At 36.2% G+C, this 116,273-nt stretch overlaps 2 protein-coding genes across 2 annotated transcripts; both read right to left on the bottom strand.

The window, feature by feature from the left end:
• Window positions 1–16,006: 16,006 nt before the first annotated feature.
• On the bottom strand, window positions 16,007–56,593 carry GLIPR1L2 (GLIPR1 like 2; the record flags this gene model as incomplete). The annotated part of the gene is made up of 6 exons (XM_036867272.1): window positions 56,360–56,593; window positions 48,655–48,900; window positions 46,736–46,839; window positions 28,464–28,549; window positions 16,322–16,348; window positions 16,007–16,239 (listed from the first exon to the last, which is right to left on the bottom strand). Coding segments are annotated over exons 1-6 (930 nt in total), but the record flags the coding sequence as incomplete, so codon positions are not given.
• A 12,538-nt stretch (window positions 56,594–69,131) lies between these two features.
• GLIPR1L1 (GLIPR1 like 1) lies at window positions 69,132–101,349 on the bottom strand. Its single transcript, XM_036867427.1, has 6 exons — window positions 101,173–101,349; window positions 84,347–84,592; window positions 81,377–81,477; window positions 74,835–74,923; window positions 69,312–69,338; window positions 69,132–69,223 (listed from the first exon to the last, which is right to left on the bottom strand). The coding sequence occupies exons 1-6, from the start codon at window positions 101,347–101,349 to the stop codon at window positions 69,132–69,134; spliced, it is 732 nt and encodes a 243-aa protein (XP_036723322.1).
• Window positions 101,350–116,273: the final 14,924 nt, after the last annotated feature.

Raw genomic sequence — 116,273 nt, 5'->3', positions numbered from 1 at the left:
GTGGTAGTTTGTTACCGTAGCCCCAGGAAGCTGACATGGCATTCAACCCAGATTTGAGGGATGTTAATTCTTTTTATTTTTTTTTATTTTTAAAATATTTATTTATTTATTTTTGGCTGCATTGGGTCTTCGTTGCTGCGCTCAGGCTTTTCTCTAGTTGCGGCGAGCGGGGGTTACTCTTCATTGTGGTGCGCGGGCTCCTCATTGCGGTGGCTTCTCTTGTTGCAGAGCATGGGCTCTAGGGGTGTGGGCTTCAGTAGTTGTGGCTCACAGGCTCTAGAGAGCAGGCTCAGTAGTTGTGGCGCATGGGCTTAGCTGATCCGTGGCATGTGGGATCTTCCCGGACCAGGGCTCAAACCTGTGTCCCCTGCATTGGCAGGCGGATTCTTAACCACTGTGCCACCAGGGGAGACCGGATGTTAACTCTTGAGCTCCAGAACTTGAGAGGACAATAATAAGATAGAACCTGCTTAGAGGAAAGTTTTCTTGGGTGTCATCCTGGAAGGGTAGCAACATAAACATTATTATACCTCTCTAAGGGAATCAGAAGTAGAAATAGTAAAGAAATAAATAAACACAGAGTACTGAGATTTTAGAATAGGACAAAGTTTTTAAGTTATTATATTTACAAAAATACTATTTTTGTCCTGCTTTTAAGTTATATAAATAGTTCAATAGAACACCTCATTCTAAAGCTGCAATTATAATCTATTTTATAAGGAGAGGTAAATATTTAATACAAGTTTAATAAAATTAATGGTCATAATTTTTTATTAGAATATAAATAATAAATTTAGCATTAAAATAGGTACAGAATAATGTTTATGCAAAAGTCCCTTTGACATTAAATGAACTATTAATTGAGACCATTAACTTTTATTTAAGTCCTAATAATTTTGCATAAATTATAAAACTATTAAGCTGGACTCAAATATATACATACACTTCTATTACCTGGTTATAATACAGTAATGTATCATGACAGCAGGAGTTGAGGAAAAAGCAAGGAATGTGGGGAAGAAGGCCTCAGGGAAGAAATAGAAAAAAGAGTGGAAGAAAAGGAGCCAAGAGACAGAGCAAAAATAGTGTCCCCTAGAGAAAAGCAACTAAGAAATGAGTGACAGTACAAAAATACATTGGATAAATATGGAACTAATATCTTGAATTGGAAAACTACACTGAGAAGTGTCAGTTTCACTAATGTATAATATAAATTGAATACAATCACAATTATAATAATCCCAATTAAAGATACTAATGATTTCTTTGTAACTTGACAAAATAATCCCAATTCAGAAGATTGGGAATAGCAAAAAAATTTTGAAAAAGGAAAGGATAAGGAGACATTCTTCTGAGAAAGATGAGAAAATGTACTAGATTACTATAAGAATAAGAATCTTACCAGTGTAAGAATGAACAAATTGGCTTCAAACTTCTCATATTCATTCTAGTCCTTTTACTCCACCCCAAGCAGGACTATTAAACTTCATTAATCATTTGCAAATATTTTCTCCCATTCTGAGGGTTGTCTTTTCATCTTGTTTATGGTTTCCTTTACTGTGCAAACGCTTTCAAGTTTAATTAGCTCTCATTTGTTTATTTTTGTTCTTATTCTCATTACTCTAGGAGGTGGGTCAAAAAAGATCTTGCTGCTATTTATGTCAAAGAGTGTTCTGCCTAAGTTTTCCTCTAAGAGTTTTATAGTGTCTGGCCTTACATTTAGGTCTTTAATCCATTTTGAGTTTATTTTTGTGTATGGTTTTAGGGAGTGTTCTAATTTCATTCTTTTACATGTAGTTGTCCAGTTTTCCCAGCACCACTTATTGAAGAGGCTGTCTTTGCTCTATCATATATTCTGGCCTCCTTTGTCATAGATTAGGTGACCATAGGTGTGTGGGTTTATCTCTAGGCTTTTTATCCTGTACCATTGGTTATATTTCTGTTTTTGTGCCGGTACCATACTGTCCTGACTACTGTAGCTTTGTAGTATAGTCTGAAGTCAGGGAGCCTGATTCCTCCAGCTCCGTTTTTTTTTTTCTTTCTCAAGATTGCTTTTGTTATTCGAGGTCTTTTGTGTTTCCATACAAATTGTAAAAAATTTTTTTCTAGTTCTGTGAGAAATACCATTGGTAATTTGATAGGGATTGCATTGAATCTGTAGATTGCTTTGGGTAGTATAGTCATTTTCACAATATTGATTCTTCCAATCCAAGAACATGGTATATCTCTCTATCTGTTTGCAAATGAAGCAACTGACAAAGGACTAATTTCCAAAATATATAAACAGCTCATGCAGCTCAATATCAAAAAAACAAACAACCCAATCCAAAAATGAGCAGAAGACCTAAATAGACATTTCTCCAAAGAAGACATACAGATGGCCAACGAACACATGAAAGAATGCTCAACATCACTAATCGTTAGAGAAATGCAAATCAAAACTACAATGAGGTATCACCTCACACCGGTCAAAATGGCCATCATCAAAAAATCTACAAACAAATGCTGGAGAGGGTGAGGAGAAAAGGGAACCCCCTTGTACTGTTGGTGGGAATGTAAACTGATACAGCCACTATGGAGAACAGTATGGAGGTTCCTTAAAAAACTAAAAATAGAAACACCATACGACCCAGCAATCCCACTACTGGGCATATACCCTGAGAAAACCATAATTCAAAAAAACTCATGTACCACAATGTTCATTGCAGCTCTATCTACAATAGCCAGGACATGGAAGCAACCTAAGTGTCCATCGACAGATGAATGGATAAAGAAGATGTGGCACATATATACAATGGAATATTACTCAGCCATTAAAAGAAAAGAAATTGAGTTATTTGTAGTGAGGTGGATGGACCTAGAGTCTGTCATACAGAGTGAAGTAAGTCAGAAAGAGAAAAACAAATACCATATGCTAACACACATATATGGAATCTAAAAAAAAAAAAAATTATGAAGAACCTAGGGCCAGGACAGGAATAAAGACATAGACATAGAGAATGGACTTGAGGACACGGGGAGGGGGAAGGGTAAGCTGGGACGAAGTGAGAGAATGGCATGGACTTACATACACTACCAAATGTAAAATAGATAGCTAGTGGGAAGCAGCCGCATGGCACAGGGAGATCAGCTCAGTGCCTTGTGACCACCTAGAGGGGTGGGATTGGGAGGGTGGGAGGGAGACACAAGAGGGAGGAGATATGGGGATATATGTATATGTATATCTGATTCACTTTGTTATAAAGCAGAAACTAACATATCATTGTAAAGCAATTATACTCCAATAAAGGTGTTAAAAAAAATTACAAAAACAAACAACCCCATCAAAAAATGGGCAGAAGACCTAAACAGACATTTCTCCAAAGAAGACATACAGATGGCCAACAAACAACATGAAAAAGATGCTCAACATCACTAATTATCAGAGAAATGTAAATCAAAACTACAATGAAGTATCACCTCACACTGGTCAGAATGGCCATCATCAAAAAATCTACAAATGGGGCTTCCCTGGTGGCGCAATGGTTGAGAGTCTGCCTGCCAATGCAGGGGACATGGGTTCGAGCCCTGGTCTGGGAGGATCCCACGTGCCGCGGAGCAACTAGGCCCGTAAGCCACAACTACTGAGCCTGCGTGTCTGAAGCCTGTGCTCCGCAACAAGAGAGGCCACAATAGTGAGAGGCCCGTGCACAGCGATGAAGAGTGGCCCCCGCTCGCCGCAACTAGAGAAAGCCCTTGCACAGAAATGAAGACCCAACACAGCCAAAAATTTTAAAAAAATAAATAATTTAAAAAAAAAAAAGAAAAAAAATCTACAAACAATAAATGTTGGAGAGGATGTGGAGAAAAGGGAACCCTCTTACACTGTTGGTGGGAATGTAAATTGATACAGCCACTATGGAGAACAGTATGGAGGTTACTTAAAAAACTAAAAATAGAACTAGCATGTGACCCAGCAATCCCACTACTGGGCATATACTCAGAGAAAACCATAATTCAAAAAGACACATGCACCCCAATGTTCATTGCAGCATTATTTACAATAGCCAGGACATGGAAACAACCTAAATGTCCATCAACAGAAGAATGGATAAAGAAGATGTGGTACATATATACAATGGAATATTACTCGGCCATAAAAAAGAACGAAAGTGGGTCATTTGTAGAGACATGGATGGACCTAGAGATTGTCATACTGAGTAATAGTGTCATACTGAAGTAAGTAGGAAAGAGAAAAACAAATATTGTATATTAACGCATATATGTGGAATCTGAAAAAATTGGTATAGATGATCTTATTTACAAAGCAGAAATAGAGACACAGACATAGAGAACAAAGATATGAATACCAAGGGGGAAAGGGGGGTGGGATAAATTGGGAGATTGGGATTCACATATATACACTACTGATACCATGTATAAAATAGATAACCAATGAGAACCTACTATATAGCACAGGGAACTCTACTCAATGCTCTGTGGTGATCTAAATGGGAAGGAAATCCAAAAAAGAGGGGATATATGTATATATATAGCTGATTCACTTTGCTGTACAGTAGAAATTAATACAACATTGTAAAGCAACTATACTCCAATAAAAATTAGAAAAAAATAAACTTCATTAGTCATATGTCATTGCACTGGCTGGGCCATGTTATTTGGAATGGAGCATTCAAAGGAAAAAAAGTCATAATAAACATGGGTGTGATCTCTTCACTATTTTTCTTCCATGCTTGGGGACATCTCCTTCTGGAGTCTGTAGTACTTCCGTCTTTACTCACTTAAGATACGCCTGGGATATACATGTGCTAAATTCATTTGCTCTGTTTCCTCTGGTATGGCTTTCAGTTCTACTCAATGCTAAATCCTGAGATCCAGGGATAGGTATTGGGGAGAGAGAGTGCACAGGCCATAGTTGGACATAGCTTAATCAAGCTCACTATGGTTCTTTAGTGGGAGCTTGGGGACAAAGTCTTTGCTAACAGTAAAGAGTTACATTGCCTTCCATAATTCTCACTCAGCTAGGGAGTGTGTGTTGAGGAATGGAGGGAAGTGAGATAGCCATGATACTACTAGGTCTCTTGGTTAACAGCATCTCAGTTGTATTATGCTTCTCCAGAGAAACACAACCAACAGGACATATATAGATATGTAGAAAGGGATCCACTATGAGGGATAGGCTCACATGATTACAGAGGTTGAGAAGTCTCATGATTTGCCATCTGCAAGCTGGAGACTCAGGAAAGCTGGCAGTACAGTCTTAGTTCAAACCTGAAGGCCTGAGAACTAGGAGAGCCAATGGTTTTAAGTCCGAATCTGAGTCTGAAGGCCTAAGCACCTGGAGTGTTGATGTCTGAGGGCGGGAAAGGATGGAAGACCCCGCTCAAGCAGAAAGCTAATTTACCTTTCCTCTAACTTTTTGTTCTATTGGAGCCCTCAGCAAATTGGATAATGCTTACCCACATTGGTGACGGGATCTTTTTTACTCAGTCTACTGATTCAAATGCTCATGTCTTCTGGACATACTCTCAAAGACATACCCAGAAATAATGTTTCACCTGCTATCTGGGCATCCCGGCCCAGTAAAGCTGACACATACAATTAACCATCACCTCAGTATAATCCATTTCTTACCATTAACCTAGCTAGACAAATCAGTGGAATAAAATTAAAAGTTCAAAACTAAATGCAAGTGTTTACAAGAATTTAATATATGGTAGCATTTTATCAAACTATATTCTTTTTTTTTTTTTTTTTTTTTTCAGGAGAAGGAAGGCTTTATTACTTGCAGCAAGTAAGGAGAACAACAGGGATCTTTCCCAAAGCAGTGTCTCCTCAAACAGCAAAATTGGGGAAGTTTTAAGCTAAGGGTACATGTATAATCGTGAAGGGGCTTGGGCGGTCAACAGAGTCCAAGTCAAACTATATTCTCTTGAAAACAGAGCAGATATGTGAGAAAGTACTTAATGGTAAGAAGGGTGAAAAGCTCTTCATATTCTAAACACACTTTATTTATTTTTTATTTTTATTTTTTTATGATGTGTTATTTTTAAAAAAATTTTATTGGAGTATAGTTGCTTTACAATGTTGTGTTATTTTCTACTCCTACACACACTTTAGAAATTCCTAATTCACATTTTGACTAAGTCTGAGAATTCTTGTAGTATCTAGTAAAGAAGTCTGTTTAAATTTTTAAATTCAGCATTTTCAACTGCAGAAATTTCGAATTCAAAATTGTATTTTGCCAGAATTGCAGTGCAAATTTGTTTTGGTCTTGGTATGTGCCTAACATATCTGGGGATTAACTGATTATTCAAGAAGTGATTTCAAGGCAACAATCAATTTGGGAAAAACTGCAGTGGCACATTGCTGCAATTAATTGTAGTAACTATGGTGTTTGTGGTTTCTGTATACAGAACCCTCCCATCTACTACCTCTGTGTAGCCAGGGTTTGACTGTCTATCATGATGCCCTGCTCCTCCATCTCCATGTACTGGAATATGCACAGAGCCTAGATTGGGCCAATCAGAGTCTTGCTTGGTCTCTCTCTGCATTCTCTGGGTATGGTGATTAGTTCAGGAATGAGAACATGATCCAAGCTAAGCCAATCAGTACTTCTTGAGTTTGGGGCTGGAGCTGGTAAGGCAGATTGCCCCTCTTTCTTTGTGAGATATAAGAATATAGGCCTGGGGTTATTGACAGTGAGATTTAAAACAGCACCACAGACAAATATAAAGGCAAGTAACAAACTGTGGACAGATATTGCTACCCACGTGATATAGCATGGTTATCATTCTTAAATATAGTCTTATTTATCAATAAGAAAACGATAAAAACTCCAGCTGAGGAATGGGTAAGAAATCCAGACAAACAATAGAAAAACTGAAATGGTCAATAAGCCTAAGGGAAAAAAAGTACTACCTCAGTAGTATTTAAAAAATAAATTAAAATATGAAGATAGAATTTGTAATCAATCAGATTTATAGACAGTAAAAACAATGATAGCATTCTACATTGGACGAGAGGTGAAAAACAGGTAATCTCAGCCACTAATTATAGGAGTATAAATTGTTAACATTTTGTGAACAGTTACTGTGGTAAAACAAATCAAATATTTTCAGCATTTGTATTTCTCGATATCCCAGTTAATTTATCCCAAGGAAATAATTGGACAAGTGCTCAGATATGAGTGTTTGTGGCAGGGCTTGATCTCAGAATATTTATCTAATTGTTTCTCCCTATTTTCTCTCACATGTATCTCAAGGGATAATTTTATGTCCCAAACTCACACCAAAGACTCAAAGAAATTACCAACCTTGGTGCTAGATCTAAGCAGTGCTGGTCCCTAGGCTCTTTTACCTTCATAGGCCCTCCGTCATAAAAAATATTGAAAATTATATTTTATAACTGTGTTGGTGTAAAGGTGAATATAATCTAGGTTGGATGTGTCATTATATGTTTATTATTATTATCATATCAATTTTCTTCTGATTTTAAAATAAATTAAAATTAAAACATTTTCATGGGTCCCTGAAAGTGTAATTGGCCCTAGGCCCTTGCCTACTGTGCCTACTGGTTAAGTCAGCCCTAGATATAAGCCCTGGGTTAGAGAGGGGAACAACCAGGGTGCCAAATCAAAACAAAACAGAGTTGGGGGAAGGTCTGGAGGAGACCAGTGAGCAAAGCAGAAGGGACTTAGGACACGTTGTCCCTGCTCTCTTTTCCTATCAACTGGTCACTTGTAGAAAACTTACAATTGAACAGTCCTGGACTTTGTTATCCCCTCTTTACAGAACTTATGTGGAGATGGGGCATAAAGGAAGAAATTTCTCCCATGTCCCCATCAAGTTAGAACTGAACTCAAGTAGTAGGGAATCTCCTTTGGAGCAGGAAAATCAATAGCCTCTGTTGTTCGTGTAATGTGTTAGAAAGAACACAAACACCCAATAAAAGGAGGCAGGTGATGTAGAGAGCATTCACATAGTAGACATTTTTGCAGCCATTAAATAGTATTTAGATATATCTTATTAATATGAGACAAGAACACATGGTACATTGAGACTTGTCTCCCAATAGGGGCATTATCAGGCAGTAAGCCTAGTCTCACCAGTGGGAAAATAGGATGGGCCTGAGAGCCATTCTCTTGAGGTATATCTCACTTCACAAGGTCCACTAATGGCCTGCTATGTCACTGTTGACCCAAAGTGAGTCAGGATTTGTTCTCCCTTAAATTGTGATCCCAGAATCCCCAGCCATTGTCCCCAACTATGGACATTTGATCTCCTGGCATTATCAATAGTTCTTCCGACTATCTAAAAGGATTAGCTGTCCATAACCTTACTGTCTGAAAACTTTCTAAGTTTAGATTGTCCATGTTCACAAAGCTTCTGCAGCTCTAACTCTTGACCAAGATCCGGAAACAGAAATTCTTCATGGGTTCCCATTTTACTGTTTTTTTTCTTTATTATATCTCTGATTCATAAAAAATCAGTTTTCTTTTTTATTCAGATTCATGGCCTCTAAACCAATTATCATTGCACCATGTTATGCCAAGACTATATTTTTTATATAGGATTTAGAAACCATCTACAAAAGCAATGTTATTTTGCTTTATGCACAAAATGTAGTCATTTATATAATGTAAGCAACTTTCTAATCCTCTCCATTGTATTTAGGAACTTGGCATACATTTCAATACCTTGATGTATTCTAAAACATGGTATCTGCTTTGCATGTCTGTTCATGGTCTGGCTGGCTATTTTGTCAGGGAATTTTCCCCCTGGGTTCTTAGGGGAAAAATCTCAACACTGATTAAATAACCTATTATTCCCACTTCTATTTCCAAATTACACTATTGCACTAGGAATTGACACATTCACAATGTTCACTCATTATTGCCCATACAGGGATTGCCTTTTGTCCAAGTCCATAGCAATAGACTCAGAGTTATTGAATCAGCGCTGGAGTCTTCTCTCAAGATCCTTCCTTAAGGGGTGCGGACATACAGAGTAAGAATGCTTAGGGCACATTCTCTTGTTCTCTACCTCTTTAAAATGCCAATTTAGTGTTGCCTGATTCTCCATCTGCATCTTTCCTTTGCCCTATTGGAGGAGATATACTTGAGAAATACTCCAAATGTTGAACAGCAAATACGGTATGACCAAATTCTCTCCTCTCTTCATTCCAACCTACGTTCCAAACTCCATGGAGTTTCCCTTCCCGTGGGTAGGGAGACTCTGTGAGAATGATATCTGCCTTAGTTATGAGAGACAGGGCTGATCCAGCCTATCACTCTTATTAATGAAATCCTAGTAGTCATATTTGCATAACAAGTCACAGATTACTGGAATTCTAATGTTTCTATCTTGGAGACATATAACTGAATCTCTGCTCTTTTTTTTTTTTTTTTTTTTTAAACAGTTGACAGACACAGTATCAATTTGCCTTCTTTTTTTTTTTAGCTACTTTATTTATTTATTTATTATTTATTTTTGGCTGTGTTGGGTCTTCGGTTCGTGCGAGGGCTTTCTCTAGTTGCGGCAAGCGGGGGCCACTCTTCATCGCGGTGTGGGGGCCACTCTTCATCGCGGTGCGCGGGCCGTTCACTATCGCGGCCCCTCCTGTTGCGGAGCACAGGCTCCAGACGCGCAGGCTCAGTAGTTGTGGCTCACGGGCCTAGCCGCTCCGCGGCACGTGGGATCCTCCCAGACCAGGGCTCGAACCCGTGTCCCCTGCATTAGCAGGCAGTTTCTCAACCACTGCACCACCAGGGAAGCCCTCTGCTCTTAATATAATGACTGGAATAACAATTGTCTAAAAACTTACCTGGGTAATTATGATATGAGTTACATCTTTCATCTCTATCCCCTCATTGTCAACTCCATCTCTTAGAAACAATTCAACTGGTGATCTACCTTTATCATCCTTCAACGTGAATTGAAACACATTCTTTTAATCTGGAACATTACTTAATGCTCTATCACTCCTCCTATTTTGGCTAGTAATTGCTTGAAGTGCCCATTTAAATTTTTACTTATTCCTCCACTTTGTGTTTGATATGAATTGTTGAGAGGATTACTTCACCATTGTATTTCCTTGTCCTTCCTTCCTCTTTTTTTTTTTTTTTTTTTTTTTTTTTTTGGCCGTGCCATGAAGCATGTGGGATAGTTTCTTGACCAGGGATCAAACCTGGGCCTCTGCAGTGAAAGTGCCAAATCCTAGCCCCTAGGCCACCAGGAAACTCCCTGTCCTTCCTTTCTTATACTGTTTGTGCTATAAAATGCTACTTCCTGATCTGATGATATCTAAGTTTGGGTCTGTATTTGTGGATAGTCTTGTCTTTTAGCCTTTTTTGTCTTTGTCAAGGCCTCAGTCACAAAGTCAAAACCAAAAAAATTGTCAATACCAGAGAAAACCTATGTATAACTTGTTGCTCCCATGGGTGATAAACCATGTAACCTTGGGACCTGTTTACTGACTGAAATATAAACATGTCTTTGACTGTTTAGAAGTTGGACAATCCCAAGGAAGAAGAGCAATTTCTGGAGATGTGTCCATTGAAACATAGCTTACAGCCCTGAGCACACCCATCTCAGGAAACTAACACTGCCAAAGCTTACACGAACATGTATATCTTATCTCAATCACGAGCAGATTTCTCCTCTAAATGTGACTGATGGGCATCAACATGACTAATCTGTATTTTTAGATAAAGCTCATGACTTTTTCTTGTTAAGTCCAGCATCCAAATGAGGTTATTTTAAAGTCTGGTTCCCTGTATCCCACTTGCCAAAACAAGTGGTTAGACCACTGGTCATTGACTGAGTCATTATATGTATACGTAAATATATCTGTCTATCATCTATCTATCTATCTATCTATCTATCATCACCTATCTATCTATCTCATCTGGTTATCTCAGAGGGGGTTTATGCTAGCCACACTGTATATCTCTCTGTCCATCTTGCTGATGTACCCCATCTTTTTTCCTTTTACTAGAAATTTTCAGTTAGCTGGTATTCTTTCAGACACAAATCCTCTCCATTAACCAAGCATTGCCATCCATAAACTAAGTTTCCTCACTTTTTTTTTTTTCTGAATACAGAAACTCACACGGTGTAGTACAAGCCTTCAATGTCAGAAGTAAATCCTCTCACAAGGACAGTCTTGGCCCCTGGAAAGTGACTTCCTCTTATTTGTAGACAGGTTTCTGAATATATCATTTCCATTTAATCAATTCTCTTTGATGAACTGCTTGTTTCTTTTTGTTTGTTTGTTTAAATGCTTTTCTGACAATGGCCAGGTTCTTCTTGGAATCTTTGATCTTAAAATTATTGGAGTCCCTCATTAGTAGCTTACATGACAACGTGGGGGTTAATCCATGTATAATTTATAGTCAGCCATGTGTATCCATGGCTCTGCATCAGCAGATTCAACCAAACATGGACCATGTAGTACTGTATTATTTATTACTGAAAAATATCCACAGATACGTGGACCAGGGCAGTTCAGACCTGTGTTATACACGGGTCAACTGTAGTCTTGCGTGTGCTCTGTAGAATGTCTATGATTATACTTCAAAGGGAAAACGGTGAGTAGCTGGATCAAGGATGGTTTGGTCTCAAAGCCCATTGTTCTTTCCTGTAGCACTCTCTCTGCTTTCAGCCAGAAGTACAATTTCCTATTGTGCCCCAAGGAAGTCTGTATTGTTAAAACTTTCCTGTGTCTTTCAGCTTTGACTACTCCAAGGTTTCCATTCAATGAACCCTTCCTTACTCTCTCCTAATGCAGCAGCAGAGTTACCTACTCACATGAACTCACATGAATTATTGCACAGGTTTGTCACCACACTGCACTGTCCCAACTTGAGTGAGTCAGAAGGTTAGTGATTATAGTTTTCTCTAATGATAAGGTCTATAAAGTCTGTTTAATGAGGGGAATATCATTAGTACTCCTCAGATTTTAAATATTTTTATTTTATTATTATTATTATTATTTTGGCTGTGTTGTGCAGCATGTGGGAACTTAGTTCCCTGACCAGGGATTGAACCCATGCCCCCTGCATTGGGAGTGTAGCATCTTAACCACTGGACCGCCAGGGAAGTCCTAGATTTTACATATTTTTAGGTGCCCATAATCATATTTCCTTCACTCAGGTGGTACTTTGAATTTAAGTGGGCATGTGCTTTTGGCAATTTCCTCTTTCAGGACAAAAATGTTGAATTTCTGCTAAGGAAGGCAAAGAAAGGTATTGTCCAGTGCCCCCTCACTCCATCCCAGCCCCCTGCAGCTGACTAACCTGGTTTCCCAGCAACATTATGTTGAATGATCTAGAAGAGGGTTCATGATTATAATAAATAATTGCAGGTCCTACCACGTCTAGAGTCATCAAGCCCTGTGACTGTAGTTCCTCCCCCCATTGCTGTGTGTTGTTCCTTGTAAACGTCCTGCTCTTCCTCAGACTCCCTTTGTGTAGTGTCTATTACCACACAGCACTGTAGTCCATTGCTAAGGGAAACTGAGGAACCTATAGCAAACCCAACTATCTTCACTTTTATCTGGTTTTAAGGAATAACAAACTGATCTTTGACAATTTAAATGGAGGACTCAAGATAGCATTGGATCACTAACATTTTGTCAATATTTATTGACAAAGAATACTGATTCTTTCACACTTTTTTTCCAGCCCTTAGCTAAATCAAAGGTAAATAGAAAACCAACATGGTATCACATGGTATCATCTCTGTCCCCTTTATTATCCGAAAGTTTTCCCTACAGAGATTTATCCATATTGGATATGGAGTCTTTGTGTCATTTCCATTCTGCACAACTGCTACAATAACAATGTAAATGGATTGATGGATAAACAAGGCATAAACACTTGAGAACATCAAACAGTTTTTACTCATGTAAAGGACACAAAAGAAAAAAAAAAAAAAAAAAAAAAAGGACACAAAAGGATGTCAGGATATATGGCAGAGAGTAGCAACATTCTCCAGCACCAAAGAGTGCAAACTTCCTAGTACTACACCTCATCAGCAGATGTATGGTTGCAGAGGTTAAAATGTAAATGACTGAAGGGCTAGAAGCATATCTGTCTTCTTCTGGCCTAGTCATATACCAGGGCGAACCTGCACATAATGTAGTATAGACACTTTCTGGAGATCACCTTACCAGGGCCAGGAGCATTTCTATATTCTCAGTTATACAATGCAGAATAGAATACACAGTACTTTAAGGAATTAAGCAAATGCTCATCTATCACCCCAGCCTATCTATGCTAGAATATCCTGGTTAAAGTACATTCCTGAACTCAGTGCCATGGAAAAATTTTCCCAGACACCTCTGGGATTCATACAAATAATCCCTTGATCTAGCTGAAGGAGTCCACCTGTGACTTGTGTAATAAAGATAAAAACAAGTATTCTAAGCACATAGGGTGTGTGGTTCTACGAGAGCTAGAGATGATACCAAAAACAAAGATTTGGGAAATAAAACTTAAGAAGAAACTGTTCCTTTGACCACATGATGATATGAAGAACATCTATAAATTGAGTTTTTGTTCATGCTGTTTCAGAATAATGAAAATTTTAGTTAAAATAAATTTGTAGTACGAATGTCCTTCAGTTGAATCAGAGGAATTAAATTCAAAATAACCTAAGAAAAGAGGAAAACTTACTGGATGGAATTAGGATATATTCTGAAAAATCAAAACAAAACAGTTCATGTGAAATGTTGGGATGAAACTAGGTATCAGAGACAACAAACAGTCTTTCACTGCTTCTCTCTGTGTTTGGACTTCATTCTTTCTTTCTATGCGGTATGCTACATAGCCTCAGAGCTTCACATATTAAAATTTTAGCCACCAAGGAGGACCTGCCTCGAATGTCTGTCTGGATCCCCAAGCCAAACACCATGACTGGGCCCAGCTGTGGTCAGTGGACCATCACCCAAACTAGGGAGACAGAATCACAAAAACAAAATGACACTATTGGCATTTTGGACCAGATCATTCTTTGTTGTGAGGGCTGTCCTGTGCACTTCAGGATGTTTAGCAGCATTTCTGACCTCTACCCACTAGACAACAGCAGCACCTTCCTGGTTGTGGCAATCAAAAATGTTCCCAAACACTGCCAAATGTCACTGGTGGAGAGGTGGCAAAATTGCCCCCAGTTAAGAACCACTGGCCTGTAGCAATCATATTCCATGAAATCACCAGAGAACATGGAGAAGAGTAGATGTAGAGGAGTAGGAGTCAGATTATAGATACAGAGCAAGGTTTGTCGCAGTGGGAATAGAACATGGTATGGTGAGGAATTTATGCTTATAAATGCATCAGAATGTTCAGAAAGTAATTTGTTCTCAGTCCTAGATTGAACCACTTTGCAAATGCAAAATCAGTTTTCTCAGTTTAAAAGTGGAAGCAATACCAACTCCATAGAGTGGCTTTGAGTATTAAATAATTATGTGAAAGCACTTTGGAAGCTATGAAATGACACACAAATATAAGATAATAATAATAAATAAAATCACTGTAGAGAACCAGCCCTTTTCTCTGCCTCAGGCTTTATCTCAGGAGGCTGGGTAGAAAAGAGGCTGACTTCATGGAAATTTTATATATCTATATCTATATCTATATCTATATCTATATCTATATCTATATCTATATCTATATCTATCTCAGAGCTCTTGAAAAACAAAACAAAGCAAGTGAAAACAAACAAACAAAAAACCAGAAACTATCAAATACAAGAGGATAGTGTCATTGTTTTTTTATATAATTCTCATTGCTGTCCCATTTAAGAGCAGGCTTTTGATATAATACAGGTAATAAACATCAAGTTTTATACCATTGATGTATTTTGCTTATGTTATGCATTTTTACTCAGTTCACTTATTAGTACTACAAGTGGTAAGTAGTTAATTTATATTACTAATTTATGAACTTTTACTATAGATATTGAATAACTATAAGTAAATAACTATTTAAAATATTTTATTTTATTTTATAACATAAATTTGGAAGCAGCCAGATTGCTCAATCACAAATAATTAAACTTTTGACATTTATTAGCCCTTGGTGTCAACAAATTGTATAGCCTAGTAAAGAATTACAGCAAGGCTTTAATAAAATATTGAACATGAAGTAGAAATAATAAATTTGTCTCCTAACAGCATGTACAAATACCACTTAAGCCATTCCAAAACACATATACTACAAAGATAAATAATGGTATTAGAAGCCTTGATAACACATGGAAAATATCACCACCATCATCACCACCAATAACAACTGTGATAGGAATGATAAAAACAACAAAATCAAAAGTTATCAAATGGTTGTCCTGAACTTGGAATGGTCCTAAGCACCTTACATGTATAATCTTATTTAATACTCAAGAATTTTTTTAACCCATTTAAAAATACTTAAAACACAGAGATAGAAACATATTTAGAAAGTGGAAATTTCATTCTTTATCAGAATAACATAGTGAAATCTTAAGATTAATTAGACTGGTCAAATCTGTTTTTAGCATTTCTGTCATTGCATCTTTATTTGTTCTTAGTGTCCAAGAACTTGTCTTACAGTACTTACTACAAAATACATGTGTTTTTTTTTTGTTTGTTTCTTTGTTTTTCAAATTTAAATGTGTTGAATAAATATGGGAAAGAGAAGGGAATAAAAGGTGTTGCAATTGTGGTTTGTGCATATTGTTTTTTGTTAAAGCTCAGTGGGGTTTTTTTTTCAGTGTTTTTTATTTTATTTGTTTTGCCTTTTTTGTATTACATTTTTGTCCTATGATAGTGGTAAATCTTACCCCTTCACCTCCTCCTCCACCTTTTCCTCTTCCTCTTTTTTCCTGTCCTCCTCCTCCTCCTCCCCCTCCTCCTCCTGCTCCTCCTCCCCCTCCCCCTCCTCCTCTCCCTCCCCCTCCTCCTCTCCCCCCCCCTCCTCCTCTCCCTCCCCCTCCTCCTCCCCCTCCCCCTCTTCCTCCTCCTCCTCCTCCTCCTCCTCTTCCTCTTTCTCTACCTCTTCCTCCTCCTTTGCTGGCCCAGTTACCTCAGGGATAAAAACCATCTCTTCTTCCAATAATATATTTGGAAAATGAGACTGTACTATCAAAACAATTGTGGCACTTAGTGAAAAACACAGCATTCTCAGAAATAAAATAAGTATGCACAGTGGATCACACACAATTGGTCGGGGTACTTCCCATCTTGGATACCAAAATCGGTAATCTGTAAATAAAGAAGTAATTGAAAGCTGGATTTCACATAAAGTAGTGAAATCGTTCAAGAAATAAAGGACAACAATACATACATATGGCTTGGTCACGATCTGCGTTACCTAGAGAGAAAAAGAAGGTTCATAAAGTTACATAAAATTTCTTCTTTTCCTAGAATATTAGATATGTTTCCCAACAATAATAATATCATTCTTCTAGTTTTCAGGCACCATGCTCTCATCTTTGATGTCTTCCTTTCAACCAGTAGCCAATTGTAAAGTACAACATATTTTCTTTTAGTAAAAGTCCTCCTGGTCTGCCAGAAAGAGCACGGAAGTATAGGAGGAAGAGGTGTGGATTCTAGTACTAATTCTGTCTCTAAATCCTGTCAACTTATATAAGCCACTCCACTCCTGCCTTTCAAAGATTGTTCCATCTTCGACATTCTAGAATTCTACATCTCTCTTTTTAAAAAAATGAAGTATAGTTAATTTACAATGTCTTGTTAGAACATCTCTTATTTTTATCTCTCTTCTCGCCACTTCCCCCCAAGATCATTCAAAATTAATTTTCTGAATCTACTCACTTTACTCATTTAATTCTTATTTTCAGAAGCTTTCAGTTGCTCTTCATTTCCTAGATGGCAAGGTTAACTACAGAGCCTGGTGTTCCTTGTTTTTGCTATCTAGCCCAATGCTATCATACTTTTCAGGAAATAAATTTCCCTTGCTCTGCTTACCTGGGCAGAGAAGGTCAAACAATCATTCCCAGATTCCACTAGAAAGGAGAGTGGGAGAATAAATGCAGTCTCACCCATAGAGAGCCCAATGTCAACCAGGGCTTTGTCTTGCAATGATGGTACCCTTAGAGGAAAATTTAGAAATCACTCCTCAGGCACCTTGGAGATGAAATGAACTTCTGGTGGATCTTTGAAGTTATTTTAGCATTTTGTGCTTGGCTATTTATTACTTCATATTTTACGAAATAATTTCTATTTCAGAGCTCTTTAAAAAAAATCTTTTACCATACAGTCTGTATTTTCTCTACTTCATTCTGTGTATCTATACCCATTTATTGCTTAGTATGAGCAATGATGTAATTAGTACATTTCTTCTTTTCATCTTCAGTTCTCATCACTAAATTTCATTCATTACATTCTTCCTTTACTTTTGTACTTGATTACATATTTAAATACATTTAAATTTACTTACATCTCTATTGTTTGATTTATCAGCTTTAAATAATATCTTTTGGCCCCTGGCTATAAAAGGTGATGAAATTAAGCACATTTTTTCTTCCTCTCTCTTCTCCTCCCAAGTTTTATGAATTTTATGTATATTATATATTATGTGTATACTCTCTCTCTCTCTCTCTCTCTCTCTCTCTATATATATATATATATAACCAGAATTTATTAGCTGTACAGTTTGTTTTATAATTATAACCTTCAGGTTTGTTTTAGTCTTTGTCTATCAGTTAAGATTCAATGCTTAAGGACAGTTCTTTCAGTGCAACTTTTTGCTTTTCCATTTATCTTTTTGGTGAAAGTCATCTTCTAGTAGTTTATTGAAGAAGTGCTCATGAGAACTATATACCACAAGTTACTGAATGTATCCACAATGTTGGTCTAATTGCTTATATGTGAATAATAAGTTTGGGCTGTTTATAAATTCTTGGTTGACATTTCTTGTATTAAGGACAATATAGGCATCACTCTGCTGACTCTTAGCATTGATTGTTATTGTAGAGAAGTTTGAGGCCAGCCTGAATTTTTCTCTTCTATGCAGGACTGTCAATTGCCAATGTGGCATTACTATCATACCAGTGTAAAGTCGATTTTGTATTGTAGAGCTGAAAATGGACCTAACTATCTTTCTGTGAATTCCTTTCTCTGTATAGCTTCAGGTTAGAGTTTGCCAAACACAGGACTGCTAGTGAAATTTGGATTATTTAAAAGAAGACCATTATTCTTCAGAGGTGGTTGTTGGCCAGAGAATTCAATGGATGTGAGATTCACAGTTACCTCTTTGGTAGAATGGAAGACTATTTTCTTTGCTGCTGAACACTGAGGCAGTTTGTGGGAGCTTTCTCAAAGATTCCTGAGAATTGCAGCAATTTCCTGGTAAGCTTTTGAGAACCACCTATTTGGTGCTCCAGGCTAAGAGGTCTTCAGTGTCTGCTTCCCTGACCTTTTGACGATGCTTCCTCTGCTTTTTTCATGGCAACTTCTCTGATCTTCACTACCCTAGAGCATTCATATAAGTTATATTTCCTACTCTAAACACTGTATTGTCAGAATACTTACAGTGGCTGTTTTTCTGATTCAACTGACTGTTAAACTCTCTAATAAATGACTTTACATTTTTGCTTAGATGCTTAAAGGATTCTTTTTTTTTTCTTCTAACTTACTCGGGGATGTCTAGATGGTGACTACTTTGTGTCACATTTTCCTGGCACATAGTATACACTTTTTTTTCTTTACAAGGTTTTTTAATTTTATTTTATTTAAAATTGAAGTATAATTGACATAAAACATTATATTAGTTTCAGGTGCACAACATAATGATTCAATATTTGTATATTTTGTGACATGATCACCACAATAAGTCCATTTTATATCTGTCATTATACATAGTTACAAAATCTTTTTTTCTTGTGATGAGAACTTTTAGGAGCTACTCTCTTAGCAACTTTCAAATATGTAATACAGTATTATTAACTAGTCACCATCCTGTGCATTACATCCCTATGACTTATTTATTTTATAACTGGAAGTGGAAGTTTGTACTTTCGACCTCCTTCACCCATTTCATCCACCCACCTGTGGCAACCACAAATCCATTCTCTGTATCTATGAGCTTGGCTTGTTTGTTTGTTTGTTTGTTTTTAATTCCATATACAAGTGAGTCCATACGGTACGTGTCTTTCTCTGTTTGACTTGTTTCACTTAGAATAATGCCCTCAAAGTCCATCCATGTTGTCACAAATGACAAGATTTCCTTCTTTTTCATGGACAAATAATATTGCATTGTATATATATATATATATATATATATATATCATATTTTCTTTATCCATTTATCTACTAATGGACACTTAGGTTGTTTCCATATCTTGGCTATTCTAAATAATGCTACAATAAACATGCGAGTATATTAATCGTTTTTAGTTAGTGTTTTCATTTTCTTTGGATAAATACCCAGAAGTGGAATTGCTGGATCATATGGTAGTTGTATTTTTAATTTTGGAGGAACCTCCATACTATTTTCCATAGTGGCCACCCCCGTTTACATTCCATAGTATGCACATTCGAGAATTTCTATTTCTGAAGGTTTTAATTATTTCTTTAAATATCTATATATTTAGCTATAGCTTTATTTTCTGTTCTATTATTTTGGTTCTGTTCTTCAGGGCCTCTAATTATTCATGTGTTAAATCTGATTATCAGTGCATATTTATACTTTTCTCTTTAATCTTTTAAATTCCTTGCTTGCATTTACTGTGTTTTCCAGCATTTTTGGTTCCTTGTGCTGTTTTCAATGTGATATTTACTTCTGTAATTATTTTACCTTTCTTTCCCCATGTTTTTCCTGTGGTATGCCAGTGGTTTTATCTTCTGTTATCTTGCCATATCTTCCTTGATCTTTGTGTCTTTGCTTTGATCTCTTGTTTTAAGGTTCTTTATTAAGATTATTTTGAAGATGGTATATCTGTTCTCATTTCCTGTCTGTTCCATGGCAGGATGTTCTGGAGATTGATGGCAGTATTATTTTGCCATTTGTTTGGTCATTTTTCTATTTTTCTTTGAGTCTTTTTTGTATAGATCATGTATCAGTTTTTTTTTTTTTCTTTCAGTATCATTTATTTTCTATGCTGTGTAACAAAATACCACAAACTTAGGATGACACACATTTATTACCTCACAGTTTGTGTGGTCAGGAGTCCCAGCATGACTTGGCTGGGTTTTCTGCTTTTGGGTCTCACCAAAAAAGCAAAACCAAAACAACTCACTGGAAGCACTCAATAGCAAAATAGAGATGACAAAGGAAAGAGTCTGTGAACTTAAAGACAATAGATCAACAGAAATGATCCAATCTGAGAGAATGAAGATTAAAAAATGAAGAGAGTCCCAGGGAAACTGTGGGACAACAAAAAGTCTAATATTCATGTCATCAGAGTTCCAGAAGGAGAAGAGAAAGAGTGTGATGGTGAAAAAAAAAAATAAGAAAATAATGGCTGAAAACTTCTGAAGTTTGGAAAAAAGATATAAACCTACAGATTCAAGAACTTGAGCACACATCAAACAGAATAAGCCCAATGAAATCCATGCTCAGACACATTAAAATAAAACTGCTGAAAGTTAAAGACAAAAAAATAAAATAAAATCTTGAAAGGAGTCAGAGGAAAATAACATTACCTATAAAGCAAGAAAGAGTTAAATGACTGGATTTCTCATCAGAAACCAGAGAGGCCAGAAGGGAGTGGCTGCTACAATATTTTTGAAGTGCTGGAAGGAAAGAACTGTCAAGAAAACAATTCTATATCCAGCAAAAATAACCTTCAGAAATGAAGAAATATAGACATTTTTAAATGAGGGAATCCTAAGGGAATTTGTGGCCAGCAAACTTTCTCTGAAAGAATTACTAAAGTACATTCTTCATATCGAGGGTAAATGATACCAGAAGAAAACCTGCACTATCAGGAATTGAAGGGAGAGCCACAAAATGATAAAAATAATAGACTATCTGGGTAAATATAATAGACTATTCTGTTCCTCTTGAATTATTTAAAATATATTTGAGAGTTGAAAACAAAAAGTATAACATTGATGGCATTTTCAATATATGTAGATTTAATATGTAAAATAACTATGGGGTAAGGTAAAGGGATTTATATGGTGGTAAGGTTTCCACATTCTAAATGAAGAGGTAAAATATTGATTCTAAATCGACTGTGAAAAGTTAAGTATGCGGACTTCCCTGGTGGCGCGGTGGTTAAGAACCCACCTGCCTATGCAGGGGACATGGGTTCAATCCCTGGTCCGGGAAGATCCCACATGCCACGGAGCAACTAAGCCCGTTCGCCACAACTATTGAGCCTGGGCTCTAGAGCCCATGAGCCACAACTACTGAAGCCCACGTGCCTAGAGCCCATGCACCACAACAAGAGAGGCCACTGCAATGAGAAGCCCGCGCACCGCAATGAAGAGTAGCCCCCGCTCACCACAACTAGAGAAAGCCCGTGCGCAGCAATGAAGACCCAACGCAGCCAAAAATAAATAAAATTAAAAAAAAAAAGACGATGCTGAACTGTCTCATTCTAATAAAATAACATTCATCTGTTAAATAAACTATTTTTAAAAAAAAGTTAATTATGCATGTTGTTATCCCTAGGACAACAACTGAAAAAATTATACAAAGAGATAGGTTGAAACCAAAATAGACAAATTAAATGAAACACTGAAAAATGTTTAAATAACACAAAAGAAGGCATAAAAAGGGAAACAGCAATAAAAAATAGAGGGAAAAAACAGAGAACAAATAAAATGGCAGACCTAAATCCAAACATTGTAATAATTTTATTAAATGTAAGTGGTCTAAACACACCAATTAAAACAGAGATTGTCAGAATGGATTAAAAAACATGACCCAACTACATGCTGTCTATATGAAATATAGGCAGTTTAAAAATAAGCATAAATGAACAGAAAGCTGAAGTGCCTATATTTACATAGATAAAATAGACTTCAGTGTAAAGGAAATTGCTGGGATTAAAGAGGGACATTACTTATTTTTTTCTGTCCAGTTTTATTAAGATATAATTGATATACAATGCTGTATAAGTTTAAGGTATACAGCATAATGATTTGACTCATATACAGCTTGAAATGATTACCACAGTAAGTTTAGTGAATACCCATCATCTCATATAGATACAAAGTAAAAAAAAAGAAAAACTTTTTTCCTTGTGATGAGAACTCTTAGGATTTACTCTCTTAATAACTTTCAGATATAACATATAGCAGTGTTAATTATATTTATCATCTTGTATATTACATTCCAGTACTTATTTATCTTATAACTGAAAGTCTGTACGTTTTGACTACCTTCATCCAATGCCCCAAGAGGGACATCACTTATTGACAAAATGGTCAATTCACCAAGAGAAAGTATAATAATTCTAATTGTACGTGCACCTAACAACAGAGTTTCAACACACATGAAAAAACAAAAACAAACAAACAAAAAACCTGACAGAACTAAAAGGAAAAATAGCAAAATCTACAATTATAGCCAGAAACTTCAACATCCTTCTCTTAAAAATTGATAGGATAATTAGGTAGAAAATCATTAGGGATATAGACGTTCAACACCATCAACCTACAGAATCAAATTAACATTTTTTGGAACACATAAATAGCAGAAATACATTCTTTTTAAAGCACCCATAGAATATATACCAAGGTAGAATGTATCTTAGGCGAAAAAAACAAACCTCAAAAATTTAAAAGAACTGATATCCATATACAGTATGTTCTCTGACTAAAATGGAATCAAACTAGAAATCAGTAACAGAAAGATAACCAAAACGTTTAAAAATACTATTTACAACAGCTCAAAAAAAATGAAACACTTAGAGATAACTCTAACAAAATATGTACAGAATATATATTCTGAAAATCACAAAACATTGATAAAAGAACTCAAAATGTTTCTCCCCCAAAATGCAGAAACAAATTGTGTTTATGCATTGGCAGACTCGGTATAGTCAATGTCCATTCTCTCCAGATTGATCTATAGATTTAATGCATTTTCTATCAAAATCCCAGAAAGACTTTTTATAGACAAAGACAAGCTTATTCTAAAACTTATATGGAAAGGCCAGGCATTTTAAAACCATATTTTAAAATTAAAGTAGGAGGAATCACTTTACCTGATATTAAGGGCCTATTATATAGCTACATTAATCAAAACAGTGTGGGTTGGTAGAGGGATAGACTCATAAATCAATGGAACAGAATAGAGAACACACAAATAAGCTCAACTGATTTTTGACAAAAGTGCAAAAGTGATTCAATGGTGAAAGGATAGTGTTTTCCACAACTGGTGATGGAATACTTGGTCTTCCAAGTGCAATCAATCAATCAATCAAAGGACTTCAGCATAAACCTCACATTTTGTTCAAAAATTAACTTAAAATAGATCATAGATCTAAATGTAAAACTGTAAAACTATTAGAAGAAAACATAAGAGAAAATATTTGAGGTTAGGTGAAGTGTTCTTAGGCATGAAAACAAAAGAACAATTTGTAAAAGAAAAAAAATTGATAAGTTGGACTTTATAATTAAAACATTTGCTTCATGAAAGACACTGTCAAGAGAAGGAAAAGACAAGATATGGAATGGGAGAAAATGTTTTCAAATTATATATCAATCAAAGGATTTACACCTATAATATATAAAGAACTCTCAAAACTCAAGATAAACAATCCAACTAAAAAATGGGCAAAGGATTTGAATAGACACTTCACCAAAGAGGACATAATGAGGGAAAATACCACTTGAAAAGATGTTCCACATTAGTAGCCATTAGCGGTATACAAATTAAAACCAAGATGAGATACCACTACACACCAATTAGAATGACTAAAATAAAACATACTGACAATACCAAGTGCTCATGAAAAAACAAAGCAACTGGAATTCCCATACATTGCTGGTGGGGATGAGAAATGGTATTCAACTCAGGAAACAAATTTGGTATTTACCTATAATGTTCAACACATATTTACCATTATGATCCAGTAATCTCACTTCTGGGTATTTACCCTAGGGAAATAAAAATATATCCACACAAAAATCTGTACACAAATGTTTATAGGAGCTCTGTTCACAATTGCCAAGAACTGTAAACAACCCAGATGTCCTTCAGTGAATGAAGAACAACAAACTGTGGTACATCCATGTAATGGAATACTTACTACTCAGCAAAGAAAGAATGAAGTATTAATGTATACAATAACGTGGATGAATCTCCAAGGATCATGAGAACAAAAGAAGCCAGTCTTCAAAGTTACAAACTATATGATTCCATTTATATGACATTTTCAAAAAGACAAAACTAAAATGGTGAAGAACAGCTGGGAGGCTGCCAGAATTAGGAGTGGAAGGAAGGTGTGACTATAAAGGGACAACACAAAGGAGTATTTTTTTGGCATAATGAAACTGTTCTCTATCTGATTGGAGTGGTGATAATTTGAATCTATACATATATTAAAATTCATAGAAGTTTAAATAAATAAATAAATAAATTTAAATGATAGTTTTATATTTTGTAATATTGCCATAAAATGCCTATCTTCCTAGCTAGACTGTAAGTTCAAAGAGGGCAGAAAGTATGTCTCTCTCCTTATCGTTTTACACCCCCTGCATGGTGCAATGTCTGGCACATAGTTATCACTGACTAAATATTTGTTGATTAGCTAAATGAAAGAGTTTTTACTGGCATTTTAATGGAGAATTAGGAGAAGCTTTGGTGGAACCTACTAGTAAGATGCTATTTTAAACTGGGAATTCCTCAGCCAAGACTTTTGACAGAGTGATATTGTCCTAGATATTTCTATTTTCTCACTTTCCATTCACTTTCAATCCATAGAAATCTGGTTGCTACCCTACTATTCCTCTGAAACTATTTTCAGGTCCCTAATGATCTTCACATTGCCAATTCAATGAGCACACTTTAATGAAAGGGTACACTAGGGGGCTTCCCTGGTGGCGCAGTGGTTAAGAATCCACCTGCCAATGCAGGGGACACGGGTTCGAGCCCTGGTCCGGGAAGATCCCACATGCCACGGAGCAACTAAGCCCCTGTGCCACAACTACTGAGCCTGCACTCTAGAGCCCGCGAGCCACAACTACTGAAGCCTGTGCGCCCTAGAGCCCACGTGCCTCAACTACTGAGCCCACACGCCACAACTATTGAGCCCGTGCACACTCTAGATCCCGTGCTCCGCAACAAGAGAAGCCACCGCAATGAAAAGCCCGCAAACTGCAACAAAGAGTAGCCCCCGCTCGCCGCAACTAGAGAAAGAACGCGGGCAGCAACAAAGACCCAACACAACCAAAAATAAATAAACAAATAAACAAACAAACAAATAAATTTATTTTTTAAAAAAAGAAGAAAGGGTACACTAGGACTCCCTCTTCTCCTTGTCCCTCTTTTTTTCCTAGGATTCTATTCTTGGTATACCATTCTTCTGTCTATTTTTATTTGGGTGAGTTGTACCTGAGTATGTTCTTCCTTCTTCACATTTTCAGTCTTATCCATATGTTAATGATTCTGAAATACAGCCCCGATCTGCAACTGAAGTTTACTAGTCTTACCTGCTCAGATGTTAAATACGTATTTAAAGCTACTAATGATAGAAACTGAGCCAATTGCATATTTCCCGTAGCTTCCTTTCTTCATATTATTCATACCTCAATAACTTTAGTTTTCTATTTCTCTATTTTCATCAGTCTGGGACAGTTCTTCATTCAATTTGACATTCAGATCTTGACACTTGTGAAGATAACAAGCCACTTATTTTGTGGAGAAATCCTCAGTTTTTTAAACAAATCTGCAATTTTGACTTATGCTTCCTTGTGGTTGGATTAGGTTTTGTATCTTTCGTAGGAATACCACAGAAGTGATGATGTGCTCTCTTCATTGTATTCTCTCAGGTGGTGCAGGGTTTTGGTTTTGATACTTCCTGTTGCTGGTGATGTTCACTTTGATCATTTTATTAAGGTCATGTCCGCCAGGCTGCTCCACTGTGAAGTTATTCTTTTCCCTTAGTAATTAAGTATTTCTATGGGGAGTTACTTCCAAACTATGCAAATAAACTGTTACTCATCAAACTTTTAATTTATTCATTTATTAATTTATATCAGTATGAATCATAGTTTCTTGTTTTAAGCCAGTGAGTTATAACTGACTACTATTATCATTATTTTGGTGCTCAAATTGTCCCAGATTTGACCAGTAAGAGACCTTTAAGATGGTTTCTGTGTCCTTTTGGTTACATGTCTCCATCACTCTTTGAGCACTTCCTTGCTTTCAGATATAAAAAGATGCTTTGGCTTATCTTATGTTTCTCCTGCCCCAGCCGTTGAATCTGACCTTTCTCCAGTGAGCCCTGGTTTCCTTTAGTGCAGACTGGAATTTAGAAACCAAGATCTGAGTACTATTGTGCTCACTGCTTTAAGGGTCGGGGGGACACTGTTCCAAGGCTGTCTCAGAGCTAGGGAATATATGTATGTTGATACATACACATACAAATATTTACATCTATGTTTATTTATATTTATTGAAACCTTAAGTTCTAATACCTCTAATTCCAAATCATCACCACAAAATTCATGCTTGTTTACTTCCTGTTCATATTTGTACTCCACTGAGTACAAATACAATGGAAATACAGAGTACAAATACAGTGAGAAAACTGGCTCCATTATCCTTAATCTATTTACTTATTTGATCCATCCTCCAGTATGCTTCTAATCTCCCGTCACTGCTTCTACTCCCTCCTCGACATGGGTACCCTGGTCTTACTGCTTGGGCTCTGATACTCCACTTTAGGGTGGTAGAGTTACCAGATTTAGCAAATAAAAATATAGGTTGCCTAGTTATATTCAACTTTCAGAAAACAACAAAATTATTTTTAAGTATAAGTATAGCCCATGCAATATTTGGGATATACTTATACTAAAAATATTTTTTGTTTTTTTGAAATTCAAATTTAACTTGGTGCCCACCATGTAATCTGGCAACCTACAGGTGGATCCTCCACTTGTACCCCTCTCCTACCCTGCTCAGACTCTGAAACTTAGCTTTGGACCTCTCCAATGTATGGATTCCTTTGTTACCCCACTAGGGCTCTGACCCCTCCCATGCCAAGCCACCTCCCCCACATTAAAGGCTTCCTCACCTAGTTTGGACTTTGACACTTCATGTGAGGTTGCCCTAAAATACGGATGTCCCCTTACCTGTTTAGTTTTTAATACCTCTCTCCAGATCAACCCTATATGTGAATCCTCTCCTCATTCTGCCTGGGCTCCAACACAGTTCCAGACCATACCTCCATGGATGCCTTCCTTACTTGCTCAGACTCTGATACGCTAGGTCAGGCTTCTCCTTCCCACCCCATGTGGATTCTATCCTCACTTTGCTTGGACTCTGACACCATACAGTGAGCCACTCCTGCAAGGACATCCCTTTACCCTGATCTTATACCCCAAGCCTGACCTCATGCAGGTACACTCACCTCACTCCACGAGGGCTCTAACTTCCCATACAAGGCCATACCATGTGGACACTGTTCTCCCCCTACTTAGGCTCTTTCCCCATGCCTACTACATCATGTATGAATCCCTTGTCTTCTTGCTTAGGTTCTAACATGTCACATCTGGATGCCCTCTGTGTGGATGCCTACCTCTTTCTGACCTACCCAATGGCTTTAGGTCTGGATATTTTCAGGAAGAGAAAGAAAAGGCGAAGAGGAAGAGCAAGGTTTTGCATCTTGATTCAAATGAAGCAAGGGAAGAAATGTTACGGTGGAGTCACTCCAGCAGTGGCATATAATGAAATTGTTCACTAGTTTCTTTAACATAAAAGCCTAATATGCCCCTTATTTACTGTCTGAATTTAACCCCTACCGCGTTCCTCTAAGCATCATATATTCCAGATATAGTTATACTTTTGGATTATACATTCTCATGTTTAGAAAAACTAAAAGAAAAATTTAATAAAACATATTTTCTACTTTTATCTTTTGAATGTTTAGGGGAAAAATGAAAATAAAAGGCTATTAAATATTTGCTACTTTACTTCTTTCCTCTTTCTGAATGTTTTGGAATACCCTATCCTTTAGAGCAGTCACTCTCAAACAGGCTGCTATTTCAGGAATTAACTGAGAAGCTTTTTCAGGGCATAACTGTTAGTTCTCATTCCTTCTTTCAGATTCTAGTATGTACTTAGGGGCAGGAATAATAGTAAGAGAGGGCAGAAGAGGTTGTGTAGTTTAAAAAAATCTAAAGATGATACTGTTTGATACCACCTTTGATAATATAACAATACCATTCTGAACAAAGGAACAATATTAACATGGCAATGAAAGACTAGTGTTCACCACTTCTTTTTCTTGTCATCAAATGCATTATGGATTTTTTTCATGTTTCAGTTATTTTCTTTAACTTACTGCATAGAAAATCTGTGCATCTGTCATAGCTGCTACATCGAGAACACATTAATCCTCGTTGATAAGGACTTCTTGACAGAGCTCCTCTACAAAAAAGCAGAAAACATTTTGTTAGAAAAAGTCTCAAATTTTATGTGATTTAAATAATATGGTTAACCAATTTTTAGTTAATTTATAAAGGCTATTTAATTTTAAAAATGGACTTAAGGGAGTACTTAAATTGGAGATGTAATCTTCCCCCTCTTTTTTTCCCCCAGAAATACTCTCTTCTGAAACTAATTCCCATTAATTTTAAAGTATTGTAATTTAAATATGAGGGAGTTTTAGAGCTTCTTTCATTTTATTTTGTATCAAAATTTTCCTTTAAAAATGGATGTTATAGAATGTTTTATAACTAATTGCTTCCTGATTGGCACATACGTATAGAAAGCTATATATAAATGATATATTAGTTTTCTGAAACATTTGCAAAATCCTGAAATGCCTATTGTCACAAATACCCAGCTGCATGGATTATTTTGAGGTCTACATGAAAAATACATAAGTATATAAACAAGCAAATAAATGTAAATGGGATTTTACAAAGTTGGTTTAATCCATTGTACAGAGCACAGGGGAGAAGTAAAAAATTATTACATCAATTGCCCAGAGATAAGTTAGGAAAAGAGGCCCAAAAATAGATATGAATTGGGAAGAGTATTTTAAAATATCTGAATAAGAAAGATAGAGAAGATAGATAGGGAAAAGATATTTTTGAGTGAGAAGAGGGTCATTAATTGTGGTTATTTAAACATGACTGCTTATTTACTCAGCGTATAATTGCAAGCTATAAAAACAAACATTAGGCATTTAAGTCCCTGGTTAGGCCACTCTGGGCCATCTAGAAGAATGGCCAAACCTTAGAAATACATATTCAAAAACCTGAATATCAAATTTCTGAGTCATATCTTATCAGAAGTTTTTGATGATACCCAGTAAGGTATCTGATACCCTCAAATGGCAAGCTTTCAAGTACATCAAGGATATACAGATATCTGTTGTTATTTGCAGATCATATATCGTTCTCTAATTTCACTGTTCCACAATCAAACCATTTCAAGAAGGAAATGAATTTTGTTTGGATCCCAGCCAGAATACTAGCCGTCAAGAAATCCAAGAATTGATCCAGTCACCTTTATCTAATACCGTAGTTTACTTTTACTGCCTTAATTCTTTATCACTGAAATAGATGTCTCCAACACAAAAGCAGAGCTTATACTGTTCTAAAATCCCTGGGGTGGGGGACCTCTGTTCTTGTACCTACGCAAAAAGCTACTCACTATACAGACTGCCTTTAAAACCTGGAGCAAGCAACCTACATGTCCATTAACAGATGATTGTATAAAGAAGATGTGGCACATATATACAATGGAATATTACTCAGCCATAGAAAGGAACGAAATTGAGTTATTTGTAGTGAGGTGGATGGACCTAGAATCTGTCATACAGAATGAAGTAAGTCAGAAAGAGAAAAACAAATACCGTATGCTAACACATATATATGGAATTTTAAAATGCGGTACTGATGAACCTAGTGGCAGGGCAGGAATAAAGACGCAGATGTAGAGAACAGACTTGAGGGCACAGGGGTGAAGGGGAAGCTGGGATGAAGTGAGAGAGTAGCACTGATGTATATACACTACCAAATGTAAAATGGATGGCTACTGGGAAGCTGCTGCATAGCATGGGGAGATCAGCTTGGTACTTTGTGACAACCTAGAGGGATGGGATAGGGAGGGTGGCAGGGAGGCTCAAGAGGGAGGGGATATGAGGATATATGTATACATATAGCCGATTCACTTTGTTGTACAGCAGAAACTAACACAACAATGTAAAGCATTTATACTCCAATAAATACGTGAAAAAAAAACACCCAAAACCCGGAGCATAGGCCAATCATCCCATGACCATAATGTCTGATAACCATGGCCTGGAATAACTCTGGAAAGGCAAATAAATATATAAATAAATACATCAATTAATTAATCAAAATAAATAAATTCACATTGTGCTAGAATACAATGGGCCTTCCTTTTCAAAGATATGAATATTATAAAACTGTTTATATTAGGTAGCCAGAAATGGCAAGCTAATACTCTCTCATGTTAATCTTCCTGTTGTTCTGAGTTTCTAAAAAGTTTAACCTAAAGCAACTTGAGTCTGAATCTACAGTACAAGTCCACAACTGCAATTGGAATTATTGGGCTGGGTTAGGAGGAAACAACAGATAAGTATCTACAACTAGCAAAGTCCATTGAAATTTCATAGCTGCCCTGGTGGTGCCTGAAGAAATAGATGATATTCTCTGTCTTTAGGCATTTGCCTTTTCCGAGAAGCAGCCCAGGGGTTCGCTGAGACCAAGTCCTGACTCTGAACATTGTCCTCTGGAACTTTTCTTAGACTCGCATCTGGCCATATCTTCAGTATATTGCCACCTATAGGATATGTGTCCAGGCCCTAGATAAGGACATGTCACCTGGGTAGCCCAATGGGTAAACTATTCCCATGCCCAACCCAAAGTCCATTAGAAAACCATTATTCAAATTTTATAATAGGTCTACATTGTTCCAGAATGAGAACACAATTCTGGTGGTGATGGAAAATTTTATTGCCTGCCACTTGGTTCATGAAGGAGATAATCCAGCTCCATGGATTGACAATCTAGGAATTACAATTTGTAGATAGATTCTTCTCTTCAAAGTTCTCCATGTGCAGACTCATATAGTCTGTATATTGTCCATGGAACAATGGCCAGAGTACATCAAATAGATATTGATTTTTCCGTATTATATAACCAGAATAACTAGGCCACCTACAGTAACTCTTTTCACTTTTACTACATCCATATGGCACTGAGATATATTACAGTGCTGGCTTCTGGTTCATATTCAAACATCTATAGATTTCCGAAGTAGACTTAAAGAATCTATCCCAATAAGCTAGAGAAAAATACAATGCAATAAGCATCAAAGATTATCTTTTAGAGATTCTATCTGGCTCTTCTTCTGATTCATCTAATATATTTGTCTTTGCCCAAAACTCCATGACTACTTCTTGGACCTATTCTAGGTCAAGGAAGGTATGGATCCTGTTGTTTTCTGCCTCAAATTATCCCTGTATATGCAAAGCTACCTCACTTTATATCACTTTCTGTGAAAATCAGTTGGTCACATCTCCTCCCTTCACTTCCACATCTTGCACCTAAAGGACCAGGGAACACAGTTAAACACCTATAAAGCTCCTTGAGGCTAGTATTATTTAGTTGTACCATCCTCTAATCCTCCCCAAGATACCATCTACCTTCTGATCATGCCTCCTTATTCACTTTGGCATCTGGCTCACCATTTTGCTTTTTAGTCAAAATTGTGCCATTGTCTACAAATTTGGGACCTAGAGGATTACAATATGCTAATGGATAATTCATCCAGTAACTTGGTGTCTATGTTATTGGATGTCTTCAGCATCATAAAACTTCCTAATGCTCCATAATTGTCACTTTTGTAGCCACATTCTGCGTCTTGTTATCTCCTAAATCTGCTCTACTTCTGAACTCACAAAATCACACATTCCACTCACTGACTGCAACCTCCTGTCCGTCCAGGTTGCTAACTCATTTACTCCCGTCACACTTGTCCATTAATTTCACTGGTTCCACAGTGTACTTTCTCTCCTATTTTCCTCCCTATCCATCGTGTTGTCTTTTCTCAATCCAGCTTAGGTCCATCACTTTGCATGTTCTCTACCTAAAATCCTGAAACTCACTTGCACTATTTTCCTTTACATCCACCTGACAAAACCCCAGTGTTGGAAAAAGTGAAGGAATCTTACTGTCTGCATGTTCCATGCCTGCTTCAGGGCTGCTGGGTGCTGCTGGAGGAAAATCATTAAACTAGGTAGAGAATATCTCTATCATTCTCTATTCAGCTTCTGCTCTCATGTTCCATAATAACTATTTCATATCTTCCCAGTCCTCAAAATTCCAGCTTCACTGTCTCTCCCTTTATTCTCAGGACATGATCTATTCTACTTCACAGAGAATCATAATAGCTCTTAGACTGGAACTCGAGAAATTTTCTGTCACTAAATATGACAAATATACCTACCCCTTCTTTCTTTCCTTTCTAATACAACTGAAGAACTGGTCCTCATTCTTTCTAAGGCTAATCTCTCTCTCTCTCTCTTTTTTTTTTTAGTTCAAAAGTCATATAATTAATTGTTTGCACTTTTTTTGTTGTTGTTGTTGGTCCTACATTTTTTTTTAAAACATCTTTATTGGAGTATAATTGCTTTACAATGGTGTGTTAGTTTCTGCTGTATAACAAAGTGAATCAGCTATACGTATACATATATCCCCATATCTCCTCCCTCTTATGTCTCCCTCCCACCCTCCTTATCCCACCCCTCTAGGTGGTCACAAAGCACCGAGCTGATCTCCCTGTGCTATGCGGCTGCTTCCCACTAGCTATCTATTTTACATTTGGTAGTGTATATATGTCCATGCACTCTCTCACTTCGTCCCAGCTTACCCTTCCCCCTCCCCGTGTCCTCAAGTCCATTCTCTAGTAGGTCTGCGTCTTTATTCCTGTCCTGCCCCTAGGTTCTTCAGAACCATTTTTCTTTTTTTCTTTTTGATTCCATATATATGTGTTAGCATATGGTATTTGTTTTTCTCTTTCTGACTTACTTCACTCTGTATGACAGAGTCGAGGTCCATCCACCTCACTACAAATAACTCAATTTCATTTCCTTTTATGGCTGAGTAATATTCCATTGTATATATGTGCCACATCTTCTTTATCCATTCATCTGTCGATGAACACTTAGGTTGCTTCCATGTCCTGGCTATTGTAAATAGAGCTGCAATGAATATTGTGGTACATGATTCTTTTTGAGTTATGATTTTCTCAGGGTATATGCCCAGTAGTGGGATTGCTGGGTTATATGGTAGTTCTATTTTTAGTTTTTTAAGGAACCTCCATACTGTTCTCCATAGTGGCTGTATCAATTTACATTCCCACCAACAGTGCAAGAGGGTTCCCTTTTCTCCACACCCTCTCCAGCATTTACTGTTTGTAGATTTTTTGATGATGGGCATTCTGACTGGTGTGAGGTGATACCTCATTGTAGTTTTGATTTGCATTTCTCTAATGATTAGTGATGTTGAGCATTCTTTCATGTGTTTGTTGGCCATCTGTCTGTCTTCTTTGGAGAAATGTCTAGTTAGGTCTTCTGCCCATTTTTATATTGGGTTGTTTGCTTTTTTGATATTGAGCTGCCTGAACTGCTTGTATATTTTGGAGATTAATCCTTTGTCAGTTGCTTCGTTTGCAAATATTTTCTCCTATTCTGAGGGTTGTCTTTTCGTCTTGTTATGGTTTCCTTTGCTGTGCAAAAGCTTTTAAGTTTCATTAGGTCCCATTTGTTTATTTTTGTTTTTATTTCCATTTCTCTAGGAGGTAGGTCAAAAAGGATCTTGCTGTGATTTATGTCATGGAGTGTTGTGCCTATGTTTTCCTCTAAGAGTTTGATAGTGTCTGGCCTTACATTTAGGTCTTTAATCTATTTTGAGTTTATTTTTGTGTATGGTGTTAGGGAATGTTCTAGTTTCATTCATTTACATGTAGCTGTCCAGTTTTCCCAGCACCACTTATAGAAGAGGCTGTCTTTTCTCCATTGTATATTTTTCCCTCCTTTATCAAAGATAAGGTGACCATATGTGCATGGGTTTATCTCTGGGCTTTCTATACTGTTCCATTGGGGGGAGGAGTAAGAAGTGGAGATCACCTTCCTCCCCACAAATACATCAGAAATACATCTACATGTGGAACAACTCCGACAGAACACCTGCTGAACGCTGGCAGAAGACCTCAGACTTCCCAAAAGGCAAGAAACTCCCCACGTACCTGGGTAGGGCAAAAGAGAAAAGAAAAAACAGAGACAAAGAATAGGGACGGGACCTGCACCACTGGGAGGGAGCTGTGAAGGAGGAAGTTTCCACACACTGGAGGAGACGGGGTGGGGTGGGGGGGTAGGCAGGGGGGGAGCTTCGGAACCACGGAGAAGAGCGCAGCCACAGGGGTGCGGAGGGCAAAGCGGAGAGATTCCCGCACAGAGGATCGGTGCCGACCAGCACTCATCAGCCCGAGAGGCTTGTCTGCTCACCCGCCGGGGCAGGCGGGGGCTGGGAGCTGAGGCTCGGGCTTCGGTCGGATCCCAGGGAGAGGACTGGGGTTGGCGGCGTGAACACAGCCTGAAGGGGCTAGTGCACCACGGCTAGCCGGGAGGGAGACCGGGAAAAGGTCTGGAGCTGCCGAAGAGGCAAGAGACTTTTTCTTGCCTCTCTGTTTCCTGGTGCGTGAGGAGAGGGGATTCAGAGCGCCGCTTAAAGGAGCTCCAGAGACGGGCGCGAGCCGCGGCTATCAGCGCGGACCCCAGAGACGGGCATGAGACGCTAAGGCTGCTGACGCCGCCACCAAGAAGCCTGTGTGTGAGCACAGGTCACTCTCCACACACCCCCTCCCGGGAGCCGGTGCAGCCCGCCATGGCCCGGGTCCCGTGATCCAGGGACAACTTCCCCGGGAGAACGCACTGCGCGCCTCAGGCTGGTGCAACGTCACGCTGGCCTCTGCCGCCGCAGGCTCGCCCCGCCTCCTCCGTACCGCTCCCTCCCCGCGGCCTGGGTGAGCCAGAGCCCCAGAATCAGCCGCTCCTTTAACCCCGTCCTGTCTGAGCAAAGAACAGACGCCCTCAGGCTACCTACACGCAGAGGCGGGTCCAAATCCAAAGCTGAACCCCGGGAGCTGTGCGAACAAAGAAGAGAAAGGGAAATCTCTCCCAGCAGCCTCAGGAGCAGCGGATTAAATCCCCACAATCAACTTGATGTACCTGCATCTGTGGAATACCTGAATAGACAACGAATCATCCCAAAATTGAGGTGGTGCACTTTGGGAGCAATGATATATATATATATATATATATATATATTTCCTTTTTCTCTTTTTGTGAGTGTGTATGTGGTGTATGCTTCTTTGTGTGATTTTGTCTGTATAGCTTTGCTTTTACCATTCGTCCTACGGTTCTGTCTGCTTTTTTTTTTAAGTGGTTTTTTTTAGCGCTAATCTTTTAAACCCTTCCTTTTTCTCTTTTAAAGCCTTCCGTTTTCTCAGGGACTTGTATCTTTACATATATGCCTTTATTCTTTATAAAGAATTACTTTTATTCTGTATTAGATCGTTCATGTCAATATTTAAATATGCTCACATCTTCCCCATTTTAAAAACAAAACAAAATAAAAACAACAACAAAACAGTTCTCAATTCATTCCAACCTGGCATCAGTTTCCTCTACTTCATAGAAAGAGTTTTCCTATGTTTATTAATGAACTTCTCTTTAGATCTGATATTTTAAAGTCCTGACTTTGCTTGACATCTTGGAACTTGAAATTTTGGGCAAGTTTTTCCTTTTAAAAATATTCTTTCCCCACACCTTCCCTGATACCATACTATTCTGCTTTTTCTTCTACCTGTCTGGCCACTCTTCTTAGGTCTCCCACTTATCTTCCACTAACTGCCCTTAAATGTTGGCATGACATTCCATAGGTCCTATTCTCTTCTCATTCCATACTCTCTTGCTAAGCAATCTCATCTATTCCCATGATTTAAATTACCCTATGTTTCCTGGCACTCCAAATATTTCTTTTATGCCATTCCTCACTCATGAGCTTCTGACCTAAATAACCACCTGCTTACTAAACATCTCAAAGTGAGTATTTCACAGCCAACTCAAATTCATTATGTACAAAATGGAACTCATTATCTTCCCTCCCAAAATGTTCAGTGTTCCCCTTTGCAGTTAATGCCAATACCATTCATGCCTGATCATAAATTTGAGAATCTTCCTTGACTACTTCCTCTCTCTGATTACTTAATACAATGACCTGCAAATCTTGTTAGTTATACCTTCTGGAAATGTCTTAAATATGTCTCCAATCTCAATCCAGACATCCCTTGTTGATGTAAAAGATAAACAAAAGTAATACATATATATTATTTATAAGTATATGATAGAAAGGAGGAAGCAGAAAAGGGCACCTTTAAAGGGGAAAAAATGTCTCCATCCTCCACTTTCCATCTGTCTCTCCAGAGATAACATCTGTTAACAGCTTCTTATGATTCCTTCCAGAAGAAAGTTTTTCATAAAAATTCTCAGTACTTACATACTTGTGACAGAGACTGCTAGCTGTCAATCTAAATATCTCTTGAAATACTGAAATAACAGTATTTTAGCTTGGCACATTAATGGCTAGTCTCAGTACATTTCCCAACCTCTCCTGCAACTTAGATGTGGCCATGAGATTAATTTTCTATCCAATGGAATGGCAGTAGCAGTGATGTGCACCACTTCCCACCTGGTACTCATGCCGCCAACATGTTTCTTTTCCCTTACTATGAGCTTGAGCTAGCTTATGTCTGTGGCCTGGATTTGATCATGCGGACAAAGACACTGCCCCCAGGGGATGGTGAAGAAACAAAATAGGAGCAACCTGGGTCTTTGAATGACTAATGGAGCACAGCTACCCACCAAACTGAAATTTCCCACTTTTATCTTGAATCACTACATTTTTTGGTAATAGTAACTGTTATAACAAAAATACCTGTTCTTACTTATTATTGTTTTTTATCTTACTTTTTCACCTAACGAGTGAGACCTTTCCATACTGGTACATAGAAAAGTACACCAGTTTTTTCAATGGTTACACAATAATGTACAGTAAGTTAATTGCTTAGTCCCCTATTACTGGAGTTGTTGGTTTTTTACAATTTCAGTTTCATGCTATTAAAACATGCTCCAATGTGTATCCTTGTATGTATATCTTGGCCAACTTTCATGAAGATATTACTAAGATAAAATCCTGATAAGGAGATTACAAGATGAAATGGTAAGTATATTTTAAATTTTGTTACACTGCCAAACCCAGAAAGACTGTACCAATTTATTGCCCTATCGCAAATGCAGAGTATCAATTAAGCTTTTCTATATTCTCAAATGGATGAGTGGAAAGTGATCACTTATTTTTGTTTTTACCTGAATTACTTCAATTATGAGTGAGACTGAATATATTTTCATATGATTCATAGCCATTTTCTTTTCTTTTTAGTAAATGACCCCTTCATATCTTCTGCACGTTATTCTCTTGGGTTGTTTCTCTTTTTCTTTTTGATTTGTATGAATTCTTTGTAAATTAAGGGGACTGTCTCTGCCATATATTCCACACATACATTTTCCAGTATATCAATTTTTCTTTGGCTATATCTATAGTATTTCTTTAGTCATTAATTAGTTTGAAATTTTTATAAAATCAGATACATATTTTTCGGATTTTAATGTTCTGCTTGGTCAGGCTTTTCGTCAACACCTCTCCATTTTGGCTAGGCTCAAACTGCAGCTGTCTTCTCAGCACTGTGCAGCTTCTGAAATCTCTGTGCAGGTCTTCAGCCTGCAAGTAACTGTTCCTATCTAATCCTTCCAGAATCTCGCTTTGAGGAGTGCAGCTTAGGAGCTGCCCAAGGACTTGCAGAGAACTTGTACACAAGACTTTTGGGGGTCCTTCTCTGCAGCCCCCTCCTCTCTGGGTTCCTGTCCTAAATCCTAGACTACTTAACATCAATCAACACTGATATCTCCTTTGCCCAGAAAATACACAATCTTTGCTTGCTTTGGCTATGGTTTGTACAATAGGATGCTCACAGAGAGAAAACCAAGGCAAATATAGGGTTCCCACTGAGTTCTTTTCTATTTGCAAGGATCATAGCCCTGTATTGGTTGTTTTCTAATGCCTAAAAACAGTTATTTTATATGTTTTGTCCAGTCTTTATAGTTACTTTAAGCAGGAGGCTAATTCTTATACCAGCTTACATAATGTCCAGAAGCAAAGTGGATCAAATATTTAAAAGTTAAAAAAAAAAAAGAATCGTTAGAAGAAAATGTGAGATAATAGTATTTGGGGAAGGCTTGTCTAAGTATGAAACAAACCTCAAAACTCATGAAAAAAGTATTGATACATTTTTTTCTACAATGAAACAAAATAATTCTATTTGGCAAAAATAAATTGCATTATAAATAAAGTCAAAAGTTAAACATAAAACTAGAAAATATTTGTAAATTATATTACATAAAAGAGCTAATTTTCTTGTACATAAAACACTCCTACAGGTTAAAAAAAAAAAAATCCAACAACTTATGAGGAAAACAGTAAATGTATAGGAACCATCAGGTCCCAGTAAATGAAATCCAAATATTCTAAAATATAAAAAAAATACTTAAACTCATGAAAAATAGAAGATGAAAATTAAATATATATATAACTCATAGTAGTAAATAGCAAAATATTTGAAAATATATTACCTTAGCAAGGGAGTTTAAATATAGCCCCTCTTATACGCTGATGTAAAAAAAAGTTGTAATAGAAAAAATGGCGTGACTATGATGAATAGATATTTAGTAATATCTATGCAAATTAAAAGTACACATTCTCTTTGGCCTAGGGTTTCCATGACTGTACGTTTACATTATAGCTACTAACTCATGTGACAATTACATGTCTAACTGGATAATTACTGCTTGAAATAAAATTAATAAAATAGCCTAAACGTCCATCAGAAGGAGAGCATTATTCAAATTAATTTTTGTACATCCACTAAAAAAAAAAAAACTGTGAAATTCTTAAAAAGAATCTGGAAACTCTTCACGTACTCAAATGGAAAGACTTCCAGTTCATATCAAGTGAGAAAATTAAAGAACACCACAAGAAACGTAGTGCGCTCCTGTTTGAATTATGGAAATGCACACATCTGTGCACCCAGACACACATACACAAAGATAGATATACTTTTCTATATGCACAGAATATATCTTTTAGGATAAAATTTTGGAGAGAGTAACTGAAAGACAAGGATGGGAACATTATTTTCTCCTTGGATAGATTTTTCCATCATGAATATGTATCAAGTACTAAACATGATTTATTAAATAACCTAAAATTACAATACATAGAAAGCAATGAGAAAGAGACTATGTCATACGAGATCCTAAGGTCTAGTAAAAATTGTAATCAAAGGAAAATATATAACTGTAAATATCTTCACTATTAAGTAGGATTAAAGATAAATGAATGTAGTATATTTGATAAAAGCAGCAACATATAACAGCCCCTCTCCCTAAAAAGTACTTGGAAGATTAAATATCTCAAAATAATGATATAGAAAACAAAGGAATGAGAAAGGATAAATAACCCCCTAAATCTTTTCTGTCGAAAGATCAATAAAATAGATTAAACCCTCATAAGCAAGAAAGGAAGAAAAATATTCACTATTTACTTCTTTTAAAGGTCCAGCTTTAGATTCAAGTCATTTTCTTCAATCCCAGATCTCTTACCTCCCCCACTGGCCTCTTTTCCCTTCTAATACACCTCTATGCATCAAACTTAACTGCTTCTGAATCTGTATCCTGGCTAACTGCTTCTATGATTTCATACCTGCTTTTATGACAGCTCTTTTCTATTTAAAATACAGATGTTGTATGTATTTGGTTAACGTTGTGTGTGTTTTTTAAAAATTTCTTTCCCAACAGTCTATAAGTGTTTTCAGGATGAATACCATGTAAAAAATGTGGAATTCTATTGCTTAGTTATTGTTTAAATGTACCTACTATAAACATACTTAAATAAATAAAAGATCCTGCAGGAACCTGCAGATGCAACATGTCTAAAAACAAACAAATCCTTTTTTCTTCCACCCTACATCTTTTCCTAACTCAGTTAATAAAATTATTTATCACTTAAACTTAAATTCTAATGCTCATCTTTGATTTCACCCCCTTCAATATCGAAATTCAAGGCTAATCTAATTAATACTGTTTATTTTACTTTGTTTTATTTTTCTTAGAAATGTATGTTTTTTATTTTATTATTATTATTATTATTATTATTATTTTAAGATTTATTTATTTATTGATTGATTGATTGCTATGTTGGGTCTTCGTTTCTGTGCGATATTATTATTATTATTATTATTTTTTTATACGTATTTTTTTACTGAGGTATAATTCATATACAATAAAATGCTCAGATATCAGGCACATGGATTTATGAGTTTTCACAATTGTATGCACGTACGTAACCGTGATCCAAAGCAAGGTATATAACATTTCATCGCCCCTAAAATTTCCTCCTGCCTCTTTTGTAATCAATTTCCCTCTCCTCCAGGCAACTACTTCTTCATTTCCATTAATATACATCAGTACTATCTGTTCTCAGACTTCATACGATACGTACTCTTGTGTGTTTGGCTTTTTTTGCTTAACATAATGTTTTTGAGATATACCCATATTGTCCTGTATATCAGTCATTCATTCTTTTATTTTTATTGTTGAATAATATTTCATTGTATGAATACACCCACAAAGTTACACCTTATTCTCATAAACATTTCTGATTTTCTTAACTCTACCTCTCTCCCTTGGCCTCCTAAAGAGTTTTGCAAGCTGGAAATACCTAGATTAGGTTCTTGTGACCAAGTACTGATATGCGTGGAAAAAAATATTTGTGAAAGAAGACAAATGAAAGAATTGATTGCACAGTGCTTAGCAAATCTTCCCTCTATTAATATTTACCAAGTTAGCAATTGTTTTGCAACTAGAAAACCAATGTCTGCATTACCACAAATAATGATGCAGATTTGGGATATGACCTCTGTGGGCTTCCTCAGGAGTGAATTTTTTTTTAAAAACGTTCAATATGGAAGGAAAAAGTTGAACCCCAGAAGGCTGAGGGGGAAGAGAAAAGCTGGCTGGATGCCTAGGAATAATTTTACTTATTGCAAAGTGCAAAACATGGAGGGTCTTTTAACTAAATCCTTTTCTTAGCACATGTCTTACCACCAGCAAATCCCCCAGAAAAGCCCAAACCCCAGACCTGAAGGTAGGGGTTCTCTTGTTGGCCCATTCCTGTTGGTTCCAGTGTTGGATGCCTGGAGCATATGCTGTTTATGGTCCTTGGGAACTATTATTATTATTTTTTTTTTTTTTTAAGATTTATTGATTGATTGATTGATTGATTGCTATGTTGGGTCTTCGTTTCTGTGCGATATTATTATTTTTTGACTGTACCACGTGGCTTGTGGGATCTTAGTTCCTCGACCAGATTGAACCCATGCCCTCGGCAGTGAAGGCACGGAGTCCAACCACTGCACTGCGAGGGAATTCCCAGAAATGTATAAGTTTTTATCTTTGAAATTGAAAAATAATCACTAGAAAATGGCATATGTAAATATTGTTTCAGTTCACTTTTTCTGATACATTATAAGCTATCTTAATCTTTATATAGGTATCTATACAGATTCTTTTCTTTTGCTTATTATTTTCTTTTCTTTGATTATTATTTCTGTTCCATTTACTCTGTTTTTTAGGAACACTAATGTATAGATTTATCACCCTACATGGTTCCTTTCTTTTTCCATATATATTTTTACTTCTATTCTACATCTTCGTGTTCTGAAATTTTTTAAGATTGTGGTTGACTCATATTTTCCCTATTGCCAAATCTGTTTTATTCTTCCATTCTGTACTAGCTTGCTGTGGCTACTTTAACAATGCCACAAACTTGGTGGTTTAAAAAAATAGAAATTTATTTTCTCAGTTCTGGAGGCCTGAAGTCCAAAATCAAGGTGTTGGCAGGGCTATGCTCCCTCCAAAGGCTCAGAGAGGGAATTCCTTGACTCTTCCAGCTTCTGGTGGCTCCAGAAGTTCCTTGGTTTGTGAATATATCACTCCAACCTCTCCCTCCACAGTCACATTGCCTCCTTCTCTTCTGTGTGTCTAGTGCTGAAATCTCCTCCCTCTCTCTTATGAGGACACAAGTAATTACATTTAGGTCCCACCTGAATAATCTAAGATAAGCGCTTCCTCTGAAGATCCTTATCTTAAACATGTCTTTTGCCATATAAGGCAATATTTACTCTTGACATGTAACTTAATATTCACAGGTTCTGTGAATTAGGAACTAGATACATCCTTTGGTGGGGGGCCACCATTCAGTCCATTACACATTCTAATTTTCAATTTGGTTTTCTTTTTTTTTTGGCTGTGTTGGGTCTTTGTTGCTGTGCGCGGGCTTTCTCTAGTTGCTGCGGCGAGCGGGGGCTACTCTTTGTTGCGGTGCACGAGCTTCTCATTGCAGTGGCTTCTCTTGTTGCAGAGCATGGGCTCTAGGCAAGCAGGCTTCAGTAGTTGCAGCACGTGGGCCCTAGAGCACGCAGGCTTCAGTAGTTGTGGCGCACGGGCTTAGTTGCTCTGTGGCATGTGGGATCTTCCCAGACCAGGGCTCGAGCCCATGTCCCCTGCATTGGCAGGTGGATTCTTAATCACTGCACCACCAGGAAGTCCACAATTTGGCTTTCTTATTTTCATTTCTACCAAGTATTTTATAAGACTGTGATGAATTGATTTTTCTACCAATGATTCTTAAGAAAGATACCTATGACTGCCTATTTTGAGTACATATCAAATAAAACTTGGACTGAGTTGACTAATATATGCACCAACCTAGATCCTTCACAAGTGGACTTTCCAAAGTTTGTATCAAGGAAAAAATGGTTGATAGAAATTTCAAGACAAAGAAGCCTATGGGATAGGTGAGTGGAAAGAAGAGTAATCCTAACAACTAGTAGGTTCATCTTATCACTATAGTCATGGGATACCCCTGCAGTCACTACTGCTATTAAGGTCACCAAATACCTTCATCTTATCAAACGGAAATGTCATCTTTCCTTCCTCATTTTTTTTTTTTTTCATTCTTTCAGGAGCATCTCGTACAGTTAACCACTTTGGGCATCATGACTCACGTTCTTCACTTGATTTCCAAGTACCCTTACCAGCATTGTTTGGGTTTCCTTCTTATCTTGTTAGCCTCTTCACTCTGTTTTGTTATCTCTTTTGCCTGAAGTTGAAATACTGTAGTGCTCTAGGACTTAGTCCTTAAATTAAGTCTCCATACTCACTCTTTCATAAGGGGATCTTGTGCAGGACTGTGACTCATTTCTACATCAGGGCCTTTATAGTAGCAGTTTCCTCTACTTCAAAACCTATCCCAGACCCTCATACAGCTAGTTCCTTCTCATGATTCATTTACATTTTCCACATTTATATTTCTACCTAATGTGTCCAAACATAAAACACATCTTCTGATGTTCTTCCTTATCTTAGTTAATGGTATCATCATTTATCCAATTGTTCAGACTAAAAGCATGGGTATCGCCATAGTTTATTCTATACCTCTTATCCCCAAAGTCAAATCCATCAACTGGTATTTTTAGCTCTACCTTCATAATATATCCAGAAACTGACCTTTTTTCATAATTTCCATGGTATAGTAAGCAGAATTCTAAAATGGAGCACAAGCTCCCCTACCCCTGCTATACATGCCTTGCATAATTCTGAGGAAAGTGAATGTAATGGACTTTACTTCCATGATTAAATTATGTTATTTGGCACAGCTGACCTTCAAATAGGGAAATTATCCAGGAAAATATCCTGACCCAATCACTTGGGCACTCTAAAAGCAGAGAGTTTTCTCTGGCTGGTCACAGAAGAGAAGTCAGAGATTTGGATCGTGGGAAGGACCTGATGCGCCTTTGCGGACGTGAAGATGGTGGGAGCCACGCATCAAGCAATGTGGGCAGCCTCTAGAAGCCGAGAGCAACCACTGGCTTAGAACCAGCAAGAAAATGGGGACCCAAGTCCTATAACCACAAGGCATTGAATTCTGCTAACAACCTGAAGGAGCTTGAAAGCAGATTCTTCCCCAGAGTCTCCAGATAAGAACTCAGTCAACATCTTGATTTTGGCCTTTGAGACCCTGAGCAGAGAATCCAGCTATACTGTGCCTGGACTTAAAACCTACAGAACTGTTTAATAATAAGTGGCTGCTGTTTTAAGTCACTAAGTTTGTGGTTTATTATGCAGCAATAGAAAACCAATCCACATGCTAAAATTCTAATCCAAGATACCAGTCTATAGCCTGCACTACAGAAACAATCTCTTAATTGTGCTTGTTTCTCTTTGTACCTTTGTTTTCCTATACTCCATTATCGACACAACAGCAAGAGCAATCTTTTATTGCTAAGTTTTCTTTTCAAAACATAGATGAGGGACTTCCCTGGTGGTGCAGTGGTTAATAATCCTCCTACCAGTGCAGGGGACGTGGGTTCGATCCCTTGTCCGGGAAGATCCCACATGCCGTGGAGCAACTAAGCCTGTGAGCCACAACTACTGAGCCTGCGCGCCACAACTACTGAAGCCCATGTGCCTAGAGCCCGTGTTCCACAACAAGAGAAGCCACTGCAATGAGAAGCTTGTGTACCACAATGAAGAGTAGCCCCTGCTCGCCGCAACTAGAGAAAGCCTGTGTACAGCAACAAAGACCCAATGCAGCCAAAAAAAAATAAATAAATAAATTTATTTTTAAAAACTTTAAAAAAAAAGAATAGGGAGAAAAAAAAACATAGATGAGATCATGCCACTTACTTGCTTAAAACTTTCCAATGACTTTGCCATTATGTAGAATAAACCCCCAAATCCTTAACCTGGCCTATGGTATTCTATTTGATTTAGTTGTCACCTAACTCTCTACCTCGTCTCCTACCTCTAACCACAGTTATTCATTTTTCAAACATGCTAAACTTATTCCAAGCTCAGAGATTTTTATATGTGCTCTCACTTCTACCTGAAATATTCTTTAGCCATCTCCTCATCTTTTGGCTTTCAGTTTAAATGCCACCTCCTTTTGCAGCTATCCTATCCATATTCTATACTAGTTATTCCCTATTTGCTTACTGTGCTTTGTTTCTATGGCATATTTTATTATTTAATTAAATATCATTTATTTCTATGTTCACTTATTTATTGTTTGTCTCTCTTCCAAGACTACAAACTAAGTATGGTCAGTCTTTATTGGTTTGTCAGTAGACAGATCAGAGCCTTGCATGTAATTGCTGAGCACGTAAATGAAGACTAGTACCCCAGAGGAACCTCTTCCCTCCCCACCACCCATGCCCAGTGGTCTGTTTGAATTTTCAATACCAATCAGTAGTTAACTTTCAAAAGTTTCTCCATGTAATAGATATCATCCCAGTACTTCCAGTCTGTAGGACTGAAAGAGGCCAAAAAAGTTTTGCAATTACTCTACATTCCAAACTTGTTTTGCATGTCTATATTCAAAGTCAGCAAAGCTTCCATTTAAGAAGGGGTTTCTGAACCTAATTCGACTTAATCATAGTTTTGTTGTTTTCCCTATCTAGGGGAATACAATCATTAATTAGTAATCAATGTTTTTTTTTTTTTCTTTCTCTTTTTGGTTTAGTCCCAGAAGCATTTTATTTTTTAAGAAATTCCTTCTCAATCCTAGCATGTAGTCAATTTTTCTTGGCATGTTGATTAGGATATTTTCTCACTTCAATTAGACGTTTTAACAATATTACTTATAGTATCATATCGACCTGTAAGAAAACTTGAGACTTTCCAACAAAGTTCTCCAGAGATGGAGGCTATTTGGGAAGGTAGTTTTTTCCCATCATTGGAAAGTTTTCAGGTACAGATAAGTAACCACATGGTAAGTAAGTGTTAAGAATTCAAGGTTCATATGCATAGCTTAACTAGAAGACTTGTGAAGTACTTTTCCACCTCTGAGTTATTACGATTCCTTATATGTATGAGACTAGCCCCAATTAATAATACACTCTCCAGAGGATAGTTAACTAAAAGTGTCCTTCATGTTATAAAACTGATGTACTCTTGAAACAATTCTTACAACATACATTTCAACACACTTAACCTTATTTTCTTTTGACTTTTTAAAAATAAATATGGAGATAAACAATTTTGGAAAATAATTTAAATCCTATGTTAATTAGGCTAGGTACTGTGAAATAATACTAAAGTTAAAATTCTCTCAGGAAGTAATATTTGGCTAGTCTATACATAAAATCAGTATGCCTAAATATGACTTATTTTATTATGCAATTTAAAATATTTCAATATAAAGTCTTTAATTGTTATCTCATACTTAATTCTTTTATAGTTTGCAGAGACATTTAGAAGAATACGTTGAAAGTTAGGAAAACTTAACCTTGAAAAATCCCCAATTTATTTTTATATTATTTAAAAAATTTAAAGGAACTTACCCTGGTGCATAGTTGCATATGAAAAGTGCTGCATGTTTAATACGTCCAATTCTTGAACATGGAGTAACAGCACAACCAACTTTGTAAGACTTGTCCCAAACAAGCTAAAATAAAATTTTCAAAGAAAACATAAAATTTAATTCTAAACATTTACTCTGCCATAGTACAAACAATAGTATATTCAATACACATAGGACCTTTAACGAAGCAATTCAAGGAATATGAACAATTCTTCATTTGGATGCAGGTAGAGAATTATCATGGATTTAGGGAAGCATTTCCAAAACTGTATTTAGAGAAACACTTTAATAGGTTCTACCAATACTGTATTCTTAGGATAAGAGTCTAAGAAAAACTGATCCAGAATAATGTTTTAGAGCCAAAGGAAGATACCTGCTGAATCAATTTTCGACCTTTTGTTGAATCTGAGAGTTCTAGGTTATTGGCAAAGAGGAAGAGGGAAATGAGAAGACAAAAAGTTTTGGAAGAATGGAAGTTGTGAATAAAAAGGAAAAAAAGAGGGGACAGTAAGATTATAGAAGGGAAGGAAAAGAAATACAAGAGTAGAAAGTAATTGAATGTTATCAGCATTTTTCTTTTCTTTTATTGAGGAAATTCCATTACAAAATAAAATGAAGTCTGGGCCTTTCATTAAAAAAATGAGTAAAAGAGCTGGTTCCTGTAAAATAATTTCTTGCAAAATAGGTCTTGGAGTGAAAATATGAGAATAATTAAAGATATTCCAGAAATTCCTGAATGGCTTTAATATTCCTAATACTTACAAGTGAACAACAACAAAAAATTGTTTTGTTAACCTCTGTGGGAGAGGGAGAAACCATTTGTTTTCCTTTTCTCTATAGCTCAAGTCTTAGTGATTCCAAAAGAAATAGAGTGATGCCTTAAAAGAATAGAGAATAGAATGTCTGTAACAGTTGAAGTTAAACAGGTCAAATGCAGGAAATGAAAATGTCTAGGAAACTAGACTTAAGGTGGAAAAAATACAGAGGAGTAGGTCAGGGAGTAGACTTGATTATTTTACTCAGAATATTGAAGTCATATTAAGGAGTCTAGCTTTGACATGAGTAAGACAGTAGAGAACCACTCTAACTTTTTAGAAGAAAAAATTGATCAAAAAAATTTTGAAACATAAATCATTTGATGGAACAGGAAGACATGAGTTCAACATGAAAAAATTCCAAGATTTTAAGTTCTACATTAGAGTCTATTGACTGAAAAATAATCATCTTTTAAATGATCTTGGAAGTTAATTCAATAGTTTCTTGATTCCTGATACAAATATTTATTGAAGACCTAAATAATGTCATGTTGTTGTGTTGAGAATACATGGATAAGAAGACAAGGTCCCTGCCCTTAGTGTAGTATTAGATATGTAGATGATTATAAAACAATGTAATATGTGAAATAATAAATGTTTGTACAGGAAATAAAAAGTGGTTCAGTATTCTTGGAGTACAAAGTTTAAGAGTGAATTGTTAGACATGAGGTAGGAAAATAATTATATGTATTTGCATTTAAGATATTTTAATCAGTTATATAGTAGTATGTGTACTGATCTGTGCAAAAAAAAAATCTTTTACTTATGTTTATAGTCAACAAACTAAAACTAAGTTTTATTTGCTAGTTTCTTTCTTTTCCAGTGTGCATTATTTTAGAAAGGTACCTTTCATCTTTGGGTATGGAGATTAGACTTACTATATTTAAAAGAATGTTTTAATTGCATGGTTCAAATAATAGAAGAAATTATGAACATTCAGAAGATCTAGGACTGATTAGAATTTTGATTCTATTAGAGGTAGTAATTTTACCATTTGAGTTTATTTATAAAATTGAAACACAATAAAAACTTAGTAGTAAAGCAATTAAGGAGTCTATTGAATTAATAATATAAAATTAGATACCTGTAGATAATTAGAACAGTTATCAGAGCAACTGTTCTTTTCAAAATTGTAGTTTTTCCTCTGTGCGAACCAACTTCTGATAGCAATACTTGCAGTAAATTCATTTTCAGGGCCGACCCACATATTTTCACCAATACCATTAAATCTAGGATGGGCCATTTTTAGTTCTTCTAAATGAATATTACGTTCAAACACACATTTTTTGCCCCATGCTCTAGCAGTCCGTGACAAAGCTACATCCCAAGTCTGAAAAAAAAATGCAAAAAGTAAAGAAGAAAAAATAACAACAATGAGTTTTTTTTTTTTTGTGCTCTAAATTCTTTTCCTTGAGCTCTCATAATTAGATGTAAGGAAAACAATTCTTATTTTGTGCTTATGAGTCTGGTTTGTGGAATTTATGTAGGAGAAAAAGTGTTTTGAGACAATTATAAATGAAACAACTATTTCCTGAGACAAAGGCTTATGCATATATTTGTAATTAAAAAATCAGATTGTTAGATGATGCAAATGGTTATAATACTCTTACATGTAGTCTATTCAGAAAATGTGTATTTTTAATTCATGCCTTTTATACGTAATAATACAATAACTTAAAATATTTAAGCACTATTTATTGAGCACTGATTATCTGCAAATTATTGTATTGTGAGGAATAAAATATGAAGTCAACATAAATTTTGTCCTCTAGTTGCTTACTGTTGTTAGGAGAAAAACCTGGGATAATATATACATACATATACATATATATACAAATACATATATATACAAATACATATATATATATTTATATATATATATAATTTTAACACATAGTGGTAGTTGGTAAATGTTATAAAAGAGGCACATGTAAAGTTTTATGGATGTTCCCAGAAATGTAAGAAAATATCACAAGATGCTGCTCCCCTCCATTTACGGAAATATCCAGAAATGTGTATTTCTGACTTATTTAGAGCCTCATTAAATTCATTGTTTAGTTAAGGACAAAAACAAAAACAACACAAATAGAAAAATCAACAAAATATTTGTAAAACCAACATGCTAAATATATATACATTACAGTAAATCTGAAAATAAACATTTCTGAAAAACAATACTAAGATTTCCTTAGAGTTTTCTTGGTTAATTTCATAGATTATACAGAAGTACAATACAGAAAATATATTATAGAAAACTTTAGCATATCCCCTCCTTCCCCACACTATTTCCCTCCCCAGAGGTAATCATAATAATTTTAAAAAAATTATTTATGTATAAATTTCTCTAGCTCCATATACACACACATTCATATATAAGATACGTTCGGGTGTTTTAGATGAGTATTTTATGATTTTTGTCTTTGCACTGTTTTAATCATACCATACACAATATTATTGGCCCGCAACTTGCAGTTTTCACTTAGAGAGATTGTTCCATATTAGCACAACTAGATCTACCTAATTTTTTGCAAACTTTTCATAGTATTCCATAGTATGGCTAGCAGCATGTAATAAAGGTTACCGTTCCACTATTAATGGCCCTTAAGATTCTTTGCCATTTGCAAACAATGCTCCATGGACCATCTTTATACTGCCTAATTTTGCATATTGTTTACACACCACATGCTTACAATGCACCACGTCACTATTCTAAGTGGGGTTTTTTCCTTCCATTTTTATTGAGATATAATTGACCCCCAGCACTGTGCAAGTTTCAGGTGTACAGCATAATACATCATGAAATGATTAACACAATTAGTTTAGTGAACATCCATTATCTCATATAGATATAAAAACAAATTTTTTTCCTTTGTGATGAGAACTCAAGATTTACTCTCTTAACAATTTCAGATATAACATACAGCAGTAGTGTTATATTAATCATTTGGACATCATCCTTAGTATTTATTTATCTTATAACTGGAAGTTTGTACCTTTTTAACCACCTTCATCCAATCCCCCCTGCCCCCGCCCCCAAAACCACAAATCTGATCTCTTTTTCTATGAGTTTTTTTGTTTTTGTTGTTTTTTGAAGTATAATTGACCTACAACACTACTAAGTTAGTTCCTGATGAACAACATAGTGATTCAATATTTCCATATATTACAAAATGATCAGCACAAGTCTAGTTACCATTTGTCTCCATACAAAGATATTACATTATTATTGACTGTATTTCCCAAATTTCATTCCTCTGACTCACTTATTTTGTAACTGGAAGTTTGTACCTCTTAATTTCCCTCACCTATTTCACTCATCTCCCCCCGCCCACTCCCCTCTGGCAATCACCTGTTTGTTCTCTTATCTATGACTCTGTTTCCGTTTGATTATATTTGTTGTTTTCTGGACTCCATATATAAGTGAAATCATATGGTATTTGTCTTTCTCTGTCTGACTTATTTCACTTAACATAATACCTTCTAGGTCCATCCATGTTGTTGCAAATAGCAAGATTTCATTCTTTTTTATGGCTGAGTAATATCCCATTGTATATATATACCACATCTTCTCTATCCATTCATTTATCGATGGGCACTTAGGTTGCTTCCATATCTTGGCTATTGTGAATAATGCCACAATGAACACAGGAGTGCAGATACCTTTTTGAATTAGTGTTTTTTTTCTTTCGGAAAAATACCCAGAAGTGGAATTGCTGTCACTGGAATGTCTACTCCCTTGTTTCTATGAGTTTGACGTTTTTTTTTAAGATTCCACATATAAGTGATACCATGCAATATTTATCTTTGTCTGGCTTATTTCACTTAGCATAATGCCTTCAAGTTCCATCCAAGTTGTTGCAAGTAGCAGGATTTCCTTCTTTTCTCATGGCTGAACAATATTCCATTGTATATATACACACCACTTCTTCTTTGTCCATTCATCCATCGATGGGCACTTAGGTTGCTTCCATATCTTGGCTATTGTGAATAATGCTGCAGTGAACACAGGAGTGCAGACATCTCTGTGATACTGTTGTCATTTCCTTTGTTTTTATACCTAAGAGTGGAATTGCTGGATCATATGGTAGTTCTTTTTTTAATTTTTTAAGGAATCCTCCACACTGATTTCCATAGTGGTTGTACGAATATACATTCCCACCAACAATGCACAAATCTTCCCTTTTCTCTACATCCTCACCAATGTTTGTTATCTCCTGTCTTTTTTGATGATAGACATTCTAATGGGTGTGAAGTGATATCTTATTGTGTTTTAATTTGCATTTCCCAGATGATTAGTCATGTTGAGCACCTTTTTATGTACCTGTTGGCTAAAGCTATAAAATTCTTACGAGAAACAAAGGGGAAAAGCTTCATGACATTGGATTTGGCAATGATTTCTTAGATATGTCACCAAAAGCACAGGCAACAAGATAAAAAAAAAATAGATAATTAGACTTAATTACAATTAAAAACTTTTGTGTATCAAAGGACACTATTAACAGAATGAAAAGGCAACCTATGGAGGGGAGAAAACATCTGAAGATCATATATTTGACAAGGGATTTTATCCAGAATATGTAAAGAATTCCTTCAACTCAGCTAACCAAAAGACCCTAACAACCTGACCAAAAAATGACCGAAGAACTTGTGCAAACATTTCTACAAAGAAGACATACAAATGGCCAATAAACACCTGAAAATATGCTCAACATAACTAATCATTAGGGAAATGAAAATCAAAACCATAATGACATACCACTTCACACCCATTAAAACAAGTGTTGGCAAGGATGTGGAGAAATTGAAACCCTGTGCATTGCTGGTAGGAATGCGAAATGTGCAGCCACTATGGGAAACAGAATGTCAGTTCTTCAAAAAATTAAACATAGAATTTGTACACGTTTTTGCAATTCCATTTCTGGGTATATACCGAGTAAAGGTGAAAGCAGGGAATCGAACAGATATTTATTCACATACCTATGTCCACAGCAGCATTATTCACAATAGCCAAAATGTGGAAGAAACTCAACTGTCCATGGAGAGATAAATGGATAAACAAAATGTGGTATATACATAAAGTGGAAATATTATTCAGCCTTTAAAAGGATGGAAATTGTTTTTTTAAAAATTTTAAAAAATTAATTTATTTTTTGGCTGCATTGGGTCTTTGTTGCTGTGCGGGCTTTCTCTAGTTGTGGAGAGCAGGGGCTACTCTTCGTGCAGTGCATGGGCTTCTCAGCGCAGTGGCTTCTCTTGTTGAGGAGCACAGGCTCTAGGCGTACAGGCTCAGTAGTTGTGGCGCACGGGCTTAGTTGCTCCGCGGCATGTGGGATCTTCCCGGACCAGGGCTCGAACGCATATTCCCTGCGTTGGCAGGTGGATTCTTAACCACTGCGCCACCAAGGAAGTCCCAGAATGGAAATTCTGACACATGCTACAACATGGATGAAACTTGAAGACATCATGCTAAGTGAAACAATCCAGTCACAAAGAGAAACACTTATGATTCTTATATGATGTACCTGGAGTAGTCAAATTTATGAGACAGGAAGTAGAATGGTAGTAGCCAGCAGAAAGAAGGGAATGGGGAGTTAGTGTTTAATGGGTGCAGAGTTTCTATTGGGTAGGAAGAAAATGTTCTGGAGATGAATGGTGGTGATGATTGCACAACAATGTGAATGTATTTAATGTCATAGAACTGTACACTTAAAGATGGTTAAAATGGTAAATTTTATGTTATGTATATTTTACAATTAAAAAAAACCCCAATAAATGTTTTGAGTTTAAAAACAAGGTCGAACAAAAATACTAGGTGACGACAACAACAGCATGGACATGGGCAGAAGACAAACAATTTATGTGTTGTAATATCTTTTTAATATTTAGAAGGAGATTATAGATGTTGATTAACTTTGGACTTTGTAAAGTATATACATTAAAATGTTAAGCATAACCAATAAATAATAAAGATAAAATGTATGATTTCCAAACCTGCCAAGGAAAAGTTCTAAGTAGACCATACTATTATGATAGACTATACTATTTACAGTTATTATTTACATCCTAGTAAAATCCATGGGAAAAATATACACAAAGTTTTAGAAAGAAGAGAAGGATAAAATTTAGAGTGGAGCTTTAAACTGTACCCAAAACATTATTCCTTCAAAAATGTTCACATATTAAGATATATATTGAGGGGACACAATATTATGCTTTATATTATTCTCTATGCTTTATGTTTGAAATAAAAATTTTAGGGCTTCCCTGGTGGCGCAGTGGTTGAGAATCTGCCTGCCAATGCAGGGGACACGGGTTCGAGTCCTGGTCTGGGAAGATCCCACGTGCCGTGGAGCAACTAGGCCCGTGAGCCACAACTACTGAGCCTGCGCGTCTGGAGCTTGTGCTCCGCAACAAGAGAGGCCGCGATAGTGAGAGGACCGCACACCACGATGAAGAGTGGCCCCCGCTTGCCGCAACTAGAGAAAGCCCTTGCACAGAAACGAAGACCCAACACAGCCAAAAATAAATAAATAAAAAATAAAAATAAAGGAATTCCTTTAAAAAAAATTTTAGACATTAGGAATACAAAACCTATAAAAAGTTGAATTAAAAATATTTTGTGTTTATTCATTATCAGGAGGAACGCTAATCTTCAAACTTGGAAGAAATAGAATTAATCACAAAGGGTGGGAAATACATAGATATAACTCGAATATCCTCAAATTCTAATTAAATTCAAAAGATTAAAATTGGCTTGGATAAAACTATCTTCAGCATATACAATGCTAGTATTGATATATTTCTATAAGAAAATATATAAACAGAAGAGGAAACTTACTGACAATTCAAAAGGTAAAGAAAATGAACAAGAAAGAACAAAATACGTCCAATCAAAATAACATTTTAAAATTAACATTAAAGCAAAGTTCCCTTTTATAATTTATTAGTTTAGCAAGTGATTGAAAATGCCCAAGCCAGTCAGATGTGGTATGTCCAGTCACATGTATGTATGGTATGTCACATGTCCAGTCCAGTAAATTAGTTCACATGTCTGGCGTACACTGTCATGTGCGTGCATCCTCTGCAAGTGGTTGTGCTTTGTGTACTTACTTTGTGTAGCTTACTAATGAAGACCTGATGGAATTGGAGGCCCAGAGAATGGACGAAAAGAGACTAGAAGAAGAAGAAGTAACTAAAGAACAGAAGAGATTCACGACGCAGGAAATGGCAAGGGGATTTTCTTTATTTGAGGAGGCACTGTTAGTTTCTAAGGCACAGGACCTGAATGTAGTATGGTACACAAAGGTTGCAGCAGCCGTTCAGAATGCAATCCAGTGCTACCATGTCATCTATGACAAGAAAAAAAGAGCTACTACCCAGACATCACTGGATTGCTTTTTCAAGAGGGTAGATAGAATTGAATCCAGCAAGGAACCAGAACCTGTGCCATCAACTACAGGTGTTAGTGAAATTGCAGCTTGCCCTCCGTCTCCTATTGCAGACAATCCTTCAGCTCTACCATCTCCCACCTTCTCTCCCTCCTCCAGTCAGTTAACTCTTCTTGCCTGTTCACTAAATGCCAGCACCTGTATGCCAGCTGTTGTACTGTACTACTGTGCTTTTCAAGGTACTATACAGTAAGATTAAAAATGTTTTATTTTTTGTTTGTTTTTTATGTATTATTTGTGTGAAAAGTATTATAAACCTATTACAGTACAGTACTATATAGCCGATTGTGTTAGTCGGGTACCTAGGCTAACTTTGTTGGACTTCGGAACAAATTGGACTTAAGAACGCACTCTGGGAACTGAGCTCGTTCGTATGTAGGGGACTTACTGTACTTCTACACTGCTGATATTTGCTTAATTAGGCACAGTCCTTCAGTATAGCAATTGCTACGTATCGTATAAATTAAAAAATCACATACTTTATTTATCACATTTCTGGAATTTTTCCTAAGGAACTAATCCAGAAGGAAGAAAAGACATATCTAGGGAGACAGTCCTTGCAATATTTACAACATAAACTGGAAGCTCCTAATTTCCCGATATTTACTCAATACATTTTGCATTCATTTTTAATGACAATCATGAAGACTCTATAGCACCAGGGGAACAGCTAATGAGACATTACAAAGAAATACGGGGAAAAAAATGGGAAAGAAGCAAGAACTATATTGTAAGGGAATGCAAAATCAGGGCCGGGTCTAGGACGAGGTGAATGAAACACCCTCTAGGGAGCAAAATTTAGGCTGGATACCAAAAAACTCAATAATCAAGACAAAAAATATTTTAAAAAGGCAAAATTAGTGTGAAAAATCCATGATAAAAATTCAAAATTTTAAATAAGAACAGAATCTGACCTTTCATTTGCATTATCCTGAGAGTGCCTCACTTGCCTCTCCCAAATTCAAGCTCAAAGATCCTGTCTTTGTTTAAAGTGATTCTGTTTCATCAATAATACTTTTGCATTGATTTTTCAATTTAAAAAATTGCATTAAACTATCATTTTCTCGAATTAAAGCTCCCTTAAATTTTGCACCTCTGGTGAGTACCTCTACTCACCCTAATCCAAGCCCTGTGCAAACCTTTGGTAATAACTATGCGTTAGAGTGACAGTGGTTTTTATTTCTTGAACATATAAACTTTACGTGTATTTTTAAACCCAAACTCTAAGCGCGGTTGTCCGCGATCCTTAAGGCTCAGAGCAGTGACCCAGACTCTCCGCGGCCGAGGGGGAGGTACTGACAGGGGCTGTTGGAGGTTTGGGCAACCGCCTTAGGGCCTCACCATGAAGCGCAAGTTAGCCCCTCGGGGGATGACGCTGCCCCGGAGCTCATTGTGCAGGTTCACGTACTCATTGATAAACGTTACATCCTCTTCGTGTGGCAAAAAATGCGCGTTCAAACCGGAACCCAGCAGTAGTAGCCAGAACTCACAAAGCCACACCTTCCAAACAACCGTCTGCGCCCGAGGAAGCCTTTGGGCGCACCACTCCCGGGCGAAGCGCCTCGGGGTCTCCATGGTTCACTGGCCGTGGCCAGGCCAGTGCGCGCGCGCCGGCCCGCCCCAGCGAACTGCCAATCAACGGGGAGGGGCGGTGCAGGTACGTCTGGCCCCGCCTCCCCGCGAGCGGAGGGACAAGGATGAAGGGAAACCAGAACTGAGGGAAGACTCGTGAAAGCTGTCTGCAGAACTAACCACAACAGAGGCTTGAGTTAAATCAGTGCAAGCTTTTCACTAAACTAATGTAGTTAAATATCCAGAGTCGATTTCTGACACCAGATGATATGTCATCGTTTATTAATGTGTCAACTGCCCAGTAAATGCCAATTGCTGAATAAGTAACATGTCTGAGGAACCTTCTAATTCTTCTGTGACACTGATGAAAATTCAACCAAAAAAAAATCCTTACTTGTTAAGTTGGGAATTTAATGCAAGACCTTCCTTTTATTTTCCTCCTGGACAGAATAATATCCTCTTTTAGGCCAACTTCCTCACTGAGATTTTCTCAATGTTTTAATGATCATTTGTGGGAAACCGCCGGATAAATGCGAAAAGTGGAAAGCTCAGCAGGTAGGGGGTAGACTAGGGGTCATCAAATTCTCATAAAGTTAAAATATTTTCATTTATTTCTTTCACAAGCATGTCTGGAATATCAATATTCATCTTCTCTGACAAATTGTCATGGTGACAGTAGGTAAGAACTCATTTTTTTTGGTTTTCATTTCTTTCAGACAAAAATGGCTAGTGTCCTAGCAGATTTTGGCCTGGTTTCTTTAGCTTCAAGTATTTGGCTCAAGAAAACTTGCTTTGAAGAATGTAAGTTGTAGGCACAAAATAAAAACACATATTTGTTTTGGGGTACATATTTTCATATCACATATTGTGCTGGATAGCATTAAGGAGATATTCAGAATCATTGACACAGGAACAGAATTTTGCCACAAAGAAAGCATTGCAACTGCTTGACCAAAAAATATCTAAAAATAAATGCGCTTTTAAAGATTATCTATGGTGTACACAATTGAAGGCAGTAGACCTCACAAGATGGTTTCATTCATGCCTTAATTCTTTTAATAAATATGTATTACCAGGTAGTGTGTTAGGTGGATGAGAAAGGCCAGTGGACAAGACACAAACCCTGCTTCCAAGTAGCTTACAGTCTAGAGAACTAGCAAATCGGTGACTTTATACCATGGATAAATATAAAGCCAAAGTGCTATGGCATAATGTGTGGGGCAACTAACACCCTTTTTGAGGACCAGGTAAGCCTGTTTGGGGAGTGTGACATCAAGAAAGTGAAGCACACAAGTTAAAGAGTGCATTCTAAACAAAGGAAAAAGCATGTAGTATGCTAGGAGATCAAAAAAGGCTAAAAGTGTTTTAGTATGACCAGAGAGTATTGTGGGGGGTCAAGGTGGCAAGTGTTGAAAGATGGAATTCCTTTGTTATGTTGGTACTGTTGTTAGACTATGAAAACTGCTATATTAAAGCACAAGATAAATACAATAATGCAGACTTAGATTAGGAAGAAATTTTAGCCTTTTACTCGTCCCAGTGTATTAGACATATCTGACACATCACTGACAGGTGATCACCATATCCTCTGCTTAACTAATCATGTTAGCAGGGAAGTCACCATCTCTTAGGCAGCCCATTCCGTTGCTGGACAGCTTACTCATTAATTTAATAAGTATTTCTTTAGGACCTCTATGTGTCAGACCCATGCTAGGTGTTAGAGCTACAGATTCTCAGCAAATTAGATTCATAGTCTATCCACATGAAGCTTTTAGTTAAAGGTGATACAAATCATCAAATAACTATAATACAGAGTAATAAGTGCTATTTTAAAATTTAAAAAATTCTTGCTGTGTGTCAGGAGCTATTTTGTTTTCTATTGTGGTAAAATATACATAACATAAAATTTACCATTTTAACCATTTTTAGTGGAAAATTCAGTGTCAGTTACATTCACTGTGTTGTTTCCAGAACTATCGGGTGAGATTTTAAATGTTTGGAAAATATCAACTCATTTAAATCATAAAAACCTTAAGAAACAGATATTATGTTTAAAATTTTTATTGAAGTATAGTTGATTTACAATGTTGTGTTTAATTTCTGCTGTTCAGCAAAGTGACTCAGTTATATTTATATATAAATATTCTTTTCCATGTTCTTTTCCATCATGGTTTATCACAGGATATTAAATATAGTTCTCTGTGCTATACAGTAGGACCTTATTGTTTATCCATCCTATATATGTTTGCCTCTGCTAATCCCAAACTCCCAATCCTTTTCTCCCACACCTCTCTATCCCCTTGGCAACCACAAGTCTGTTCTCTATATCTGTGAGTCTGTTTTTGTTTCGTAGATATGTTCATTTGTGTCGTATTTTAGATTCCACATATAAGTAATATCATATGGTATTTGTCTTTCTCTTTCTGACTTACTTTGCTTAGTATGATAATCTCTAGGTCCATCCATGTTGCTGCAAATGGCTTTATTTCATTCTTTCTAATGGCTGAGTAATATTCCATTGTATATATATACCACATCTTCTTTATCCATTCATCTGTTGATGGACAATTAGGTTGTTTCCATGTCCTGGCTCTTGTAAATAGTGCTGCTATAAACATAGGGTGCATGTATCTTTTCAAATTAGAGTTTTATCTGGATATATGCTCAGGAGTGGGACTGCTTGATCATATGGCAACTCTATTTTTAGTTTTTGAGGAATCTCCATACTGTTTTCCATAGTGGCTGCACCAATATACATTACCACACAGTGTAAGAAGGTTCCCTTTCTCCACACCCTCTCTAGCATTTATTATTTGTAGACAATTATTATTATAATGATGGCCATTCTGACCGGTGTGAGATGGTACCTCATTGTTAAGAAACAGATATTATTATTATCTCCATTTTACAGTTGGAAAAGCTGAGAAAAAGCGAAGTAAAGTAATTTGTCTAAAGTCACCCAGCCAGTAAGTGTTAGAGCTGGTTTTCAAACTCAGGTGACTAATACAGGAGTACAGAGGAACAGGAAATGAAGATGTCGTTTGGTTTGTGTAGAAAGAGGCCAAGCTTGCTGAAGATGTTTTGCAAACATTCAACTTTTCAGATCTGTCAGTGAATTGGCTGACGTCATGTACTTCATACAAAAAATATTTTAAATGTATTACATTTTAAAATATATTTTTTTCAAAAACTTTAAAGATGCATATAACATTTGAGGATTATTTAGTCACTGTTTGACATCTTATGTCTTAAAGCACAGATTATACATCAGTACCAAAAGATGTGTTAGTTTCCTCATAAGTTTTTATAGCTTGTGACTTTTTAAACTTTGAAATTTGGGGCTATTCAGCTCAAAGAAGTTTTAACTTTCTTAATTTTTAAAGTGATGAAATAATTTACACATTAACTTTCTTGAAGGCATTGGAATTGTTGGAAGATATCAACAGAATCATCTCTTGTTTTTTATAAGCATTGTGAAAATTAAATGTCACTATGTTCTTTCATTAAAGTTCTGCTGCCAATGTACTTTTTGAACACCAATTTACGTTTCTGTTGTGTCTAACAAAAATAGTGCTTTCACTTAAAAAATAAGGGCAATTTTAGTAAATAGACTTTAAGCACCTTGCTTATCTCAGTTGATTTTAGACTTCCTTAAGTTTTCTGTTTCTGTACACTGTGCCTGAAATTTTAAGGAAATAATACTCTAATTCTATACCCTTTCTGATTTTGGTAAAAGCTAGCAAGTTCAAAAGTATGTTATTTTAATGTGTATGTGAGGAGAATGACCATGAAATAAGGCTAAAGATACTGATGGGTGTAATTTTGTTCTCTGTATAGATGTTATTGGGAAGATATATTGTTTTTTTACTTTATTGACTCTTTTTCGTACTTTTTTTCACTTTTCTATCAGTCCTCATTTGATTGATCTTTCCTATAATTCAGAAATTCAGATTATGAAAATGGTGCATGAGAAGCATTACAAGAGAAAACCAAAATGATGCTGCAAATAAAATCCAGTATTCAAGAGTGGAAAGATGGACTTTATTAAAATGTAAATGAAGGAAAACTGAGAAAGATACTTGCTAGATAAATATCAAGGGATTAAAGTCACTGATGTGCTATTAAGGCACATTTAAGAATCATTTAAAATTTCTAAGAAAATGAACAAGCACCATTAGAAAAATGAATGAAGGAGATGAACAGGCAGTTGACCACCAGAAAAACAAAACGACAACAACAACAAAAAAACCCACCAAAAAACACAAAAGAGGCAAAACTGTGTAGTGGAAATATTCGTACTGCATCTATTCTTGTCATATATTGATAAGATGGATTGTATGCATCCAGATTCCAGCATGAATTTGAGTCTCAGGAACTACTCTATCTGAAAGTCAAAGTCATAAAATTGAGTATAAATCTGGGAATATTTATATAAAATTTTGACTCCTCAATTTACATTACTCCTGTATTCTGGAGCTTAATATTTTTTTAGCATGGTTGTATGTATACAACAACTCCTAGGAATTCTTCCACCAAAGGATAGCATTCCCCCAGACTATCTTAATAACTCTCAAAATACATACTTGTAAATCTGAATGTTGTTTATGAAAATGTTTAAATCTACTAGTAGCTCAAGAAATGAAAATTAATAGCATCTACCTCACAGAATTGTTGAGAGGATTATATAAATTATTATATGTGAAGCACTAAGTGCTTGGCACATTGGAAATGTTACTTAGTGTTAGTTATTACTATTATGAAATTAATACTGTTAATAAATACTCTCTCATTTTCACTTATTATATGGACAAGGACTAAATTACATTTTTAGCACTTAGCATTTTACCAGACACAGTATGCATTCTTAATACATATTTATAGAATTATTCTTACAATAATCAGTGTGGTCTCACTAGCTACAAGGAGCAAGCACAATGTATGCACCTCCAGGGGGGTTTCTGGTGGTTTTTGACTAGGGGGAATTGTCACGTGGTATGGAGCGTTCCTGAGGGAAAATGGGAGTTCCCCTGTTAATGACTATTAGGGGATTTGCTTGTTTCTTTTGCCGCAGTATGTGAACTCAGGTGAATTGAATTACAGATTATATTACCTAGTTTTAACCAAGCCAACCATCCCAAAATGATATGTCTTGCAAAAATAGCTGAAAGGATATTGCAGATCAGTTATAGTTGTAAAGATACAAGTGCAAGCACACACTATTGATTGTTTGACTCATCTTCCTGGCATAAACATCTCTTTAGCAGTTATTTTTAAATTCATTTTTATGTCGTCCTTTTCAGGTTCAATTTTTGTGTATTTTAAAATATATATTACTACATATTTTTAAATTTAACATCTTTCTTGGAGTATAATTGCTTTACAATATTGTGTTAGTTTCTGCTGTATAACAAAGTGAATCAGCAATATGCATACATATATCCCCATATACCCTCCCTCTTGCATCTCCCTCCCACCCTCCCTATCCCACCCCTCTAGGTGGTCACAAAGCACGGAGCTGATCTCCCTGTGCTATGCGGCTGCTTCCCACTAGCTATCTATTTTACATTTGGTAGTGTTTATATGTCAATGATACCGTCTCACTTTGTCCCAGCTTACCCTTCTCCCTCCCCCCGTGTCCTCAAGTCCATTCTCTACGTCTGCGTCTTTATTCCTGTCCTGCCCCTTGGTTCATCAGAACCATTTTTTTTTTAGAATCCATATATATATGTGTTAGCATATGGTATTTCTTTTTTTCTTTCTGACTTACTTCACTCTGTATGACAGACTCTGGGTCCATCCACCTCACTACAAATACCTCAATTTCATTTCTTTTTATGGCTGAGTAATATTCCATTGTATATATGTGCCACATCTTCTTTATCCATTCATCTGTTGATGGACACTAAGGTTGCTTCCATAAGCTGGCTACTGTAAACAGGGCTGTAATGAACAGTGTGGTACATGACCCTTTTTGAATTATGGTTTTCTCAGTGTATATGCCCAGTAGTGGGATTGCTGGGTCATATGGTAGTTCTATTTTTCGTTTTTTAAGGAACCTCCATACTGTTCTCCATAGTGGCTGTATCAATTTACATTCCCACCAACAGTGCAAGAGGCTTCCCTTTTCTCCACACCCTCTCCAGCATTAATTGTTTCTAGATTTTTTGATGATGGCCATTCTGACCGGTGTGAGGTGATACCTCATTGTAGTTTTGATTTGCATTTCTCCAATGATTACTGGTGTTGAGCATCCTTTCATGTGTTTGTTGGCAATCTGTGTGTCTTCTTTGGAGAGATGTCTATTTAGGTCTTCTGCCCATTTTTGGATTGGGCTGTTTTTTTGACATTGACCTGCAGGAGCTCCTTGTGTATTTTGGAGATTAATCCTTTGTCAGTTGCTTCATTTGCAAATATTTTCTCCCGTTTTGAGGGTTGTCTTTTCATCTTGTTTATGGTTTCCTTTGCTGTGCAAAAGCTTTTAAGTTTCATTAGGTCCCATTTGTTTATTTTTGTTTTTATTTCCATTTCTCTAGGAGGTGGGTCAAAAAGGATCTTGCTGTGATTTATGTCAAAGAGTGTTCCTCCTTGAGTTTGATAGTGTCTGGCCTTACATTTAGGTCTTTAATCCATTTTGAGTTTATTTTTGTGTATAGTGTTAGGGAGTGTTCTAATTTCATTCCTTTACATTTAGCTGTCCAGTTTTCCCAATACCGCTTATTGAAGAGGCTGTCTTTTCTCCACTGTATATTCTTACCTCCTTTATCAAAGATAAGTTGACCATATGTGCGTGGGTTTATCTCTGGGCTTTCTATCCTGTTCCATTGATCTATATTTCTGTTTTTGTGCCAGTACCATACTGTCTGGATTACTGTAGCTACGTAGTATAGTCTGAAGTCAGGGAGCCTGATTCCTCCAGCTGCGTTTTTCTTTCTCAAGATTGCTTTGGCTATTAGGGATCTTTTGTGTTTCCATACAGATTGTGAAATTTTTTGTTCTGGTTCTGTGAAAAATGCCACTGGTAGTTTGATAGGAATTGTATTGAATGTGTAGATTGCTTTGGGTAGTATAGTCATTTTCACAATGTTGATTCTTCCAAACCAAGAACATGGTATATCTCTCCATCTATTTGTATCACCTTTAATTTCTTTCATCAGTGTCTTATAGTTTTCTGCATACAGGTTTTTTGTCTTCTTCGGTAGGTTTATTCCTAGGTATTTTATTCTTTTTGTTGCAATGATAAATGGGAGTGTTTCCTTAATTTCTCTTTCAGATTTTTCATCATTAGTTTATAGGAATGCAAGAGATTTCTGTGCATTAATTTTGTATCCTGCTACTTTACCAAATTCATTGATTAGCTCTAGTTCTTTTCTGGTAGCATCTTTAGGATTCTCTATGTATAGTATCATGTCATCTGCAAACACTGACAGTTTTACTTCTCCTTTTCCAATTTGGATTTCTTTTATTTCTTTTTCTTCTCTGATTGCTGTGGCCAAAACTTCCAAAACTATGTGGAATAATAGTTGTGAGAGTGGGCAACCTTGTCTTGTTCCTGATCTTAGAGGAAACGGTTTCAGTTTTTCACCATTGCGAATGATGTTGGCTGTGGGTTTTTCATATATGGCCTTTATTATGTTGATGTAAATTCTCTCTATGCCTACTTTCTGGAGAGTTTTTATCATAAATGGGTGTTGAATTTTGTCAAAAGCTTTTTCTGCATCTATTGAGATGATCATATGGTTTTTCTCCTTCAATTTGTTAATGTGGTGTATCACATTGATTGATTGGCATATATTGAAGAAACCTTGCATCCCTGGGATAAATCCCACTTGATCATGGTGTGTGATCCTTTTAATGTGCTGTTGGATTCTGTTTGGTAGTATTTTGTTGAGCATTTTTGCATCTATGTTCGTCGGTGATATTGGCCTGTAGTTTTCTTTTTTTTGTGACATCTTTGTCTGGTTTTGGTATCAGGGTGATGGTGGCCCTGTAGAATGAGTTTGGGAATGTTCCTCCCTTTGCTATATTTTGGAAGAGTTTGAGAAGGATGGGTGTTAGCTCTTCTTTAAATGTTGGATAGAATTCACCTGTGAAGCCATCTGGTCCTGGGCTTTTGTTTGTTGGAAGATTTTTAATCACAGTTTCAATTTCAGTGCTTGTGATTGGCCTGTTTATATTTTTTATTTCTTCCTGGTTCAGTCTCGGAAGGTTGTGCTTTTTTAAGAATTTGTCCATTTCTCCCAGGTTGTCCATTTTATTGGCATATGGTTGCTTGTAGTAATCTCTCATGATCGTTTGTATTTCTGCAGGGTCAGTTGTTGCTTCTCCTTTTTCATTTCTAATTCTGTTGATTTGAGTCTTCTCCCTTTTTTTCTTGATGAGTCTGGCTAATGGTATATCAATTTTGTTTATCTTCTCAAAGAGCCAGCTTTTACTTTTATTGATCTTTGCTATTGTTTCCTTCATTTCTTTTTCATTTATTTCTGATCTGATCTTTATGATTTCTTTCCTTCTGCTAACTTTGAGGGTTTTTTTGTTCTTCTTTCTCTAATTGCTTTAGGTATAAGGTTAGGTTGTTTATTTGAGACTTTTCTTGTTTCTTGTGGTAGGATTGCATTGCTATCAACTTCCCTCTTAGAACTGCTTTTGCTGCATCCCATAGGTTTTGGGTCATCATGTTTTCATTGTCATTTGTTTCTAGGTATTTTTTGATTTCCTCTTTGATTTCTTCAGTGATCTGTTGGTTATTTAATTTCCTTCAATGTAAATGGATTAAATGCTCCAACCAAAAGACATAGACTGGCTGAATGATACAAAAACAAGACCCATATATATGCTGTCTACAAGAGACCCACTTCAGACCTAGGGACACATACAGACTGAAAGTCAGGGGATGGAAAAAGCTATTCCATGAAAGTGGAAATCAAAAGAAAGCTGGAGTAGCAATTCTCATATCAGACAAAATAGACTTTAAAATAAAGACTGTGACAAGAGACAAAGAAGGACACTACATAATGATCAAGGGATCAATCCAAGAAGAAGATATAACAATTGTAATATTTATGCACCCAACATAGGAGCACCTCAATACATAAGGCAAATGCTAACAGCCATAAAAGGGGAAATCGACAGTAATACAATCATAATAGGGGACTTCAACACCCCACTTTCACCAGTGGACAGATCATCCAAAATGAAAATGAATAAGGAAACACAAGGTTTAAATGACACATTAAACAAGATGTACTTAATTGATATTTATAGGACATTCCATCCAAAAACAACAGAATATACTTTCTTCTCAAGTGCTCATGGAACATTCTCCAGGATAGATCATATCTTGGGTCACAAATCAAGCCTTGGAAAATTTAAGAAAATTGAAATCATTGTCAAGTATCTTTTCCGACCACAATGCTATGAGACTAGATATCAATTACAGGAAAAAAACTGTAAAAAATACAAACACATGGAGGCTAAACAATATTACTCTATTATAAAACCATACATGATACATATAAGTTAATGGTTCATACATACTCCTGGTTCAAGCTTAGGGTCACCAACTTCTTGGTTTGTTAGAGAATGTCCTGGGTTTATCATGTTTTCCTATGTCCTAGTAACCTCCTCAGGCCCAGGCAAACCAGGAATGTTTGTCACTCTACAATATTTTTTTACTAATAGGGATGCATAATCAAAAAAACTACAGAGACTACTGTTTAAATCATCTTTTCACCATCCTTCAAGGGGTAAGAATGGGATACACCAGGCCCAGTTAAGACTGATAAGTCTGATCACTTTACCTCCATATGATTAGGCAATTTCTAGAAACTTCAAACATAGCCTAGTAGGACAAAAGGATCCCCAGAAAAATGCACTTTTCAAATCCTGAGTTCACTGGCCTCAAGTAATTTGAAAAGGCGAAATCCAGACCTGTTTGTCTAGTAATTCCAAACTGAGTGAAATATGAGGGTTACTTATGGTCACTATCAAGAGCAAGATCTGCTCAGAGTAAAAGAATCAAAGTGATGCCAGGCCTCCTAAGATATCCTGTCAAGAGACTGTGATTATGATCACAAGGAAAAGACATCTTCTTGGTCTAGAATTTTCTCTTCTTGCTAATGGGATGAAACCCCACTGATAAGGCAGAGGCACTCTACCTGCCCAGCCTCTGCTCACAGCTTCAGAGTAGACGGAAATCTCTGCATGTAGAGACCCCATTATCTGAGAACTGCCACTACTTGCGAGTTCCTGTAGCAGTGCTAATATAATACTCTCTGACAAATATTTCTTCAAAATCAGAGAATATAATTCTATAAAAATTCATTTTTTAATGTGGCCTGTAGAATTTCAATTCATCTCACCTAAGGAAACTTATATGGTCCTGGATGAATAAGGAATCTAAAGAAGTAATAGAGTAATTATATTAAAAATCAGAAGATTTTAACTATTGAAAAAAGTTTAATTAAAAATCCATGAAGGGACTTCCCTAGTGGTGCAGTGGTTAAGAATCCACCTGTCATTGCAGGGGACACGGGTTCAATCCCTCGTCCGGGAAGATCCCACATGCCATGGAGCAACTAAGCCTGTGTGCCACAACTCCTGAGCTTGCGTTCTATAGCCCATGAACCACAACTTCTGAGCCTGCGAGCCACAACTACTGAGCCCGTGTGCTGCAACTACTGAAGCCCGCGCCTAGAGCCCATGCTCTGCAACAAGAGAAGCCACCGCAATGAGAAGCCCGCACACCACAACGAAGAGTAGCCCCTGCTTGCCGCAGCTAGAGAAAGCCCGCGCGCAGCAATGAAGACCCAATGCAGCAAAAAGAAAAAAGAAAATCCATGAAGACAATACAACAATAAACAATAAACAATAAAACAGGTAGAAAAGTATACTATGTATATGTCAGTTTACCTTTAGCCTGTTTCAAACTGCAAGTTAAGGAGTAATTAATCATGAACTTAAATTTTAACAATGCAATAGTTAAGCAAACAGCAATAGTTCATTTTACTAAAAAGATAGTGACTCCATGTACATGATGCTGAATAGCAGTGTGATGGTTAATTTTATGTGTCAGTGTGGCTAGACTATGCTGGTTGATATTTGGTCAAACACTAGTGTAGATATTGCTGTAAAGGTATTTTTTAGATGTGATTAACACTTACAGTTAGTTGACTTTAAGTAAAGCAGATTACCCTCCACAATGTGAGTGGGCTGCATCCAATCAGTTGAAGGCCTTATGAGCAGAGACAGATTTGCTGAAGAAGAATGAATTCTGCATTTATACTGCAACGTAGTTATTCTGCCTGATTTCCCAGATTTCAGATTCACGACTGCAGCAGCAACTCTTGAGTCTCCATCCTGCCACCTTGCTCTACAAATTTTGGACTTGCTAGGCACCACAATCGTGTAAGCCAATTCCTTAAAATTTCTCCTTTCTCTCTCTTTACCTGTGTCCCCCATCTCCTTCCCTGTTGGTTCTGTTTCTCTGGAAAACCTTGAGTAATACAAGCAGATTTGAAATATAAAATCACTTGGCTTCTCTTTTAAGAATAACGTCAATCACTCCACTATGTGGAAATTCCTAGGTATTTGGCAGTATATACAAAGTAACTCTCAATCACGTTAAAAATACATTGAAAACACATTTACGTTTTACCATCATAAAATACATTTGCATCATAAAAATATTATGATTTTAAATATTTATAGCTGAGGGAAGTTGGTGGTTGCTTTAGTTGAGAAGAAAAAGATTTAGATAATTTAGTCCATAGGAGTCAACCATTCAACATAAGCGATTTTAAAAACTGAATTTATTGAATTATCTTTTTTTTTTTTTTTTTTTTTTGGTCTTCAGACCAAAGAAATGCCAGAATTCACCAGTTCTTTGGTTTCTAGAGATGTTGTTAACTATACTACAGATAATTCTGTACAGGGTTTTTAAATGTATACCTGCATCCTGTTATTTTATACAGGGTACATTTTAAAATAAAATCTCCTAAAAGAGATTAAAATCTCTTAATACTAAAGGAGTGTGATTTTAATTTTAGAACACACATTTACCTTTCAAAGGTTTAAAATTTAATTGATTTCCCTTTTGAGTTTAATCTGTTCTCATCCATTTCCCCAACTATTGACTATGACCATAATATAACATTACATGCTATTTGAAACTTAATAACATTTTGTTTCTGAATAATATTGATGGAATTCTTAAAGGGAACTATTGGCATATAAGGAAAATATTTAATATCTGAAATGTTTAATTCTTTAAGTCTACTCTAACTAAAATGACAATCTAGAATATTAGATAACAGGAATCTTTTGATACATGTAAAAATTTTTTAAATCTCCTTAAGTTTTTTGTTTTTAACTGCTACCCTTCTTCTATACTACAGTACATATTTTGAATTAAAAACAGACATTAACTTTAGATAACAGATAAGAATTTAGAAGTTTTAATAACTAAACAGATAAGAGTTACATTTAACCATAAACTATTCCTTTGTTGTCATGTCTGAGAATTTCCCTTGTACATAAATGACAATTAAAATAGTCTCAGAAAAACAGAAATCAGGTACAATGGAGTACATGCTATCAGCTGAGGTGCTATCCCCGGTGGATTCCAATTTGGATATGCTGTCAATAAAAAACAATAGTTAAGAGCTCAATTTAGTTTCAAGAAGAGGAAGTAATTGAATTAATACTGAAATATTCTGATACATACTTCGAGGTTTATCACGTTCTTTATTTTCTAAAATAGAAAAAAAATAATATTACAAATTAAAATCATTCATTTGCTTTTGTGGCTTTTTGAATAAGATAATCAACTTAGGAAACTCAGCTTGGCTTTTTAATTTAAGAAAACTAAAGCTTTCTCTGCAAATCCCACACTACTTAAAAATCTGTATGATTTCCCCTGACAATGATGCCATGTCAACAAATATTTCTAGAACATCTCTCATACTGAAGACACAAAGGCCTGAAATAGATAAAACTATATATAGTAGTTAACTTTATTTTTGGCACTCTGTCATACCCATTTAAAGTCCCCGAAAAAGATAATAATTCCTTCATATTGAGTTTGGGTACCAGGATTCTGCAGTTTATTGAGTTTATTTATTTCATTTATTTTTATTCATTTATTCATTTTTGTGTGTCTACTATGTATTGAGCATGATTCTAGGCTTTTGATATAATGGTGATTGGGAACAAAATAAAGTTCTTTTCCTTACAGAAGAGTAAGGGGAGAAAATCTATCATCAATTTTAAAATTAAATAAATGAATAAAAGTGATTAAAAAATATCATTTCAGAGAGTGATTAGTGTGATAAAAAGGTTCAAATGATAGAAAATAATGAGGAACTTAACTATGTTAATAGCTAAAATTTATTGAGAACCTACTTTTTTTGGGCCCAAGTCACTCTGTATGGTTTATCATATTTAATCCTCTTAATCACCTCCTGAGTTAAGCCATCTGATTCCAAGGCCTATATATTTAACCATTGTGTTATATCTCCTATCCTCAAAAAGGAAGTAAAAAAGATAAAAGTTGGCTTTCTATAGAAATTGATCAATAAAAGTCAAAAGTCATAGGACTTAAAGAAGTGGAACACAACAGATATAGCAGAGATAAAAATATAAGAGAATGTCATTAAAACTTGAATAAAACAAAAATTTGCTAATTCCCCCCCAAAACCTGAGTATAACATAACATTTAAAGAAGTTAAATCAGTAATTAAACATTTACAAACACACACACACACCAGAACAAAACAATTTTACAGAAAATTTCTCCCAAACATTCAAAAAATAAGTGAGAATCTTACACAAATTATAAGCAAAATATTAATAGAAGTAATGTTCCCAACTTTCAACTTCTTTTATGAGGCTAATACAACCTTGAAGTCAAAATCATATGAGGAGAAATGAAGAAGGAAAACTACAGGCCAATCATAATTCTGAAATTAAATGCAAAAATTACAAGTAAAATGTTAAGAAGAATTTAGCCATCTATAAAAGAAACCTCATGACTAAGTTGGTTTTATCATGGGAATGAAAGAATAGTTTAAAATTAGATTACTGAGCTATCACTTAACTCTCAATATCTATATGAAAATATAAATCTCACTGGTTAAGTTGTATTCACTAAATATATATACAGCTTTTGTATGGCAATCATAGTTCAAAAAAAGGTTTAAAAAATAATGAGAGGGCTTCCCTGGTGGCGCAGTGGTTGAGAGTCTGCCTGCCGATGCAGGGGACACGGGTTCGAGCCCTGGTCTGGGAAGATCCCACATGCCGCGGAGCAACTAGGCCCGTGAGCCACAATTACTGAGCCTGCGCGTCTGGAGCCTGTGCTCCGCAACAAGAGAGGCCGCGATGGTGAGAGGCCCGCGCACGGCGATGAAGAGTGGCCCCCGCTTGCCGCAACTAGAGGGGGCCCTCGCACAGAAACGAAGACCCAACACAGCCATAAATAAATAAATAAATAAATAAATTTATTAAAAAACAAAACAAAACAAAAAAAACTTGCAAGCTCTAGCTAGTTGGATTTCAGAATTTAAAATAATAATAATAATAATAATAGAAACAATAAACAAAATGGAAATAGGATATAGAATATAATAAAAGATAGATTATAAAAATTTTTTAAAAACATCATGTACCTACCTCTTTACAATAACTTGAAAATATTTGTGAAATGGGCCAATTTAAAAAACTGCATTTACTCAAAGAGGAATTTAAAGCACAAGTAATTTTTTAAAAGGTTACAAAATATTATTTCCAAACAGTTTCCAAAAAAAAAAAAGAAAAGAAAAACATCATTTTATGTAGTTTACAACATTAAGACTTTAAAGGAAAAAAATTGGGGATCATTTCAATAGATGCAGAAAAAAAATCTGGTAAAATTAAACATTTATTCAAGATAAAAGCTCACAGCAAAATGAGGAAAAGAGAAAACTTCCATAACGTGGCAATGAGGACTAATTAAAAACAATCTAAACCAAATATGCATAATGGCCAAACATTGTCAGGAATAAGAGAATGGTGCTACTGTTACAGCTTATGTTCAACACTGCACTGGAGAATTCACTATTAATATTAATAAAATAAATAACTGATATAAAGATTAGAAGAAAGAACAAAACTTGCATTTATATTTATGATCAGCAAAAAAATCAATTAGGAAATATAATTTAAAAATACCATTTATAATATCAACTATAGATTACCAAGCAATCTAATTTAAGATGCAAGACCTTACTGAGAAAATTTCAAAATGTAAAAGATGTATAAAAAGACCCAAGTAAACAATCTTTATTAATGGAAATAGTCAACGCTGTAAAAATGTTATTTCTTCCCAAATTTATCTATAAATTCAATGTAATTCCAATCAAAATTTCATGGTTTTCTGTGGCATTGATAAGCTTATCCTAACACTAATTTGCAAGAGCAAAGGGCCAAGAATGGCCAAATAGTTTCTGAACAATTTGGAAAAGGAACAAGTTACCTCCTACCAAGTATCAAAGCTTATTGTAGCGTTGGTAGCTTGTATGGTGCTATCTTGGAGACCCACTGTCAACAGCTGTCTAAGTCTCCAGGATGGAAATGTTTGTAATGGACAAAATCTCTCATCAAGCACAACTAGAAAATCCAAATAAAATACAACAAAAACAATGTTTAAGAGCATCAGAGATTTGCAAAAGCAGCAAAGACTGGAGGGTCCAGATTTCAGAGCAGGAGATCCATAAAGAGGTGGGCTGATGTTATGAACGCTGCTCTTTCTTTGGGGCCATTTGTTGATTTGGGGCCCAGGTCTAGGGCTGAAAAACTGGGCTTTGCCCAGGAAGAGGCCATTTTTTGGGAAACAGAGAAACCGGCAGAGCTTTGGTTGGCCTTACAGAACTAGAGAGATAAAACTGGAGTATTGAGTAGTTCAAGATCCAGGTGGAAGGTAAAGGTGGAGGAAATAAGCCCAAGAAATGCCCATTTTGTCCTCAAGCTATTTGTTTAATTTTGAAACTATGAGGGGTAGGAGGCTAAAAACCTAGGCTGAAAGCCTTTGGAAATCAAAGTAGATGTTTCAGTAATTTCTGTGTGTTAAAGCAATAAGGATTGGAGTTCAGAACGCACTAGGGAAAGGCAACAATAAACACACCAGTCTCCCAGTGGAAAGCCCCCGAAGTCTATACTCTTGGAACAGAGCAAACAGAGGTAGAACACGCCTTAGGTAAATTCTAACCCAGCCTTGACTAAGTTGTGTTTAGATTAAGGTGAACCACCCTGACTCTATCTGTTCAGCAGAGGAAAAGGTAGAACTCTATGTTTTTGTTTCACACCATGTTGTTAGGTGTTTAACTTATTAGGCACACCAAGTGTTTCTACAATCTACTACTGTGGAACAAACTTTAAAACAGTAACAACTTATTATTATTTCTCACAATTACCCAGGTTGGCTGGTTCTACTAGGCAATTTCTCTGCTGTATCTAGTGTCATCAGGGTTCAAGGACGTGGGTGCATTTAGCTGGAGCTCAGTTGGGGTTTAAACAGAAAGATGACCTCTCCTCTTCCAGGGCCTTTTCAGTGTGACCACTCCAGCAGGAAAGCATGGATTTCTTGATATGCTGGACAGCTTTCAATAGAGCAAAAGCCGAATCTGCCAAGTCTCTTAAAGGCCAGGTCCAGAACTGGCACAACATCAAGTCTGTATTCAAGGGGAGGAGAAATAGTCTGGACTTCTTGATGGGAAGAGTGGCATGCATGGAGAGGAAGGAGGAATCATTGATGGTCATCTTTAAGGACAATTCCCCATACCAAGATACAGAGCATGTTACCAAAACCAAGAGAAAAAACAATCTTTAAACTAAAAACAGGCTCACAGGTGATCTGGATGCTGGAGTTTTTAAAAAGAGGTTGGAGTATTTGAGCGTGGTGATGATGGAGCTGACTGTGTCAAAGGGAGACTAACCAAAAATGTGGTAGGAGAGAGAGGCAAGAGGCAGATCACACCTGGGCTTGTTGGCCTCATTGAATAGAGTCAGATTTTCCTTTAGTTGCAATAAGAAGCAGTTGAGGAATTTTAAGAAAAGAAGTGATTTGATCTAATTTGTGTGTGTGTGTGTGCAGAACAGCTTTGAATAGAGTGGGAAGAGAAGTGGGGAGTCTGCACTAGTTCAGGCAAGAAATGGCAGTGATCTGGATACTGGGTAGGAAGGGGAAGTGAAAAAAAAAAGAGTGTATCACTGTTATCTTTATATCCCTTTGTCTAGAAAACAGTAGTTTGCAAATAGGAGGTATACAGGAAATTTATTTTTTAAACCACTTTGAATGAAATCTCATATTAGAGAGACCAGGCTTGCAATTTATATTTTAATTGAAGTATGACATGAATATGGAAACATGCATACCTCACAACTGGAAAGACTGATGAGCTATTACAAAGTGAACACACCTAGATAACCATAGCATAGGTCCAGAAAGTCTTTTTGGTACCTTTTTCTAAACACTAACCCCTCTTTCCTCTCCAAAGGTAACCACTATCCTGACTCTAAACCTAGATTAGTTTTGTCTGGTTTTGAACTTTATATAAATGGAATCATTTAATATACATTATTTGAGTGTGTCTGTCTTCTTTCATGGCATCACACATCTTTCACAATTTTCAAATTATCTCCTCTCTTCACCTCCTTCACTCTGTCCTCAATCAAGAATTTATGCTTATCCTTAAAAAGTAACTTTGTACTGAGAACCCGTCTGCTCTGAGAATCAAAAATTTATATTTATACTTAAAAAGTCTTTGTCCTGAGAACCAAAAGGCTGATGATGAAGAAACACATATTAGTTTTAAACCACAATTAATTTGGACATTGATTAATGTATTACTTCTGAGCAAGTCACTATTTTAATAATAACTAGTAAAAAGAGATGAAAGGGAAGCAAATACAAATAAGAAAAACATGTCAGCCAGTAGTTATTTTGAGTGTTGCAGCAAACTGCATCAGTTATGCTTTGCTCCTTTCTGTCCTTTAGCCTGAGAGAGAAAATAATCAGTGAAGAAGGGAGGGATCCTCTGGATTTAAATATGATCATTTATGACAAATGATTTATTGTATATCATTATATAGCAGCAATCAAATCTTGTCTTCTCTATAAATTCGAGGATCCAAATTTTTAAATGTAATGAATTTTTGGAAACTTTGCTTTCCAAATAGAATGCCATGATTATTTGGTTTCCTTTTTGCTTACGGCAGAGTTTCTTTATGCAAGTATCTCCTTCTTCACACAGAGAGCAGGGTGTTCCATTAGTGTAAGGGGGCATATTTGGATAATTTCCTCTGTGAAAAAGAGAAACAATGATTAGCTAAATAACTATCAATTTCTCTATTTTGTGCATGCATTTATGCAAGTTGTTTTGGTCCCTAACCATGAATGTTGAAAAGGAAAAAAATAACAACTTAGGTCCCAATTTTATGCTTATTTCTCTTGTTTTTTTTTTGTTTGTTTGTTTTTCATTTTTTTTTTTGACAAAAGAAACTATTAAACTATTAAAGTAACTATTAAAATTATTCTTTACAGGATGTCCCCAATCCCTGTGGCAGTTGTATTCTTGAATGTTCTCTAGAACACAAATTAGATGTGAACCCAATATAGTTGTGCATGTGACAGCCAAAGTTTTTGTTGTAAACACTATGATTATCTCTTGATTTTTTAAACGGAAATTTAAGTCGCAAATGGAAACATATGTTTTATAGTTTAATTTAAAATACAATACCATAGTCGTTGTCTAGTTCTATTTGATGATGTAGCAGAAAGGTTTGGCAGCTATTATGCCTGACTTTCAATAATATAAGCTGATACATGTTAACAAACCTCTTTTTTTCTTTTCCCATCTCTGTGTCTGTGGAAGACTTTAAAAAGTGTTACTTACCTAGAGTACACAAAGAAAAACATTAATAATATGAGTTGTATTCCATTAAAGAATATGCCACAATTTATTCATTCATCTGTTGATGGACATTTGGGTTGTCCCAGTTTTGGGGTATTATTAGTAAAGTTACTATGCACATTTTGAACATTCATATATGTCTTTATATGGACATACATTTTCTTGTATACATACCTAGGAGTGGAATGAATAGATCATACGGTAGGTGCATATTTAACTTTTTAAGAAACTGCCACAATATTTTTTACAAAGTAGTTGTAGCATTTTATATTCCCACCAGCAGTGTGTAAGAATGGCCAGTCTTTAGCCATTATAATGGTTGTGTGGTGGTATTCATTGTGGTATTAATTGTATTTCCCTAATGATTAATGATTTTGAACATTTTTTCGTGGGCTTGTCATTTGCATATCTTGTTAATCTTTTGTCCATTTTTCTAATTGAGTTTTAAGTTTTTGTAAGTATTGATATTTAAGGGTTCTTCCTATATTCTTGGTGTAAGGTCTTTGTTTTGCAAAAGAATTTCTTCCATTCTGTGGCTTGTCTTTTCATTCTCTTACCAGTTTCTTTGAATAGCAGTCATTTTTAATTTTAATGAAATCCAACTTATCAACTTGTTCTTTTATGGATCATGCTTTTGGTTTGGTAGCTAAAAAATCTTTGGCTATCTGAAGGTCACAAAGGTTTCATCTATGTTTTCTTCAAAAAGTTTTAAAGGTTTAGGCTTACATGTAGATCTATGATTGTATGTTTTGTATATTTAGATCATAGATTGTATGTTTTGTAGATCCAAGTTTACTTTTGTTTTTTATATGTGGGTGACAGATTGTTCCAGCACCATTTGTTGAAAAATCTTTTTTCCACTGTGTTGCCTTTGTGCATTTGTGAAAAATCAGTTGAACATATGTGGTCAACTGTGTGGGGTTATTTCTGGACTCTGTATTCTATTCTACTGATCTATTTGTCTAACTTTACATCAATATCACAATGTCATGATTATTCTATTTTAATAATTTTTGAAAACAATAGTGTTAGCTACTTCAAATTTGTTCTAGTTGTTTTGACTATTCTAAGTCATTTGCATTTCCTTATGAATTTTATGATGTGTTTGTCAATTTCTACTACAAAAGCTTGCTGGGAATTTTTATTGGGATTGTATTGAATCCATGGATCAGTTCAATGAAAAATTATATCTTAACAATGTTGAGTCTTTTAATCCATTAATAAGGTATATTGCTCTAATTATTTGTGTCTTTGTTAATTTCTCTTGTGACTATTATGTAGTTTTCAGTGTATTGGTCTTCCATGTTTTCTGCCAGATTTATCCCTAAATAATTTATATTTTTTGATGCCATTATAAATGGTATTATTTTTTTTTAATTATTTATTTATTTATGGCTGTGTTGGGTCTTCGTTTCTGTGCGAGGGCTTTCTCTAGTTGCGGCAAGTGGGGGCTACTCTTCATCGCGGTGCACGGGTCTCTCACTATCGCGGCCTATCTTGTTGTGGAGCACAGGCTCCAGATGCGCAGGCTCAGTAGTTGTGGCTCACGGGCCCAGTTGCTCCGCGGCATGTGGGATCTTCCCAGACCAGGGCTCGAACCCGTGTCCCCTGCATTGGCAGGCAGATTCTCAACCACTGCGCCACCAGGGAAGCCCGGTATTTTTATTTTAATTCAATTTATGATTGTTCATTGCTGGTATATGGACATGTAATTAAGTTTTGAATGTTGATCTTATATCCTGAAAAATTACTAAACTTACTTTTTAGTTGTAGAAGAGTTTTCATAGATTCCATTGGATTTCTATATAGACCTACTGACCAGCAGTCAGTAAAGTATGAACCATAGGTCGTATCTGGCCTGTGCTCTGATTTTGTGCAGTCTGTGAGCAAAGAATTTTTTTTTAAAATATACTTTTAAAGGGTTATTTAAAACAATACAAAACAAAGATGAATATGTAGCAGAACGTATGTGTCATGCAAAGCCTAATTTACTGTCTAGTACTTCACAGAAAAATTTTTTAGTACTGGTATAATGTTACATGTAGGCTTTTCATAGATATGCTTTATTAGGTTTAAGAAGTTCCCTTGTATTTTTAGTTTTCTGAGAACTTTTATCAAGAATGAATGCTTGACTTTTTCTCAATCTATTGAGATGATGGTATAATCTTTATTTATAGGTTGATTAATATGGTGAGTTACATTGATTTTAGAATGTTAAAACAGCCCTAAATTACTGGAACAAAATCCATTTGGACAAGATATATTATGCTTTTACTCTATTGGGTTCAGTTGCTAAATTTTCTTTAGAATCTTTGTACCTATGTCATAAGAGATACTGCAGAAGATCTGAATAGGCATTTATCCAAAGAAGACATGCAGATGGCAACAGGCACATGAAAAGATGCTCAATATCACTAATTATTAGAGAAATGCAAATCAAAACTGCAATGAGGTATCACTTCACACCAGTCAGAATGGCCATCAGCAAAATGTCTACAAATAATAAATGCTGGAGAGGGTGTGGAAAAAAGGGAAGCTTCCTACACTGTTGGTGGGAATGCAAATTGGTACAACCACTATAGATAACAGTATGGAGGTTCCATAAAGAACTAAAAATAGAGCTACCATACGATCCTGCAATCCCACTCCTGTTCATATATCCGGAGAAAACCGTAATTCAAAAAGACACACGCAGGGACTTCCCTGGTGGCGCAGTGGTTAAGACTCCGTGCTCCCAATGCAGGAGGCCCGGGTTCGATCCCTGATCAGGGAACTAGATCCCACATGCATGCCACAAATAAGAGTTCGCATACCACAACTAAGGAGCCTACTAAGGAGACACAACTAAGGAGCCCGCCTGCTGCAACTAAGACCCGGTGCAACCAAATAAATAAATAAATAAATAAAATATTAAAAAAAAGATACATGCACCCCAATGTTCATTGCAGCACTGTTTACAATAGCCAAGACATGGACACAACCTAAATGTTCATCAACAGATGAATGGATAAAGAAGGTGTGATATATATAGATACAATGGAATACTACTCAGCCATAAAAAAGAATGAAATAATGCCATTTGCAGCAACATGGATGGACATAGAGATTATCATACTAAGTGAAGTAAGTCAGACAGAGAAAGACAAATATCATATGATGTCACTTATATGTGGAATCTAAAAAGATGATACAGATGAACTTATTTACAAAACAGAAACAGATTCACAGATGTAGAAAACAAACTTATGGTTACCAAAGGGGAAATGTGAGGGGAGGGATAAATTAGGAATTTGGAAGTAACATATACACAGTACTATATGTAAAATAGATAAAACAACAAGGACCTACTGTATAGCACAGGGAACTATACTCATTATTTTGTAATAACCTATATGGGAAAATAATCTGAAAAAGAATATATATATATTCATATATATATATATATATCTGAATCACTGTGCTGTACACCTGAAACTAACACAACATTGTAAATCAACTATACTTCTATAAAAATAATTAAATTCCTTCTGCACAGATTAAAAAAAGAAATATTGCTCTGTAGTTTTCATTTTATTTCTCCTTTGTAATTTGTGTCTCTTGAGGAACTTTTCCATTTCCTCCTAGTTGCCTCTTGATTATTTAATTCCATTATTATTTTGAAATAACCTTCTTTATCCCTGGTAATATTCTTTGCTATAAAATCTACATTATCTGATATTAACATGAACCCTGTCACTTTCTTTTGATGAATGTTAGCATAGTAAACCTTTTCCCATTCTTTTACTTTTAATCTATTTGTGTCTTTTAATTAAAATATTCTTCTTGTAGGAAGCATATAATTCGTTCTTTTTTTTTTAAAGATTTTTTTTTGATGTGGACCAGTTTTCTAAAAGTCTTTATTGAATTTGTTACAATATTCCTTCTGTTTTTTTATGTTTTGGTTTTTTGGCCACAAGGCATATGGGATCTTAGCTCCCTGACCAGGGATTGAACCCACACCCCCTGCATTGGAAGGCAAAGTCTTAACCTCTGGACAGCCAGGGAATTCCCTTGGTTCTTGATTTTTTATCCAATCTTCCAATCTCTGCCTCTTTATTTGGGTATTTGTATTATTTACATTTTACGGGATTATCGACATAGAGTTAAGGCTATCAAATCTTATTCTATTTGTCCCATTAGCCCTTTGTTCCCTTTTTCTTTTTCTGTCTTCCTTTGGATTAATTGAATATTTTTTTAAGATTTAATTTTACCTGCTTTGTTGGCTTATTTGCTATTACTGTTGCTTTTGTTATTTTAGTAGTAACTTTAGGGTTTATAGTATGCATCTTTTACTTATCTCATTCAAGTTAAATTATTCCACTTAACATTGAGTAGAAGAACCTTAAGGTAATACACTTACATTTTCCCCTCTCAGCCTTTATGCTATTATTATCATAGATTTTAACTTTACATATATTATAACCCTCACAATACATTTCTATTATCTTTGATCAAACAATTATCTTTTATTTTTGAAAAATATTTTCACAGGAAATAGAATTCTTGGTCAACAGTTTGGGTTTTTTTTCTCTTTCAGTATTTAAAGATATGGTTGTCTTCTCTCTTGCATTGTTTCAAGCGAGAAACCTGCTGTCATCCTTATCTTTGTTCTTCTGTATATATGTAACATGTCTTTGTTTTCTGGTTACCTTTAAGATTTTCTCTTTATTATTGGTTTTGAAATGTTTGATTATAAGGTGAGTTGGTGTAGTTTACTTCATGTTTCTTGTGATTGGGGCTTGTTAGGTTTCTTGGTTCTGTGAGTTTATAATTTTCCTTAAGCATACAAAGTTTTGGGCCGTATTTCTTCAAATATTTTTCTATCCCTGCCTCATTCAGGAAATCAATTCCCTCTAAAGTTATCTCACAGTTCTTTTTTTCTCTTTTTGGATTCTCTTTTTATCTCTTTTGGATTCTTTTTTTCCTCTGTGTATTCTACTTTGGATGGTAATAAATAAGTGTTCTACAATTTCTCTGCTATTTATAAAAATTGTACTCTGCCCCAAGCTTTTAGACTATATATTTGTCATTCTTGGTTTTACTTCTGAGTGAGAGGAAATGAAAGAAAATACAGAAAGAGATATACACATTTGTACCTCTCCATAGCAATTTCGACATATGTCAAGTCCCTTTTGCCAAATCTGTATATTTATTCTTTGCCAATGTTTTCATCTTTTCTACATTTTATTTTTACATGTTTGTTTGTTAAAGAGTTGGATTATTAACTGATTTAATCTTCCTTGTACAGATATATTGGGATTTGAGTTCCAGAATTTCATTTTTGGAGACTCCCATTAGACTTTTGTTATATTTCATCTAGATATGCAATTACCAGCAAGGCAGTCAAAAATTTATAGTATTCTTTTCTTAGAAGAATGTGTTTTTCATCATCATTCTCAATCATTTACCCATTCAAATTATGTTATATTATATTATATTATATTATATTATATTATATTATATTATATTATATTATATTCACATCTGCCAACCTATTTTGTATTCTAGTATTTAAATATTATTGTGACAATGTATTTTATATTATCTTTTTTTTTTTTTTTTTTTTACTTAACAAATGATCTCCATCATTTTCCCTCTCAAGATTAAATAATTCATGACAGGCATAATTTTTCACACATTCTCTTACTAACTTTTATTTCATTTATTTCTTCTGATTAGCATTATAGAGGGAGACTCCACTTATAAAAAATATACTTGTCTCTTTAGTGTAAGATCCTATTTTTAGAAACAATACTTAACATATATTTCAATTTAAAATATTTTTAATAGCAAAATAACTTACGTAGGTCCATAGTCACATACAAATATTGCAGTGTCAGGTCTCCCAAGTTTAGGACAAATTGTAATTGCACAACCAACTTTATATGAATTGGCCCAAACTACCTATAAAGAAAGGAATTTTAAAATAAAATATGCAAAACAACTCTACACAAACAGTGCATCATGGGAACAGGTATAATCGTTGTCATGCTACAAAAAATGAATATACATAAATATTTATTGACTATTTTTTTCTTAATTTCTAATATTTAGTTTAAAACAATTATTTTGTTAAGGCTGCATTCATGAGGGCTACCTAACTAGTCTTTCCTCACTGATAATTCTCATAAATCAAGAGGAGGCTATAATATATAGCCAAAATCATAATTTCTTCCAGATGATTTATGAAATGTATTTTTATTTTCTCCATGGGTATATCATACAAAAAGCATTAAAACCAGATTATAAATGAAAACAATAATTAACTTCTATTTCTTTTTCTCAGAAAAATTCTACTAAATTTATGACCACATTTTAAATTTTGTGGTCTTAACCATATTCTTACCTTTGTCAAATCACAAGAGACAGGTAGGGATAGAGATTAAGAACATACTGAGCTTATTGCAAAAAAAAAAAAAAATGCCTGCCATAGGGATGGTGAATCTTAATTTTTGTCTATTTGCAAAGAATAGCAAAGTTATTTGAAAGGAAGAAGACTCCTATGGAAAATTAGCCATGGGGAGAGAGATAAAGAAGTGAAGTACATAACTATTCCTTTGTGACATGACAGAATGAAAAATTTCTCTACTTCCCAGATGAACAAAGGGAAAAATACTGATCTACTCCATTTGGAAAACAAAATAATCTAAGGAAGGTTGATTTTGACAACATAAATGAATTTTCTGAACTCATTTATTTTACAATTCAATTAACAAAATATACTAACATATTTTATAAACCAATGTATTAGTCACTATTTTCGAGGGCCGGGGTGTAGCCAGAATCAACAGTTTTGAAAATATATTTTAATGCTCTTTGATTGCCTGAGAGGCAGCAAAGTGCAATAAAAAGCACAGTGAACCGAGAACTAATAGATGAGTTTTGCTTCTAACCATGTGTGTGTCTTCGGAGAGTGACAGATCAATTCTGAGCTCGTTTCCCACCTAATATAATGAGATTAAGCTAGATCCTTGAAAGATCATTTTCCTTTTGAATGCTTTAGAAAGTTGATAAACTATATGACTGCAAGTACATATATTTTAACTTAATCACGTTTAAAAATTTGGTTCATGAACAACTGACTACACTGTGAAATTTTATTTGCTTAATATATTTAAATTGATCCTTTTTTGGCTTTGGGAATGGTAAAAATAAATACTATGTATAGGTTTGAATGTACTGCTTTCATTAAAGTGACTAGATTTAACATTAATATGAACATTGGTTGCAACTTCAACATGACTATCTGCAAATGGTAAATGCAAGAAATTTTAGCTCATTTTGTTTAGAAAATTAAGCAAGATATAGTTGTTGAACCAATAGGAAGAATGCACCAATTCCTAATGATTTAAGCATATGTGTAAATTAGCCCATGAGGTGTGATTCCATTCTCTCAGTTTTCCTAGCAGAAGCCAAACCATGTTCTTTGCAAATGACATCTATCCTGAGAAGGATTTCTACACTTACAGCATTCTGTTATCGGACAAAGAGTGATTAGAAGGGGAGCATAGAAACTGCTAATTTCTGATAAAAATGACTTGCTTTAAGACACTATATGTTCATTCGACTTATGCAGATGAGTCAGTTTGGAGAATAAAGTTAGCTCTTTCTGTTGCTTAAATGGACCTTTCTAAGAGCTCAGTGCCATGTCGAGGATTAGGTTAGCTAAAAAGTGACTTCCTCTTCTTACCAAAAACTCCCACCCAAAGCAACCAAAAGATTGGAAAAATTATAAGAAATAATGTTTTTCAAGATACTGGACATCAGGCAACAATGGATAATGTTCCCGAGAGTTGGAGGGAAAAGATGCGAGCTGTAAAATTGTCTCAGTTTATTGTACTGAGTGAGTTTCCAGGCTGTGTCTGGGGGTGGAGATGGTGGAGAAGTCAGGAGAAGCTTGATGGAGTCACATAGTTGAGGGACAGAGCTGAGAGTCTGGGGAGACCAAGGAAGCAGGAGTAGGGGAGAGGTGAAAATCTTCTAAGTGACACAACTGTGGAGGTCTCTAGGGGGTACTCGTCATCAGTTCAGCAGAGCACTAATCAGAGCATGCATGTGTGAAAACTACCCCAGGCTGGGAAAAGAATCACCTATAAAAACTAGAGGAAAGAATACAGAGGCTTACACAGGGCCAGGAATAGGGATAGTGGGCCTGTTCCCACTGGCCAGACTGGAAAATTTAATCATTTCTGGGGCATCCGGTAGAAGAATCTTGCCTCATTGGTGAGAGAGAATTAGCCCTAGACTAAATACTGCTTTAATGCCATCTAACATATTTTAAAAGCAGGAACCAAAAGGGACAAACAAATTCCAGATAACTACATCCCAGAAGACAGTTAAGAATATTTATAGGTATATAAAGAAATCCAGCGTCCAACAGGGCAAGATTTACAAAGTTGGGAATATAATAAAATTTACCCGATGTGAAAAGAAGAATAGTTTCATTATTATGAAATTGCTTGAGACCTGTAATGAAGGAAAAAATTTAAAGGCAGTCAGAGAAAAAAGACACATTACATACAGGGGAATAAATAAAAGGATTACAGTAGATTTCTTGTTGGAAATAGGGCAAGTGAGATGACAGTGGAGTAAGATTTTAAAGTTAAAGAAAAAAAAACCTCACTACATAGAATTCTATTCCCAGTGAAAATCTCCCAAACGAAGGTGAGTTTTTCAGATACACAAAAGAAACGCTAAAGAAAATGCTAAAAAATTGTCTTGTGATTGAATTATGCATACATAAGAACTAATCAATAAAATCTGAAATACTTACCTGTGTATAATGACCACAAGTTTTGGAACATGATAGACGATTAAAATCATAAAATTCAGTTTCATTATACCAAAAGTCAACAGCAGATTTTGGTGTAAATATAATTAATGCACCTAACCAGATATTTTCTCCAACAAATTGAAATGTTGGATGGCATTGATATGATTTTGATAAACAGGGGTTGTGTCCGAATTTGCACTTGTTCGCCCATGCTTTAGCAGTCTTCGCTAAACTTTCATCCCAACTCTGAAAGATAAAAATAATTTACATTGAATTGTGCATATTTGTTCGGATTAAAGTTATTCTAATGGTTGTAATAAATTAATTTTTATTTAAATTTATTATTTAATGAAATATAGTTTTTCTTTGGTATTTATTATGTTCACAGTGAGTCATTTCTCTTTAGTTCTGTTTCAGAAGCACTTATTTAGTACCCACTCTATGACAGTTCATTTTTGTATTTTCAGTACCTAGCAGATGGCCTGGTACAGTAGAGACACTCAACAAATATATTTGAATGTGATTTAAATAAGTCAGAGTTCACAGTCTAGTAATTCAGAAGGTTACGCAAATATATCATAAGTAAATCATGAGAACCCATTTATAATTAAAAATAGAAGAAGCCTCTTAGCACACTAAGAATAGAATTTCCTTAATTTGATCAAGAGTATCTACAAAAGAAAATCAAAACCCTACAATAAGCATTAATGTATAGTGGTAAAATATTGAAAGCTATCCCCTAAGATTGAGAATGAAACAAGATGTCTAATTATTTCTGCTTAAAATTGTTCTGGAGGTTAGGTAGTATAATAAAATAGGGAGCTATAAATATATGACAAAAGATATAAAACGTATAATGACTGGAATCTCTCATTATTCACAGATGACATGACTGGGTTAGAAAATTCAAATGAATACACAGACGAAACTATTAGAAATAAGTAAAATTATCAAAGTTGTCAGATACCAGGAATAGATACAAAATTGTATTTCCATTTACACTCCAGAAACCAATAGCTTCAAAAATATCAAATATATATAATTAAATCTAATAAATGATATAAAAACTATCTCTATACTGAAAACTATAAAACATCACTAAGAGAAATTTTAAAAGACTTAAATAAATGGAGAGATATTAAATGTTCATGTGCTGAAAGATTCCATATTGTAAAAAATATTGGTCTTGATTTGAATACATTCCTAATGAAAATCTAAGTAGGTTTTTTAGGGGGGTGCAAATTGATTATAAGATTTATATGGAAATTCAAAGAAGAAACAATAGCTAAGGCAACCTTTAAAAAGTAAAACAAAGCTAGAGGACTTACTCCACCAGACATCAAGGCATCATAAAGCTACATTAAGACATTGCAATATTGGCAGGAGGGTAGACAAATAGCCCAACTGAACAAAACAGAGTCTAGAAATAATTTTTGACAAAAGTATAGGTATAGTTTAGTCTTAGTATAGGTATTATTGGCAAGATGATTTTTAAAAAATATATATATATATTTTTTAATTATTTAATTATTTATTTATTTATTTTTGGCTGTGTTGGGTCTTCGTTTCTGTGCGAGGGTTTTGTCCAGTTGCGGCAAGCGGGGGCCACTCTTCATCGCGGTGCGCGGGCCTCTCACTATCGCGGCCTCTCTTGTTGCGGAGCACAGGCTCCAGACGCGCAGGCTCAGTAGCTGTGGCTCACGGGCCCAGCTGCTCTGCGGCATGTGGGATCTTCCCAGACCAGGGCTCGAACCCGTGTCCCCTGCATTGGCAGGCAGACTCTCAACCACTGCGCCACCAGGGAAGCCCTAAAAAATATTTTTATTTTAAATTAATTGTAGATTCACAAGAGGTTAAAAAAATAGTACACAGAGGTCCTGTGTAAATGTCACACAGTTTCTGGATTGGTAATGTTTATGTAAATATAGCACAATGCCAAAATCAAGAAATTGACATTGGTACAATCAACAGACCTTAAGATTTCAATAGTTTTACATGCATTTATTTGTATGTGTGTGTGTGTGTTTTCATGCAATTTTATCACATATGTAAATTGAAGTGACCATCCCACAATCAAGATACATAACTCTTTCATCATCACAATTATCCCTCATGCTAACCCTTTAAAGTCATGCTCACTCACTCCCCCACCCTATTCCTAATCCCTGGCAATCACTAATATGTTCTCCATTTCTATAATTTTGTCATCTAAAAAATATTATATAGACAGAATACTACAGTATGTAACCATTTTGAGGTTGGCTTTTTTCACTCAGCATAATTCCCTTGAGATCCATCCACACTGTTTGTTGTATGTATTTTCTCCTAGCCTGTAGCTGTCTTTTCATCTCTTAGCAGGGTATTTTAAAGAGCAGAAGGATTTAATTTTATGAGGTTCAATTTATGACTTTTTCTTTTATAGTTTGTGATTTTGGTGTCATATGTAATCAAAGTAATCAAACATATTAGGAAGCCCCATCTAGCTGTAGATTCTGAGGAGTTTTTCCACTTTTCTTCTAAAAGTCTTACAGTTTTATGTTTTGCATTTAATTAATGTGATTCATTTAGTGTTAATTTTTGTATTATAAGGTGTAAAGTTTAGATGTTTGTTTTTAATCCACTCAGCCAATCTCTGTTATTTTAATTTATGTATTTAACTATTTACATTTAATACCCTTATTGATATATATTCAAGCATGTCTACCATTTTATTGTTTATTTTTTATTTGCTCCCTCTCTTTTTCATTCCTGCTTTATTTTTCCTGACTTCCTGTGAATTACCTGAACATTATTTAGAATTCTACTTTGATTTATCCATAGTGCTTTTCAGTATATATCTTTTTTAAAAATTAATTAATTTTTTAAGTGTTTATTTATTAATTAATTTATTTTCTTATTAGTCATCCATTTTATACACATCAGTGTACACATGTCAATCCCAATCTCCTAATTCAACACACCACCACACCCACCCCCTGCCACTTCCCCCCTTGGTGTCCATATGTTTGTTCTCTACCTGTGTGTCTTGATTTCTGCTCTGCAAACCAGTTCATCTGTACCATTTTCCAGGTTCCACATATATGCATTAATATACGATATTTGTTTTTTCTCTTTCTGACTTACTTCACTCTGTATGACACTCTCTAGGTCCATCCATGTCTCTACAAATGACCCAATTTCGTTCCTTTTTATGGCTGAGTAATATTCCATTGTATATATGCACCACATCTTCTTTATCCATTCGTCTGTTGATGGGCATTTAGGTTGCTTCCAGGACCTGGCTATTGTAAATCGTGCTGCAATGAACATAGGGGTGCATGTGTCTTTTTGAATTATGGTTTTCTCTGGGTATATGCCCAGTAGTGGGATTGCTGGGTCATATGGTAATTCTATTTTTAGTTTTTTAAGGAACCTCCATACTGTTCTCCATAGTGGCTGTATCAATTTACATTCCCATCAACAGTGCAAGAGGGTTCCCTTTTCCCCACACCCTCTCCAGCATTTGTTGTTTGTAGATTTTCTGATGATGCCCATTCTAACTGGTGTGAGGTGATACCTCATTGTAGTTTTGATTTGCATTTCTCTAATAATTAGTGATGTTGAGCAGCTTTCCATGTGTTTTTTGGCCATCTGTATGTCTTCTTTGTAGAAATGTCTATTTAGGTCTTCTGCCCATTTCTGGATTGAGTTGTTTGTTTCTTTAAATATTGAGATGCATGAGATGTTTATATATTTTGGAGATTAATCCTTTGTCCGATGATTCATTTGCAAATATTTTCTCCCATTCTGAGGGTTGTCTTTTCGTCTTGTTTATGGTTTCCTTTGCTGTGAAAAAGCTTTTAAGTTTCATTAGGTCCCATTTGTTGATTTTTGTTTTTATTTCCATTATTCTAGGAGGTGGATCAAAAAAGATCTTGTGATTTATGTCAAAGAGTGTTCTTCCTATGTTTTCCTCTAAGAGTTTTATAGCACCTGGTGTTACATATAGGTCTCTAATCCATTTTGAGTTTATTTTTGTGTATGGTGTTAGGGAGTCTTCTAACTTCATTCTTTTACATGTAGCTGTCCAGTTTTCCCAGCACCACTTATTGAAGAGACTGTCTTTTCTCCATTGTATATCCTTGCCTCCTTTGTCATAGATTACTTGACCATATATGTGTGGGTTTATCTCTGGGCTTTCTATCCTATTCCATTGATCTATATTTCTGTTTTTGTGCCAGTACCATATTGTCTTGATTACTGTAGCTTTGTAGTATAGTCTGAAGTCAGGGAGTCTGATTCCTCTAGCTCCGTTTTTTTCCCTCAAAACTGCTTTGGCTATTCGGGGTCTTTTGTGTCTCCATACAAATCTTAAGATTTTTTGTTCTAGTTCCATAAAATATGCCATTGGTAATTTGATAGGGATTGCACTGAATCTGTAGATTGATTTTGGGTAGTAAAGTCATTTTCATAATATTGATTCTTCCAACCCAAGAACATGGTATATCTCTCCATCTGTTGGTATCATCTTTAATTTCTTTCATCCGTGTCTTATAGTTTTCTGCATACAGATCTTTTGTCTCCCTAGGTAGGTTTATTCCTAGGTATTTTATTCTGTTTGTTGCAATGATAAATGAGAGTGTTTTCTTAATTTCTCTCAGATTTTTCATCATTATTGTATAGGAATGCAAGAGATTTCTGTGCATTAATTTTGTATCCTGCAACTTTACCAGATTCATTCATTAACTCTAGTAGTTTTCTGGTGGCACCTTTAGGATTCTCTATGAATAGTATCATTTCATCTGCAAACAGTGACAGTTTTACTTCTTCTCTCCCAATTTGTATTCTTTTATTTCTTTTTCTTCTCTGATTGCAGTGGCTAGGACTTCCAAATCTATGTTGAATAATAGTGGTGAGAGTGGACATCCTTGTCTTGTTCCTGATCTTAGAGGAAATGCTTTCACTTTTTCACCATTGAGAATGATGTTTGCTGTGGGTTTGTTGTATATGGCCTTTATTATGTTGAAGTAGGTTCCCTCTATGCCCACTTTCTGGAGAGTTTTTATCATAAATGGGTGTTGAATTTTGTCAGAAGCTTTTTCTGCATCTATTGAGATGATCATATGGATTTTTGTCTTCAATTTGTTAATATGGTGTATCACATTGATTGATTTGCGTATATTGAAGAATCCTTGCATCTCTGGGATAAATCCCACTTGATCATGGTGTATGATCCTTTTAATGTATTGTTGGATTCTGTTTGCTAGTATTTTGTTGAGGATTTTTGCATCTACATTCATCAGTGATATTGGTCTGTAAGTTTCTTTTTTTGTAGTAACTTTGTCTGGTTTTGGTATCAGGGTGATGGTGGCCTCATAGAATGAGTTTGGGAGTGTTCCTTCTTCTGCAATTTTTTGAAAGAGTTTGAGAAGGCTGGGTGTTAGCTCTTCTCTAAATGTTTGATAGAATTCACCTGTGAAGCCATCTGGTCCTGGACTTTTGTTTGTTGGAAGATTTTTAATCACAGTTTCAATTTCATTACTTGTGATTGGTGTGTTCATATTTTCTGTTTCTTCCTGGTTCAGTCTTGGAAGGTTATACCTTTCTAAGAATTTGTCCATTTCTTCCAGGTTGCCCACTGTATTGGCATAGAGTTGCTTGTAGTAGTCTCTTAGGATGCTTTGTATTTCTGCTGTGTCTGTTGTAACTTCTCGTTTTTCCTTTCTAATTTTATTGATTTGAGTCCTCTCCCTCTTTTTCTTGATGAGTCTGGCTAATGGTTTGTCAATTTTGTTTATCTTTTCAAAGAAGCAGCTTTTAGTTTTATTGATCTTTGCTATTGTTTTCTTAGTTTCTATTTTATTTATTTCTGCTCTGATCTATATGATTTCTTACTTTCTGCTAACTTTGGGTTTTGTTTGTTCTTCTTTCTCTAGTTCCTTTAGGTGTAAGGTTAGATTGTTTACTTGAGATTTTCCTTGTTTCTTGAGGTAGGCTTGTATTGCTATGAACTTCCCTCTTAGAACTGCTTTTGCTGCATCCCGTAGGTTTTGGATTGTCGTGTTTTCATTGTCATTTGTCTTTAGGTATTTTTTGATTTCCTCTTTGATTTCTTTAGTGTTCTTTTGGTTATTTAGTAACATATTGTTTATCCTCCATGTGTTTGTGTTTTTTACGTTTTTTTCCCTGTAATTGATTTCTAATCTCATAGCGTTGTTGTCAGAAAAGATGCTTGATATGATTTCAATTTTCTTAAATTTACTGAGGCTTGATTTGTGACCCAAGATGTGATCTGTCCTGGAGAATGTTCCATGCACACTTGAGAAGAAAGTGTAATCTGCTGTTTTGGGATGGAATGTCCTACAAATATCAATTAAATCTATCTGGTCTATTGTGTCGTTTAAAGCTTGTGTTTCCTTTTTAATTTTCTGTTTGGATGATCTGCCCATTGGTGTAAGTGAGGTGTTAAAGTCCCCCACTAGTATTGTGTTACTGTCGATTTCCTCTTTTATAGCTGTTAGCAGTTGCCTTATGTATTGAGGTGCTCCTATGTTGGGTGCGTATATATTTATAATTGTTATATCTTCTTCTTGGATTGATCCCTTGCTCATTATGTAGTGTCCTTCCTTGTCTCTTGTAACATTCTTTATTTTAAAGTCTATTTTATCTGATATGAGTATTGCCACTCCAGCTTTCTTTTGATTTCCATTTGCATGGAATATCTTTTTCCATCCCCTCACTTTCAGTCTGTATGTGTCCCTAGGTCTGAAGTGGGTCTCTTGTAGACAGCATATATATTGGTCTTGTTTTTGTATCCATTCAGCAAGGCTGTCTTTTGGTTGGAGCATTTAATCCATTCACGTTTAAGGTAATTATTGATATGTATGTTCCTATGACCATTTTCTTAATTGTTTTGGGTTTGTTTTTGTAGGTCCTTTTCTTCTCTTGTGTTTTCCACTTAGAGAAGTTCCTTTAGCATTTGTTGTAGAGCTGGTTTGGTGGTGCTGAATTCTCTTAGCTTTTGCTTGTCTGTAAAGCTTTTGATTTCTCCATCGAATCTGAATGTGATCCTTGCCGGGTAGAGTAATCTTGGTTGTACGTTCTTCCCTTTCATCACTTTAAGTATATCATGCCACTCCCTTCTAGCTTGTAGAGTTTCTGCTGAGAAATCAGCTGTTAATCTTACAGGAGTTCCCTTGTATGTTACCTGTTATTTTTCCCTTGCTGCTTTCAATAATTTTTCTTTGTCTTTAATTTTTGCCAATTTGATTACTATGTGTCTTGACGTGTTTCTCCTTGGGTTTATCCTGTATGGGACTCTCTGTGCTTCCTGGACTTGGGTGGCTATTTGCTTTCCCATGTTAGGGAGGTTTTTGACTATAATCTCTTCAAATATTTTCTCTGGTCCTTTCTCTCTCTCTTCTCCTTCTGGGACCCCTATAATGCGAATGTTGTTGTGTTTAATGTTGTCCAAGAGGTCTCTTAGGCTGTCTTCATTTCTTTTCATTCTTTTTTCTGTATTCTGTTCCACAGCAGTGAATTCCACCATTCTGTCTTCCAGGTCACTTATCCGTTCTTCTGCCTCAGTTATTCTGCTACTGATTCCTTCTAGTGTATTTTTCATTTTAGTTATTGTATTGTTCATCTCTGTTTGTTTGTTCTTTAATTCTTCTAGATCTTTGTTAAACATTTCTTGCATCTTCTCGATGTTTGCCTCCATTCTTTTTCCGAGGTCCTGGATCATCTTCACTATCATTATTCTGAATTCTTTTTCTGGAAGATTGCCTATCTCCATTACGTTTAGTTGTTTTTCTGGGGTTTTACCTTGTTCCTTCATCTGGTACATAGCCCTCTGCCTTTTCATCTTGTCTATCTTTCTGTGAATGTGGTTTTTGTTCCACAGGCTGCAGGATTATAGTTCTTCTTGCTTCTGCTGTCTGCCCTCTGGTGGATGAGGCTATCTAAGTATATATCTTTATATAGATGTTTTAGTGGTTGCTATAGGTATTACATAATATATAAATGTAACTTATGACAAACTATTTGTGTCACCATTTTACCAGTTTGAATGAAGTGTAGAAATATTACTTCCATTTAGGTTACTTTGCCACTCACTCCACCAATAATACAATTGTCTTAAATATTTCTTCTATATCAAGAACCATATATGTTCCATAACCAATATAATATAACCAATATCACCATAACCAATGTTATAATTTTTGCTTTAACTCTCAAACATCATTTAGAAAAGATAAGGGAATAGTTTGTTATGTTTACTCATAGTTTTACTCTTTGCCTTGAGTTTTCTTCATTCCTAATGTTCCAGGAATCCTTGATTTATCATTATCTTACTATTTTAAGATCTTTCTTTAGGTATTCTTTTAGAGTGCATCTGATTATTACAAATCATCTTAGTTTTTCTGAATCTGAGAATGTGTTAATTTCAATCTTCATTCCTAAAGTATATTTTCTCTATGTAGTATTCTTGACTCTTTTTTGAAATTGAAATTAAAGTTGAAAATGTTGTGCCACTTTCTCTGGCATCCTTGGATTTGGTTGAGAAATTTGAAGACACTGAAATTTTTGTTCTCCTATCTGTAATGTATTGTTTCTCTCCAGCTACTTTTAAGCTTTTTTTGTCTTAGGGTCTCTGAAGTTTGATTATGATGTATCTTGGCATGAATTTCTTTGGGCTTATCATATTTGGTCTTTACTCAGAATTGTTTATATCTTTATCCAAATTTTGGAAGTTCTCAGCCACTGTTTCTTAGAATGTTTTTTCTGGTCCTCCCCATCTTTCTCAATTCCTTCTGGGACTCCAATGACATGAATATTAGATATAATATTTTGTTATTGTCTCATAGATCCCTGATGTTCTGTTCATTTTTTTTTTTCAGTCCATTTTCTCTCTGTTGTTCAGATTTGGTAATTCCTACTGTTCTATTTTCAAGTTCACCGGTCTTTTCCTTTCCCATTTTCATTGCCCATCCAGTGAATTTTTAATTTTGGTTTGTCTATTTTTAGTTCTAAAATTTCCATTTGAATGTGTAACTTTCATTTCCTAGCTAAGACTTTATTTTTTTTCATTCCTCTTAAGCATTTTTATAATAGCTCCTTGAAGCATTTTTATGATTATTTTTTTGATATCTTTTTTTAATTAAAGTATAGTTGATTTACAATGTTTCAGGTGTACAGCAAAGTTATATATATGTATGTATGTGTATATTCTTTTTATGATGTCTACTTTTAAATCCTTGTCAGATAATCCTAACATCTGTGCCATTTGGGTGTTGGCATCTGTTGTCTTTTCTCATTCACATTGAGATTTTCCTAGTTCTTGGTATATGACTGATTTTTTAAATTGTATCCTTGACATTTTGAGTTTTATATTATGAGATTCTAGATCTTAGTCAATCTTCCAGTTTTAGCAGGTCTTCACTGACACTGCTCCAGTCGGGGGCAGTCCTACTTATCACTGGTTGGTGGGCAAAAGTCCAGGATCCCTACTCACTTTTATTAACCCTGCTGTGGGGAGGGTTATCTTGTTACCACTGGAAGGAGATGGACATCCAGGCTCCCCCTTTGCTTCTGCTGACATCATCTCATGGGGAGAGAAAGGGGTACCTTGTTATGACCAGGCGGGAATGAAAGTCTAAGCTCCCCACTTGACCTCTGCTGACACCTCAGGAGAGGAAGGGGTATCTATTGCCTCAGATGAGGCTGGAAGTCCTGTTTCCCCATATGGCCTTCATTGACACTGTTTGGGGGGGTTGTTGTGAGGTGCACTTCATTACTGCTGGGTGGTAGTGAAAGTGTATGCTCCATGCTTGGCTTCCTCTGACCCCACACTGGCTGGGAGGGAGAGGGGCACCTCATTACTGCTTGGTGGGGGCTGGAAGTCTCCTCACTCTCCTCTGACACATCACTGGTGGAGAGGTGGTGGGAGGGGTGCTTCATAAGTGTCAGGCAAGGATGATAGTCTAAGTCCTCCACTTGGCCTTTGTTGAAAAGAATAAGAGGCTTGTTTTTTCCCCATGTTGTTTGCCCAGAAGAGGATGGTTACTGTAGAAAATAAAACAAACAAAAAACATTTCTGCCTTACTAGGCTGTCCCTTTCCTTATTCTCTGGCAAGAGAGGGCAGGCTTTTCTTGAGGCTTTTGTTTCTGTCACCCATTGACATTTCTGGATTTCAGGCTTCTTTAGTACCCAGTCCAGGATTTACAAGAGTCAAAAAGGAAATCCAAGGAACTCACCTTGTGTCATTCCTTGAGTCTTGGCATCTCTAGCATATCTGTTTGCTTTCTTTTCTCCAACTTTAAGTCTTCTGATATTTGTTTTATATAGAATATCCAAGGTTTTTAGCTATACTTAATGGGGAGAATAGGGCAAATGGATCTACTCCATCTTGTTGGGAAGGTAATTTTTTAAAGTTTTTTGCTCATTGTATTTCCCATTCCTAACTCCACAACTCTAAAAGAAGGCATTCCCAATAGATAGATAGATACCCTGTAATTCCTTGACTCAAGAATTTTGGCATGGCAGAAACCTTGAGCAGCTAAAAATAAAGGCTGCTACCAGTATCAGAATCGTAGCCTTGAGCATACAAAAAGATCTCAGAGGGAATGGTAGGACATTGGACTCAGAAGGTAGGGTATCTAATATGGTTCTTCCAGCCTTCATCATGATTTCTGTGGCATAGGACTACCATGGAAGCAGTAGCATGTCCAAACCTGGAAGGACAATGTCACTGGCATCCCAGTGGTCACTGGTTGGGAAGGATAATAATGATTATTGACTTGATTCCTAAAGATGCTTCCTTTATCTTTTCGAACAAAGACTTCAGATTTTGTGTGTGTGTGTAACAATGGGGGAATATAAGTCCAAAAATGTTAAAGATTGCATTTTTAACTCCCTTGTCAATGTGAGGACTAAAAATTACACTGAAGTTGATTTAATGAAAATAAATAAATGCCATTATGTTTCCATTTTAGGATTGTAGATTTAAATTCATGGTATTAACCTCATTGGTTAATTTCCTATATTCTTCTTTTGACATTTTAATCACTAATTTTCTTTCAAACTGCAAAAATTGTCGTATCAAAAATTTTGTTTTCAGTATTCAAGAGAGACTTCAGTAGTTTTCAGAGGATGGTACATAATTTACTCTTCTGAAAAATGAATAGACTGAGTGATGAGTTCTGATATACCAACCTCCACCAAAATTATATGAACTTGAAACAGGTAAAATACCACAAAGACCAAGCCTCCATTTTTTTCTCACAGATACAATTCAGAACCAAACCAAGAAATCAACAACAGCAAAGAAATGTTTTCAAGCCAGTTCCTTTCACCTAATATATTCCTAGCTATAGTTTTTATGCAATTCATTTCTTTTCCAAGATATCTCAGCATATCTATAGCCTCTAGAAAACTTTACCTCCCATTAAGCCTGTGAGAATCCTAGTCTTTTGCCTGGATCATTGGGAGATTTCTCTGCTTTAAAAGGGAAAAATGATTAGCTTTAATCTGGTGTATATTTTAAAATAAAAAATATTAATTAAAGTACAGTTCTACCATGAAACAGCTTGTACCAAGTCATCCTCTATCCAAAGTGTGGTACAAAAGAAAACTATTCTGTCATTCTAATTAAGATCTAGAAGTATTACTATCCAAATGGTAAAGACTATGGTCTTGAAAAAGTAAGAATTAATATCTGATGGCTATGGAATTATATTTATTCAAAACATGTATTTCAAACCAGTTCAAACATACATAACATGTACAAATTATAATTCCCTAGATGTATGTATAACTAAAAACATATATTTGCATTTTAAATTTCCCAAGGAGTCTATAATTATAGCTCATTTGTTTTGATTGAACAATGTAATTAAACATTTTTCTAGAAAAAAATTTAACGACCTCTCAGATCTGGCAATGCTTTCACTTAAAACTTAATTGTTATTAAGTCCCTGGCCCTAAGGGAAATTTTTTATTGAGCAGTATTCTGCCTTAACTTGTAAATGGAAGAATTTGACTTATAGACATGAATCTCTTTAAAAAGCCTAATCACTTGTCTTACGCCTAGTAACTAATAATTCAAGTACATTCTAGAAGCTCAAGCACTCATACTATGAATCACATCTATATAACAAGTTCCTCTACACAAGGAAGAAGAAAGCCTACCAAGAAATTCTTCAAAATAGAAACTAAACACAAAGATATTTATAATATTTTCATCTGATGGAGAGTTCCCACACTACTTTTTAAGGATATGCTCAGATAATCATGATGCTTCTGCTTCTGCTGTGGCAAGAAACATTATATTGTGCATAGGGTTGAGAGCAGGAGGATGTTGGGATGTATCGTATGCTACTGAAGAATTTATTCTATACACAGAGAGGATAAAAAAATGTTCAGCAATAAAAATATATAGCATAGTAGTCACTATTCAAAATTCCTGAATGGAATATACTAAATAATGCAAATGACAAAAATAATACTTTAAAATGGATTTATTGAGGTATAATTGATATAGAAAAAAACTGTACATATTAAATGTGTACAATTTGATGAGTTTGGACATATGCAAACACTCATGATACCATCACCACGATCAAGGTAACAGACATAATCAACACTTCCCAGTATTTACTTGTTTCCCTTTGTGTGTTTCTTTTTTTTTTTTTTTTTTTAATTAATTATTTATTTATTTATTTATTCATTCTTGGCTGTGTTGGGTCTTCGTTTCTGTGCGAGGGCTTTCTCCAGTTGTGGCAAGCGGGGCCACTCTTCATCGCGGTGCGCGGGCCTCTCACTGTCGTGGCCTCTCTTGTTGCGGAGCACAGGCTCCAGACGCGCAGGCTCAGTAGCTGTGGCTCACGGGCTTAGTTGCTCCGCGGCGTGTGGGGATCCTCCCAGACCAGGGCTCGAACCCGCATCCCCCGCATCGGCAGGCAGGTTCTCAACCACTGCGCCACCAGGGAAGCCCGTGTTTCTTTTTTTTAAAATAAATTTATTTATTTTATTTTTGGCTGCTTTGGGTCTTCATTGCTGCACACGGGCTTTCTCTAGTTGCAGTGAGCGGGGGCTACTCTTCGTTGCGGTGCACGGGCTTCTCATTGCGGTGGCTTCTCTTTTTGCAGAGCACGGCTCTAGGCGCGTGGGCTTCAGTAGTTGTGGCTCACAGGCTCTGGAGCCCAGGCTCAGTAGTTGTGGCACACTGGCTTAGTTGCTCCGTGGCATGTGGCATCTTCCCGGACCAGGGCTCGAACCCACGTCCCCTGCATTGGCAGGCAGACTCTGAACCACTGTGCAACCAGGGAAGTCCCTCCCTTTGTGCTTTGTTTGTTTTTATTGTAAAAACGCCTAAAAAATGAGATCTACCTTCTTCACAAATTTTGAAGTGCACCAAACCTTATTGTTAATAATAGGTACCATGCTATTTGGCAGATCTCTAGAACTTATTCATCTAATGTAACTGAAACTTTGTACCCTTTGAATAACAATTCCCCAATTTTTCCACCTCCAAGCCCCTGGCAACCACTACTGTATTCTCTGCTTCTATGAGTTTGACTATTTTAGATACCTCCAATAACTGGAATCATACAGTATTTGTCCTTCTGTGACTGGTTTATTTCACTTAGCATAATGTCCTTCAGATTCTTCCATGTTGCCACAAATGGCAGGATTTCCTTCTTTTTTAAGGCTGAATAATATTCCATTGTATGTATATACAACATTTTCTTTATCTAGTCATCTTTTGATGGACCCTTGGGTTGTTCCTATATCTTGGCTAATGCAAATAGTACTGCAATGAACGTGGAAGTGCAGATATCTCTTCAAGATCCTGAGTTTTCAATTTTTTTTGGATAGATACCCAGAAGTGGGATTTCTGGATCATATCATAGTTCCATTTTTTAATTTCTTGAGGAACCTCCATACTTTTTTGCATAGCTGCAGCACAATTTTACATTCCCACTAACAGTGTACCATGGTTCCAATTTCTCCACAACCTCACCAAAACTTATCTTAAAATTTATTTGTGTTATAATTAGTTACCACCAGCATAACAAACATTTGCAGTTAAGAAGAATAACAATCTGAATGAGTCATTAATTTAATAAAAACTGGGGATGAAAAGAAAGCAAAAGGATGCTAAACCTCTTACATTAGAATAGCAAGAGGATCAGTAGATACCCTCTTATTCTTCACATTGGTAAAGCAATTATCCAATGAATGACCTTGGGAGCTCTTGTTATATTGCCTGTCACTGAGCTAGCTGAGTTTGGGGGCACTCCAAACTCAGAGTGCCCCAGCCAGAGAGGCTGAATCCTAACTCATTTTCTCTACAACCTGTGTTAAGTATGAAATTAAACTTTGTTTCATTAAGCCACTGAGATTTCAGGGTTTATTTCATACCAGAGCTCAGCCTAGCCTCTTGTAAAACTTATTGCTGGAAGTGCAGTGCAGCCGTAATAAAAATCCAAGCTCATGCCACTTGAGACCTAGGTAGGAAGGATCCCTGCTCTGGGTCCAGACTTTATAGGACATCACATATTACACACACACACACACACATGCACACACACACACACACACACTTTATTTTAAAATGAGAAAGATTCTCCTCATTATAACCTTAGCATGGGTTCAGTGAGACCTGCAACACTGAATGTCTGAATCTTTTGCCACATGTTTTTAAAGCAAAAGGCCTCTGTATCTGAATGGTAAAAAGGCTTGTGAATATTGTTGCTGATGACACTGGAGACAGACACTGCTTCAGCGTCCAAGAAAGATTTGAACCATGGAAGCTCTTAGGTTAAGAGAAAAGCTCAACTTGTCAAATCTTTCATTTCAGCATGAAAGCAGTAGATTCATGAATAATATAATATTGTTTAGAAGTACTACTGAAGATCTGTTGCCTCACTTCTCTCTTCATATTCCCATTTCAGGGATAAGGAGACATTTTGCAATGGTAACAAGTTTCTATTACTGTTAAGTAGGGATAAATGTAGTTTTTTATGTCACCTAAGTGAAGCATGACATCAGTTCTTCACATTGGCCAATAGATGGATATGAGCACTAGAATAGTAAATAATCTTATACTTATAAAAATATTTAAGAAGACAATTAAATTTTCCAAAAAATTAAAAAATATTTAAAATACTAAAATTGATGACCATTCATTATAACTTTAACCCTAACCCTAACCCTGTAGTTATAGTTATAACTATACAATTGTAGCTATAATTTTAATGGACAGTTTTGATTATTTTAGAAGAAATGGAAATTTAGTTAATAACATCAGTGAAAATGAGCAAAATTATCCTGACCGAATCCAGATCTGAGCAGATTAGATGAAGTCCCTGAAACCACATATTCTTTACTAAATAAAAATTTAACTACTGAGCCAACAATGAGACTATATGTGGGCTTCCATTTTTGTACTTCTTCTAGCCCACAAATGTTAGTGGCAAGCTTGCCTTAGCTATGTGGTAGAGAATACCAGTTAGTTGGCGAGCAGTGAGGAAACTTATGTCAGAGGAATGATGGCAATCCATGTGACTCAGAGCCAAAATATCTGAAAAAATGTGATCTGTTACTCAGGAGGCAGATCATGAGTCCATTGAACTTGAAGCTCTAAGCAGAGGTTGGAAAACAGATAATTAATAGTTTTTGTAGGTTGTAGTGTGGGTTCAAGAAGATATTATAAAAGTATTTAAAACACCGGCCAGTTTGGAAGCAGAAAGAGAGAATCAAGAAATGTGGGGCTTTGGAGAAATGGAAAAGGAGCTGCTTCTATATAAAAGGCTTTGAGAGACCAATATTGTAAAACTTTCATGTGATTAAAAGCCTCAGGGCAAAGAGAAGATGAAGTATGTGATTCCAAGGAAATCCTCTTAATTGATTAAAAATTGCCTCAGCAAATGGAACAGTTTAAGACTGTACCCATTTCCTGAAAATTCATGTTTCAAGGTAACTGGCAGTAAGATGGGAAAGAAAAGCACCAGGGTGAGAAAACAAAGAAATAAAGATTTGAAAATTTCTCCAAACTATACTTTAAGCATGGGTATTGGTACTTGGAACTGACTGGAGGTATATAGCTGAAAGACCTTCAGAGTTTTGGAGAGAGGTGTATTCCCAAAGATACTGTAAACCTGTTATGAAAAAGCAATGAATGCAAGATATTTTAATGACTCTTAGACCTTAAACTTCTGTGGGCAGAAAGCAGTCTGAGAAGGCTGTGTAGCCCTCAAAGATGGCATATTTCCGAAGGCCCAGTTCAGACTGGTCCAAGGAGAATGAGGGATAAGGAAGAACATTTTTAAGGGAGAAGATAGGGATCACAGAAAACAATGGACAAGGGAACACCTATCACCTCTAATCAAATAACTTTTCTGACTCCCAGTATAGCAGGTCTTCATAATATCTACCCTAAAGATTTCAGAATTGCTCTGAACCAATGATTGCTGTGTAGCTCCCATTCTTCCACTTTCTGATTAGAAGTGTTTGTTATAGTTGTCTATGTGTTACCATTGCATATTGTTTACGTGCGGGACAGACAGTCACTAGGCCAAGAGTGTCCACAACGATTGCCACCCCCCTGGCCCCAGCAAACCTGCGTAAAAGGGAGCTAAGTCTAGGCAAGGAACAGCTCCAAGTTTTCCTTTCTCATCCACTCTTACCACTACCTTGGAGGAGATAGCCCAGCCAAGGTGTGATTTCTAGCTGCATGCAAAAGGTCCAGACTGAATTCATACAAATGAGTCCATGAAACTTATCTCCCAGATACCTTAGGATGAACCAGAGAAGTAAGATCCTAGCCCGGGTTTTTCCTCACCATGTGTTTCATGTTGGCTGCGGTGGGCTGGACTCTGCCACGCGCTTCGTTGTGAGCTTTCACGGACTCGTCTATAAACGTCTGATTTGTGATGGAGGGGACTTTGGGAGGCGATTTACTGGCTACCAGACAAAGACCTAAGGTCCATAAGCAACTCAATTTCTTCCCTAGAATCATGGTGGGACGCAGAGAACGCCGTGACTGCACGGACCGGTAACGGCTCAGTCTGATTTTTCCCGGCTCCTGGGGACCACGCTCTTCCGCTGGCTCCAGTTTCCTGCGTGGCCTCGAGGTCAGCGCGGGGATGCGCGGAATACTCGGCTCCAAGCAGGGAGGCTGGGCAGGCTGCAGGATTGGCCCGCCACAAAGCCCTGGGCTGAGGGATAAAGCCCTGAGTCTCTTTGTGGTGCAGTTTTAACCATCCAAGGTGCTTTCTGTGGATCCAATCTGGAACCACTGCAGAGGGCACCTGGATTGTAATCCAAATTGCAACATGCAGGCAGCACATGTGTATAAAAGGAAAACACGTGTAGGATGCTGACAGTGGACCGAGCCTGGGCAAAGCCCTATAGAGTAGTTTCAAAGACTCAGCTTCCGTGTATAGCTTTAAAAAAATTCATTGTTTTAAATAAACCGCAACATCATATTGTGCATTTCCTCAGAGACTGGGAATAAAGCAAGAATAGGCATTTTGTATACTCGATGACATAGAGATCCTTAATTATTACCTTGTCAAACATTTAATTATTTAATAATTTGCTTCTGTGGTCTCAGCTGAAGAGACAGACTGCCTAGAAAGATAAACATAGACATGTGGAAAAGTGGGCAAAATCTTTCCTTCTTGATACTTAAATTTGGAACAGACCTACTGTTTGGTGACTAGTAAACTTCAGTTAAAGGACTGCTTTAGTTGGGATGCTAAAGGCTAGGACAGAGTACATTTGATTGCTTATTTTACCTACATTGCAATATGAATCAACTTCATTTGGCTTAATGTTTTAAATCCATTATATGTAATATTGTTATTCAATAAAAACCAGCATTTTTTCTCTGTGACATTAAATGACATTTTTTCAGTATTTCTGTGTTTCAAATAAATGTCTTTGATTATTTGAGGTTGTTTACAATGCCATTTAATTCAAATGAACATATATATTTACATTTACTGATATTCTAGCCAATTCTAGTAGTCAGTTAACCTTGTCTCTAAAAGAAAAAAAAATTGATACAACTAGTCATTTTTTTAATAGAAAGCAGAAAATTAAATTATAAAATGGGGAAAAATAAAAGGATCCTATTGGAAATTCTATGGAGCAACAGAGAAAATATTTCTGGTCTACTATATGCCAATGGAGAATTGCAATATATGTGACTTTAGCATTATTTACATAGTCCAAACTGAGCTTCTGATATCCACACCCCAATCCTGATCCTCCCATAATCTTCCCTAATTCAGTTAATAGCAGCTCCATTTTGCTGACTGCTCAGGCCCCAAACTTTGGAGGCATTTGGTCCTTTAGTAAATTCTGTTGGCTTTGTCTTTATGTTTTCAGACTTTGACCACTGATCACCATTTGAAATGGCACCTCCTTGATTTCATGGATAATTACAATGACTTCCTAGTGGATATTGCTACTCCCACTCTTAATCCCCTGTAGTCTTTTCCCAAGATAGCAGTCAGAGTGATTTTATATAGTCTTTAGTATACTTAAATATTTTTAGTGTCTACTATGTACCAGGCATTCTCCTTGGTCCTTGAGATTACAACCATAAAAAATAAAGCAAAGCAATCTGCCTTGCTGGAATTCTAGTGAAGGGAGACAGACAATAAATAATAAGCATGATAAATAAATTCTACAGTATGATAAAATGGTGATTATATCTATGAAAAAATAAATTAGGCTAAGGAGTTTGGGAACACTGGGGTGAGGGTGGGGGTGATGGTTGATGGCAGGGTGATGGCAGGTTGTGATTTCAAATGGGGTGATCAGTGTGGATGTCTTTGAGAAGGTGCCTTTTGAGAAAATGCTTGAAGGGGATGCAAGACGGAAGCATGTGGATACTGGAGGAAGAGTGTTCAAGGAAGAACTTTAAATAAAGGTGGAACTTGTAAAGCAACTATACTCCAATAAAAATTAATTTAAAAAAACCCCAAAAAACAAAGCAAAAAAAAATAAAGGTGGAACTATAATATAGGCAATAATCATGTGGAATATGGGAGAGCTTAGTGATTATAATTGAACTATTCTAAGGTACTTGTATTACTGAGAGAAAAGGAGCGATAATGAGCAACTTTTGACTTTGTTAAGTAATGCACACGTTAAATATTTAAGAATGACTATTAAAAGAAAGAATACCAAACCAGTAGAGGGAAAACGACAGATGAAGAATAATCATTCCAAGAGAAGTCAAGAAATCAGAAAGAATTTGTACTTTTTTCCTTTCTTCATGTATGTATTTAAGGTTATTCATGTTCTTTCAATTACAACTTAGCTGCAACTCATAAGGTTTGAGAGTGTATTGCTTTTATTGCTATTTAATTATAAATATTTCATAATTTCCATTATGACTTATTCCTTGATTCCTTAAATTCCTTAGATTTCTCCAGATGGGTTTTTAAGCCATTTTTTTGGTTATTGATTATATTTCATTACATTTGTGATCAGAGAATATGAACTATGTGATATAAAACCTTTGCTGTTGGAACACAGATGAAGAAATAGATAAAATAAAGATAAAAAAGAGTCAAGAAGTATCCATATATACATCCCAGAACTTGTGTATAATAGAGATGGCATTTCTGATGAGTTAGGTGATAAGGACTTTTTAAAAATATTCTTATATAATTACTTATCCCTATGGAAAAATGTAAGATTTAATCTCTTTCTTACACAAAAATAAATTCCATATTAAGACTTAAATGTGAGAAAAAATCTCTACAGGAAAATAAGAGAGTATTTCTGAGTATTTCTAGGACCTCATACCGTTGCCTCTATGTATACTTATCTTCATATTCAAATATTTAAATACTATTCTCAACACAGCATCCAGAGTGATTCTGTTAAATGTGAGTCAGATCGTGTCACTCCACTGCTCAAAACCTTCCAACTGATGGCTTCCTATGGCATCCAAAGCAAAATCCCAAGTCCTCACATTAAACTTTAAGGCCCTAAACAATGCAGCCCCTCTCTGATCTCATCTCCTACTTCTCTCCCCTTCCTTTTCTCTCTTTCAGACACTTTGGCTCCTTTGTCATTCCTGGAAAAAGCTAAGATGCTCCTGTTCCAGGGCATTTGCTCTTGTTTCATTTGCCTAAATTCTTTTCCCCAGAAAGTTACATGGCTCTATTAAATATTTGCTCAATTTACATCTTTTCAAAATACTTGAGAGTGGTATTTTATATTACCCATTCTATACCTATCACTTCCTATTGGCCTTTTTCTGTTTTATATTTCTTCATAACCCTTACCCTCACATTTTGTGATATAATTTATTTATCTATATTGTTATCATTTCCCCCTCAGTTGACTAGGCAGGGGTTGCATATTATTGTTATTTTCTACTACTGTATCCCCAGCATCTCAACAGAGGAGTTCAATATTTGCTGAGAAAATTAATAGACAAACCCTTTAAGACTCCAATTAAATGTTAGTTCCTTTTATGAAGTCCTCCAATTAGAAGGAATCTCCTATCATTAAAACACTTTAGCTTCCTATGTCTTATTACAATACTTTATTTCTCTTTTCCCCTCTGTATTAGTCAGGGTTGTTCAGAGAAACAGAACCAATAGAACATATATCCCCAACCTCTCTTTATACACATACACACACACACACACACACACACACACACATACACATTTTAAAGAATTGGTTTACACAATTGTGGGGGCTGGCAAGCCCCAAATCTGTAGGGCAAGCTGACAGGCTGAAGATTCAGTTAAGAGTTGATTTTGCAGTCTTCAGCCTGCAGGCTAGAAACTCAGGTTGAATTTTTACATTGTACTGAATTTCTATTTTGCCTCTACATCCAGTCTTCTTTGGGAAACTTCAGCCTTTGCTTTTAAGGCCTTCAACTGGTTGAATGAGGCCCACCCACACCATGAAGAGTAATCTGCTGTACTCAAAGTCTGTTGATTTAAGTGTTAATCACATCTAAAAACTATACTGGTGTTTGACCGAACAACTGGTCATCACTGTCTAGCCAAGTTGACACATAAAATTAACCATCATACCCTCTTATTCCTCCAAACACTTCATGTACCTATCTTATTACTTTATTCTTCTTTTCCCCTCATATACTGCATTCAGTCAATTTACAAATCCTGTTGGCTCTACTTTTAAAATAATCCAAACACTTCTTCCCATGCTGTGGACAGCCAACACCCTGGTTAGAACCACCATCATCTCTTACTGGAGCAAGGGCAGTAGTATCCTTCTTCTCAGTTTCTCTATATCCATTCTCACTTCATTACAAATTATTTTCAATAGAAAAGCTAGATTATTCCTTTCAAAACATAAGTGCCCCTCTTTTCAAAACCCTCTAATGACTTCCTGTCACACTTATAACATTGAAAGTCTAGATGTGGCTCACAAGGCACTGCTTAATCTGACCATGGCTAATCTCTGGCCCATATCCTACATTCTCCCCTGGCTCACTCTGCTTCAGCCACATCCATCAGCTTGACAAGGATGCCCTCTCCTCAGGCCTTTTGCACTTGCTGTTCCCTTTGCCTGCGAATTCCCCTCAAGGAAACCATACCTGATCATACAACATCTCCTACTGTCAGTGTCTATCCCATTAACCTCTTATATTTTTCTTCACTGTATTAATTGCTACCTGACATTATTTATTTATTTAATGTTTGTCACCTCTATTAGATTGTAACCTTCAATAAAAGAGTGGCTTTGTTTCCTTCACTGCTATATTTATAGCACCTAGAGCAGGTACTAAACCCTTATACCCTCAGTAAATACTGTTGAATGAATTAATGAAGAAACGATCACTCTTTTACTTTCTAAAAATGTTGTATACAACTGTAAGCTTCTTTAGAAACCATATCTTATTTGTCATAGACTTACTAGGGGCTCACTCAATATTTTAGACTCAATAAATAATTTAGAAGGCAATACTGGCTAGGCATATATTCTTTACTTTTTCTAACACTGGTTATATTTGCAAATAGTAGGTGTTCAATGGATGTTTTTTGAGCTTCAAATACAATTTACTTTGGATCTGCAAATAGTCGAGGTTAACATATGGCTATTTAGTTTTATTTTGTGTATAGAGAAATTAATTGGCAGTAATAACAAAAGAGCCTTTGTAATGAATTGTTTTGAAAATTGGCAAAAAAGTACAATTTATATGATCAACACATCATCCAAGATTACTGCTTCTACACTAGATGTTTTCTGTACTCAGAAATGCTGAAGCAATTTAGGTGTACTAAACCTAAGTGCCAGGAGCAGGGAAGGATATATCTTAATGTTATTTTCTTGAATATCTATTTGTGGAATGGGCAGAATTAGTCAGGCACTAGAAGTTTTTAAGGTCTTTGATTACTTTTTTAAAGTTTTTGGTTTCATTTTTTTTCAGTTTATTTTTGCTTTTCTCTCTGTATGCGGGTAATAGGTGGATGAAATTTTACAGAGTATAGGGAAGAAGTAGGAGTGATTACCGTATACCCATTGACTTCACTCATTTTATGCTTTAAAAATGCATTTGTATTCTCACTCCAAAAACTGGTTCCAATTTGCAAATTTAGATACACTTTTTAAAAAATTTAATTTAATTAATTTATTTTTTATACAGCAGGTTCTTATTAGTTATCTATTTTATACACATCAGTATATACATGTCAATCCCAATCTCCCAATTCATCACAGCACCACCACCACCATCCCCCCACCGCTTTCCCCCCTTGGTGTCCATACGTTTGTTCTCTGCATCTGTGTCTCTATTTCTGCCCTGCAAACCGGTTCATCTGTACCATTTTTCTAGATTCCACATATATGCATTAATATACAATATTTTTTTTTCTCTTTCTGACTTACTTCACTCTGTATGACAGTCTCTAGGTCCATCCACGTCTCTACAAATGACTCAATTTCGTTCCTTTTTATGGGTAATATTCTATTGTGTATATATGTACCACATCTTCTTTATCCATTCATCTGTTGATGGGCATTCAGGTTGCTTCCATGACCTGGCTATTGTAAATAGTGCTGCAATGAACATTGGGGTGCATGTGTCTTTTTGAATTATGGTTTTCTCAGGGTATATGCCCAGTAGTGGGATTGCTGGATCATATGGTAATTCTATTTTTAGTATTTTAAGGAACCTCCATACTGCTCTCCATAGTGGCTATATCAATTTACATTCCCACCAACAGCGCAAGAGGGTTCCCTTTTCTCCACACCCTCTCCAGCATTTGTTGTTTGTAGACTTTCTGATGATGCCCAATCTAACTGGTGTGAGGTGATACCTCATTGTAGTTTTGATTTGCATTTCTCTAATGATTAGTGATGTGAGCAGCTTTTCATGTGCTTCTTGGCCATCTGTATGTCTTCTTTGGAAAGATGTCTATTTAGGTCTTCTGCCCATTTTTTGATTGGATTGTTTTTTTGATATTGAGCTACATGAGCTGTTTATATATTTTGATACACACATTTTGACAGGAGTTAATTTTGAAAACAACAGCAGATTAGAAAAACAACTTGATTTTGTGGGAAGAGAACTGGATTAGGCTTCAAAAGATCTTAGTTCTAATTTGGGTATCTGACACTGGGATGAGTAGTTCAGGAAAGTTACAGCATATTAGAGTAGAATGGAACCTTAGAAATATCTCAAACCAGACCTTTCCTTTTACTGATGAAGAGTTGATGCCTGAAGACATTGTGTGCAGAGCAAAGAATAAAAGGAAGCTTTCCTGATTCCCAGGCTTTTCCCCTTTCCATTCTATCAGTATTTTAATTTGTAATTATATATATAATTTTATATGTGATCATTTATGTATATGTGTAAATGTGCACATATTTAAAGTAATATATTTCTCTTATCTCCCTCCCTTTGTCTCTCTGTCTCTCTATATATACAGCAGTCTTGTCTTTTTAAATAATTGCAAGCTCCTGGAGAGTGGACATCACGGCATACGCCTTAATTTCTTTCCTTCTCAAAACATCCACCTGGGACCTGAACACCCGGTAATGTGCCCTATAAAATATGTTAAATAGAATTCACTTAAATGAAGAATTGCACAACTGCCGCGGATCCGGGCCGGGCTTTGTCTCTCTCCCTGCGCAGGACAAGCGCAGATGAGTGAGTCCGCTCCAGACCCGCGCCGAGGTTTAGAGGCGCTGTGGAGCTGGTACCCTAGAAGGCTCGGGAGGCCCTGACTTAGAAGAGTTCATGCCTCGGGCTTTTCCGCGAGTACCGCTGGGGCGGCGGGAGCTCCTGCGGCGAAGGCCCGGCTGCAGAAGGACTGGCAGAAGGAACGGCAGCTGGGGGCCGGGAGGTGGGGCGAAAGGAGCGGGGGACTCGCCTACGACCTTTCTTTCCCTGGAAGTGAGAGAGGGCTCGGAGGCCCAGCGTGGAGACACCTGTTGCCCGGCAACCTGCAGACGCGGGCCTGGGCTGGCCAGAGCCTTTGCTGGGAACTGTCTCCTTCTTGCTCCTCCTGTCTGAAGCCATCTCAAGGGAGTTCTCTCGGTGGAATTGCTTCAGTTTATACCTTTTCCAGCCCTCTCATTTTGGACTTAGTCTTTACCCGGATTGTTGGGTCAATTCAGGTTGGTTGCCGCTTGTGTCGCACCCTAGTCCATGAATCCCAGGTAGGAAGAGGGCGCTAGTACATTGCAGGTGAGCTTAAGTATAATCTCAACTTTTGGGGGAATGAATTGGGGGCAATTACTCTGATTGTTTTGAAATTAGGAATGACCCCAAGTTCCATTCAGATACTTATGTCTGTTATCACCTGGGCTCCAAGGTAGACTTGGTCCTCACCTGCATGGAGGTTAAATACTAACAATTTATTTACACATCTCTTTCCTCTCTCCTTGATTATGGGCTGAATATGATCAATTTATTCTTTGCTTTCCACTATGTTCTGATTTTGTATAAGCAACGCCATAGCCACTAATACCACTAACCAAAAGAGAAGTGATGATAATTGGAGTTGGAAATAATCATCTTTAAAAATGAGAGAAGTGGGAGGTGGGTTCAATTCTTTTTGGTAGCACAAAAGCTAACATGGTAGACGTGGATCTGTTAGTCCACAACATTCATTACATGCTAGAAATAACATCTCATGACTTGGCCACAGTTTGAGTGGAGACAGAAGCCATCAGAAGTGCTCTTCCAGGGCAGACAGCAGAAGCAACAAGAACTACAATCCTGCAGGCTGTGGAACAAAAACCACATTCACAGAAAGATAGACAAGGTGAAAAGGCAGAGGGCTATGTACCAGATGAAGGAACAAGATAAAACCCCAGAAAAACAACTAAATGAAGTGGAGATAGGCAACCTTCCAGAAAAAGAATTCAGAATAATGATAGTGAAGATGATCCAGGACCTCGGAAAAAGAATGGAGGCAAAGATCGAGAAGATGCAAGAAATGTTTAACAAAGACCTAGAAGAATTAAAGAACAAACAAACAGAGATGAACAATACAATAACTGAAATGAAAACTACACTAGAAGGAATCAATAGCAGAATAACTGAGGGAGAGGAATGGATAAGTGACCTGGAAGACAGAATGGTGGAATTCACTGCTGTGGAAGAGAATAAAGAAAAAAAGCATGAAAAGAAATGAAGACAGCCTAAGAGACCTCTGGGACAACATTAAACGTAACAACATTCGCATTATAGGGGTCCCAGAAGGAGAAGAGAGAGAGAAAGGACTAGAGAAAACATAAGAAGAGATTATAGTCGAAAACTTCCCTAACACGGGAAAGGAAATAGCCACCCAAGTCCAGGAAGCACAGAGATTCCCATACAGGATAAACCCAAGGAGAAACATGCCAAGACACATAGTAATCAAATTGGCAAAAATTAAAGACAAAGAAAAATTATTGAAAGCAGTAAGGGAAAAACGAAAAATAACATACAAGGGAACTCCCATAGGTTAACAGCTGATTTCTCAGCAGAAACTCTACAAGCCAGAAGGGAGTGGCATGATATACTTAAAGTGATGAAAGGGAAGAACCTACAACCAAGATTACTCTACCTGGCAAGGATCTCATTCAGATTCGATGGAGAAATCAAAAGCTTTACAGACAAGCAAAAGCTAAGAGAATTCAGCACCACCAAACCAGCTCTACAACAAATGCTAAAGGAACTTCTCTAAGTGGAAAACACAAGAGAAGAAAAAGACCTACAAAAACAAACCCAAAACAATTAAGAAAATGGTCATAGGAACATACATATCAATAATTACATTAAACGTGAATGGATTAAATGTTCCAACCAAAAGACAGCCTTGCTGAATGGATACAAAAACAAGACCAATATATATGCTGTCTACAAGAGACCCACTTCAGACCTAGGGACACATACAGACTGAAAGTGAGGGGATGGAAAAAGATATTCCATGCAAATGGAAATCAAAAGAAAGCTGGAGTAGCAATACTCATATCAGATATAATAGACTTTAAAATAAAGAATGTTACAAGAGACAAGGAAGGACACTACGTAATGATAAAGGGATCAATCCAAGAAGATATAACAATTATAAATATATATGCACCCAACATAGGAGCACCTCAATACATAAGGCAACTGCTAACAGCTATAAAAGAGGAAATCGACAGTAACACAATACTAGTGGGGGACTTTAACACCTCACTTACACCAATGGACAGATCAGCCAAAATGAAAATAAATATGGAAACAGAAGCTTTAAATGACACAATAGACCAGATAGATTTAACTGATATCTATAGGACATTCTATCCAAAAACAGCAGATTACACTTTCTTCTGAAGTGCACACGGAACATTCTCCAGGATAGATCATATCCTGGGTCACAAATCAAGCCTCAGTAAATTTAAGAAAATTGAAATCATATCAAGCATCTTTTCTGACCACAATGCTAAGAGATTAGAAATGAATTACAGGGAAAAAAACGTAAAAAATACAAACACATGGAGGCTAAACAATACTTTACTAAACAACCAAGAGATCACTGAAGAAATCAAAGGGGAAATCAAAAAATACCTAGAGAGCATCCCTGGTGGAGCAGTGATTAAGAATCTGCCTGCCAATGCAGGGGACATGGGTTCGAGCCCTGGTCCAGGAAGATCCCACATGCCATGGAGCAACTAGGCCCGTGAGCCACAACTACTGAGCCTGCACTCTAGAGCCCACAAGCCACAACTACTGAAGCCCACGTGCCACAACTACTGAAGCCTGCGCACCTAGAGCCCGTGCTCCGCAACAAGAGAAGCCACCACAATGAGAAGCCCGCGAACCGCAATGAAGAGTAGCCCCCGCTTACCGCAACTAGAGAAAGCCCGCATGCAGCAACGAAGACCCAACACAGCCAAAAATAAATAAATAAAATGAATGAATTTTTAAAAAATACCTAGAGACAAATGACAATGAAAACATGATCCAAAACCTATGGGATGCAGCAAAAACAGTTCTAAGCAGGAAGTTTATAGCAATACAAGCCTACCTCAAGAAACAAGAAAAATCTCAAGTAAACAATCTAATCTTACACCTAAAGGAACTAGAGAAAGAAGAACAAACAAAACCCAAAGTTAGCAGAAGGAAAGAAATCATAAAGATCAGAGCAGAAATAAATGACATAGAAACAAAGAAAACAATAGCAAAGATCAATAAAACTAAACGCTGGTTCTTTGAGAAGATAAACAAAATTGACAAACCATTAGCCAGACTCATCAAGAAAAAGAGGGAGAGGACTCAAATCAATAAAATTAGAAATGAAAAACGAGAAGTTACAACAGACACTGCAGAAATACAAAGCATCCTAAGAGACTACTACAAGCAACTCTATGCCAATACAATGGACAACCTGGAAAAAATGGACAAATTCTTAGAAAGGTATAACCTTCCAAGACTGAACCAGGAAGAAACAGAAAATATGAACAGACCAATCACAAGTAATGAAATTGAAACTGTGATTAAAAATCTTCCAATAAACAAAAGTCCAGGACCAGATGGCTTCACAGGTGAATTCTATCAAACATTTAGAGAAGAGCTAACACCCATCCTTCTCAAACTCTTCCAAAAAATTGCAGAGGAAGGAACACTCCCAAACTCATTCTATGAGGCCACCATCACCCTGATACCAAAACCAAAGATACTACAAAAAAAGAAACTTACAGACCAATATCACTGATGAATATAGATGCAAAAATCCTCAACAAAATACTAGCAAACAGAATCCAACAACACATTAAAAGGATCATACACCATGATCAAGTGGGATTTATCCCAGGGTTGCAAGGATTCTTCAATATATGCAACTCAATCAATGTGATACACCATATTAACAAATTGAAGACAAAAATCCATATGATCATCTCAATAGATGCAGAAAAAGCTTCTGACAAAATTCAACACCCATTTATGATAAAAACTCTCCAGAAAATGGGCATAGAGGGAACCTACCTCAACATAATAAAGGCCATATACCTCAAACCCACAGCAAACATCATTCTCAATGGTGAAAAACTGAAAGCATTTCCTCTAAGATCAGGAACGAGACAAGGATGTCCACTCTCACCACTATTATTCAACATAGTTTTGGAAGTCCTAGCCATGGCAATCAGAGAAGAAAAAGAAATAAAAGGAATACAAATTGGAAAAGAAGAAGTAAAACTGTCACTGTTTGCAGATGCCATGATACTATACATAGAGTATCCTAAAGATGCCACCAGAAAACTATTAGAGCTAATCACTGAATCTGGTAAAGTTGCAGGATACAAAATTAATGTACAGAAATCTCTTGCATTCCTATACACTAATGATGAAAAATCTGAAAGAGAAATTATGGAAACACTCCCATTTACCATTGCAACGAAAAGAATAAAATAACTAGGAATAAACCTACCTAGGGAGACAAAAGACCTGTATGCAGAAAACTATTAGACACTGATGAAAGAAATTAAAGATGATACCAACAGATGGAGAGATATATCATGTTCTTGGATTGGAAGAATCAATACTGTGAAAATGACTATACTACCCAAAGCAATCTACAGATTCAATACAATCCCTATCAAATTACCAATGGCATTTTTTAACAGAACTAGAACAAATCATCTTAAAATTTGTATGGAGACACAAAAGACCCCGAATAGCCAAAGCAGTCTTGAGGGAAAAAAATGGAGCTGAAGGAATCAGACTCCCTGACTTCAGACTATACTACAAAGCTACAGTAATCCAGACAATATGGCACTGGCACAAAAACGGAAACATAGATCAATGGAACAAGATAGAAAGCCCAGAGATAAACCCACGCACCTATGGTCAACTAATCTATGATAAAGGAGGCAAAGATATAGAATGGAGAAAAGACAGTCTCTTCAATAAGTGGTGTTGGGAAAACTGGACAGCTACATGTAAAAGAATGAAATTAGAACACTCCCTAACACCATACACAAAAATAAACTCAAAATGGATTCAAGACCTAAATGTAAGACGGGACACTATAAAACTCTTAGAGGAAAACATAGGCCGAATGCTCTATGACATAAATCACAGCAAGATCCTTTTTGACCCACCTCCTAGAGTAATGGAAATAAAAACAAAAATAAACAATGGGACCTAATGAAACTTAAAAGCTTTTGCACAGCAAAGGAAACCATAAACAAGACGAAAAGACAACCCTCAGAATGGGAGAAAATATTTGCAAACGAATCAATGGACAAAGTGTTAATTTCCAAAATATATAAACAGCTCATGCAGCTCAATATTAAAGGAACAAACAACCCAATCCAAAAATGGGCAGAAGACCTAAATAGACATCTCTCCAAAGAAGACATACAGATTGCCAAGAAGCACATGAAAAGCTGCTCAACATCGCTAGTTATTAGAGAAATGCAAATCAAAACTACAATGAAGTATCACCTCACACCAGTTAGATTGGGCATCATCAGAAAATCTACAAACAACAAATGCTGGAGAGGGTGTGGAGAAAAGGGAACACTCTTGCACTGTTGGTGGGAATATAAATTGATACAGCCACTATGGAGAACAGTATGGAGGTTCCTTAAAAAACTAAAAATAGAATTACCATATGACCCAGCAATCCCACTACTTGGCATATACCCAGAGAAAACCATAATTCAAAATGACACATGCACCCCAATGTTCATTGCAGCACTATTTACAATAGCCAGGTCATGGAAGCAACCTAAATGCCCATCGATAGACAAATGGGTAAAGAAGATGGTACATATATACAATGGAATATTACTCAGCCATAAAAAGGAACGAAATTGAGTCATTTGTTGAGACATGGATGGACCTAGACAATGTCATATAGAGTGAAGTAAGTCAGAGAAAGAAAAACAAATATCATATATTAACGTATGTATGTGGAACCTAGAAAAATGGTATAGATGAACCGGTTTGCAGGGCAGAAGTTGAGACACAGATGTAGAGAATAAACGTATGGACACCAAGGGGGGAAAACCACGGTGGGGTGGGGATGGTGGTGTGCTGAACTGGGCGATTGGGATTGATATGTATACACTAATGTGTATAAAATTGATGACTAATAAGAACCTGCAGTTAAAAAAAAAAAAAAAAAGAAGTGCTGTTCCCTCCTCTTGCTACTGCCAACCCCAACATAGCCCAACTGGATATTCAGTGCTTTAGGACAAAGACAACCCTTGGTATGCATTCTAAAGATTAGCTCACAGGCCATTTGTCTGAAATGCTGATTCTTTTACCACCAAGTTTAGTTTCTGGTGTTCTTTAGTCTCTGCAGCTAATTCCCCTTCCCTTCCCTTCCCCTCCCCTTCCCTATTACCTGTACCAGCAAAGGTGTAGCACTGGAAAGAGGTCTGAAACCTGTTTGACTTTAAACTCTGCAATAACTAGCAAATAATTTGGTGAAGTAAAATTTACTTTTCTGGGTTTGAAAGTCAGAAGGCTGAGCTCTTTTATCTATGCTAGTAATTGTAATTCTGAAATAACTCATATCTGAATTGACTGAATGCACTTATTTAACAAATATTTAAGCTCCCACTATTTTCCTGTTAAGTGCTGACGTACAGGGTGAGGAAAACCAGTAGTAACCCTTGCCTTTTTGAGGATTACAGTAGAGTGGTGAAGAATAATAGCTACCATTCATGCTTTAAACACCTTATCTAATTTTTTGAAGACAGAATTTATAGATGGGCATTATGATCATGTCATAATTAAGTACAGAGAAGTGAAACTAAGGATATGTTTAAAATGTATTCAGGTATTTGATTATGCATTAGTTTACTTATTGACTAAATATTTATTAAGCATCTGCTATATTAAGGGCATGAGATACCAACCTTCGTGGTCTTGATAGTTTTTTAGGGAGATAAAAAGAGCTAATTTCAGTGAAGAGTGATGACTGTCATGCCTGGGGAAGTAAGGAACGAGGAGGACGCGGACATTAAGAGTATAAGTTTTGTTGTTTTTATTATTTTCAAGTGAGTTATAGTGACTTAAAGTGGCCTATAGTGATTTGAAATGGCTATAATGTTACTAAGGTATAAAAAACTGTGAGGCTGATGTATGGAGAAAATCACTTAGCCGATTGCTTAGTATCTGTGTTTCAACTTGGGTTCGTTGGCCACTAATCATCCTGGCAAATACAATAGCTCTTGTGAAGTGACTAAAAGCAAACATCCCCCCTCCCCCCAGCCAAACCAGTAACAGTTTTTAAAAGTCGCTTCTTCCTGAAAGATATCTCTGAAAAGAAAGACATTTGCTAGTGCTGTAGGGGTATTTTCAAATCTAATGATCTGTGATGCTTTCAGAATATGTCTGCTATTGGTTGGTAAATCTTCCTGACTTTACTCTTGCAGTAGAATCCCAGGCTTAGGGCAAGGGATTTTTAGGGGACAGGGCTATGGAAATGGGTGTCAATGGAA

This window comes from Balaenoptera musculus, chromosome 10, assembly GCF_009873245.2.
Source record: "Balaenoptera musculus isolate JJ_BM4_2016_0621 chromosome 10, mBalMus1.pri.v3, whole genome shotgun sequence".
Taxonomy (NCBI): Eukaryota; Metazoa; Chordata; class Mammalia; order Artiodactyla; family Balaenopteridae; genus Balaenoptera; species Balaenoptera musculus.
The sequence above is the reverse complement of the archived record's forward strand: the minus strand, read 5'-3'. Positions and strand labels throughout refer to the sequence as shown.

What these genes read in the sequence shown, in the direction of transcription:
- GLIPR1L1 (XM_036867427.1), bottom strand. Translation starts at nt 101,349, where the DNA reads ATGATTCTAGGGAAGAAATTGAGTTGCTTATGGACCTTAGGTCTTTGT. An exon ending in CTTGTGGTCATTATACACAG is followed by an intron (nt 81,478 to 84,346) that starts GTAAGTATTTCA and finishes CTTTCTTTATAG; the next exon opens with GTAGTTTGGGCCAATTCATA. An exon ending in GTATGTGACTATGGACCTAC is followed by an intron (nt 74,924 to 81,376) that starts GTAAGTTATTTT and finishes TCTTTTTCACAG; the next exon opens with AGGAAATTATCCAAATATGC.